The 109,112-nt window shown below is 35.5% G+C and overlaps 13 protein-coding genes and 2 long non-coding RNA genes across 16 annotated transcripts; 5 read left to right on the top strand and 10 right to left on the bottom strand.

The window, feature by feature from the left end:
• Positions 1-2,189: 2,189 nt before the first annotated feature.
• On the top strand, positions 2,190-2,684 carry LOC130500003 (uncharacterized). Its single transcript, XM_056994692.1, has one exon. It carries the CDS (start codon positions 2,190-2,192, stop codon positions 2,682-2,684), a length of 495 nt encoding a protein of 164 aa, XP_056850672.1.
• Positions 2,685-5,921: 3,237 nt separating this feature from the next.
• On the bottom strand, positions 5,922-7,173 carry LOC108826245 (probable xyloglucan endotransglucosylase/hydrolase protein 12). The gene is made up of 3 exons (XM_018599632.2): positions 6,856-7,173; positions 6,557-6,750; positions 5,922-6,458 (listed from the first exon to the last, which is right to left on the bottom strand). Exons 1-3 carry the CDS (start codon positions 7,129-7,131, stop codon positions 6,068-6,070), a joined length of 861 nt encoding a protein of 286 aa, XP_018455134.1. The 5' UTR covers positions 7,132-7,173; the 3' UTR covers positions 5,922-6,067.
• Positions 7,174-10,818: 3,645 nt separating this feature from the next.
• LOC108826062 (probable xyloglucan endotransglucosylase/hydrolase protein 25) lies at positions 10,819-12,783 on the bottom strand. Its single transcript, XM_018599435.2, has 3 exons — positions 12,299-12,783; positions 11,602-11,795; positions 10,819-11,373 (listed from the first exon to the last, which is right to left on the bottom strand). The coding sequence occupies exons 1-3, from the start codon at positions 12,572-12,574 to the stop codon at positions 10,974-10,976; spliced, it is 870 nt and encodes a 289-aa protein (XP_018454937.1). The 5' UTR covers positions 12,575-12,783; the 3' UTR covers positions 10,819-10,973.
• Positions 12,784-12,915: 132 nt separating this feature from the next.
• On the bottom strand, positions 12,916-14,024 carry LOC108828143 (xyloglucan endotransglucosylase/hydrolase protein 22). The gene is made up of 2 exons (XM_018601727.2): positions 13,686-14,024; positions 12,916-13,603 (listed from the first exon to the last, which is right to left on the bottom strand). The coding sequence occupies exons 1-2, from the start codon at positions 13,944-13,946 to the stop codon at positions 13,013-13,015; spliced, it is 852 nt and encodes a 283-aa protein (XP_018457229.2). The 5' UTR covers positions 13,947-14,024; the 3' UTR covers positions 12,916-13,012.
• A 3,317-nt stretch (positions 14,025-17,341) lies between these two features.
• LOC108828144 (xyloglucan endotransglucosylase/hydrolase protein 22) lies at positions 17,342-18,611 on the bottom strand. Its single transcript, XM_018601730.2, has 2 exons — positions 18,273-18,611; positions 17,342-18,161 (listed from the first exon to the last, which is right to left on the bottom strand). Exons 1-2 carry the CDS (start codon positions 18,531-18,533, stop codon positions 17,571-17,573), a joined length of 852 nt encoding a protein of 283 aa, XP_018457232.2. The 5' UTR covers positions 18,534-18,611; the 3' UTR covers positions 17,342-17,570.
• A 1,098-nt stretch (positions 18,612-19,709) lies between these two features.
• On the bottom strand, positions 19,710-23,185 carry LOC108828029 (calmodulin-binding protein 60 B). The gene is made up of 9 exons (XM_018601574.2): positions 22,971-23,185; positions 22,706-22,887; positions 22,510-22,585; positions 22,321-22,379; positions 21,722-22,227; positions 21,469-21,629; positions 21,166-21,369; positions 20,785-21,001; positions 19,710-20,706 (listed from the first exon to the last, which is right to left on the bottom strand). Exons 2-9 carry the CDS (start codon positions 22,828-22,830, stop codon positions 20,096-20,098), a joined length of 1,959 nt encoding a protein of 652 aa, XP_018457076.1. The 5' UTR covers positions 22,831-22,887; positions 22,971-23,185; the 3' UTR covers positions 19,710-20,095.
• Positions 23,186-23,578: 393 nt separating this feature from the next.
• Positions 23,579-27,969, bottom strand: LOC108828750 (bifunctional dethiobiotin synthetase/7,8-diamino-pelargonic acid aminotransferase, mitochondrial). Its single transcript, XM_018602524.2, has 14 exons — positions 27,221-27,969; positions 26,851-27,021; positions 26,498-26,759; positions 26,291-26,371; positions 26,052-26,172; positions 25,827-25,975; positions 25,556-25,650; positions 25,172-25,284; positions 24,930-25,076; positions 24,686-24,819; positions 24,452-24,583; positions 24,217-24,351; positions 23,988-24,100; positions 23,579-23,879 (listed from the first exon to the last, which is right to left on the bottom strand). Exons 1-14 carry the CDS (start codon positions 27,904-27,906, stop codon positions 23,705-23,707), a joined length of 2,514 nt encoding a protein of 837 aa, XP_018458026.1. The 5' UTR covers positions 27,907-27,969; the 3' UTR covers positions 23,579-23,704.
• A 3,668-nt stretch (positions 27,970-31,637) lies between these two features.
• LOC108824049 (CBL-interacting serine/threonine-protein kinase 21) lies at positions 31,638-34,117 on the bottom strand. The gene is made up of 9 exons (XM_018597378.2): positions 33,692-34,117; positions 33,420-33,596; positions 33,252-33,323; positions 33,119-33,172; positions 32,812-33,027; positions 32,621-32,710; positions 32,415-32,525; positions 32,068-32,322; positions 31,638-31,964 (listed from the first exon to the last, which is right to left on the bottom strand). Exons 1-9 carry the CDS (start codon positions 33,920-33,922, stop codon positions 31,920-31,922), a joined length of 1,251 nt encoding a protein of 416 aa, XP_018452880.1. The 5' UTR covers positions 33,923-34,117; the 3' UTR covers positions 31,638-31,919.
• Positions 34,118-38,601: 4,484 nt separating this feature from the next.
• On the bottom strand, positions 38,602-40,897 carry LOC108824620 (uncharacterized). Its single transcript, XM_056994691.1, has 4 exons — positions 40,393-40,897; positions 39,404-39,765; positions 38,852-39,290; positions 38,602-38,762 (listed from the first exon to the last, which is right to left on the bottom strand). The coding sequence occupies exons 1-4, from the start codon at positions 40,895-40,897 to the stop codon at positions 38,602-38,604; spliced, it is 1,467 nt and encodes a 488-aa protein (XP_056850671.1).
• Positions 40,898-55,271: 14,374 nt separating this feature from the next.
• LOC108827526 (uncharacterized) lies at positions 55,272-56,358 on the top strand. Its single transcript, XM_056993418.1, has one exon. The coding sequence runs from the start codon at positions 55,478-55,480 to the stop codon at positions 56,204-56,206; it is 729 nt and encodes a 242-aa protein (XP_056849398.1). The 5' UTR covers positions 55,272-55,477; the 3' UTR covers positions 56,207-56,358.
• Positions 56,359-61,533: 5,175 nt separating this feature from the next.
• Positions 61,534-64,833, top strand: LOC108828416 (xylose isomerase). Of its 2 annotated transcripts, none has more exons than XM_018602105.2 (14): positions 61,534-61,644; positions 61,790-61,873; positions 61,954-62,058; positions 62,159-62,233; positions 62,320-62,449; positions 62,546-62,637; positions 62,730-62,783; positions 63,208-63,493; positions 63,566-63,799; positions 63,891-63,961; positions 64,040-64,080; positions 64,160-64,259; positions 64,361-64,510; positions 64,617-64,833. In XM_018602105.2, the coding sequence occupies exons 2-14, from the start codon at positions 61,814-61,816 to the stop codon at positions 64,650-64,652; spliced, it is 1,434 nt and encodes a 477-aa protein (XP_018457607.1). In that variant the 5' UTR covers positions 61,534-61,644; positions 61,790-61,813; the 3' UTR covers positions 64,653-64,833. The 2 variants fall into 2 exon arrangements, with proteins under 2 accessions (XP_018457607.1, XP_018457608.1); XM_018602106.2 differs by lacking the exon at positions 61,534-61,644 and adding an exon at positions 61,647-61,709.
• An 18,118-nt stretch (positions 64,834-82,951) lies between these two features.
• On the top strand, positions 82,952-84,484 carry LOC108823397 (zinc finger protein CONSTANS-LIKE 5). The gene is made up of 2 exons (XM_018596589.2): positions 82,952-83,797; positions 83,891-84,484. Exons 1-2 carry the CDS (start codon positions 83,078-83,080, stop codon positions 84,209-84,211), a joined length of 1,041 nt encoding a protein of 346 aa, XP_018452091.2. The 5' UTR covers positions 82,952-83,077; the 3' UTR covers positions 84,212-84,484.
• Positions 84,485-87,916: 3,432 nt separating this feature from the next.
• On the bottom strand, positions 87,917-91,104 carry LOC108825961 (probable receptor-like serine/threonine-protein kinase At5g57670). The gene is made up of 10 exons (XM_018599326.2): positions 90,867-91,104; positions 90,656-90,774; positions 90,216-90,334; positions 89,999-90,120; positions 89,609-89,914; positions 89,287-89,541; positions 88,855-89,012; positions 88,562-88,777; positions 88,319-88,468; positions 87,917-88,227 (listed from the first exon to the last, which is right to left on the bottom strand). Exons 1-10 carry the CDS (start codon positions 91,006-91,008, stop codon positions 88,075-88,077), a joined length of 1,740 nt encoding a protein of 579 aa, XP_018454828.2. The 5' UTR covers positions 91,009-91,104; the 3' UTR covers positions 87,917-88,074.
• LOC130499742 (uncharacterized) lies at positions 89,378-90,007 on the top strand. The gene is made up of 2 exons (XR_008938617.1): positions 89,378-89,515; positions 89,755-90,007. It is a non-coding gene; the product is annotated as an uncharacterized LOC130499742 (long non-coding RNA).
• A 13,039-nt stretch (positions 91,105-104,143) lies between the features above and the next one.
• Positions 104,144-105,286, bottom strand: LOC130499872 (uncharacterized). The gene is made up of 4 exons (XR_008938728.1): positions 104,996-105,286; positions 104,783-104,835; positions 104,399-104,499; positions 104,144-104,321 (listed from the first exon to the last, which is right to left on the bottom strand). It is a non-coding gene; the product is annotated as an uncharacterized LOC130499872 (long non-coding RNA).
• Between the last annotated feature and the right edge of the window lie 3,826 nt (positions 105,287-109,112).

Raw genomic sequence — 109,112 nt, 5'->3', positions numbered from 1 at the left:
GTGCCCACACATATATACTTCTTAACTGCGAGGAGATTGAATCATTTGAAAGGTAATTTAAATTATTATTTCTGTTAAATTTTACCATACATATATAACACTTAATGATAATTTTCTTTTAAAACAGCGATTTTGTTGCCCAAGTCGAAGAAGCTATACCAGGAATATCAACTGCTGATCTTAACAAAAGGAAAGACCAACACTTTGTGAAATGGTTAAAAACGCAGGTACGTAGTGTATCTAATTAATTAACATGAAAATTAATTATATGATTGGTTAAGTCTTTATACAAATAAATGTTGATGTTCCAGGTTGATTATGATGATCAATTTTATCCTCAATGGTTTCACGAATTGATACAAGGTCCGGTCGGTAAGGTCACCATTGCATCTATGTATTTCACAAGAGGATACACTTTTCACACTTACGAATATGGAAGTCGACGAGCAACAGTGAACTATGGAGTATGTGTGAAAGGTGAAACAGATTTCTATGGAATCTTAAAAGAGATCATCGAAGTGGAGTTCCCCGGTGTAGTGAAGCTGAAATGCGTGCTCTTCAAATGTGATTGGTTTGACCCCACAGTCAATAGAGGTGTTCGATATAGCAAGTTTGGTGTTGTTGATATAAATGCTTCACGGAGGTACAACAAATTTGAACCCTACATATTGGCTTCTCAAGCAGATCAGGTTTGTTTTGTTCCATACCCGAAGATCAGACAATCTGGAATATCTTGGTTAGCCGCTATAAAAGTTACACCTCGGGGCAGAGTTGTGAATGATGACCCACCGCCATTACAAGAAGATGCAGTAAATGAAGTTGAAGTACCCGAACAAGTAGAAGATGATATCTTACTTATTGATCCGCATAATCCGGGATACGAAGAACTTCCAGACGATGCAACGAATGAAGCAAATGAAGATGAATTTGAAGAAAATGATGAAGCGGATGATGTTTCTGATGACGAGTGTCAAGTTCCATTATGTTAGAACGTTTTTTTTCCATTATGTTAGAACGTTTGAGTTTAGGGTTTAGGGTTTAGGGTTTAGGTTTTAGGGCTTAAGTACGACCACTTTACGACGCTATGATGTTTGAGGGTTTGGGGTTTCGTGTTTAGGGTATAACGAAGCTAATTAGTCGTAAGTACGACTCATGTACGACTACATTACCTTGTAGTCCTAAAGTAGTCGTACATGTACAACTCATGTACGACTAAGCCCAACATTAGTCCCTCATTGGTCGTACAATTACGACCAAAGTACGACTCGCATGTCAAATGTGCCCCTATATATACTCCCTTCTCACCATCTCGAATTATAAACAAAATTTACAAATCTTAAAAAAAAGGAAGTGAAAAGAGATTTGGGATCATAAGTGGAAATAGAATTCGGTTATTTATTCGTTATGTTGATTATATTTTCTCTTGTGATTCCATCTCTTTTCCCTTCCTTGTTTTTTGTAGACTTTAAAAATTTGTTCACATGAAAATTAATCCATATATACAAATTTTAGAAAAAAAAAGAGGATAAAGATATGGAAACATAAGTAGAAACAGACAATTCTTTATGTTTCGTCATTTCTACTTGTGATTCCAGTATCTTTCTTCTCTTTTTTTTTCATAATTTATGTAAAATTGGTAATAGAGGTTTATCATAAATTATGATAAACCTCTTCGAATTTTTTTCTAATAAACGTTGGTCCCAATGTAGTCGTAAGCAGCATTCGTCGTAACAGGGTTGTAAATTTACATCCAATGTACGACCTTTTCGTATTAAGTTGGTCGTAAAAGTACGACTAGTGTACGACTAAAGTATATTTAGTCCTTAATTAGTCGTACAATTACGACTAATGTACTACTATTCGTCCCTCTTTAGTCGTAATTGTACGACCAATGTACGACTACAACCAAATCTCTATATAAACTTCTCACCGCGAAGCCATTTCGTTGCTCATTCCATTCTCACTCCCCTCTCTCTTACAACCTCAGAGCTTCTCCCTCTCTAGGTAATTTTTTTTTTGTTTTAGTTATAGGTGGTTAATTAGATTAGGTTTGGAATTTAGTTAGGTTATTAGATTAAGTTTGGAATTAGTTAGGATGATATTAAAATGTGTTTATAATTTTTTTAATTAATTATTTGAATTGTTTTTAATTTTTAGTTTTTAATTTTTTTTCAGATTGACGATCTTATATGGCTACTACCGGTAGAAAGAGACTTAGGAACCGTGGCGGGAGGACTTCTTATGGGAGTACCTTTCTCGGCCAGACGGATCCATCAGCTTCTACCTCCCGCACCCCCGAAACTGTCCCCGAAAGCCAAATTCCTAGCGTCCCGTATGTGCCGCAGGCGCCATACGATCCACATGCATACTATCCGCAGCCTTACGTCGACCCAACTACATACTTTACTTATGAGGAGGGTCGTGATCATCAGCAGCCTCATGATCAGCAGCCACAACATCCACAACAACCTCCACAGCCGGCACAGCCGGCACAGCCGGCTCCAGAGCAAGTTCCATACGAGCCTCCAGAGGAGGCTCCTGCAGTTCCTGGTCTTCATCCAGATTTGATGGTGCCACCGGATGCACCTTATGCAAGATATTCTGTGGAAGACATTCTCAGGATGCCAGGACGAGAAGGTTTACCCGTCCTCGATCCATATCTACGATCCGGCACGACTTGGTAATTAATTTTAAATTATTTTAAAATTTACATTTAATATTTATAATTATATATATAAATTCTTTAAAATTTTGTAGGTTTAAAGCGGACAATGATGTGGGCCAGAGCGTTGGGGACATCATCAGAGGAAACTTTCGGATTGCCCATCCTAATTGGACTCTTACACCGAACCACGTTCGCATTACTTGGTTCAAGTGCTTCGCGGTTAGTTTTAAATTAATTTTATTTATTTATGTTTAAAATTTTAAATAATTTGGCTAATTAATATTTGTTATTATTTTTTGTAGCAAAAATGGCATTGGTCCACTGGGATCAATGAGACGGTGAAGAAAGAGTTCAACAACAAGGCAATGCACCGTCTCAAAAACATTGTTGGCGACTGGAAGGAGAAGTGGAAGTATATCGGGGATGATGCAAAACAAACGTACCTCAGCAATGACGTTTGGACTGGCTTGAAGGCTTATTGGCTTTTGCCTAAGTCAGTCCAAAGGTCTCTTAAGTGCTCGGCCGCCCGGCTAACCCGTGATGCTCAAGGTAACCTGCCAATACCTCATACTTCCGGACAGACTCCATATGCCAAAAGGGCATTGCAAATTGTAAGTTTTAGATTTTTTCTTAATTTTCATTACATATATATATTATATATATATATATATATATAATATATTGTTTTTGTTTTAAAATATAGGCTGCCAAAGAAGGAGCGCCGCCGACTCTCAGCCGACTCTACAAGGAGACCCACTCCCATGCCGATGGCCAATTCGTACATCCACGAGCAGAGCAGATCTACAACGATGTAGAAGCTCGGATTGAGGAGGTCCAGACTCAGCGGACGCAACAAAACCCGGATGGTCCACCGGTCCAGCTTTCGGCCATCGAACAAGACCGGATTTTCGAGCAGGTAAAATATTCGACCTTTTTAAGTTATATATACATGCATATATATTTATTTTACATATGTACTAATAATATCTATTTATAAATTATATATAGGTTGCTCCGAAGAGAAGGGGACGTATAATTGGGATCGGGAGTGTGAATGATGTTCCCATGGCGAGAGCTGAACACGCTGCTCAAAGGGAACAAGACTCCTCGGTCCGGAGGGAGTTGGAAACTGCGAACCAGAGGTTAGCCGACCACAACGGGATGTTTAAGTCGATGGCAAACATGTTCGATATGCTTCTAGAGACAACTCCAAACGTCGACCCGTCGGTTACAGCATCGTGGAAGAACCTGCGTCCGACCTTCGTCCCCAACCCGACTCCGGAAGAGCAGGACGATTTGACTCGGCGTGCCGAGGAGAGGAGTTCTGAGCTCTTTTATGATCTTAATGCTTAGTTTTCGGTTTTAGTTATTTTGTATTTTGAAAACTTTGAATTTATGAATGTTATATTATTATGTTTTTATGAATTTAAATGAAATTCGTAAAATATTTTATTTTTTAAAAAAAATCTTTTTTTGTAAAATTGAATTATTAAAATTAATTTTAGTATTTAAAATCTAATTATTAAAATTACATATTCGATGTAAGTTAGTCGTTATGTTACGACTAATTTACCTCTATCCGAAAAAGAATTTACGACTACTTGACAACTAATATATAACTTCTACTTTACGACTAAACATTTATGACCCACTTACGACTACGCTTATTACATCTACTTTACGACTAAAGCTTTACGACCCGTGTACGACTACATATATTACATCTGATTTACGACCAATAACTTTAATCGTAATAGTACGACTCCTTTACGACTAATAATTATAGTCGTACTTTTACGACCAATTCCCAACCAATTAGTGATTACGACCAGCTGATTACGACCAATCGTTTTTAGTTGTTCATTGGTCGTAATACCCTTTTTACGACCAAGGTACAACTAAACCCGTAGTCGTTAAAGACCTGTTTTCTTGTAGTGTACCCACTACACAAGGAATCTGACTGTCCTTATATGTGTGACCAGCTGGCCTGTGAGAAGCATGGTAGGCCTGATTTGGAGTATCAACACTGGAGATGGCAACCTCATCCCCCCTGCAACTTGAAAAGGTGGAATGTGACCGAGATGTGGGAGATTCTGAGGGGAAAGAGAATGATGTTTGTTGGAGACTCTTTAAACAGAGGCCAATGGGTTTCTATGGTTTGTCTCTTACTGTCTGTTATCCCACGTGACAAGCAATCCATGTAAATCGTAGCACTCAAGCGCTTCAGAGTATACATTGTGTTCTGACAATATAAATGCAAAGCAAAGATGGGTTTACAAAAAAAAAAGGATGAGTTTACTAATACGATATAGAAGTGTTGGCTGAATGAATATTATTAGATGTCGTAAGACAGTATTTATACTGTGTACATTAGGTATATTCATCAAGACATGCATTTTTCCTAAGAAAAAGGAATAGTTGTGCACTACTTTTCAAGACATTTTACGTTTTAATGTACACAGTATTTATACTGTGTACATTAGGTATATTCATCAAGACATGCAACTTTTTCCTAAGAAAAAGGAATAGTTGTGCACTACTTTTCAAGACATTTTACGTTTTAAGTAAAATACTTTCAAGGAACTTAAGTAGTGGACCATTATTTACCTGTTTTAAGAGATGTACTTGGGTAGGTTTCGTTCCAAAATAGGAGTTTAACTCTAACAGATCTTAGGTTCGTGAATGTGTATCATCAGATGTCATGATGACGAAAGGAACATCTGTCTGACTTCCATCTGCAAGATGTTGTACAAGTACGATTAGAGATGAGAGATGTGAAAAAGGTACTCAGCATGTCCCTGTAGTTGTCTCCCTTGGAAGTGCCACCTCAGAAAAGGGTGGATCAAGTATGTCTAGAGGTATATCTCAGAGCTTCAAGTAAAACTTTGTGTTCCTCAGGTTTCACAAATTTTTAATGCCACTTTACGATATTGATGCAAGCATGTCATATAATACTAGAGCTCAAAAAGAGTGGATTATTTAACAGGAAGTAGAATTTACTCGAGTGAACTAGTTATAAAAGCAGTCAAAATCTTTAATATATATATATATATATATCCAGCCAATAAAATAGTGATGTAGTCAAAGAAGCCTGTAATTTGCTCTGTTTTCATAACAGAATACTCTGTTTATGCTATGTGTTGTGACAGAAAACTCTGTTTCTTTCCTCAATTCTCAGGTTGGTCTCGTTAAATGTTACGATATTAAGAAAACAACAGTTTAAATGTTTAATCATATTAATGAAATTATTACAGATGACCAAAAGTATAATCAACTACCCAATAAGGGAAACAAATAGAAACTCAAAAGAATAACAAAACCAAATCAACAAATCATGAGATCAAATTAGAAAGAAAGAAAGAAACTTCATCAAATGCTTGAAGTCTAGGCTCGGAAACACGATCAGCCGAGGTTGCATTCCGTGGGTAGACCTTGAGGGAACCTCTTGTAATCAGTACAATAGTTATAGATCATGTATTCATCTTGAACCCACTTCATCTGTCCAACCTGATTCGGGTTAAGTGTAGTCCACATCCACGAGTTGCTATTCGCATTGCACGTAACCCAGTTCCACACCGAAGTCCGGCTACAACAGTCCACATCACTGAAACTCCTGTAGAAAGCGCTGAATGGAGCATTATTCCAATCCGTCTTGACTCGACCGCCCTGCGTAGCCCAGTCATCAGCTTCCCATAGACTCGAGTAGATCTTCATTGGCTGGCTCTTCGGGTAAGCCACACCGTGAGCCTCATTGTTCTTGAACACCCGGATCGGGATTCCATCCACAAGAAAGCTTTTAAGATATCAAGAAAATCAAGAACCGTCATGGATCAGTATCAAGCTTCTAAAGAACGATATAAAAGAACATGCCACTGAACCACATTTACTTACATGATGTTGAGAGGGTTCCAAAGAACGGTGTACGTGTGGAAATCAGCGGTGGGATCGAACCAGAGATAGAACTGCATTTCACGGTTACCTTTACCTCCTGTGAACACATTTGTATGGAGAACATAAGGCTGTCCTGTAACATTACCCAAGAACTCGAAATCTATCTCATCCCATGTCTCGCCTTTAGAGGAAAGCTGTGAAAACATTATTTCTTAATATCAAATTCGTAACTATACAACCAATGCAACAACATTTAAACGTGAAAAGGAGATGAATATTTGATTGACTTCTTTACGTACGTAGTAAGCAGTGACTGTTCCTGCTGAGTTTCCGGTGACAAGTTTCATCTTCATATCGATCTTTCCGAATAGATACTCTTTCTTGGATTGAAAACCTGAACCGGAGATCTTGTCGAGGGTGCAAGTCAAGAGCTGTCCAGACTCAAATATGTTGGCACGACCATTTCCCCATGTGATATCAAAGTTGTCATAGAAACTTCCGGTGGATACACCGATCAAGAGTAGAAGAGACGACAACATCAACAAGGGAGACTGTTTGGTCGCAAGAGCTGCCATTTTTAGTGCTCTGTTGTTGTTGTTGTTGTTTTTCCTTAATAGCAAATGTTTTCAGATGGTTTGAATATGCTTGTAAATTGGTGTTTATATAGAGAGAGTGAGATTCCAGAAAACGAGTGAATTAGAGGTTCGTGGAGTTCCATTATGGACGTGGTAGTCTTACACTAACGATTTATAGTTAATTGTTATATAAATGATTAATTATGTCGGCACATACATAAACATATACCACTTACATATAAAGTATCATTTAGGTAATGTATTTTTCTGAAGTTTATCATTCAGCCAAATTTGTTTATAAGCTTGATTCATATAACAAATTTTGAATAAAAAACGTTTTAAAAAGATCGGTTAGCATTTGTAGTTAAGTTGTAAAACAAAATCGAAATATGTGTTTTGGTTTCTGGCAAAATGGGCCAACAGTTTTTTTAGACATGTTAGCCACATACATGTAAGAATTGTCACCATTATTTAATTAAGGCAACTACGTGAACTTTTATTTGAGAAAGGCAACTACGTGAATACTCAGAATATACATTTTCAGGTCGATAAATCTCAGTCAATCACAGTCAAAAAGTTCAAAACTCTCAATAATTTATTATGCAATGGATAACAAGACCGAGTAGTTACCATTTTTATTCTATATTATCTATCAAATAAAATTGATATGATACATTGCATCAAAAAGGCAAAATATGCTCTTAAAAAATAATTTGACCCCGTTAAAAATTTGATTTGATAAATAAGACTATAAAAGAAACAATGATAAAATCCAGACCAAGGTTTGGTTAGATGTTGCAAATATATTAATATTTTACATTTTTAATAATTAAAGTGATATTTTTCCGTATCACAACAGTTGCAGTCATCTTGTTTGGCCAATAAAATATCTCCAAATGGAGACATTTTTTTATTTTTTAGTTAAAGTTCTTCCAAAAAGATAAATCTGAAAATTTTACTTTAGAACTAGTTGAGTAATATGCGATAACCATTACAACAAAGATCAAATCAAAACGGATATATCCCTGGAAACTTATAAAAGAATAAGTTGAAAGCATAATGATAAAAAAAAAAAACAAAGAAGAAACAACTATTAAAAAGAACAATCAATTATGCATGTCTTTAGTTTTTTTTTTAAAAGTATGGTTACTTAAAACCAATGCTATAAAAATCATGGTGTGAGATTGATTATAACCAAAAATAATTTGTATTTAAATATGATTTATGTGGTTAAACCTTTTTGAACTGATTAAAATTGATTAACAATTTAACATCCATCTAAATTTGTCTAAATTTTAGGTCCGGTTCTTTTTTTTTCTGAAACACCATTATAAACAATATACACCATTGTTTAGGGCCAAATATTTTTCTAACTTTTTTCTTCTTTAAATTTCTATATCATTTTATTTGGGCTTTCAAAAAGGATACAATTTTTTTCTCAAATATGCTCTTAAGTAGGCGTGGTCCGGTCTTTAATTTGTTTTTTTTTTTGTCTTTGATTTGTTTAATCAAATAAAATTAATGAAAATCCATAAATCAGTCTAATTTTTTTTATATATCTAAATTTTATAAGGGAGAATTTGTGAGATATATATAAGAGACACTAAACTAAAGAATATATCCATTCTACAGTATAGACTCATTGATGTGACAGGTTCTTCAAAAAATGCCACTATTATCTTTTAGAGAACGCGTGGACGTGAGGAAAGGAAAACAAATAAAAATCGTACTATACAATATTCATTATAGTTTAACAAAACAATGGATATCCACAAGCGAAATTTGACTATACTATATGCAAAATAGTATGGACAAAGCTGCAACAAAATTAAATATTCACTTGCAAGAATATATTATTTATCCAAACCATATATCCTAAACCCTATACCCAAAACTCTAAACCCAAACCTTAAACCCTAAACCCTAAACCCAAACTCTAAACCCTAAACTCAAAGTATATACCCTAAATCCAAACACTAAACCCAAACCATATACCCAAAACTCTAAATCCAAACCCTAAACCATAGACAAACTCTAAACCCTAAACTCAAAGTATATACCCTAAATCCAAACCCTAAACCCAAACCATATACCCAAAACTCTAAATCCAAACTCTAAACCATAGACCCTAAACCCAAACTCTGAACCTTAAACTCAAACTATATACCCTAAACCCAAACTCTGAATCCTAAACTCAAACTATATACCCTAAATCCAAACCCTAAACCAAACCATATACCCAAACCATATACCGTAAACCCAAACCCTAATCCTAAACAGTAAACCCTAAATCCAAACCCTTATCCATTACGTGACTGTACTATACATATTATGGTATGTAATATTCGACACACTCACAAACTTTGTATATATGAAATTCTTTAAAATTTTCTTAGAAAGAAATATGATGAGTGGCAACGGTATTGGAGAACAAAACAGTGTAACTGATCAAGTAGTGACTAAGAAGAATCATGAAGCACAGAAGAAGATACAAATTATAAAAGAAGAAAAAAAGAAATGTATCATACTATACTCTAATTTAAAATAATATGGAATATATAACGCATGATATTGTTCATCTTCTTCCCCAATTCAATCCAACCCTAAACTCTAAACCCAAACCATATAACCTAAACCCAAACCCTAAACCCTAAACCCAAACCATATAACCTAAACCCAAACCCTAAACCCAAACCATATACCCTAAACCCAAACCGTAAACCATAAACCCTAAACCCAAACTCTGACCCCTAAACCCAAACCATATACCCTAAATCCAAACCATATACCCTAAACCCAAACCTTAATCCTAAACTCTAAACCCTAAACTCAAACCCTTATCTATTACGTGACTATGCTATATATATTATGGTATGGAATACTCGACACACCCACAAACTTTGTATATATGAAATTCTTTAAAATTTTCTTAGAGAGAGATGATGAGTGGCGACGGTGTTGGAGAACAAAACAGTGTAACTGATCAAGTAGTGAATAAAGAGAATCAGGAAGTAGAGAAGGAGATACAAATTGCAAAATAAGAGAAAAAGAAATGTATCATACTATACTGTAATTTAAAATAGTACGGAACATACCGCATGATACTGTTCATCTTCTTCCCCAATTCAATCCATCGTTCTTTTCACCTAGATTTTCTATTTTACATGGACGACATTCGTAAGTGAAAAAAATTTCCAGTTTCCAAGTTAAAAAACGATATCCTACTTATGTCGCACAGCCGAACCATTTATACTTGATTTAACTTCTCCGTTCCCAAACTCAGATTTCCACACACCTTCTTACAATCCCTCTTTTTGCCGTACGCAAAATATTGGAAAGTAGAAACAAAATTTTCATTTTCAGAATAAAGAGATGAAACACTCGTTGATGTTTACACGCGCAGGAAAAGATATTTTTGACACTTTATACAACAATATATAACATATCATAGCCCAAGTAGTGCTATGAGTATAAGCTTTTTTGTAAAAAATATATATTAATATTCATTAACCCTTACTCGATAGTCTTCTAGTTACTTCCTATCAATATCTTGAATATTGGTCAAGCATATCTGAAATAAACATCGAACACACTAAGCTAATTGTAATATGTAAATGAAACAGCAAAAACAAAATCGATAACTCGCTCTCAACGATAGGTTGTAGCTTTGTGGTTTTCCTAATGCTGTCATTGTGATATCAAATCGATATGATGAATATTATCATATTACAAAAAAGAAATCACAATTCACACCATTTCCTATTGAATCATACATAGAAATCACAATTCATACCATACACATAACATTACATATATACGAGCTTCTGAGTACCGTTAATTAACTACACAAGTTTTTGACGCTCGTGAATACCACACTCCTTTGGAAATCCGTGAGGAAACCTCTTGGAATCCACACAATAGTTATAAACCATGAACTTCCTCTGCACCACTCTCATTTTATCTTCCGCCGCTCGACCAAACCTATGAGATAACCATCTGCGTGAACCGGCTGGGCAATATGATTTTCCAGCGTACGAGACACATGCGTCCGCTCTAAAGTTTCTATAAGAAGCTGTAAATGGCGCCTTGGACCAGTCGGTCTTAACAAGACCTCCTCTCGTAGCCCACTGGTCGGCATTCCATAGACTCGAGTAGAGCCTCATTGGCTGCATTTTCAGATACGGAATTCTCCTATGTTCTAGGTTCTTAAATTGTCTTATCGGGATTCCATCAACCAAGAAACTGCATCAAAATATATAATAAACTCAAACTTTAAATTCAAACCACAAGTTCGTCGAAAATATAATGGGCCCGCCGATTGTGAAAAAGCTCGTATGCAAAGTGGGTTAAATAGGATAACTCTTAACTTTGTCAGAAAAGAAAAATGGACTGAACCAGTTGGTCAGTACACAGTCCAAATAACTTAATATTCTAAGTCAAAATGATTTGGGAAAATATATTTATACTTACACGATGTGATGATGGTTCCATATAACAGAGTAAGTGTGAAAAGCAGCCGTCGGATCAAACCAGAGATTAAATTGCTGTTCTCTATCACCTTTGCCTTGAGTATACACATTTGTATGCATCACATACGGATCACCAGTTAGATTACCAAGAAACTCTAAATCTATCTCGTCCCACGTATCACCTTTCGACTTAAGCTGCAGCAATAACAAGGAACAGTTAAAAATCCCATGTTAGAAAGCTTTAAAAGACCTAATAAGGTAAATAAAGAACTTCAACAACCATATGACATGGTAACATCGTAAAAATATTTGATTATGATCAGGCCTGGTTTGGACCATATGCAAAGAAATTAGGGTATAGTATCAATATTTTCTTTAATGAATGTTAAAGGCACAAACTTATATTTGAGTTTATGGCATTATGAAAAAAAATTAAATGTCAAATTATGATACTCCCTCCGTTTCATATTATTTGTCGTTCTAAGTCTTTGCATACAGATTAAGAAAACATTTAATTTTACATATTTCCAAAATAAAAATACTATTACCAATACACATCGACCAATATAAAAATAGAATAAAGAATATTTTCAATAAATTTTGCATTGAAAACCGAAAACGACACTTATTTTGAAACAAAAATTTTGCTCTAGAACGACATATAATTTGAAACGGAGGGAGTATTATGTAACACTAACATAGTAGGTAGTGACGGTTCCGGCAGAGTTTCCAGGGACGAGTTTAATCTGAATATCTATTTTTCCGAACAAATACTCTTTCTTGGATTGGAATCCAGATCCGGAGGCTCTATCGAGAGAAAGAGTGAGAAGCTCTCCATTGTTGAGGATTTTCCCACGACCACCACCCCAAGTGATATCGAATTCTCTGTCGAAAGTTCCGGCATAAACCGGAGATAAAAAGGTCGTGGTCAAAGCGAAGAGTAATATAGATAAGATCGAAGTTGAACGGCCCATGCTTCTGTGTCAGTAAGATAGAGAAGTGAAATCATTCATTGGGACCGTGTGTGTTGGGCGGGTTTTATACAAGGGAGGCTAGTCTTGGGTTTTATACAAGGGAGGCTAGTTTTAAAGTTTAGTTCGACGTTTGCGACTCTTGTCATCTTGTGTTGTTTTATATGTGAACAGCTGGTTGTTGTGAAGCAAGCATGTGCTTAGTTTGCCTCGTGCTAGTATGCTACGTGTGCTCATTTCTTCGTTTTTGTAATAATAAGTCGTATCTGATCCGGTTTAGTTTAAGCCTGGTTCAGTTCGGGAATCCGGTTGAGACTTGAGCCAATTACAAGGTTCGGTTAACATTGTAGCAATAAGAATATATTACTTTAACAAATCAATAAAATTCTTGTGATATACAATAAAATTAAAAAATTTATAACAATAACAACTCTTTACTCTCTATGCAGCTAAGCACTCTTTAGGGAGACCTTGAGGGAATCTCTTCGTATCCGTGCAATAGTTGTAAATCATGTAGTTCTTCTGCACCCATCTCATCCTTTCTTGAGCCGTTGAATCAAGCTCCTGGGACAGCCACGAGCCAGTGGTCCCTTGTCCCGAGCCATTAGGACAAGATGACTTGCCGTTTGACCAAACACAAGCTTCTTGGTTGAAGCCACGGTAAGAAGCAGTGAAAGGAGCCTTAGACCAATCGGTTTTGACCAAACCACCTCTCGTGGCCCAATCATCAGCGTTCCAAAGACTGGAATACATTCTCATTGGTTGGTTCTTGGGAAATAGAGTGCCAACAGATTCCATGTTCTTGAATTCTCTAATGGGAGTTCCATCGACGGTGAAAATGATTCGTTGTGGGTTCCATAGAATGGTGTACGTATGGAAATCAGCTGTTGGGTCGAACCAGAGTTTGAACTGCTGTTCTTTGTCTCCTTTGCCTTGTGTGTAGACATTTGTGTGGAGTGTGTAAGGATCTCCACTTAGGTTTCCTAAGAACTCGAAGTCAATCTCGTCCCATGTTGTTCCAGGTGATTTCAACTGTAATAACAAAATAAATTAAAAAACTATTTTAGAAACAAGAGCTTCAAAATGTAACTAAAAACGTTGTTATGTAACTTACGTAGAGTGTTGTGACTGTTCCTGCGGAGTTTCCAGGGACAAGTTTCATCTGCATGTCGATTTTACCGAACAAGTACTCGTTCTTGGATTGGAAACCAGAGCCAGATGATTTGTCTAGAGAAAGAGTGAGAAGCTCTCCATTGTTCGTGATCTGTCCACGTCCATCTCCCCAAGTGATCTCAACGTCTCTTTGGAAGTTAGCTGAAACAGAAGAGATGACGGTAAGAGAAAGACACAGAGGAAGGAAGCAACTGCTTGCCATTTTGAGAGATTTATTGGTTGTTTTATTTGATCTTGTGACTTCTGTTGCGTTTTTGGTTTTGTTGTTTTGAGGGATTATGAAGAATGTATATATAGTAATAGTAAAGGTATAAGAGGAAGGTTCGTATGGTGAAAGAAGAAGCCGCGGTTTGTGAGGCAACAGCTGGAGATTGGGCCATCTTGTAGTAAAAGCTGTATTCAAGTAGCTTTTGAGTTCACGCGGTTTTTAAATAATGTTTTTAATTAAAACACGTTTAATATTATTACTTTTTGCTTTCAAATTAAATTGGATCTTTGCAATCAAAAAGCTGCATTTAGGAGTTGGATACCTTTTTTACCACCGGCTTAGACGATCTCCAACAATAGATATGGTCTTAGAGTTCTAAATCAAATTTTAAACTGAAAAATAATCAAATCAAAAATTTTAGAAAGTGATTTAGAGTTGGTTTCAAAAGTGATTTAGAATTGGTTCCAAAAGTTTCCTTTTTACATAGAAAGTGATTTAGAGTTGGTTCCAAAAGTTCCAATTTTAGAACCATATCTATTTATTTTCCCTTTTTTTGATTTAATTTTGAGTATGTAATTAGATAGAAGCATCACATAAAACCTTCTTAGATAGAAGCAACACATAAAACTTTCTTATTCCTGACTATTATTGTGATATGTGCACAATTAAAATTTAGTTAATCCGAGTAATCTCATCGCCACACAAGAAATGTATAGTGGTTAAGAAAATAGGATTAGGATCCATATTATATTTGTTTTTATTAATAAAATAATTGATGGATTCAAAATTTTCAAGAAAGATGCCACGTGAAGGGACAAGATAGTTGTTGGGTAAATCATGATTATGACCGACTAAAATATTTTGATGTAGTGGAGAACTGGAGATAGCTAAGACACTCTCAAGTTGATGACGGTCGTGGTCCGGAAGTTTCTTTGTCCAAAGTTGCTAGATTCTCAGCGCAGTCCCAACCCAACTCTTACGTAAACTCTAGAAATCTAAATTCGATCAAAACCGTGTGCAGAATACACGAAAAAAACGTGTGATGGGTCGTGGTTCGGAAGTTTCATAGTCATTATTTTCAGATGTATATGATTTAACTCATTTGCTTATTTTGTGTTTTGAAATTTTTACTTATTGTAAAGAAACTGAAATTTACATGTATGGTTTTCAAATGATTAAATTCCTCGTAAACACAAGCTGCACTGTATTTACTATTTAGATCATTTCTTAAGTTTTTAGGTGATAAAAGATTAACAAAATATATTTTGTAAAAATTAATAATGGATGAGAGAAAAGTACTGTTAATTACTTGTATATTTTTAATGGGCCTAAATTAGGAAAGCATGTTTAAAATACTTGTGCCTATTTGAACCAAAACTTGCACTCAAAGGTTAGTCTTGATTCTATAGACTCTAGCTGACTTTCTCTCAAACGTTGTACTTAAGTCTTGATTCTCTTACTGGTATGGTAATGTTTGGGTTTCACAAATTGTTTGCTATCTGCTAGAGGTTTGCTTGAGTTTCATGTTAAAATGGTAGACTCGGTAATAAACGTATTTTATTTCTTTCCCATTTATGGTTGGACAATAGCATAATTTATTACAGATTCAGAACTGAATTGGTCACTGTCTTTGATAGTTTTCCATGTAAAGACAGAAATAAACCCCAACAGTTATAAATGTACGGATAAAGGAAAATATGTGAATCTCATCTCGAAACAAAACCCACACTTTTTTAACAAAAAAAAAAACAAAACCCACACTTAACCTTTTAAAAATAGCAAATAGGAAGAAGTCCGGAGCCAAATTCCATAATTCTTTTCAAATCAAACATTTCAACATGTAATATCAACGTTCTAAAAATTGCTAAGCGGTGATTAGATGTCTCAGAAAGAATTATTGTTTAGACGGATGTATAGGCTGATTTTTTGGACGTCTAGACCAAATCTTTTCTTTTTATACAAAAATCAGTTCCAAAAAAAATTATTTTGTTCATATCTGATTTACTTACTTTGCAGATGCTTAGATGCCACCAACATTAACTTTTTAGAACACTGTGTAATATTTTTGATTCACCATTTATCCATATCAGGGATCTCCAACACAATGGATAAAATCCCAAGAGCTTTCTTCATTTTCCATCTGTTGATCTGTTTTCTCACAAGACATAGCGCACCATAATTAAATATATCTTTTGCTTAAACTTAGTATATGTAATTACATAATTAAAGTGTTTATAGAAATATATTTTATTTGTTTTGCGGCCGATACATAAGATTATTTACAATAGAAATAGTTTCGAACTAATTCCTTACGATTCTTAATTTGTTTTACTATTTATTAGGAATATTTTTTTCTTTTTATTCTTTATCATTTCTTTTATTCTAGAAGAATATAGAACAAATTAGTTTCTCACCAAAATTGATAAGAAATAATCTTTTTCTACATTCCTATAATTTCATTCCTCTACGTTTTTTCCCTACTCATTTCTAATATTTCTATGATAATCACCAGTTAGACTCTGAGATTAATGCTAATTAATTTCTATATTTATATTACATACAACACATTGCATTTTGTTTTATGTTTTTCAAGAGCATGGACATTTATAAGTATTTATGAAAAATGTTTTAATGTTACAGTATTATAACTTCTCTTTAGTATTTTGTGTTTCTGTGACAAATTCAAACGTAGGTGGTTTTAAGGGTAAAGATACTTTATCTAAAATATTTGACATAGGAAACAAAGATGAATCAAATGGAAGAGTAAAGATACAATAAGTTTTTACTTTTATACTAAAAGGTTCTGAACATATAATTCCATATTTTTGGGTAGAAAATGACATTCTGTAACCAATGCGTTGGTGGTCTAGGGGTAGTAAAAAAAGGGTTGACCTATAGAAGATTATGAATCTAAAGTCCAGAACTTCTATGATAATCAGTAAAAAAATCCGAGACCAAGTCTACCGTAACAAAGCTTTGCTTCCTCCGTATTTCAATTGTACACCTTCAAAGAGCTTTAGCATGTTCTAGTGGAGCTAGGGGGTCTTTGGTTTTTGCCTTGAACCTAAAACCTCTAAAATCACAACTAGATAATCTAGAAATTTTATTTATTTTATTGATATATTCATTATTAGAGAAAATAAAATATGTGAGTGGCAAACATTTTCAAGAAAACGGATGTTATATGTGAATTACAACATAAGGCTAATTATGCAAATGAAGAGGTATAATTTAACATGTAAAAAGACAGACATTAAGGCTCTGATTTGGAAAAAAAAATTTGGAGTAAGTAGGTGGAAAGAAAAAAATAAAAGAAATTTTAGTTGGATCCAGTCCACCATTTCTAGAGCAACCTTTTTCACCTCTTTTATAAAGAGGTAAATTTTCAGTTGAGAAAAAAACCATTTAATTAAAAAAATGTTTACTTCAGTTTACTCAATTTATTTTACTCTCGTTTACTCTAATTTGTTTACTAATCAAACTCTAAATTTAAAAGATTCCATGAAGAGAATAGATTATTTTAACAAATTAATAGAATTCATGTGATTTACAAAAAAAGTCTTTATTAAAAAAAAAAGAAAAAGTAGATTTTTGTTCCCCTCTCAACTCCTTTACTCTCTATGCAGCTAAGCACTCTTTAGGAAGACCCTGAGGGAATCTCTTCGCATCCGTACAGTAGTTGTATATCATATAGTTTTTCTGTACCCATCTCATCCTTTCTTGAGCCGTTGAGTCAAGCTCTTGGGACAGCCACGATCCAGTGGTCCCTTGTTCCGAGCCATTAGGACAGGACGACTTGCCGTTTGACCAAACACAAGCTTCTTGGTTGAAGCCACGGTAGGAAGCAGTGAAAGGAGCTTTAGACCAATCGGTTTTGACCAAACCACCTCTCGTGGCCCAATCATCAGCGTTCCAAAGACTGGAATACATTCTCATTGGTTGGTTATTGGGAAACAGAGTGCCAACAGATTCCATGTTCTTGAATTCTCTAATGGGAGTTCCATCGACGGTGAAAATGATTCGTTGTGGGTTCCATAGAATGGTGTAAGTGTGGAAATCAGCTGTTGGATCGAACCAGAGCTTGAACTGCTGTTCTTTGTCTCCTTTGCCTTGTGTGTAGACATTTGTGTGAAGTGTGTAAGGATCTCCACTTAGGTTTCCTAAGAACTCGAAGTCAATCTCGTCCCATGTTGTTCCTTGTGATTTCAACTGCAACAAAAAAATATAACATAAAAATCAATGACATATTTCAGGAACAAGAACTATAAAAGTTGTTATGTATTACGTAGATTGACTTCAAAAATAAAATAAAAAACTTACGTAGAGTGTTGTGACTGTTCCTGCGGAGTTACCAGGGACGAGTTTCATCTGCATGCCGATTTTACCGAACAAGTACTCGTTCTTGGATTGGAAACCAGAGCCAGAAGATTTGTCTAGAGACAAAGTGAGAAGCTCTCCATTGTTCGTGATCTGTCCACGACCATCTCCCCAAGTGATCTCAACGTCTCTTTGGAAGTTAGCTGAAACAGAAGAGATGACGGTAAGAGAAAGAAACAGAGCAAGGAAGTAAGTGTTTGCCATTTTGAGATGTATCTATGTTTTTTGTTGTTTTGGTTTTTTCTTCTATTTGGTTGTTAGAATGTGATGTTTGAGGGTTTATGGATTGATGTATATATAGTAGTGACTAGTAAAGGTTGGAGAGGCGGTTCGAAAGAGGAAGGTTCATATGGTGAAAGACGAAGGCGTGTTTAAGGCAACAGCTGGGGCTGGGCCATCTTTGTAGTAAAATTGTGTTTAATTGGCTTTGCAGTTCACGCGGTTTTTTAAATATAATGTTTCCTTTTATTATCCGATAATAAATTTCCCATTTAAGGTTTTTTGCGTCAGATTATTTAGTTGGATTTGGGAGTTTTGCTATGAAAAGAAAAGTTCAATACTGCTTAAAAGGAAAGAAAAGTTCAATACGTTACCACCGGCTTGGACCGACTTTGATAGGTCAAAGAGCTTTTCTCTAATAGAACCAAGAGATTCTGTTAATGCAAAAGATATAACAATATGTTTGCTTAAAGAAAGTTCATTAGAATGTAGACAAAAATATGAGGTAACTAGGATAAGGTAGATTTATGAGTTCTAGTTTTTAATTAGTGATTCTAAAAAATTCTTTTTTACCAGTTACACAACCATGGTAAATAAATCATGACTATCTATCTTGTTTTTGTTTTGACATCCTATCTTGATTTTGTTACCTGTACTATTTTGGGTAGGAGGAATATATAGTTATATATATACGAAATTAAAAAAAATTATTTGTGTATTTTTTTTTTCACTGCTACGACAAATTTAGAGTAGTTTAAGCAAAGATAAAGATGAATTATATTTTACATATTTTTTTAATTTTTAAATTGAAATTTAAAGTAGGGTGATGAAGAGATGCCACGTTGAAGCCTTGAAAGAAAGGTGGTTGTTGGGCAAAATTATTATTTTGACTGACTCAAATGTCTGATGCAGTGATGGAGTCAGTCAGACACAGCTAAGCGGACACTCGAGTTGATATAGTGGTCGTGGTCTGGAAGTTTCTTGGTCCAAGACTACTAGTTGCTAAATTAGATCAAATCCACCTCCAAAATCCAATTAAATTATCATCAGAGTTGTTGGTGTTACCATAAACTCCATGTAATATAGTTTTTTATTTTATTTTGAAACACTCTCCCTCCAAGATATAAATTCAAAAATACGACCAAATAATAGCCAAGCAAGAATCATAGAAACATGGCACTAATGGTTCGTGGAACACAAGCCTACTGGAAAATCAAATAGAAGAAGAAAAAAAAGACAAAGTCACAAGACATTCATTCTACTTGTTAAGACTGCAAAATCAGTTCTTAAGAATGCTAATGTCTAAATGAGTCAACCAAACATATTAGAAGTCTCCTGCTTCATAAACACAACACATCCACTGAATCTATCTGTACACTCCTTTTTATACAATACCAGGGCCACTTCACCTCCATTCGCGCTGCTGCTGCTGCCTCGTTGCCCTCAAGATTCAGTTTCCATTTGGTAAACACCTGTTTTGAGTCATTAGTGTTGTTACCATCATCATGAGGGTATATGGGGTACAATCATGATGAATAAAGACCAGACTATTCTTCGTCATCATCATCCAGCTCTACAATCTGTGCTCGCCTCTCAGCAGCTTTCCTCCTGATGAAGAAACCCCATCTCATTGCCGCCTTTATCTTAAGCCACCCAACAACAGCTCTGCCTGATCGACCACGGTCTTCGTCATAACCTTGCATAGGCGTGTGCAGAAACGACGGGAAAGTATATCCATCTTCAGGCAAATGTGAAGCAGAGCCATTACCTCCTCCTCCCATGCTGAATAGGCGGAGGAACTGTTGCATGTCCTCGTTCTCGAGCATTTCATGGCTTCTCATACGGATCTCTTCCTCTGAGAAGAAATCTTCTGCTCCTCTCTCGCGGTGGTTTGACCAGTCTTCGAAAGGATTGAGATTCGCCTGGTGAACTTGAGAAGAGTTGAGGTTTTGGTATCCGCTCGTGGATGCCTGTGGAGGACCGAGAGCAAGCATACCGTTCATGTTTTGATTGTTCATGGAGCTTTGACCCTGATGTAGATTTCCCATGAGCTGATCCTGAGTTGTTGCACCGGAAGCAACCTCAAACTGTGCTCTCGGGTTGGAGACTACGAGCTGGGGATGCGGAGGATACCTTGTCGCCATAGTTTGATCATACCCTGCAGTTTGTGGCAGAATTGAACGAACTTGTAAGATACAATAATAGACATTTTCAAATTTTTATGGGAGACACAAACCTCCAACAGAAAAATCAGAAAGCACTGGAGGTTGATTAGCCGGCACTGATGCCATATGCATTGGATGGTTAATGGCAGCAGTTGAGTAATTTGCCTCTTCATTTTGAGTAATACCCAATCTCTGAGGCTGCTTCATGTCTATGAGAGATTTTCCATCATACTCTATCACTAAGTTCCAGTTTTCATATGCTTTCTTCACCAGCCCATCAACATATACCTTCAGACACACACACAAGTGAAAAACATAATCAAAATTTGTTGTTTAAACACAGCTAAATTAACTTTAAATCAATACAGAAGATAGTGTGAATCATAGCTTAACTAGACCATAAGTCGCAGATAAAGAAAAGGTAGTTATAAGTTAAGGAAGATGCAGCAAACCTTTTGGCTTTCAGTAAGTGAGTCAGCAGAGTAATATTGGTCGCCGGAAATGAGACCACTTAGCTCATAGATATTATTGAACACAACGCCGACATTCCTTGAATCCTCGGGATAGTAGATATAAAGCTTACCGCTCAGGACACACGTCTTAGCGTGCTCAACTAGTGCCTCCCACATTTTGTTTGACATTCCACTTCCAAGAATCTAGATAAACAAGGTTAGAGAGATAAGACTAGCCATGCCGTCAATAACTTTAACGAACAGTGCCTTTACGAGTAAAAACTTGACATAAAAAGCACTTACAGTACGTAATCTTGCAGAATCTCTGACCATTGTTCTCAGAAAGTCTTCTACAGTGACTATTCCTGCAGCGTATAGCTTCTTATGGAATGCTCCATCCTTACCAATCTTCTCCAATCTCCACACGTCATCATTAAGAGCAGGTGGATAGTGCTTCTTGTACACTGCAACATAAACAAAATGCACAGCAAACTAAAATAAGTAAACACAATATGGTACACTGAGAACAAACAGAAGTAGAAACTTAAGTTCATACATTCGCCCCTGTGATCTTTAACAATGAAAGCTTCTGTCTTCGCCTCACGTATGCGCATACCATCACAACACCCAGAAGCAACCCTTAAACCAAGCCTGAACTTCCTACTCCGAATCCAACTCGAGTTATCAGTGAAAACCAGCTCGCCCAAAGTTCCAACCCCTTCCTTGAGAGTAACATACAACTCTCCAGTCAGTAACGGTCTCTTCCCTTGACGCTCTTTCACAACATGGCTTTCAAATTCCTCCTGTGTCCAGCCTTCATCATCTTCATTGTTGAAATCACCCTCAAGGACAACAATCTCAAGCTTGGCAGAAGCCTCTGGACCATATACGACAGCACGCCCAGTGTTGGCATCAATCAAGACGACATGGATAGCAGCACCCTGCTCTCCTTCTACTCTCCCTCCAGTGAATAAGGGGAGAGATAACCTAGACCTGAACTGCAGCCGTAAGTTCCGGCCATCTGGACCTTCAATTCGCTTTGGAGAAGACCCAGACCCAGAACTGCAAAGTAATAATAAATAAACCTCAGTAAAAGTGTGATTCTTGACGTTGAAGAGCATGTCACTAGCCATTAAGATGTAATTTCAGTTTTACCTTCCAGTAAGCCTAGCAGGTCCTAGTTTCGCCAAAGCACGTTCCACTTCCTCGCTGACCTGCTCAGAAACAATCCATCATTAAAGCTTTACCAAAGGATAGCTACTTTAATATGCAAACCCATAGCAGACATACATAATAGTTAAGAAGGAAAGAATAGTGTAGACAAGAAAGGTAAAAGGATCTTACAACTCGGCGGAGAATAGGTTCCAAAGAGGAGCAAAGCTTCTGTAGACTGTCTACTTTCAGAGCCTCAACAATCACACTGTCACACACAACAGTTATAAAAAAAAAAAAACACAAAGTTAGAAACTTTCAGTGGTGGGGATAAAATAAATAATTAGGGTAAGTAAAGAAAAGAAGAGAGAAAGAAAGTAAGACGTACCTAGCAAGAGCAGGACGTTTTCGTTCAGGCTGATCACCACCATCATCACCATTACCTTCCAAACTCCTCTTCGCCCCTCTATTATTATTATTATTCATCTTGTTGTTGTTATTCCCTCTCTCCATTCTATTCTACTTTTGCATCATTTCTCCAAATCAAAAACCCTAACTTCCTTCCTAGATCTGCAAAAAATCACATAAAGGAACCATTTTTACATATCGAAACTCTATTAAATCAAAGAGAGACAAGTGAAAGAGGGAAGAACCTGTTGACCGAGAGAGTATCTCTCCGATTTTATAATCGCCGGCGTCGAATTGGGACGACGACGACGACGACTTAAGTAGTGAACGACGGAAAGTGTTTTAAGTCTCCTCTCGTTTTGGTCTTCTCTCTCTCTCTCTCTCTCTCTCTCTCTCGATCGATGAGGATGATTTGGGATTTTTTTTTTTTTTTGGGATTCTTTTTGGGGTTAATCTGTCTAAGTCAACTATGGCGACTCAATTGTTTGAGCTTTGGCACTCGCCTCTAGTGGGATTTAATCCTCTGCGCTCAGGTCTACTAGACCCCGCTTTTGTTGTCGTTTTCAGTTAAAACAAAAACGTTGTAATAGTGTTTCGTCCTTCACCACTTGTCCCAATTTGATCGCTGCCGCAGATACCTTTTTACGAACTTTGAGGTTACACACTTTCCCCAAAGCCGCTTTTTTCTTTTATGTCGATCCAAAGTATCACGAGATAATTTTTGTTTATATACTCTGTACTGAGCCTTTTCAATTATAAAAATATTTAATTTCCATAAACCATAGAGATCTCGTGAAGAAAACAAACCATAGATGATAGATCTAAGACATAATTACTACCTACCACTAAAATATTTCACACTCCCAAGTCCAAAAGTACTTTAATTTGAAACAAATACATAGAAGTTGCTGACAAATAATAAACAGGTGATTAATAATACAACAAATAGCATGGGGAGTTTTTTTTTTTTTTTTTGGTTTCATGCTCTACTGAATTCTCCGAGCCTTTTGTGAAGCTTAGTGAGCAACCGCCTGCAAATCTCCGGCGATGTGCAAGGGCCACACATGAGGTATACAACGTTTCCCAGAGGGCGCATGTATAAACCGTCTTCCCGGAGCATCTCTAGAAGAGACTTTGCGTATAACGAAGCATACCTGAGACATGCCCAAAGTATGATGATGTGTTTCAATACAACGATGATAACAATAATAATAAAAAGTTTCAAGAGAAGAGAACAAGGATATGTCATTTTGAGAGCTTACCCGGAATTGGAAGCATCTACTTTAAGTTCTAGAGCGAAAAGGGTTCCTAATACAACCACCCTTTGAACCGCAGCGTGACATGATATTTGTTGCACCAGTTCTTCGTCCCACAGCTGCAAGACAAAACCCATTTAAAGATGTTCATGTGCCATACTTGTGTCCTTCACTTGCGCGTACTGTAAAGTGAATTTAAGAAATAGGAAGAGAGTGTTTATTTTTGTCTTAGTACCTCTCTTAAGATTCCTCCTTGTGAAACGATGTTATGGTTGGTCTCTGGATCTTTAAACCATTCGATGGCTTTGGCGGCTGTTGCGCAACCCATAGCATGAGCTGAGTATGAGTGGCCATGAAGCAGGGCTTTTAGCTACAACAAATTAAGAAAATTAGATGGGTTCAAGTAAAATCAGAAATGCGTGAAGATGGTTTTGATAAAAGCGAGCTTTCTTCTACTTTCGTTTTATTACCTTTGAATCTCCAGAAAATGAATCGAACACAGCATCTGTGGCAAGAGTGACAGCCAAAGGAATCATTCCACCAGTCATCAATTTGGCGAAGCAAGCTATGTCTGGTTTGCAACCGAGAAGGTCAGCGGTAGTCTAGGTAAAATCATGGTAACTTTGTCAATAGTAAATGGAATATGGTAACACAAAATGTATATATAAAAGGACGACGTAAAACCAAGTAACAGTATATACTACCTCTACTCCAAGACGCCAGAAACCTGTGAACACTTCATCGAAAATGACTGGAATTTTTCTATTGCGGCACTCGTTGACCAGAACTCGTTGGAAAAGAGGATCAACCATGTGCATTCCTCCAGCACCATGAATCACTGCAGATAAAATTGTCATATTCATTAAAGACCAAGGATGCTAAACCTTACTAAATATTTGGAAGGTAAACTATTCGAAGTCATACTGGTGAATATATATACTGACATACCTGGTTCTATTATCAGTGCTCCAACATGGGCGGATTGTGAAATTCCAGAATATTCTTGTAACTGCTCTGATACATAGGCGGAATAGACTGTTGCAAGAGCTGATGTGTCTCTACTCTTGTCAAAAATCTCATCACGAGTGGTGAATCCTGTAAGAGAGGAGTTTGGGAATACTAAGTCAAATAGCTAAAGGAAATGTAATAGGAACTGTTGGATGACATAAAGAAGAAAGAGTGTCTTTTACTTCCAGATTCTTCTGAGGCAGTTTGAGAAAAACTTTCAGGGAGGGAGAGATTCCAGGCTCCATTGGAGAGAGAGACAGTAGGAGGGTCCAGAAACAGGCCTCTTCCAGTATACCTACAGTTCAAAAAATGATAAGCAGGGAAAGCTGAGAATAAGTGAATAACATTATAAATACTTGCAGAAGACAATTCTGGTCGGTGCGTAAGATATGGAAAAAAAGAAGCTGAGTTTACAGATGTAATCTGATTCATCCATAAGGGATGACACCTCTATATAAACAACACTATGGGCTGGTTGCTATGCAAAAGATGCTTATGAATATTGTAAATTCTACAGAAATGGTCAAGTAAGAATCATGACAACCATAAAGAAAAAAACTCATTACCACGGCTGCTGGAGAAAGCCTGTATAAGGTGATGGTGCTTGTGCTTCCATCGCCCCTAAAGTATCACCATGGTAAGACCCCCGAAGAGCTAGGACCTATATTAAAACACATCAAAATTTAACTTTAGAACCGACAACACACAAATAACAAAACCACATAAATGACGATAAACATGCATATGGAAGAAGTTGAACTGCCACGAAAGGGGCAACAATTGTTCAATAACAGGTACAATAAAGTGTCCAAGTATCGTTGAGCACTATGACTGTACCTTAACAACAATATGCTTCTTCTCTTCCGCAGCGTCGGAAAAACCCAATAGGGTCTCATGATCAACACAGAACTTACGAAATGCCATCTTCAGGGCAATTTCGATTGCTGTGGATCCATTATCCGAGAAGTATACTCGAGAAGCCCACCCTGCATGCAAAAACTAATTAGACCTCCCCAAGTGTTTTTGAAAATACAAACAATGTGACAGAAGAAGTTTAAAAACCTTTTCCCACTCCATCTAATAAGAGCTCAGCACATTTCAAGGCAGGCTCATATACATTCTCAGGGAACATAACATGCCCGAACCTAGCAGCAGTGTACCCCATCTCTCTAGCAAGCTCAGCCTGAAAAAGCCTAAACAAAGGTTCAAAATAAACTTCAGAAGATTCATCACAAAGAAAGATAAGCATTAAGATTCATGAACTGATATTTATAACAAAACTAAGAGTAGGCACAGATGACCTGGAAAGCAGGATCTGGCCCCTGTGTCCACCAGCTTGCACAAGCGTCGAATTGCTGGGTAATAGAATTATTATCGGAAGCCTGAAAATGATGAAAGTCACAAGTCCCATTACTTGCAGCAAATTCAGATATCTGAAACCATAAAGCTACCAGCTTGCTTATGACTATGCTAACTACATAACTAAAGAATCTTCTCATCATACAAACCTTGTATACTGAAAAGTTTTCACCACATCTGGAGTCTATAACCGTCACAGTTTCTTCCGCCACAAGCTTATGCTGAGTAAACGGCCACCAGAAAACCTCCCCTGCTTGCTTCGCCATGCCGTTTAACCTCTCCACTCTCTCCAAATAAACAGACACCATTACCTCTTTCAAAGCCTTAAACACACCATCCGACTCAACAAACCATTCAATAAGATCATCCGAAGGATCCTTGGGAACAGGTGGAAGCACAAGCACAGGCACCCTACCCACCCCAAAAAAAAAAGTGTACAAAACAATAATAAAAAACCGTGAAAAAAGCAAACTAAACCAATAAAAAGGCACAGAAAAGTTACTTGTTTCTTAGATAAGACGTTAACGGAACTTCATTAACAAGACCATGATCCTCAAAAACGACAGCAGCAACATCGTATCCTCTAAGTTTTAGACTCTCATACGCTGCAATAGTCCCAGAGATACCTCCAAGCCTACCGTCTCCAACTAGAATCCCAGGTAATCTAAAAGGCCTAAACTTCAAAAAAAAAAAAACAAGTTATTAACCAAATTTATCTCCTTCTATGAGTTTGAATGGTATCATGGGGGATAACTAACAGTAAAAAAAACAAGTTATTAACCAAATTGCGGTGCGGTTCTAATAGTAAAAAAAAAAAAACATATAGTTCAAATAGTAAGATATATATATATATATATATAAGATTTGTTAACCTGTAGAGATCGCACTGGAGAGTCCCTGATGGTCCCGGACTTGCAACACCACCGGCAGTCTCCACTAAACATAGAACATTTGTTTGACTCCTCCCACACTCCATCTCTTGCTCCAACATCTTTAGCAAGACGGAGTCTTTAACCGTTGCGTGTTCCCTCTCCGCTGCTAAATGCGGGGAGATAGCAGCCTCCCAAGCGTACAGCGTCTTGCAGATGAGCTCCGGCGCGGCGCAGGCGGTGACAGTCTTCTTCTCCTCCGAGAAGTTCAAATCGCAGATCCCGCTCTCGCTGACTCGGTGGGGGTTGCGTCTGAGAGATTGCGCAACGGAGAGGGAAGAGCGGAGGACGGAGTTGGAGAGGGAGAGAGGAGTGCGGCGGAGGAGGGAGAGGGAGTGGAGCTTGGAGAAGAGGAAGCGAGAGTCGGAGTCGGTGGGGAAGCCGGTTTGGATGGGTTTCAAGTAGAGGAGATTTGGGGAATGTGAGGGAGGAGGTTGGAGGAGGAAGGAGGCGGCGATGCCGGTGGAGACTAGGGTTTTGCCGAGGGAAGTGTTGGCTGACCAGATTAAGTAGGTTGGGTGGTTGAGAGGGAGATTGAAATGCGGAGGAGCGGAGGTGGAGTTGAACCTGATGTGGTGGCGTAAGTGGTGGAGACGGTTGCGGAGGAGTGTGGCTGTTACCGGAAACATTATCGGTTGGGAAACGGAGAGAGTGTGAGGTGAAGTGACTGACTGATCAAGACTAGGTTGGTGGACACATACTTATATCGGTTCGGTTCGATTCGATTTTGTTGGTTTGGTTCCTTTCTGAAACCCGGAAAAGCCCACTAGCCATTTTTTAACAAGCCCATTAGCCATCATTATACATGACTATTCCAAACTTTTACTTGATACAAACTTTTGAATGCACATACACACTTTTATGAAAATTTTCATTTAAGATGAAGATTTGTACAAATTATCTTTTTCCTTATCTACAGTTTGCGAATGCACGTAAACACTTTATAAAGATTTCAATTTAGGATGGCATAGGGAATTTCCATTTGATGTTACTTTCGTTATAACCATAAACAAGAGTCAAAGTTAATCACTAGAGAAAGTAGGTTTGATATTTATACTAAGATTTTTCTTTTTACGGACAATTATATATGCAATGATTTATTTTCCAGAATAAAATTAAAAGATAATCTGAAATTTCGTAATAATGATGAGAAAAAGGAATACACAGAAAAAATGTTATTTTTAAGGATTCACAAGGCAATCAATTGTGGACAAGAGCTCAATGAATCAATTTATCAGGTGTGGCACTGTTGAAAGAACAAGGCCGAAAAACTACAAACAATTTGAGAGCTTATGACGTTTGGAAAGCTGAAAAGAATTAGAGTAATACAAAGGCAGAAGACACAATGCTTTAAGACTTATATATTCAAGTACATGCAGAAACAAGATAGACAACTTGTACATGGACATAACAGCTATTACTAAAGAGCTTACGATTTTCTACAAGTGGATGAGCTGAAAATTTGCAAGCAGAAATTATGAGGAGCTGAGTAGTGCTCCAATGTTGTTACAATTAGAGATTCAGGAAATGTGTCTATTATGCTTTGGTCACCATAAAACTGTGTTTCTAAGATTTTCAGTAGCTCGGCATCACTATTGTACTGAACCTCTTCGTTTTAAGTTTTATGAATCTTTCAGTTGCCAAAAAAAAAAAAAAAAGATTTTCAGTTTGAAGACAAATTACCTTTGAAAGGACGGGGTATTGATATGTTCCTTGGAGTGAAGAGTGTTTTCACTCACCTTAGACAATGCTTGTGCTAATGATAACATGCAGAAGATCCTTACTCATCGTCTGCAGAGTGGGAACGGCTTGTTGTGCGATGGGAAGTTTCTCCACGTAAGGTGTTGTGCACACATTTTGAACTTGATTGTCAATAAGGGATTAGAGGTAGGTTCTAGTCTTTTAAAAAACATTAGGGAGAGTGTTAAGTATGTGAAAGCCTCTGATTCAAGGAAGGACTCCTTTGCTGCGTGTGTTGAGAGTGCTGGTATTGAAAATAACACTGCTGGTTTGTCTTTGGATGTGGATACGCGTTAGAACTCTACCTACGAGATGTTGGTGAGAGCTCTCAAGTTTCGAAGAGCATTTGTTAATCTACAACTATATGACAGGAATTATAAGTGTTTACCTTCTCAAGAAGAATGGGATCGCAGTGAGAAGATCCGAGCCTTCTTGAAGCCATTCAGTATACTTACGACGTAGTTTTCCGGAGTCAAATACCCCACAACAAGCGTCTACTTCATGCTAGTATGGAAGATCGAGTTGTTGTTGAAGAGGTATGCAAGGTGCAAGGATAATGAGATGAGTTCAATGGCTGGCGAAATGCAAAATAAGTTTGCAAAATACTGGGATGAGTACATCCTTGTTTTAGCTATGATAACAGTTCTAGATCCAAGGAATAAGCTTTAAATGCTTAAGGAAGCTTATAATAAGCTGGATCCTAGAACTGCTGAGAAGAAAGTTGAAATTGTGAAGAAGAACTTGGAGTTGCTTTATAAAGAGTATAGTTCCAAGTCTTCAGAAAATTCTTCCAGATTTCAAAGAAGAACACCACACGAGCTTCTTAAAGAATCGCCACTTGAAGATGACTTGGATGATATAAGTATTTTACATAAATTTCTTGTTTATTTGAACCTCTTAATAATTGGCTAATTGCTTTTTTATCTCTGGTTTTGTTTGAATATAGGACATGCTTAAGCTTGAAAGGAATGTCCAATTTGGTTCAAACAACGAAAGAAAAAATCTGGACATATATTTGGCTGATCCTAAAGTTGATTATTCGGCTTTCTCAGATCTTGAAGTGATAGACTACTATAAAGAGAAGGAGCACAGATATGGTGACTTAACTCTGCTTGCTTGTGATGTTCTCAGCATCTCCACTACCACTGTGACTTCTGAATCTGCGTTCAGTGTGGGAGGTCGTGTTCTGAACCTCTTTAGAAACCGTCTACTCCTCAAAACTGTTCAAGCATTGATCTGTACCAGAAATTGGCTATGTAGGTTTGTTGAGTTCGAAGGTAAAGAGTCAGTTATAGACTTATAGTTTTGCTTGTTAACTCATTATCTGAATGAATTCTTTGCTTGATGTAGGAGACATCGAGGAGTACTTTGATTATGATGATGAGGATGCTAGTAAAAAAGCAAGTACCTCAGGCTCAGGAGGAACTGAAGATTCAAGCATGTGATTATATGGTAAATACTTGTTTCAAGTTGATATATTGATGTATTTTGATGTCTGGTTTAAGTGTCTCGTGTTAGAGTTGTTTGATTGCTTGTATGATGCTTGTTTGACTGCTTTTACATGACTGCCATCTCTCTTGTTTTTGCATAGTGGAGCTGGGAGCTTAAAAGAGGGACACGAGCTTTAGTAAAGTTTGAAGTTGGAACGAGAGTTGGAGAGACAATGGGGGAGTGAAACTTTAGTTTTTAATCTTTGATATTTGATATGAATAAAAATATGTAAAACTTGGTTTTTAAAATTTCGGACTTAGAATTTGAGGACAATAATCTTTTTACATTTATATAATCATGTTTTGAGTTTTAAAAACATGTAAACTTTGATTAAATTTGACATACAAAAAAATTTGCCTTGCATTAAAATTTTACCTTAGTACCAACCCTAACCCATGATTAAAAAGAGAGTTAAAATAGGGCTGGATTAATATAGGGCTGCTTTTATGTTACACGAGAGGGTTAAGCCCTAACCCGCAAATTAACATCTCTACTTGGAGTACACTAAAAAGATGGTCAACACATATGTTGACTTAAGATGATGTGGCAAGGAAGACAAAGACTCTCACGCTCTTAGAGGCTTTCCGGTTCAAGTCATCATACTTAAATACTCTGCTCGTCAAGATCGCCATGAGATAGTGATTGAATCTTCAGAGACGGATCGCCATAAGATCATAATCTGAGATTCACTTTATCAGCTTGTCCTTTATCCTTTTTATCTTGTAAAGGTTGGTTTGGGTTTCAATAAGATCGAGTTTCCTTAGTTAGTCGAGATTGATTGTGTTGATACGAGAGTTCCAAAGTACAAACTTATCAAAATACTAGTGCCTGAAACAGAGATTTAGGTTTTGAAGGACTCAACGAGCAAGTGAAAATCAGAGTGTTGCTATCTAAGAATCTTGTGCTCTCAGTTTTCAGGCCCGTCTGATAGTGTTCATGCGCAAAGGAAAGAAAGCAAAAGACCAAACAAGTGATGCGCGTGGTCTCACAACACTGGAAGCACGTGAGGAGAACTTGTCTGCAGTGTTTGGTAAGCAGCCAAAACAGTGGAAAACAGAGGACACCTCGTGTGTGTACGAGAAAGAAACTGTAATGATTACAGTACGTTTGACAAAGTGTGAGTGGGAGATTCAGAACTATAAATTGCATTCGAGATCAATAAATACAAAGCTGTACTACTGGGATGCTTTCTATATTTATGTTTTATTCGAGTTTGTTTTTTTGATTTTTTCTTATAAGAAAATCCACATTTTACGCCATGAAAGAGAACCCTTTGGGATCAGCACAAGATATGAATTATACACTTTGGATCCAACCTCTTCACTGTCTTCATGTCACTGCAAAATATACTTTATTTGCTTCCAATATTCATCATTTGTGTCACACCACTTTTCTTGACAATCTATGTCTCTTAGCTTACTTCCGCGGTAAGTAAGCTGGATAAACTCTGGCAAAACTGTAAATTGGAAAAATAAGCCATCTCATATCATTAGATGACTCTATAACGTTAAAAAAAATTATATTAATTGAATGTATCTAGTAACTTCTATTCAGTTTACCTCCATGTATAGTCTTAACTCGCCTGCGGCTTTTGATATTTCTATTACACAATTGGTTGGAGTCACCTCGATCACCTCTGCTGATAATAAGTCATAAGAAGATCTTGATCTTATCTCTTTTGGTTGAATCTTTACCTTGAAATGCTTTATTCTTTCAACTGATAAACTAACATCAGTTGCTGCAGCTTCAATCTTCTTGATTGTTTCTTGTGCTGTGTTCTTTGACCCAATTCTTGTTTTATATCTCTTATCATCCTAAAGAGATAACAATAAGGAAAATTTTCAAGGGTTAGTATCTCTCTTGTTAGATGAGTTTAAAGATTTGACCATAAAAGAAAGTCTATTACCTGTTCTTCAAAGAGACCTGACAAATCTAGATCGCTAGCCATTGCTATTATCTGAAAAGCGTTTATGAAATTTGAAGATGCGGTAGCTGCATTTATCTCCGCTACATGCTCCTGCAAGAAACAATTCAAATAATTAAGTTATACATAGCTTTGAGAGCAGAATATACAACTCAACGCTATTAAGACATCTAGTGACATCAACTTGCCTTGATTGAGTCTGAAACTTGATGATAAGCTGGTGTAAAACCTAACTTGAACCAAGAATCTTGAATGATTATCTCAGCTAGTGTGATACGCTGCATCCAAATGATTACAATTGTTACTCATTTTAGGATTGACGCTAGCCGAATATATTTAGCATATCATATCTTGTTAAGGATATATTTAGAATATATACCGTTTGAGGATTGGGGTCAAGAATGTTAAAGATTAGCTTCTTCTGCTCTCCAGTGAATCCAGGTGGGAACGTGTAATCTGCTCTGAGTATCTTCTTATACAAAACCGGAAGAGTTTGATCATCGAACGGTGGATAACCAGAAAGCAATTCAAATAGAATCACTCCACAAGACCACACATCCACTGCTGCTCCTGAGTACCCTTTGTTCATTATAAGCTGTTTTCATTAAAAAAAAAATCAGTTTTTCCAGATTTAGAGATTTCGAAACATTATGTCAATTGACTATTGTTATCATAATTATTTTTACCTCAGGTGCTATATAGCATGGAGATCCACAAGCTGTAGATAGCATATCACCTGACTGAATTAAATAAACCAAAAACTTATTTAGGAACTGATAATAACTGAACATTTATATGATAAGAATTAGAAAGTGTTACTTTAGGAACTGCACTTAGTCCAAAATCAGAAACTTTGAGATTACCCTTTGAATCTATTAGCAAGTTTTGAGGCTGCAAAAATCAAAATCAAAGTCTCCACAAAATTAATAATAAAAACAGAGAGTTTGCAAAAAAAAAAAACATAAAAGGTTACATTTCTTCTCTTACCTTAAGATCTCGGTGGTAAACTCCTCTGTTATGACAGTAATCAACAGCATCAATCAACTGTTGGAAAAGCTTTCTTGCATCTGATTCTTTCATCTTATGTCTTTCAAGTTTGTCTGAAAGCTGACCGCCTGCAACGTATTCCATGACTATACATATCTTCGTCTTAGTCCCAATCACCTGGAGTTTGAGTTTCACACAAAAGTGAGAATCAACGAACAAGAATCAACGAACAAGAAAGCTGTTAAAGTTTGAGTTTAAGAGAGAGACAGAACCTCGTGTATCTGTACGATGTTGGGATGGTTAAGAAGCTTCATAGTCCTAATCTCTCTCTTGACTTGAGACTCAAGACCCTTTTGGATAACCAGAGACTTGTCTATGATTTTGACAGCTACGTAGGTACCATTGGTCGTGTCGTAACCAAGTTTCACTTTTGCGAAGTTCCCTTCTCCGATCGTCCTTCCTATCTCGTACTTGCCGATCTTCTTCGTCCCAAACAAACCCATCTCGGAGATAGAGAGATACAGAGAAAAAGGAAGAAGAAGATGTTTATGAGCTCCGAAGGGTCTTGTTTATGTCTGAAAGGGAACTTAACCAAACAAATGAGGGCTAATAATAAGAAGAGTATGATTCTCTTGTGTGATCGAGAGTTTTGACTTTTAGTTGATGTTGACAGTTTTTGAAAGTAGGATATATTATTGGTGTGTTGTTTTTTTGACCGATTAGCTCGTGAGTGACTCGTAGCTCGTGACTCTCGTGGTGAGAATGGGTTATCATGCTCGTATCTTCTCTTCTCAACAAATCCATAATAAACAATGCTTTTTGTGTGGATATATCTTTACAGAGTTCACAAGCTGGTAGCTAGGTGGATTAAGATGTCATTTCCTTTTTAGTATTTTCTTTTTCCCCCTTTGAATTTAGAAAATTAGAAAGATATTATGTTTCTCAATTGGTGGGACGATATCCTATTTTCGATAATATCCTTTGATTTTCTATCTTCTTCACTAAATTCTCATAACTAGCCAAAAAATGTATTTTCAAGTGGTTTTAATCTCTCAGACCATTTCCAATAGTTTTTTTTTAATCTAAAATAAAGTAATTAATTCTATAGAGTTAGTTATTACTCCAACGGTATTATATTTCAGAGAGAAAGTTAGAATGGTAAACAAAAAATAAACAAGTTATCCTATATATAAAGTAAACCTATTTTTAATCTATTATAATAAAGTAGAACCATTTTTCTAAATAAACAAGTTATATCACAAAAAGAGGCCTTAAATAAGGAGAAAAATAATTAAAATGTTTCATTTAATAGGTAAAATACACTTATACCATAGATATATAAACACAATAAATAAATAGAAAAATAAATAAAATAAATAAAATATTTTTCTATAGTTTAGAAATATATTTTTTCAAATTCAAACTTTTTATAATTTTTTGGAATTTTTTTTTCAATTTTTTCAAATTTTGTTTTAGAAATTTAGAAAATGCTTTTTGAAATTATTTTAAATATTCACTTTTAATTTTATAAATTTTAAACCCCAGTCTCAAAATTCACATTTAACTTTAAACCCTAAAGTCTAGATTAGTTAACCCTAAACTCTAGATTATTTTTTTTTTATAAATATAGTTTTCTAAGAATTAAAATGACCAAAATATTTTATTAAAGAGTTAAATCTTTTTTTTTTAGTCGACGACAAAAAAAAAAGATTTAACTCTTTAATAAAATATTTTGGTCATTTTAATTCTTAGAAACTATATTTATAAAAAAACTTTTTAAATCTATCTTAGGTTATTTCTCAATAGGATATCACTAAAACATTATACTTTAAACTATATTTTAAAGTATCAAACTAGATTAGGACCCGCCCTAAAGGGCGGAAATTGATTTGTCAAATTTCAATTAATAATATATGGTATATATAATATGTGTATATAATATTATATATATTGTGTAACATTTATATATACACATATTAGACATATATATAATATTTTATTAAATATATATAGAATTTAATAGTGTTATAATTTGTGTTGTACTTGTTATTAGTTTGTATTTAATCTTTTTTATTTTTAGTATAATAATTTGCCTTGTCACACCTTTTACCTTTTAACTTATACACATAGTTATGCCCTTTTTCAAAAAAAAAACTTATACACATAGTCTCGTAAAATGTAATATATAAAAAACATATTTAAAAAATCTACTGACCATATGCCACCATTATTTGGTTGTTTGAACAAAAAAAAGTCATGTTCTTGCATAACTGTGTATGTTGTGATATGATGTAGGCAAATAGTAAATATATGAAAGTAAATTTAGTGATACGAATATGAGCCTATGTTGGTATATGCCACAATTATTTGGTTTTTGGAAGATCAATGAGCATAAGCATACACGGTCTTTGTATGCTTACGTTGTAAATGAGTCGGATATTTTTTCTCTTATGTCTGGAATGATATGAAACTCGTTGATTTAAGAGTGGTTCAGTTTTATATGATCTAATTATATTAAGAGATTAACCAAAAATATTATAAAAGTGTTACTGGTTAGGTTTAACTAATCTATGTTGGTTAAGATTTGATTTAATTTAAGTTGGTAGATTGCATTGTATAAGAGGCATGATATATTCTAGCAACAATTATGAAAGAGTCCAAAATTTAAATGAGAACTTCAAATAGTAGATAATCCCTAAATTAATAGATTAGATGTATCGGAGTTGGAAATGTTCTTAGTATTTTAAAACAAAAATACATCCTATTCACGCCAGTTTTACAAAAGTTTTTGTCGTTTTTTCATTCTATGAGGATAATTTGTCCACAAGTGAATTACATTGTTTTGATTGATTCTGGAAAAGAAAACATTTTAAAACTGAAAAGTACATATTTTCAAGATATTTGTTTCCAAAATATCTTAGAGATCTGAACATCAGGATATTTTCTTAGATTGGTCTAAAATGTTAATTTGTTTTCATATGTTTATGCAAATGTATTAGATTAGCCTTTATTAGGCCCAAAATTATTATAATGTTGAACTTATGAGATCGACATGTTTATACTTTAAATGTCGCTGGTTTAGATTCTGGCCGGAGGCAAGACGAATGTGTTTCCGTGTTCATGTTTATCATCCCATACGGAAAGCACCGACGAAGTCTGTTGTTACGTATAATCATTTTGTTAGTTGACTGAAAGCTTACGTTGTGGTCTTAGCTCGTGACTCGCGAGCTACGTTTAAATCATCTTTTGCATGTTCATTATTTATACAAAGTCTGATTTTCATCGTCCGTGCTGTCAGTATGTGATGATAATGCTCTAAAGAGTTGGATTCTCGCTTGCTTGGTCCTCGCCTGTCTCGCTGTTTAGCTATATCCTCAGACAGCTTCTCTTCTCGGTTTTCTTTTCAAGGTTGTTTTTGCTGTTAGTTCGTGTGTTTAGTTTCGTTTTTGTTTTCTGCTACTAGTCATGTCTTTGTAATTGCTGTCACAAACTGAAAATTGGTATAATATTTAACATTTTACCAAAAAAAAAAGTTGGATTCTCTTGTGGAATCAAATGTTTGACCTTTAGATGATAATGGCTGTTTCCAAGTATTCAAAGATATTATTGGTTGTCTTTGACAGATTGGCTCCGCAAGTTAGTGACTGGTAGCTCGTGATGATGAAAATGCATCACCATGTTTTAAGAGAATTATCTGTGTTTTTTTTTAAAAAAAGTCTGATTAATTATACTATTATTTTTTTTGTGCACATTAATTATACTATTATAATGCCGAAAAATATTACATAGACGATTCTATAACCGACGATTTTACCATCATATTAGAATACACGTCTGACTGCGTTATTCCGAGCTGCTCTATGAGATCCTGTTGGGTTTGTGACTTAGTTTGATATCTCAGAGATCTATAGTCGATGATACGCCATGCACCATACTAAACATCATACTAAAGACTTCTTATAACTTTTTTCTTTTTTTCTTTCTATAATTTGTGTTTTCTGAGATTTGAACCCCAGACCTTGTGATTTAAAAGCATTAATGAACTTTTAGTCAAACCACTAGATTAAGGAAGCTTCTACTTTTTTGTATTAATTTAGATGATGATTTTAATTTGCAGTACAATATTAATTTATTTTTATGTGGTTAACTTGTGGTTAAATAAACTGTAAATAATGTTTTCTTTATTTATGTGTACAAAAATTTTCTTGTCAACGTGTAGAACTCTTAATAAACATCATATGTTAACATATAAAGAGAATAACAGACAACGCTCTTGTGTGGGTGGATCTTCAGTGTTCACACAAGCTGGTAGCTAGGTGAACTGAATTGTCAATTTGTCATTAGACTCATTACACCTTTTAGTCTTTTTAATTCCCCCCTTCAATTTTGGAACATTAAAAGATATCTGATCTTCATTGATTTCCTCATTACAGCTTTTAGTCTTTTATTTCACCCCTTTAATATTGGAACATTAAAAGATATCTTTTTTTTTCACTAAAGAGGATTTCATTAAACCAAAGAAAACCATAGAGTACACCAAAAAATCATACAAAGTCCCAGACTACGGGAATGCATATGCACACCATCTAGGTAACCCACTAGCTACATAAGATTGGTAAAAACTATCTTCTAAAGCACTAGTTGCTATGAAGCGAGCAGCCCTATTAGCTTGAAATGGTTCTTTCAAAACTCGCCAGTCCAAAAAATCACGAAGCAGTATCCTGATGTTCATCACTTTATTTTTGAAGGAAGGCCAAGCTTTAGGCCGATTCACTGCATTGACGGAACTACTTCCTTCAAAAGCAAAGTGCACATTCAGTCTTCGAAGACTTCGCATACTCTCAACAGCCCATGCAACACTTAAATACTGGGCTTCTACTTTGGTTCCAACATCTCCAAACGAGCGTCGACTATTAAGTAACACAACTCCCCTGGAATCACTAAGAATCCATGCCATTCCTGCTATCTTCTTTTTTTTGACCACTGCATCCCAATATTACATTTAAGTACATTTGGAGGGGGCCTTTTCCAAACCATAGAATCCCGAAGCGCTGTATCTCTATGATCAGTTGAGCTTCTGTCTCCAAAAGTCTGAGCATAATACCACAAATCAGCTTCCTCTTTCGCTTTACTGCATATGTGATCTCCATCAAACAAATATCCTTCAAACAAAAGTCTATTTCTATTTTTCCACAAATACCAGAGGGTCCACGGAAAGCTTTTTGTTACTTCTTGCCATTCCTTTCTCCCTTCCCATGTTTGCATCACATAACTCAGGTTGGTGAAAATCGAGTAATGATTGAAACCCCCTAGTCTCGCTGGAAAACCAGATATAGCCCAAACCTTTCTCGCCAAAGTACAAGTAAACAGAACGTGGTTGATAGATTCGCCCTCCACTCCACACGTCTGGCAAACTTGATCACATTTCATACCTCGAGCCTGTAAACCATCGAGAACCGGCAATGCTCCAGATAAAGCTTTCCAGAGAAAAACTTTGAGCTTGGAAGGAGCCTTAATATGCCACACTTGGTTCTTTAAAGGGTTGATAGATGGGTAGACATAGTGTTCTCGAAGCAGCTCTTGATTGTTCTCAGCAAAAGCAAGTTCATAACTTGTTTTCACTGAATACACGCTGCTTTGCGTATGTTTCCATACCCATGAATCAGGCTTTAAAATCACTGGCTGATTGCTTTGAAGAATTTTAATATCCCCTGGAACAAATATCTCTTTCAATCGCGTAAGACACCATCTCCCTGTGTGAGTATCGATTAGATCAGATACTCGCAAGTTAGCATCAAAATGTGCGCAAGATTCCTTCATCATCTTCAAACCATGGCTCCGTCCATACGTTAATACTGACACCATCTCCAACTAGTCGTTTCAGACCTTTTTTCAACAGTTCTCTACCAGAAAGAATGCTCCGCCAAGCATATGATGGTATGACTCCAAGCTTTACCTCTGTGAACTGATTGTTCTAAAAGTACTTGCCTTTGAGTACAGCCGTCATGACTCATGAGGCAATCTTCAGAATACAACAATCTCCATGCTTGCTTCGCCAATAATGCCTGGCTAAAACTCTCTAGGTCCTTGAAGCCAAGACCTCCAAACTTCTTTGGCAGACACATTTTCTCCCAACTTAGCCAGTGTATCTTACGCTTGTGCTCTACTGAACTCCACCAGAAACTTGCGAGGGCACTGGTAAGACTAGATAGAGTCGTCTTTGGTAGCTTAAACACTGACATAGCAGAGACAGGGAGCGCTGTCCCTACTGCCTTGATCAAAACCTCTTTGCCCCCTTGAGAAAGAGTCTTAGCATGCCATCCAGAAAGTCTCTTACCTAGCCTCGCTTGTAGATAGGAAAAGAGCTGCACTTTAGATCCTTTAAGGCTTCTCGGAGGCCCAAATATTTTGAAGCGCCACCCTCTGTGTCTATACCAAGACACTGCTGTGAGGGGTAAAACTCACACCTAAATTTCAGATCGGGTTTAATGTTTAGGAAAGGTTAGGGAAAGATTATCGCGGGCTGAATCCCGTAAGAACTTGTAGAATGAATTGCGATTTGTATTGATATAATAGAAATATGATGATTACAAAAGGTGATCTTTGATGAATACAAAGATAATAAGAGTATTACAATGAGAATGTTTTGATGAATATTGAGTAAAATATCAGTTGAGTCGGATCTCCTTCTTAGTCCTAGACCTTCTCTTTAAATAGCCTTGGACTTCTTTAGGTTGTCTTCAACTGATCTCCGAGATCTTCTCCGCTTGAGGTGGAATCCGCAACAGCTTCCCTTTGACCGGGTCCTGCGCTTCTTCTTGTTATGACGTGAGCTTCCTCTTCGCCGTGACCTCTTTGGTAAAAGTCCTTAGCTTTCAGCCTTCGGCTCCGCATTAGACCTCAGTTTAGGTCTCCGATACGTATTGGGTTTTGACTCGGCCCAATACTTGCTTTGGTTTTATTATCAGCTAACGGGCCATATTTGGGCCCAACAACTGCTTCACTCTGCTCTTGTTCTCTTCCGACACTTGCTTTCCAAATATGATAGATGACTTACTAGGATTAATCACCTGCCCTGTCACCTGACCGTACATCTCTAAAATTCGAAGTAAAGCTGCACTCTGTTGTTCCTCAGCTTTACAAGAAAACAGACAGTCGTCTGCAAAAAGAAGATGATGCATAGCTGATCTCCGGAAGCCAAATTGAATCCCAGTTATTCTCCTCTCCTGCGCTGCTTTGGTAAGCAAATGAGTTAACCCCTCTGTACATAGTACAAAAAGTAGGGGAGACAGGGGATCTCTTTGACGAAGACCCCTTTGAGGCATGATCATCCCATGAGCTTGGTCATTAATCAGCACTGAATATGTTACCGTAGACACACACCGCATAATCAGTCGGGTCCAGTTGATATCAAAACCCAAAGCCAGCAGTAACGCACGCAGATAACCCCACTCCACGCGGTCATATGCCTTGGACATATCCGTTTTGACCACCATATGTTCTGAAGCACAAAGATCTGTCCCTCCCAGCGAATGGAAACATTAAAAGATATATAATCTTAAATAGTGTCATTCTATTTTCATTGAATTACCTTCAATAATTTCCTTCTATTTTCATTGATTTATCATATTTGGCCAAAATGTTAAATTGTTATGAACCGACTGGTTCAGGTGGATGTTTATCCAAAAGATACTTACTAGGTTTTGGCCCATTAGTGGTCCATCTTGTAGTTTCCTATATAAGGAGTTCATATTCTACATTAATAAGACACACACATTCACAACACGTTATCAGCACGAGCTAAGCTCAAAACCCTAGCAAAAATCGTAGGTCACCCAAACCTTAAAATCTAGCCGCATCTTAAAACAGTCATATCTCTCTAACCGTAACGACCTAGACGGCGAGCCACCTATCAATATGAAGATCTCGACGAGACGAAGCCAGAGCCGCTAACCTCACGAGGATACGATCTCAGACGCGCCGGCACGCTCTGTTTTAGTACGCGCCGTCAATTGCTCAAGAACCCTAATTTTGACACAACTTCAAATCGATCGTTCTTTCAAACCATAACGATCCAAACGACCTGCGACATACCAACTTGAAGATCTTGAAGAGAAGAATCCATAGCCGGAAACCTCGCGTCGATCAGATCTCAGACGCCCCGCCGAGCTCTGTTTTAGTGCGCGCCGTCAATTGCACAAGAACCCTAATTTTGACTCAACTTCAAATCGATCGTTCTCCCAAACCGTAACGATCCAGAAGACGTGCGACATATCAATTTGAAGCTATTGAAGAGGAGAATCCAACGCCGCAGACCTAACCGCAATCCGTGATCAGACGCGTTCTCTACGACAGCTACAAGGGGCGCCGTCAAAATCAGAAACTAAACCTAAGGCTGCAAACTTCTCTTTCTAGTTTTTTTATAGCTGATTGTTTTTCATATTACTAACTTCTCTTTGATCAATTCTTTTAAGGGAAACAAAGTCAGACCTATTGAGATTAAAGAGAAGCCAAGGAGAAAAATCGATCGAGTTTAAGGTAAGTTAACAAAATCCAAACTTCTTTTGATTACTTGATAGAACTTGGTTAATATTTTGAAAACTTGAAACCGATTTTATAAAATGAAATTTGAGGTTTGCGATTTGAACTAAGTTGAACTATTGTTCTTGCTTGATTTAAATCAAATCGTTAGGTTGCTAGATTTTATAAAATGAACCGATTAATATTCAAACCATAAAACTTATGAAATTAAATCTTTGTATAAAACCTTAACCAAATCGGATTATGAAATCCTTTAAACCATATCCGATTATTAAACCCTAATCTAAACCGGTTTATGAACTTATAAAAACCAAATCTGAATTGTGAAAACATTAAACCAAATCAGTTTATAAATCCCTAAACCAATCGATATTATAAACCCTATTTTGGTAGATAGAAAGTTTCCATTTTCAGAAAGTTTCCATTTCTAGAAAGTTTCCATTTTTAGAAAGTTTCCATTTTTAGAATGTTTCCTTTTATAGAATTTTCTGGAAAACTTCTCTAAAATTAGATTTTAAAATCAGTTCCTCGGAACATATTACTAAGGTCTAAGTTATGAAACACTAAATATTTCAGATGTCGAATTCCTCCATCATAATCTCAGGAGAAAACTACTTGCAATATGTGTAATGGGCACAAGATATTAAAACCACACTTGAGTCTAATAAACTCAGTGAATGCATCACAGATGATAGCATCGCAAGAGAACTCCTGAACAATCGCCATCATATTTGTGAAAAAAACTCAAAAGTCTATATCTGACCGATGATCCCTCAAAGCTTTGGACAGATCTAGAGAATAGAAATTGTATCCAAGAGGTTATACATACCAAAGCCTTATGAATAGATCAACCTCAAATTCCAAGACTATAAGTCTGTGGGAGAATATAACTTTGCACTACTCAAAATAGTTTTCGAAATGAAACTATGTGGTGAGGTAGTGACTGATGAAGATATGTTGGAAAAGACATTCTCCACCTTTCACCCTACCAACTTATTGTTACTACAACAATATAGAGAGATGGGCTTCACCACCTATGCATCTCTAATAGCAAGATTGTTGCAAGCTGAGCAAAATCATGAGTTGGTAATGAGCAGTAGTGAAAGAAAGACTACGTGATCAATTCCATTGCCACTAGCTATTGCACTACCAGCCGACAAGGCTGATTTAGAAACCAACCATGTCAAGAGAGGATATGGACGTGGGGGATGGTCTAAACTGTGCAATAATTGTGGAATGAAAAACAATTCGGGACAGAGATGCAGAACTCCCAAGTATCTAGCTGTTCTTTATCAGAAAAAGCTTTAAAAGAAAAGCCAAGATGGTTCGGAAAGATGAAGGAAAATTGTCAAAGATATTCTCATGGATCAAGGAGAGTGTGGTCGGATGGATCACAAGAAAGATTAATCCAGTGAAGCATAAGAGAATAGATCACCATGATGACTCGACATCAAGCTCTTAGTGTTCTTACTTAGTTATTTCATACATTTCTGTTATTCCTTTAACATTATTCACTTCCTAATTTTACTATCTTTGAATTAATGAAAGTTTTATTTTCTAAAAATAAAATGTCCACTCTTGTTCTTAAAAATAGAGATGATCTTACAAGATCAAACCATACAATCTTAAGATTACACACGACCATAACTTGTACCTATTTCCTAAAGAAGTACATGTTTGGACACACTAAGGTCGTGTGCACTGCATTCACATTTGAGGTTATGTACACAAAGAGAGGACATGTACAATAATCATTCTTATAAGTGAAAGACTTAAGAATTGATGAATGGATAGTTTCATAATGAATCCATGGGCAAAAGAAACAAAGTGTTTCCTTAAATAGAAACCGTCCAAAGAAGATTGTATAATGGTAAAAGCTAAGTTAACTCACGCTAAAAGTATCCAAATATGATATGTCCATAGGGGTAAGTGTTAATCACTCCGTGTAACATGGACATACACAATATTGAAACATCAAAGAGTTCACAAGAACAAAGATAGTCTTATCCCATTCGGATTAAAACTAAGGATAAAGGAAAACATGTTACTTCAAAACGTCCAAGTGAATATAGATTAAAGTGCTCACGTCCCAAAGGGTTTGATAAACATTATATGATCATGGAGAATGTAGAAAACATTTCATGACTCAATGTGGACACGAATATTCACAATGAAAGGACAAGAACAGAAAGAAAAATCGCCTAAAAGGCTACATATCTTTACATGATTCACATTCTAAAAGTATTTTAAGAATGAATGATATGTCCATGGGGGAAGGATAAGAATAAAAACCCACATTTTATTCTACATGGACATAACACACATAAGTGAATATTGATACCCATCCCATTGATTGAAACGGGTCAAAGGCCAGACACACCTCATCTTAGCACATAAAGAAGTGCCACTTATAAATTCTATCGCTCCACCACAGAAATATAAGATGAGAGGATGAGAATAGATGTTGGATATGACTTGATATAAGTTCCCCACGTTCATAAGAACCTTGAGCCAACCACGGATGATTAAAGGCCAGGTACAAGGATAGTCACCTCAGTGAATCCGAACATCCAACATCAAGGGGAAAAAAGAATAAGCTGGATAAAATGAGATTACATGGAATCATACATCCTGATATTGGCAAGATCCTCAGACTAGAGAATGAGACTTAGAAAGTCCAGAAGAGTATACAAAAGCTAGCTTAAACAATTGCCAGATTCCAATGACCCGAATAGAATGACTAAGTCATCTATACCAGCTATGAATGCACCAAATTTGTTTGATGTTCAAGAAGGACACAATCAGGTTGCTACTAAGTCTATGACATGTTTTGAAAACATGATAGACCAATGAATTCCAAAGATAAGATCCCTCGTATAAATATAGAAAGGTGCAAATGAAACCGTGGATGAGGGACTCCTAGACATAGTCGATCCAAAGATGGACAAACCTAAAAGCCGTGGCCACGGATGAGGAAACCATAAGATATGGTTGTACCTAAGGTACCTAATGATGCTTGGGACGCCAAGCTTCAGGGTATTGAAGGCTACAATGAAACCTCAAAGAGTTAAGTCATGTCTAGGACTCAAAGGAACAAACGAGCTCGAGATTAATTATATACTATGCATGCAATGTAGCACATGAGATTATTAATGAGGATCATGAACCCACGTCCATAGATGAATGCATTCAACAAGAGATTAAGATCAAATGGATAAGAAGACGTGGAGTTAAGTTCATAAAGAAAGAGAGGTTTTGGTCCTATAGTTCGGACACCTCTAGACAGAAAATCAGTTGGACAGGAATGATTCTTTGTGAGTAAAAGAAATCAAACATGGTGAGATAGCCAAGTATAAGGCACGACCATATGCACAAGGATCTCACAAAGACCAGGAATCAATTATAAATGAGACATACTCCTTGTGGTGGATGCAACAAATGAATAGATTCCTAGTAAGTCTGGCCATAAGAAAAGATATTAGATTTTCGGTTTAAAGGATGTAGAAACCGACTATGAATAAGTCCACTGGATAATGAATAGAAATGAAAGTCTTAGAGGATATTGAGTTGCCAAATGCAACAAGTTCTCGAGAACTAAAGTGTATAAGTGTATGATAATGATCTAAAAATATCCTAGGAACCTCTGTAGACACTTCCAAAAAGACTATCTAAAGAAAGCATTGAAATGAATATTTTGGGAAAGATTAATTTTTGGGACAAACAAAGATTGTTTGGGACTACAAAGTAAGTATCTTAAATATACTTAAAGATGAAATCCTTGTGCATGAATAAGGCATAGATTAACGATAGGCATGAACCATTATGCAAAGCCTATAAGGTTCATTGACCCTAAATGCTTACTATAAAGCCTATGACTCGCCCCACTGTATGGTAACTTAGTCCCATAGTCCTTATATCTGGACATAGACCCATTTGGTCATAAGGACGTCAAGGAAGTTGTTCATTAGTCCGGATACAAGCCAATGTAAGACCCATGGTCGAATGGTTTTCACTCGGTCCAAGTACTGACCCACTTTGTCCTAAGGACGAACATGGTCATAAGACCATCTAAGATTGATCATGATGCTAGGAGTTTTGAGGCTCCTAAGACAAATGTTGTAATATTAGTGAAATGTCGAACCAATTCCAATGGATTCAAAGCACCAAGAATGCAAGTACTTCCTTAATCTAAGTGCAATCGATGATTTGATGATTTATAGAACCTAGAATGCAATAACTAAACAATAAAAACAGTAAATCAATGAACTTTCTTTTATGAGAAAGGAGAACTCATGGGTATAGGAATTTAGACCTTGCGTGATCAAGCTTCGAACTAAGGATGGCAACAATCAATCAAACTAATCAACCTTAAGCTTAGACACAATCCTAAACAAACTCTATGTCTAGACGAATGCTTATTTGCTAACACATTTCAGACATCAAATGTCTTTGGCTGAATAATAAAAAAACAATCATTAATAACAAGTCTATTGGCTATCTTAACACCCTTAACAACAAATGTCTTTGGTAAAGTGTGTTAAGAGCTTAGGAGAGTTGACTCAGACATATCATCGAACACCTTGTGGGTGGGAGATGTCTAAAGATCAACTTTTGAGAGGCCAACTCAATAGATGCATTAAGAACACTCTCCTAGGCTAGGAATAAGGTTTGATTTATACTAAAACATCCTAGAACTAACTTAATCACCCTAAATCTTCCTAACCCATGAATTCAATGGTGGATTACTCACTAAGGTTCATGATCATTCTTAAACTCATATTGAGTTTCAGATTGATCATAAACAGAGATGAAATAACATAAATCAACAAGAAATAAAATAAGAACAAGAGAATCAATGATCCAAAAGATGAAATCTCCAATAGTTTTTGATGTTTACCAAGTAACAAAAGATAGATTAGCCTCTGGTGGCTTCCACAATACTTAAACTTAGGTTTTAGAACAGAAAAACGTGCATACAAATGACTAAAATGCCCTTGAGAAATGTTAATCTTCGAGCTGGAGCGGGTGTGGAGCGACCAGGCGGGGTCGCTCCGGGTGGTCGCTGCGGTGAAGACGAGTGGGCAGTCGGGGTCGCTGGCTCGAGGTCGCTCCAAGGGATGAGACGCAGCGAGCAGGTGGAGTCGCTCCGCACGGTCGCTGCAAAGAAAACGAGCGAGCTGGCCTCCTCGCTGGCTCGGGACCGCTCCAGTTGATGGTTCACAGCGACCAGGATGGGCCGCTGGGATGGGTCGCTCCGTAGAAGACGAGCGAGCGGCACGGGCCGCTGGGGTGAAGCCGCTCCAGGCTGGTGAGGTCGCAGCGGGTGGTTGGAGCCGCTGGGGTGAAGCCGCTCCAGGTGATGAGGTCGCAGCGACCGACGGGACCCGCTGCACTGAGGTCGATGTGGCTTTGGTCGGCTCTAATTCACTCCTTTTGCCTCTTTTTAGCCCCCAATGCATCCCAAATGCTCCATGTGGTACTCCAACACCTGATAAAGACTTATGTATGCAAAATGCAACCTAAACATGCCTAAATCCTATTCTAGATGATCAAAATGCATGCGAATATGAAGATAAAACAATGGAAATATGCAGGACATCAGATCACGGATCCTTTGATCCTAGATTGGACAAAGACATATGTCCTTGGTCTAGAAAAGATTCAAGGCACATCCGGATGTAAATATTCACAAGTGAAATCATAGTTAAGTCTAAACTTAATACTATACATCTAAATGACTTCAGAGTACAATATGATCATATATGTTGTTAATGATCAGACCATGAGGCATTGGAAATAAATCCATACACGTCCCTTGCCAAAGGTGCTATTGGCGCCTTGCCTTAACGTGTTTGCCATACACATCCGAACATAAGCATTGAACTAAGCTTAAGTTATTTCCAAATATAAAGGCAATGAGACAGGATTGAAATATCCTTTTACTAATGTTTGAGATTGTTTTATACTAACCAAACCCAAAGATGTGTTTGTTTGGTTTTATTTTTGATTATGATACAGGTTATAAAAATTGGATCCATACATGGATAGATCTCAGACGAGTTATATGCACACGTTGGCCAGAGGATGAAGAAGCCCAAGTCCTTGAATGCAGAATGGAGATTCAGCATCGGAAATTTTATTTACCATGTCTACAACAACACCACGTCCTTGAGACCTTCCTATCAGTCCAGGACGTGCACATTAGAAGACCAGCTCAGAGACTTGGCGCCCATAAAGTTACCACCAGTCTACTCATGCGCCAACCTCAAGAGCATATATGGAGGTACAAATCAGGGGAACTGATACATGTTGTACTCTTTTTGTTCCACTGGATTTTTCTTGGTAAGGTTTTAATGAGGCAACACCAAGTAATTGATAAAGTGTATCACGAGCCCAAAAAGGATTTGGTATCTGGCGAACTCAAGATGGATTCAACATCCAGGGGAAGTGTTATGAACCGACTGGTTCAGGTGGATGTTTATCCAAAAGATACTTACTAGGTTTTGGCCCATTAGTGGCCCATCTTGTAGTTTCCTATATAAGGAATTCATATTCTACATTAATAAGACACACACATTCACAACAAAATAGTGTTTTAATCTTATAGGTTTAAGAATATATATAAGTCACGCCAGTTTGTTCTGAGAAACATTTTTGTCAGCTTATTCATTTTTGTGAGGATATTTGTTCACAAGTTGATTTCATTGGCTTTACCTGTTTTCAGAAAAGGAAAAGAAACATTTTACATCAAAAAGTATAGATTTCCAAGATATTTCTTTTTAGAAATGAACTTCATTATTTCTAATGCCTAAAATGTTACTATTTGTTTCTATTTTTTATTTGTTTTTTTGTGAAAATTGACTTTCAAATTTAAAAGCAAAAGAAAATAAAATGTTTATAAGCCTAACTATGGGCTTAGTCATTAGCAATACCCATTAATAAAAATGTTATAGCAGATAAATTTCCTAAAGTAAAAACCCAAAAATTAAGTCCAAAAATGTTATAGCAGGTAATTTGGCAGAGAGTGGATAATGAAATGATGGAGGTCTCGATGGTGAAATTGTGGAGAGAGAGTAGCAGAGAGCGATCATGGATTTCGAATCCATGATTGCACCATCGAGGAGGAGAGCTTTGGATTGGATGATCTGAAACTTTGGATCATATTTCTTATCTGGCGATCGATTATAGTGAAAAGAGAATCGATGGATCTGAAAGTTTATGTGTGTACGAGAGTTGTGTTGGGATGCACACAAACACTTATTTGTTTCCATTTTATACAAAAAATTATACATTAGGCTTTAGAATGCCCAAACTATTTGTCTCCCCATTTCCACTTTATGCGATGGTATTGGAGGCTTGGAGCTAGATCGATATGTCGCTGGTTACTAAATTCCAGCCCGATATAATACGGATATTCGAACAGATCAAAGATCCATATTACATTGATAAGGAAAAAGACAATAGAAAGTGGAGATGTGCCACAAACCCTCCAGGACCGGTCTCGACCATAATCAAATAAAATAGAAAAGTATTGTTCTATGATCCCCATTTTTCTTTGAAAAACATAGATATTAAATTCTAAGTTGGTTAAAAGAAATTTAACAAAACCTTTACTAAATCGTCTTCAGCCCCTTTCCCCCCATCAAAATCTCAGGAATGATCTTATCAACCTCTGGAAATTTTGTTTACTGGAAAGCAAAGAACATCTCACTGAAAGATTAAAATATAAGTTTTCCCCTTTTCTCTTGAATGAATCAAAGTGAATGTCATTGAATGATGTCAAAGTTCCTTACCCGACAAGAAAAACATGTCGGTAACTAAATTTACTTTTTCCTTTTTTCTTACCGTGGATGATTGGTTGGATTGTAAGCATAACTTTTACTTTTACTGTAAATTTAGTTTGTAGGATTTTTTTTTATGTAGATGTAACTAGGTATGTTCAACCGGAACTCAGTCTAATTTTGGTTCGGTTTGTTTTGGTATTTTATTTTATAAAAATTAGCTACCACATCTAGTTTGGTCTGATTTGGTTTATGTACTATCAATTTTCGGTTTATTCGGTTTTATACCAGAAAACTTATAACTATATTTATCTTTGATAATAAATTAGTTTCTATGATTAGAAATCAGATGTTTTAAAACATAGGTATATATTCTTTACTCTAAAATTTAAATATAATATTTTGTTTTATTTAAATATTAAAATAAAAATAAGAAAATATTTAATATCATAATATTATTATATAAATACATTTTAGCACCAATACATAACCAAAACAAATCATTTTATTTAATTTGATGAGAACGAGAAAAATAAAACAACCTTTTAAACTTAAAACAAAATAATAAATTATGAAAATAATTTTTTAATTATGAATATAATATTAATAAAATAAATTATGCATATACTTTTAATTTTATTATGAAATTTTATATATAAGTATACTAATATATTTTAATTAATCAGTTTCTTCAATTTATTCAGTTGGATTGGTTTATATACCGTACCATATCCATATACTGTGGTTTCTTAAAAATAAAATTCATTCGGTTTATTCGGTATTAACAAATCCAAAACCATTTTCTGTATTTCGGTTTGGTTCGGTTTTAACTAGTTCGGTTTTACTAGATTTAACATCCCCAGGTATAACTAATGTAGCTATAAAAATTATATAAAAATAAAAAAGGAAAGAGATGCATATATCAATATTTCTTTTTCTTTAGAAAAAAGATTCATACAACCTTTTTTCATTTGTTACGATTCAACCAGTCACCATTGTTATCGTTATTAAAATTTTCATATCATATTCATCAAGAAATATAAAAATATGTAAATTTATCCAAAGAGTATATGCGATTAGGCTCCATTAGGAGGTTTTGGAGTGAACAAGCAAAACTGAGTAGCAATATCTAAACATTTGTTGGATCATCACCATTGTTATCGTCATTAAAATTTTCATATCATACTAGATCTTGACCCGCCCAACCGGGCGGGTATTTATTTTATGTTTTTATTTTTTTATTTATAAATGATGTGGGCGGGTATTTATTTTATGTTTTTTAGTTTTTTATTTATAAATGATATATTTGTAATATTTAAACATAAATTCAGATTGAAAATTAACGGTTGTAGTTATAATAAAAATTAAAAGTTTAAAAAATATTTTGATATAAATTTTAAATTCCTAATTAAAATAATATAGAAATGGGTCATAATTTTTTCCAATTCCAAAATCTTAGCATTCTTAATAACAAATAAAATAATTTATAAATACATAAAAGATATAAACATATTTGAAAATTAAAATAAATTTGTTAAAAAATATCTTACGCCATTGTTATTTATTTCTATAGTTTAAACCCGTGGCCGTATAAATATTTGCTTTCACTTCAATTTTTTTCTTTGTTCTAATGATATTACATATATATATAACATTTTAAAACAAAATTGTTAGCATAACATTTTAAAACAAAAATTTTATTTATTACTTTAAATAATTATATTATGTGAATTTAATCGTCTATTATATCAGAGTGTATCATATAAAATCTAATATTTATAACTAATTGGAATTATATTATAAAAGTGTTATACTAACAATTTATAAATAAAATATTTCATATTTTATTTATATGATATATAAATTGATTTTGATGTGCGATTTTTATTTAATTATTTTTATTAATAAAAAATATTAAATGTAACAAAAAATCTATAAGGAAATTTATTTTTGGTTAAGATTCATTCTATTAAACAAATCTATTATTTAAATTAGGAAAAGACATTAAATACTTAAATCTATCATTTAAATAAGGAAAAGACAAAATTCTCTACTATCTTTGTTACCAAACAAAAATTTTTTTTTAAAGATTCCTATCCCTATTACCAAAAAGAAGCTTAAAGTACTTCTACTTTAATAAGATAGATTCATCAAGAAATATAAAATTATGTAAATTTATCCAAAGAGTATATGCGATTAGGCTCCATTAGGGTTGTTTTGGAGTGAACAAGCAAAACTGAGTAGCAATATCTAAACATTTGTTGGATCAATTATTATATAAAAAAAATTTGATAACAATTATTATAATTTTAATGGGCTGAGTAATATTTTGATGTGTGAATATAAATTTCTTTATAAATCCAATGGACTAAGTAAAAATTAAATTCATGTGAATGATTATGAAAATTTATTAGACTCATTTTGTCAATGGGCTAAGTAAATTGAAGTTTCAGATATTTATTTTTTTATAAAAAAATTAGAAAAACTTAGTGGCTAAGTTAGTCAACTTGACTTGATGATCAAGTTAAGCCAACTTAGTTTCCAAATTTATTTACCTTTGTGACCAAGTCAAAACTTCACTATAAATACACCATTATTCTATAATCTCACACATTCATCTTTTCAGCTTCACACAAAAGGAAGCTTTCTCTCATTAGAAAAATATTCTTAAGATCTTCTTTTTAAAGTAAGTGTCTCAAAAATATACCGTACTAGTATATTCTGTTACGGATATTGCGAAACAGTTTCATCACAGTTAGACGTGAATTCGTTTATTTCCTCTGTGATTTCCTAAAAGTTTTCAGTCTTTATAATATAGTTTTATATGCTTTTGTTTCGTGATTTTTAATCAGATGGGAAGCGCAGCATCTCTGAACTTCGCTAGAAGCGAGGAAGAGAATACATCCCTAAGTCAGAGAGAGTCATCGCTTATTGCACGAGACAGAGAGGATCCTAAAACCCTAGTTGAAGATTATGTGAGCATAGCTAAAAGCGAAGAAGAGGATTCGTCGACAAAGCAAGGAGAGTCACCGGTTATTTCCAGAGACGTGGACGAAGAATCTAAAACCCTAACCCAAGATTCGAACGAAACAACTGACAAGAAGATGAAGATAATGAAGAGTGCGGTTTTTGCACTTACATAAAGGGAGGTGAGTGCAAGGAATCATGGATAGAATTAGAGAAGTGCATGGCTGAAGCCAAGAAGAACGACGGTGAAAGTGACGTCACGAAGTGCAAGGAGGCGAGAAAGATGTTCACGACTTGTATGTATGACAACCCTGTTTACTATGAGCCCGCTATTGCTGCGGAAACTTACATGGTCGCCAAATATATATGATGGAAACTTGGTGGAGTGATCGGATTGCGGTAATTCTCTACTGTCATATATAATTACTTAATTTTAAATATGTTTCTTATATATTAATTTTTATTATTCACAGGAATATGGAGGAACCAAAGGAAAACTAGCTCATGTCTTGCAAAAGAAGCCTTTGCCATTTAAAGATTTGTTGGATCAAATTTTTGGTGAACATGATGTTGATCAAGATGAACGTTATTCACCACATATGCTTGGCCTACAACTCCAACAAGTTCAACCTACTTTAGGTGTTGCTGGCATAACAATGGTGGACCAATTGCAAGAAACTCAAACTGCTGAACCAGTAGTGGATCTTACTAGTGATCAAGGATGCAACCGATCAATCCGAAGCATGTCGTCACGTCGTCTATCAAGAAGAAAAACTAGTTTTGAAACACAGGTGGAGAGTGGATTTAAGTGTGTCGTAGATAGTCGGCAAGAATTTTTGGAAGAACTACGATCAAGAAAAAATCAAAAGATAACATATGGGCTCTAACCGGTGATCATTAAATTAGGAATAGGAATGAGTAGGAAAGGAATGAATAGGAATAAAATCAATGGAATTAAAAAGAATATTTATTACTTTTGTTCCATATCAATTTTGATAAGGAATACTTTTGTTCTATGGTTCTTTAAAATTTAAGGAACGACAAGGAATCAGACGGAACAAAAATTCCCTATAAATGGTGTAATTTTTAAGGAATGAGTGGGAATAGATCATTCCCTTTAGTTCCCTATGTCACCAGTTAGAGCCATGGTGATGCAACAACATCAGTTCTAGAAAAATTACCAATAGAACAGTTTGGGGTATTTTGGTGGGCAGTAAATAAATTGTTAAAGAATGATCCTGATATACGTGAAGCCTTTTGTGAAATTGGAGAATGAAAAAATTAAGATCAAATATATGGAGAGAGTTTACATGGGATTCCATGCAATCAGGTTGATTTGTTGACGACAAGTCAAAGCCATTTTCAGAGTGTTGGAATGGGTGGAAGCAATGCAACATGAACTAATATTGGAGATGGTTTCATGAGTTTTCTTGGAGTGCACTCCACTGGATTGGAAGAGCCACGTAGAGAACCAACAAGTTTTGTCAATTTACTTGATGGAAGCAATGATGATGACCTCGTTTTGATAATAAATTAGTTTATATAATTAGGAATCAGTTTATATGATTATTCCTTATTCTAAATTTTTAAAAATAATATTTTATGTTTTATTTAAATATTAAAATAAAAATAATAAAATAGTAATATCATAATATTATTATATAAATACATTTTATCACCAATATATACCAATAAAAATAAAAAAATCATGTTTTATTTAATTTGATGAGAATAAGAAAAATAAAACAACTTTTTAAACTTAAAACAAAATAACAAATTATTAACATAAGTTTTTAATTATGAAAATCATATTAATAAAATAAATTATGAATATACTTCAAATTTTATTATGAAATTTATATATAAATATATTAATATATTTTAATTAATCGGTTTTTCGGTTTATTCAGTTGGATCGGTTTATATACTGAATCATATTCATATATTGTAATTTCTTAAAATAAGATCCATTCAATTTATTCAGTATTACCAAATCCAAACTATTTTTTCTATTTTGGTTCGGCTTGGTTTTAGTTTAATCCGATAGATCCCTAGATGTAACTAATGTAGCTGTAAGAATTAAATAAAAAAATAAAAAAAAAGAAATAGATTCATACATCAATATTTTTTTCTAAGTATAAAAAAAATCATACAATGTTTTTTCATTTGTTACTATTCAACCAATCACCACCGCTATCTTTATTAAAATTTTCATATCATATTCATCAAGAAATATAAAAATATGTAAATTTATCCAGAGAGTATATGCGAATAGGCTCCATTTGGGTTTTTTTGGAGTGAAAATTTGTTGGATCTGTTATTATAATTTCAGTGAACTGATTAAAAAATTAAATTTATGTGAATGGTTATGAAAATTTATTGGACTCATTTTTCAAGTCCAATGGGCTAAGTAAATTGATGTTTTAGATTTTTTTTTTTTAAATTAGAAAAACTTAGTAGCTAAGTTAGCCAACTTGATGTCCAAGCCAATTTTAATTTCCAAATTTATCTATCTTGGTGGCCAAGCCCAAACTTCACTATAAATACACCATTATCTTTCCCTAATCTCAACACATTCATCTTTCTCCCTTCACACAAAAACCAACAAGCTTTCTCTCACCATTAAATTCCTAAAAGTTTATTTCCTTTCTGATTTCCTAAAAGTTTTGAGTCTTTATATTATAGTTTTATATGTTTTTGGTTTGGTGATTTTTAATCAGATTTTCCAGGTCTACACATTAACCAAAGACCTCGGTCTCTCCGTCATCAATGGGAAGCGCAACATCTCTGAACCTTGCTAGAAGCGAGAAAGAGAATCCATCCCTAAGTCAGAGAGAGTCATCGCTTATTGCACGAGACAGAGAGGATTCTAAAACCCTAGTTGAAGCCAAAAGCAAAGAAGAGGATTCGTCGACAAAGCAAGGAGAGTCACGAGACGTGGACGAAGAATCTAAAACCCTAACTCAAGATTCGAACGAAACAACAGAGAAAGAAGATGAAGATAATGAAGAGTGCGGTTTTTGCACTTACATAAAGGGAGGTGAGTGCAAGGAATCATGGATAGAACTAGAGAAGTGCTTGGCTGAAGCCAAGAATAACGACGGTGAAAGTAACGTCACGAAGTGCAAGGAGGCGAGAAAGATGTTCAAGACTTGTATGTATGACAACCCTGTTTACTATGAGCCCGCTATTGCTGCGGAAACTTATATGGTCGCCAAGATGTTAAGTGATCGTCAAGCCAAAAACGAGGCCTTTCTTGTTGACAAGGCTCAAGTCGTTGCCAAGATGTTAAGCGAGCTGCGAGCTGAGAAGGAGGCCATTCTTTCTGGTGATTCTGCATCCATTGTTAATGCGTTAAACAAGTCGCAAAAAGAGGAGGAACGCATTGACATTCTGCCTGCTGAGGCTGAAGCTATTGCGAAGATGTTTAGCGAGATGGAAGCGAAAAAGAAAAAGGATAAGGAGGACAAGGAAGCAAAAGGTTCCGAGGAAAACTAGTGACTAAATTTGATAGACTGAGAGTGATCATATATACTGCGTGTGAATGTGTCCATTGATGAATATTCTGATCCTTTCTTGTTTCTCTTTAGTTTTGTTTAGCCCACCACAACATCTCTATTCAGATTTATAATAATAAAGACGAATTTATAGCTTCACATGTTACAAACTGCACACATAAGCTGCAGGTTTACATATAACCCAGCAAGGTAGGTAAGAAAAGTAGTATTCAGAAGCTTCTTTCCTTTACTTGAGTAACAAAATTTATGATTTATGAATAATAAATTCGTTGGTCAGGTTCATAGAATCAAGAAAACGCAAATAGAATGTCTGGATCAAGATATTATCACACCATGTTGCATATATAACTCACCGGTCTACCGTAATGTAGCAGCCATTACCAAACGGAATGAACATGTAACCTGAGTAAATTTTGGTTAAAAATCATACATATAGTGGCTTATAAAACAGATTACATAATTGATAATTTTCCGGTTAGGGGCCCTTATTCTTGTCCAAGATAAAAAAAAATCAGATCTTTGACCAAAATATATCAGATGAGGCTTCAAGGGGCTCATATTTCAGCGGCCCACTAACTCTAAAATGTATTGTTGTAACTTGTAATTTGGAACCCAATAAACTCAATTAAATGTGCTCGGTTGTGTCACTGACTCACGGAGACCGTGGGAAATTTTTAATTTTCACGAGTGACACAAATATCTTAGAAATACATTTTTTCTACTTTGAATGAGTACCGAAAAGAGAAAACTGTTACAAATTATCCTAAAATCTCGTGAGAATTTGATCAAAGAAAATATATCAACAGTTGATTAATTTAATTCGGATATCTAGCTCTGTATGATGTTATTTACTTACATTTTTGTCGTATCTTTTTTTTATCAGGATTAGAAGAGTTTGCTGAGTCAGAACATGACTAATACCAGATAAAGAGACTGAAAGAATAAGTCAACGATATTATTCTGTTTTGTCATTTAGAGTTATACTCTCCTGTAACATAGGAGTATAGAAACAACTTTGTAACAGTCTCGTACATATAAACGAGCTCACTTCCATTGAATGAGATCAAGCAAATATTCACAATTTCATGGTATCAGAGCAGTGTCTATACTGATCCATTCGTTTTTCTTTTCTCTTTTCATTCTTTCCCGATTTGTCTCGTCTTCAATTCGCTTCTCATGGCAGCGATTGAGAGGGCTTAGTTAAGCTTTGGATCTACGGAACCCTGGCTCCCCCGTTGTTCAAATCAATTTCGAAACAATAAGGAAGCTCGAGCTATTCAGCTCGACAATGATCTACGCACTAAGGAGATCGGCGACCTCTCGATCCAGGAATACTCTCAAGGACTGCGATCCTTAGCTGATCTACTTGAGAACGTAGAAGCTCTTGTTAGCGACAAGACTCTTGTCATGTATATGCTCAACGGACTCAATGAGAAATTTGATCACATAATCAATGTGATCAAGCATCAAAAGCTCTTTCCAACTTTTGAGGAAGCAAAGAACATGTTGGAGATGGAGGAGACACGCCTAAAGAAGCCACACAAGACTCACATCAATCATAGTGACCACTCTTCTTCCTCTACAGCGCTTGTTGCAACACAACAAGATAACAAGCGGATGGATGATCAACAACCTAAACACACGACGAGGAACAGTAACAGAGGAAGACGAGGTCAACGTGGACGCGGCCGTTACAACAACAACTATCATCCTCGCCCACAATATGCTAATTGGGGACCTCCCCCACCATGGTGGACTGCTCAATACAGCAACTGGCAACCTCAGCCGCAGCAACAATGGCCCAACATCTCTCCGGCAGGCTACAACAATAGAGCAAACTATGTTCGCCCACCTAATACCAATCAACAAGAAGCTCACTTTGCGCAAGGAAACTTCTATCAACCTACGAAGGAGTTTGCAGAAGCTTTCAACACTGTGACACTCAACGAACCTTCTCCAAATTGGTATATGGACTCAGGCGCCTCTTCACATCTAGCCTCAACGTCAGGTATACTTCATTCTGTTGTTAATTTGAACACCGGAAATTCAGTCTTGGTCGGTAACGGTAATTCCATTCCTATCACCTCCTCTGGCAAATCTCTTATTTCCTCAAATTCTCGGCCTCTTTCCTTAAATAATGTGCTTGTTACTCCTCAAATTGTTAAAAATCTCATCTCTATTCGCCGGTTCACTATTGATAACTGGTGCTCTGTGGAGTTTGACCCATTTGGTTTCTCTGTGAAGGATCTCAAGTCACAGAAGATTCTGCTCCGCAGTGAGAGCTCTGGTGATCTATTTCCTGTGCCTTCCTTGCTCAACAAGTCTCAAGTTCCTTCCGTTTTCATTACTGAGACACCTTCCTTATGGCACAGAAAATTAGGTCATGCCAATGATGTTGCTGTTCGTTCTCTTATTTCTTCATGCTCTCTCAAATGTAATAAGCAAGGCTTACCTTTTTGTAACGCCTGCCAACTTGGCAAACATCTTAAGCTTCCATTTTTCAAATCAATAAACAGAACTTCCAAACCTTTTGCTTTGATTCATTCTGACATTTGGACCTCTCCTGTCCACAGTATAAGCGGCCTGAAATACTATGTCATATTCTTGGATGACTATTCTCACTATCTATGGGTATACCCCATGAGAAATAAAAGTGAAGTTTACTCGAAATTCTTACACTTCTCTGCCTTTGTCACAACTCAATTCAAAACCTCTATTAAAAGCTTTCAATGTGACAATGGAGGAGAGTATAACAACTCTCTGTTTCATGATCATTTCGGTAAACATGGCATAACTTTCAGATTTTCTTGCCCTCATACATCCCAACAGAATGGGAAGTCAGAGAGGATGCTGAGAACAATCAACAATGTTGTCAGGTCGCTTCTCTTTCAAGCTCAGCTATCACCCACCTACTGGGTTGAGGCTCTTCACACTACAGTTCACATAATCAATATATTGCCTTCTTCGTCCATTGAAAACAACACTCCTCATTTTCTTCTTCATGGACAAAAGCCAACATATTCTCACTTGCGTGTGTTCGGCTCTCTCTGTTTTCCAAACATAAATAACTCCCACCTTTCAAAACTTTCACCGAGATCCACTCCCTGCTTATTTCTTGGCTATCCCATTCATCATAGAGGATACCGTTGTCTTGACTTAAAAACAAATCGCATCATTGTCTCTCGTCACGTCATCTTCGACGAGAATACCTTTCCAAAAGCTCAAAAAGTCTCTGCTCCAAACACTTATAATTTTCTTGATATCACTGACAATGATGCCCCAATTTTCAAGTCCATCCTTCAAAATCAAGTACTCGAAAACACTACTCCTTCCACTTCTCAACCGAGTACAGTTCCTGCTTCTTCTACTGAACCAACAATCCCGACTACTCAAGTCTCTCAACAACCTCCAAGAATGAGGACACGAGGCCAGTTGGGTATTGTAAAACCAAAGAAAATCTTTACTCTCTTGGCAAGTTCAGTTTCTCGCTTACCCACATCCACTCAAAAAGCTTTGCAAGATCCAAACTGGAACCCGGCCATGGTTGATGAGTATGATGCTCAAATTAAAAATGGAACTTGGAGTCTAGTACCTAGACCATTTGGTGCAAATGTTATTAACTCTATGTGGTTACACAAACATAAGCATGATGCAGATGGAGTGTGTACACGACACAAATCAAGACTAGTAGCCAATGGGAAGAGTCAAGCAGCTGGAATTGATTATGACGAAACCTTCTCCCCTGTAGTGAAACCGGCTTCAATCAGAACAGTCTTGAATGTTGCTTTGAGCAGAGGATGGGATTTGAAACAACTAGATGTTAAAAATACGTTTCTCCATGGAACAATCTCTGAAACGATCTACATGCATCAGCCTCCTGGCTTCATTGATAAACAAAATCCTCATCATGTCTGTAAACTAAACAAATCCCTGTATGGCCTCAAGCAAGCCCCTAGGGCATGGAATGCTCGCTTTAGCCAGTTTCTCGTACGGTTGGGTTTTGTGGTCAGCAAATCAGACGCTTCTTTGTTTGTGTTTCAGAAAGGCTGTGATCTTGTCTACCTTTTACTATATGTTGATGACATAATTCTCACAGGCTCAAGTCGCAATCTGATACAGAAAGTCATCGCTAAACTAAAAGAAGAGTTTCCAATGACTGATATGGGCAAGTTGCGATATTTTCTTGGCATAAAGGTCGACTATAACGCCTCTGGAATACTCTTGTCACAACAACACTATGCAACTGAGATCATCGAAAGCGCTGGTATGTCTGGATGCAAGCCGGTCTCCACTCCAGTTGATGTGAATGCCAAGCTTTCGGCTGATACAGGTGACAGAGTTGATGATCCTACTCTTTACAGAAAATTAGCGGGAGCTCTACAATATTTAACATTCACCAGGCCAGACATTACTTATGCAGTGCAACAAGTTTGTTTATTTATGCATGATCCAAGAGTTCCACACCTTAATGCTCTAAAACGGATCATCAGATACATCCAAGGGACACTATCTTTCGGCCAGCAACTTTACAAGTCTAATATCGATACAATTACTGCATACTCAGATGCGGATTGGGCTGGATGCCCAGACACAAGGCGTTCTACTTCTGGATATTGTGTCTACTTGGGAGACAACCTCATCTCTTGGTCTTCAAAAAGACAACAGACAGTATCTCGCTCCAGCGCCGAAGCAGAGTATCGCGGTGTAGCCAATGCAGTATCTGAGACTTGCTGGATAAGAAACTTGTTGTTGGAGCTCCGCTTGCCAATCACCAAAGCCACACTTGTCTTCTGTGATAATGTCAGTGCAGTATATCTTGCTTCTAATCCTGTTAAGCACCAACGAACCAAACACGTAGAGCTAGACATCCACTTCGTACGAGACAAGGTCGCTCTTGGACAGGTTCGTGTGCTTCATGTTCCAGCAGCTTACCAATATGCAGACATCTTCACAAAGGGGCTCCCAACTTCTTTGTTCAATCAGTTCCGACACAGTTTGACCATCAGAAGCTCCGACGCTCAACCTGAGGGAGGGTGAAAGAATAAGTCAACGATATTATTCTGTTTTGTCATTTAGTGTTATACTCTCCTGTAATATAGGAGTATAGAAACAACTTTGTAACAGTCTCGTACATATAAACGAGCTCACTTCCATTGAATGAGATCAAGCAAATATTCACAATTTCAGAGACAAATCGTACGATTGCTATAACTCACCGACCGATAATATCACAACCGTCGATTTCATTTGCGTTAAGGGCAAAACTGGAAAACAGATAAAAACAATCTGGCTGCTTACGTCATGATGACTAGACATAATTATCCAAAGAGTATCCAAAGCTGTCTTTTTTATTACTAGCTCTCTCGATCACATAAACTCTGTTTCTATTTTAAAAAAGATCCTGAGCAGATATTGCAGGTGCGTTTTGATTCTTTATCACTCTATCGATCGTTGATTCTCGAAACTTGGGTTTTGGGTTTGAGGTTTCGATCTTGGAGTTACTGTTTGATCTGATTCAAAGTTGTGTGTTTTGTCGATCTGACTGACTTGTGTTTTTTTCAAGGGTTTGTTCGTTTGGTCGAAAACTATGAAGAAAGTTTGTTTCTTTGTGATCCTTGTCTGCTTAAACGCAGCGTCGTTTCTAGTGGTAAGAGTCTTTGTTATTTCTTTTCATCACTGATAACATCATTTGATCTCTCTAATTGAATTGATTTGATTCGTGTGAAGGCTGCTGATCCACAAACGTGTCCTGCGGATTTGGGAGGGAAGTGCAGTGATTCTGATGATTGGCAAGGAGAGTTCTTCCCTGAGATCCCTCAGATTAAGTATGAGGTAATAATAATAATCATTACTTGTACTATATTTTATCGTCCATGTTATTTATCTGCAACTGTTGCATGTGTTTGATTAATTGATTTGATTGTTTGTTCAGGGACCTTCTAGCAAGAACCCACTTGCTTACAGGTGGTATAACGCTGAAGAGGAGATTCTTGGCAAAAAAATGAAGGTGAGTAACTTCTACTTGTTTGTTTTATGGATTTGATGAATAATAAATGTTTAACTGATGTTTGATTATTTTATAAAAAAAAATAGGATTGGTTTAGATTCAGTGTTGCGTTTTGGCATACGTTCCGTGGGACTGGAGGTGACCCATTTGGTGCTGCTACAAAGTATTGGCCCTGGGAAGATGGTACTAACTCTGTCTCTATGGCCAAGAGAAGAAGTAAGTTAACATTTTCTTTATATATATTTTTGCTTGTTTCTCTTCAGTGAGTGAGTTCCTAAATGTTGTTTTTTTTTTTTCATTTTGAAAATACAGTGAGAGCCAACTTTGAGTTTTTGAAGAAACTTGGAGTTGATTGGTGGTGTTTCCATGACAGAGACATTGCCCCTGATGGCAACACACTTGAGGTAATCCAAAGCTTCTGTTTTTTTAAAAAAAAAATTTCTATTACATTGTAACTCTCAGCCCTTGTAACCTGATTTTGCTCAATGTTCTGCAGGAATCTAACAAAAATTTGGATGAAGTTATTGAACTCGCCAAAGAACTCCAAAAGGTGATTCAAGTTACTCCCTCTGTTTCAAATAGATGTTGTTTTAGGATTAAAACACATGGATTAAGAAAATATTTAATTACTCACATTTTCTAAACAAAAAAACATCATTAACTATTCACCTAACTACAATTTAACCAACAATGAAATAGGTTGCATAATACCATTGGTCATATAACATAAATTGTTAAAAAATTTACATTGAAATTTGAAAACTTCATCTAATTTGGAACAATTTTTTTATTCTAAATATTAAAAAACAGATGGAGTACTAATTTCCCATTTCTTATCAAGCATTGGAGTTTGTATGATACATTCTGTGTAGTTAATACATCCTTCAACATAAGCTATTTCATCTTTGAAACTCTTGCCATGTTGAAGTGCTAAGAGAAGAGTTTTTTTTTTTAATCTTCCTCTTCTAATACAGGGAAGCAAGATCAGACCATTATGGGGAACAGCTCAGCTTTTCTTGCATCCTCGTTACATGCATGGAGGAGCAACCAGCTCTGAGGTTGGAGTCTATGCTTACGCCGCTGCTCAGGTGAAGAAGGCCATGGAGGTGACACATTACCTGGGAGGTGAAAACTATGTTTTCTGGGGCGGTCGTGAAGGTTACCAGACGCTCTTGAACACTGATATGGAAAGAGAGCTTGATCATATGGCCAGGTTCTTTGAAGCTGCTGTTACTTACAAGAAGAAGATTGGATTCAACGGTAACTTCTTCTTCTTCTTCTCTGTCATCACTCGTGTGTGAATCACTTACAGTTAAGTGTTAACTTGATCAGGAACGCTTTTAATCGAGCCGAAGCCTCAAGAACCAACCAAGCACCAGTATGACTGGGATGCTGCAACAGCTGCCAACTTCCTGAGGAAATACGGACTTATCAACGAGTTTAAACTCAACATTGAGTGTAACCACGCAACGCTTTCTGGTCACACCTGCCATCACGAGCTTGAAACTGCAAGAATTAACGGTTTGCTTGGTAACATTGATGCAAACACTGGCGATGCTCAAACTGGTAAAGCTTTTAATCTCTCTGTTCTCTCTTTGACCACTACTAGTGTCCATATTATGATTGATATAACATTTTTATTTCATTGTCTTAACAGGATGGGATACAGATCAGTTTCTTACAGATGTTGGAGAAGCAACCATGGTTATGATGAGTGTCATCAAAAACGTATGTCAAAACATAAACTCATTCTCAAGAAGCCATTGTAGTAATCAGATATTGATGTCTTATCTCGTTATGCAACAGGGTGGGATTGCTCCAGGAGGCTTCAACTTCGACGCCAAACTGTAAGAGCGTTTTCTTGTTTTGATGTTTCATACAAAAGTTTAACTCAGAAAGAAGCTTATAATGTTTTTGATCAAACAGGCGAAGAGAGAGTACAGATGTTGAAGACTTGTTCATTGCTCATATTAGTGGAATGGACACAGTCGCTCGTGGGCTGAGAAATGCAGCCAAGATCTTGGAGGTTAGTTCCTTCCCATCTCTCCTTAAAAAAGAATCAAAGTGTGTTTAGGTTCTATTGATTAACTTGGTCTGGTGTGTGTAATGATGATGGTTGGTAAAAAGGATGGACGTCTAAGTGAATTGGTAGGAAAGAGATACTCAAGCTGGAACTCTGAACTTGGGAAGCAAATAGAAGAAGGCAAAGCTGATTTTGAGTATCTTGAGAAGAAGGCTAAAGAGTTTGGAGAACCAAAGGTTCCTTCTGCTAAACAGGTACAAGTTTCTTACTACAAATTATGAATATGTTTCTGTTTCTGTTTCTGTTTCGTTTAAAGGCATACTCAATAGTGTGATTATTCTTTGAAACATAACTCTGCAGGAACTCGCTGAGATGATCTTCCAGTCGGCGATGTAATTGTGGTTGAAGTAGAAACTTTCTCTCTTGTCTTGGAGAAGTTTGAAAAATAAAGGACTAAAACGATGATTAGAGATGTTGGTTTTAATTAGTTTCAGCTTATGTTATGCTTTCACACTCCTACCGTCCTACGTCTTGCCTCAAATAGTCAAATTGAATAAGAAAAACTATTTGGGCCTTACTTGTATTCAATGTAGGTTTCAGTGCCAAAGCCCAAAGCCTTGTCAGTTCCATCTTTATCTATATCCTTGTGTTGTGTGATCATTTACTTAGGGGGGCTTATTGAACTGGTGTTTCATAAAATTTTGGGGGTTTTAAAGATTTTGATGGTGATTTTGCTGGGGGATTTGATAGAATTTAAAACAAATAGTATTAGGATTTTCAGCTTTGTTTATTCTACTCAGACGACATTCAACAATTTCTTTACAATAGAAAAGAAAGACTGTAGTATCTTCCATTTCCATGGTCTTCAAGCTTATTCCCTGCTGAAATAATTTTTATTATTAAATAATTTTAAAATTTAGTTTTTTTCTAAATTCTTTTTTATTATCTAAATATATATTTTTTTAATCATTATATATTTAAACATATGAAACACTATTAGAAGGAAAATTACTATCAAATAACTTTTTGCAATAATTTTTTTTGGGGATTTTAAAAATGGAAAATACTATTAATAATATTAATAATTACTTTCTAACAAAATTATTTTTTGTTATTATTTTATTATATATATTTTTAGTTATGAGATATATTAACATATATCACAACCTTAAATATATTTGTAATGTGTCGTGATCATGTTAATTAACTATTTTAGAAAATTAAGTTTTATATAATAAAATATTTCTATTTATTTAAATCTTAATAGATCTCGCCTAGTTATACCAAATACTTAAACGTATACCAGAAGAATACCAAAATTTTAAGTATTAAATATAGAAAAATACTTAGGTTCACCCCTAGAGTGAACCTTTAGGTTCATCCAACCAATAGGATTTCGTTATTTCATATTCAGTATCTTTTAAAAAAGGAAACAAAATATTGTCAAATTTTATTATGTTTTTAAAATAAAAAATAAATAGAAAATAATAATAGTAGCAAAAAAAAATTTATATTTAAAATACCGTCTACAAAACACTAAACCCTAAATCATAAACCCTAAACCCATGGTAAACCCTTGGATAAATCCTAAATCTTTTGATTTTTTTTTAAAATATACTTTTAACACAATCGGCAAAACACTAAACCCTAAACCCTAAATACTAAACCCTAAACCCTTGGGTAAACCATAAACCCTTGGATAAATCCTAAGGATTTAGAATTTATCCAAGTATTTTGGATTTACCAAGGGTTTAGGGTTTACCCAAGAGTTTAAGATTTGGGATTTAGGGTTTAGTATTGGTTGACGGTATTAAAAATATAATTTTTTAAACGTGTTTTTGTTTGTAATTATTATTATTTTTTATTTATTTTAAAAATATAATAAAACTTGACAATATTTTGTTTCTTTTTTAAAAGATACTGAATATGAAATAACGAAATCCTATTAGTTGGGTGAACCTAAAGGTTCACTCTAGGGGTGAACCCAAGAATTTCTCTTAAATATATTAGTGAGGTTCATTTGTATGCGAATAACCACAAGGTAAACCGATTATATTATTGGATATTTAATGTTGAGCTACTGTAAAGAGTATGTAATAGTGAAAATGCACAGGAAATGTCATGATCTTTAGACATCAAATGCATATCAAGTAACCCTATAATTTAAAAATCACAATAATAAAGATTAACTATTATAGTGTAGACCAAAGTTATCTGCGACAATGTGTAAATCTAATTACTATCAATATATATATATATAATATAACGAGATCACGATTTTCTGTGCATTTCATTAATAGATTATCTAATTAATTATGATAAAATCACAATTTTGTAAGCAACTCTTAAATATATTTCCTCCGTTTTCATTATAAATGTTATATTGACATTTTTACGGATATTAAAAAAATTGAATAATAGGTTAATATATTTTTATTTAATATATGATTAGTTAAATAAAAATGATTTAAATAAAATTCTATTGGTTATTTAAAAAGGTAAAAAGTAGATTTTTACAAAATTATACTATTGAAATTGTAGAATAATACTTATTAAAAAAAATAAAAAAAAATTCAAGTGATATTTATTATGAAATAAAGAGAATATTAACTATTAATAAATATTACATTGAGTAGTTTACAATTATATAGTTGTAAATATTTACAAAACAAAATAAGACATTCAAAAAAGGTTCTTGTATTTTGATAGTATAGATAAAATATGTAGAAGTTTTCTATCATTTTTACTGGATCTTGTAGGAGTTTACAGAAACTTATATCGTAATGGATTTGTCGAGATCTCTGCCAGGTTATCACTTTGATGACTAACTGATAATAATAGTCTAATACGGCGAACTCGGGTTCAAACCCCACCGGCCACATGGATATGAGTTATTGCTTTCGACTCATCTGAATGTCCAGGAAAGAGTCTATCCGTGGACTGTATCTCCACCCGAAAGTTAGGCTTGTGTCATCATTGACCCGGGTTTAACCTTTTTAGTTTTCAAAAAAAAAAATGCAAGTTTGCTAGTTTAAAATTATTCCCGCACGTCCATTTCTTTTGGACATTGCTCCTTATCTATATAAATATTTTATTGTAGTGATAATACCAAGTCGATGATGACGGACGACAGAACAATAAAAAGAAGAAGAAAGAATACACAACTGAAGTTGAAAATGAATATCGTAATGGATTTGTCGAGATCTCTGCCAGGTTATCACTTTGATGACTAACTGATAATAATAGTCTAATACACGACCTTCCAACTCTCACACGTGCTACCCAAAATCAGAAGATGCATACACGTATCGGATTCTTTGCTAGACTGGCAAAGACAGGTCACATACTTTCCTTTGATGGAAAGTTTTGCCTTTTTAAATGATTGAACTTTCAAATGGTTGCTTAGTTGAATCTTACTCGGATTATTTCCAATAAAACTCTATAATTTCTTCTATATATTTCTCTAAAATAAAATAGCTTATTTATAGAGTTAGATTCATTTTATCGGGAGAGAATGATAGACTCTCTCTCCTTTCTTTCTTAAGACTTCTTGAGAGAGAATGAGTGATTCGTGGTGGTTCCCTCCTCTTCTTCCTCTTTTCTAGTTTCTGATATTGATTCCGGTACACGGTGGTCTCTTCGACGCGTGTAGCTGGATCTGACTCCGGTGTTTCGCGGCTTCCTAGACGCAATCATCCGGCTTTGGTGTATTCCGGCAGTGAAGAACTGCTGGTTGTGTTTCTTATGGTCCATCGACGATTGATCTTTTTTCCGGACGGAAAGTCGGAGTTGTTTGAAGAATCGATCGTGATTGAAGTTGGTTGCTATGAAGCAGAGAGATGGGTTTGGATGAGATATCGATCTACTCGATGGATGCTCTCCAAAAATCAGGGTATGGGTCGTGGCTGATGAAATCCAATACGTTCAACACAGTCGTTGGAGGTGAGTTTTTTCAGTGGTTGTGGTTCAGTCCTCGGTGGATACCGGTGGATGAAATGCTTTGTTTGGTTCGGTGGCGCAGTTCGAAATCGGAGATGAGGAAGGAGGCTCGTATTTCCAAGATGGCTCTGGTGGAATACAGTGGGTACGTTGAATCGTCGGTAAGCTCACCGGCATCGCTTCTCGAAGCGGTGAAAGCGGTGGTTGTTTTTTTCTTTTGGTGAAACGTGGTCTTTCTGGGACGAAGACGGAGATGTGTTGGCACGTGCCTCTCTCCTATCTTTGTTAGTATAACACGTGTCTTACCACCTTACTGTTTTTGCTTCTTGGTTTCGAGTGGTGGTTTGGGCCAATGTTTAGGCCTGGTTTTTAAGTTTTGGGCTTCATGCGGTTTAACCCTTTATTGGGTTTGTATGCTTCAAATCTTTATATATAATATATCAGTTGGCAAAAAAAAAGATTCATTTTATCGGTGTTGCTCTATTATAGAATAAAAATTTTACTTCAAAAATGTGACATTCCTCTATAAACTACTCTATAATAGAGTTATTTTATTATTAAATTACTTTATTTTTAAAAATATATATTAAAATTATAGAGTTCCATTGAAAATGTTCTTATGGTAGAAATTTTCTTTAGAAGTCCTGAAAACTAAAGCTGAAGATTTTGTAGTAATTTAGATCTTAGGTTTTGTCGAACTAGTGGATAAATTTCTTTAACAATATGTTCTATTATTTCTATTTATTGACATTGTGTGCTTAATTTTTGTATACTATTAAGTTGGCTAGATATCGATCCCTTTTCTTTTTTCTTGGAATTTCATTTTTAGTAATCTTGTTTTGCGAAATGACATACAATTATTCAATATTCAGTTGATTAATCGTAATCTAAAAAGTTTTTATAATGAATAGCCTATCTCCGATAAGTGTTAAAAAAGTCTATCTCTCATATATGTAATTAACTAATAACATGTCATGATAAAAGTGTTGAGATTGTGAAATTCATGTTCAACTCTTTATTATCGTATGAGTACGATATTGTTCATTCTAGGTTTCAGAAGCTTGTCCGCATGTATTTACTTAAGCTCTATCCCAAAAAGTCTCGTACTAATTACAGTTAGACTTCTCTTTAATATTATACATTTCTTGTCTAATTCTCCAATGTGAAACTTAGTTTGATATTTCACATTCTCTCCCTTAAACTAAGGATCACATTCATTCATCTCGTGTTCCACCAGTAGCTTCCAGAAACTTCTGACTTGATTTCTGCCACACACCTCTCATTCTTAATTCATATGATATACCATTCATCTCTCGAAAGGTATTCAGACTTTTTTGCAGATTTCTCGTCAATCTGCCTCTGATATCAATTGTTGGGATTATGAAAGCTTATGTCCAACTCTTTATTATCCTATTAGTACGATATTTTTCACTTTGGACTTCAGAGACTGGTCTACATGAATTTACTTTTGGATTTTGTCCCAAAATGTCTCGTAATAATTATAGTTGAATTTTTTTTATATATTAGATACTCGTTCTTTAATTTTTCAATGTGAGATTTAGTTTGATATTTGACGCGAAGATCACCTACTATTTCTTCATATTTTAGATAGTTTATGGTTTAAAACTTCAAATCAATCGACCAATCCAAAGATAGTAACAAACGAGACCTTTAAAAAAACAGTAACAAAACAAATACTTACAACTATATATATTTGCTAGAATCAGATTAGTTAGACTCCACCTAATTTTTTGATGCAGATAAATATTTGGAATATTTCCAAATATATTATTATTTATTTAATTAAGGGTTTTGATAATTATCTTAATATTTTAGGGTTTTATGGCTTTTTTATATATAGTCTTTTAGACTCTATGGTTGTATTCAGTTTTTGATGATTTAATAAAAGGAGTTTTCCAGAAGAGGTTTTGATAACCACTGAGAAGAGTATTCTCAAACCCTAAAGAGGTTTTTATAAACCATTGTGAAGAGTATTCACAAACCCTAAGAGCTTTTAATTAAGCACTGTGAAGAGTATTCACAAACCTTAGATTCGTGTATTCTTGTAATAAACGGATCTAGTTCTATCCCTAGAAGCTTCCGCTACATCAGTTGGTATCAGAGCCGCGTCTCTTTGGTTTCTCAATCGAAGAACGATTCTGGATGTCATGGTGAGTATTAGCATCTATCCTATCCGGGACGAAAGTCCTTTTGTTGAGAGAGAAGAGAACCATGAGATCTATCGAGAGATCTATGGTAATCCGATCTATGACGTGTATGAAGATGATGTTCAAGTTATTGATTTTGTCTTCAAAGACGGATCCTTTGAAAATCGGAGCCGTGCAAAATTAGGGCGAAATAATATTTATGAAGATTTTGTGAAGAATCTTGATAATCTGATGCGTGCAAAATTTGTGCAAAAACGGATTTATGAAGATTCAAGTTACAAACAGATCCGTGCAAAACTCGTGCAAAACATGATATTGAAGATTCGAGGAAGAGTTTTTATTGAAAAACGTTTTGGATTCGAAGACTACGATCAAGATTCGAGGACGAATCTTCTCCAACCTGGAGAGAATGATGCAGATAATTATTTGGAATATTTCCAAATATATTATTATTTATTTAATTAAGGATTGTGATAATTTTCTTAAATATTTTAGGGTTTTATGACTTTCTTATATATAGTCTTTTAGACTCTATGGTTGTATTCAGTTTATGATGATTTAATAAAAGGAGTTTTCCAGAAGAGGTTTTGATAAACCACTGAGAAGAGTATTCTCAAACCCTAAAGAGGTTTTTATAAACCACTGTGAAGAGTATTCACAAACCCTAAGAGCTTTTAATTAAGCACTGTGAAGAGTATTCACAAACCCTAGATTCGTGTATTCTTGGAATAAACGGATCTAGTTCTATCCCTAGAAGCTTCCGCTACATCAGTTGGTATCAGAGCCGCGTCTCTTTGGTTTCTCAATCGAAGAACGATTCTGGATGTCATGGTGAGTATTAGCATCTATCCTATCCGGGGCGAAAGTCCTTTTGTTGAGAGAGAAGAGAACCATGAGATCTATCGAGAGATCTATGATAATCCGATCTATGACGTGTATGAAGATGATGTTCAAGTTATTGATTTTGTCTTCAAAGACGGATCCTTTGAAAATCGGAGCCGTGCAAAATTAGGGCGAAATAATATTTATGAAGATTTTGTGAAGAATCTTGATAATCTGATGCGTGCAAAATTTGTGCAAAAAAGGATTTATGAAGATTCAAGTTACAAACAGATCCGTGCAAAACTCGTGCAAAACATGATATTGAAGATTCGAGGAAGAGTTTTTATTGGAAAACGTTTTGGATTCAAAGACTACGATCAAGATTCGAGGACGAATCTTCTCCAACCCGGAGAGAATGATGCAGATAAATATTTGGAATATTTCCAAATATATTATTATTTATTTAATTAAGGGTTTTGATAATTATCTTAATATTTTAGGGTTTTATGGCTTTCTTATATATAGTCTTTTAGACTCTATGGTTGTATTCAGTTTTTGATGATTTAATAAAAGGAGTTTTCCAGAAGAGGTTTTGATAAACCACTGAGAAGAGTATTCTCAAACCCTAAAGAGGTTTTTATAAACCACTGTGAAGAGTATTCACAAACCCTAAGAGCTTTTAATCAAGCACTATGAAGAGTATTCATAAACCTTAGATTCGTGTATTCTTGTAATAAACGGATCTAGTTCTATCCCTAGAAGCTTCCGCTACATCATTTTTTATAGTACTCACTTCCACATTTGACAATAACTGAGCGCTGCGTGTGGACCGGAAGGAAAATTGATTTCCATCGGACCACGCTACAGTCAACAGTCAAAACGAACAATCATTCATAGGGGTAGCAAAAATGCATTTAATTATTGAAGTACTTTTTATAAAAGAAAACAGCATAAAATGGGAGAGAGTTTAGAGAGAGGAAATCGTGTGTGAGGAAAGCCCCGACGTCCGGCGGCGCGTCTTGGCGCGTGCCGGCGCCGGTGGCTCTCTTCTTTGTCAGTTCATGCTTGGTTGTGTACTGTGTGCTTCGATCTGTCGCCCCCTCCGATATACTAGAGGATCTGGGCTAGGGTTTTGCTCCGGGAAGAGCTCTGCGTGAGGAGAGCTTCGAACGGCGGCAGTTCATCTCTTTCTGGATTCGCGGTGAGGAGGTAGAACGGCGGTTCGCTGAGACAGTCAGTTTTTGGGTTCAGTTGTTGCTCCGGGAAGTGGAGGCTCAGATAGCTCCACCGTCGCCGTTCAAGTTTCCGGAGAGGTGGAGGCTTCTACAGCTTCATCACCGCCGGCTTTGTCTTCGAAACGAGAAGGCTCTCCTCGCCTTGCGTCTTCGGCTTTTGGTCCCTTAGTTCTGTTTTAGGGTTTAGTTTATTATGTTCTCGCGGTGTTGATTGAGACTCGGTAGAGGAGGTTTCGTAGCAGGAAGAGAGAAGCTCCCTGGTGGAAGGTAGTGATGTTTCTCTCCGAAGGTCTTTGCTCTGGTGTGTGTGCTCGAACGGTGACGGTGAGATCTCGCAATAGCGATGGAAGCTCCCCGATAAAGTAAACACCAGTTTCAAAAGCAGTTGCGGTGAAGAAGCGGTGAAGGTCATGAACTCCGGTTTGGTCCGGTGTGTCGAGTGAGGTTGACGGTTTCAGGGGCGAATCCGGTGAACCGCCTTGGGGTTGCCGGCGTTCGAGAAGATGAAGGGATTGAGTGACGCGTGTCCCGTGTGTCGGGGATCTAAACACGTGGGCCTGAAGAGTGTCGGTGGAGTCGACATCTCGGGTGGTCATAAGGCTTCTCGTTTGGGCCTGGCCCATTCTCTCTGTATTTTCTCTGATCCCTGTTGTTGGGCTGTAGGCTTTTGGTGTAGAAGTCTGATGTGGGTTTGTTGTATTTCAGTAGTTTATTGGGCTTGGCCCTATTAATAAAATTTAACTTGACGGGAAAAAAAAAAAAAAAAAACAGCATAAAATGACCTGCTATGTACGTTGTTCGTCGATTTGCAATTCAAGTTCTCACATGGCATGCTCACCCATGCTATGATCAAGAATTTATGTATATTGTCAACGATCGCTTAATTCGAGTTACAACTTACGATACTTAAGATTATATACTATATTGCATAAACATTTCGCATATCAAGTTCAAAAAAAAAAAAAAAACATTTCGCATATCATTTTTCCTTTGTGCTTACATATTCTTTTTATCAGTTTTATACATTTTCGTTCATCAAATCATCATCAGAGCCGGATATGAATTTCGGGGACTATATAAACATTTCTTTAATAAGTCTGACCAATTTTTTTTCCTCGTAACTTGAGGATCAAACCTAATATAAAACTTTCAAAATTTGTAGGGTTTAGTGTCAATGTTTCATGCGACCGTGTCCGGTTCCGGTTACGATGATGATCATCAAGATATATAAGAAGAGATTTAAGAGTTGTTACGTCTATAAACGGCTAATTAAAAAAACTTGTTTCAGTGAACCTTAATTTGAGTTTAGAGAACAACTCTTATATAAGGATTTGTTGTCTAAACTCAAATTAAGGTTCACTGAAACAAGTTTTCAACCGTTTAATATACAGAAAAATAACGTGAAATATAAATATCGAATACGTGTATTTTAGCCGACGCAAGGCATGACGCTTTCTGCATGAATTGAGACACACCGTGACGTGAATCAACGGGTTTAGGGACTATAAATTAACTTGTTCGATGTTGATAGTTCTGATGCCAAGACGCGGTTCTGCTTTCTAAACCGGATGGATCGGAAGTGATGATTTTTTTAATTAAACCAAGATACAATACACATGTCGCTAACAATATATCTAACATATTTTACTTACTGCCTATATTGATTCTGACAATTCCACATCATATAATTTCATTATCAAATGATTGAATCGTGCGATTAGCTAAATAATCCATTACCACTACATTGATAATGACACCATTAACGGCCAACCGATGTTTTTCTTACATCAACGGTTATGCTGTTTATAAAACCGTTTCGGGATTATATGTATTAATACTGTGATGATATATGCAATATATACATCTTCCAATTGTGGTTGAATCCTTTCCAAAATATTGAAGATGTATATTCTATATCAGTTCGTCAAGTACTAAATAAGTTACATAGTACATAAGTGTATCATGAAAATAAAATTGGTTGGAGTTCGTGTTTTCTGATGTCCGCGAATTTGTTAAGTTTTAAAAATAATTAATATATTATTTAAAAAATTATATTAAGTGTAAATGATAATACTTGAAAAAAAATATAAAGAAGTTATTCATAAGAAAAAAAAAGTTGTTTTTGGAAGAACTGGTGGAACAAGTTTTGCTCATGTCTACAAAGAGGACAATCTATGTGAAGAAAATTTGTCTCTATAAAAATAAAAATAAATATAGATCTTTGTTTGGTGCTTGTGTGATCAAATTTTTGATGTTATTGTTTTGCCTTAGATGATGACATAGTTATCAACGTAGAATGTTGGAAAATTGAAGTTTAGATCCAGTGGAAAGTTTACCTCTAATTATGTGATCCTCATAAATGAAAATCTAAGACTATATAGAAAATTTTAGTTTAAGATTAGGATATCCTAAAAAGTTCTTATTATAAAAAGAAGATTGATATAACCTTGTTTAGTGAATTCGAAAAGAAAATTTTTGTGTCTTCTTTATTTTCTGTACTTTATTACTCACCTCACTACACTTACAAATATTAGTGGTCCAAATTATAATCAACGATAACTAAATTCTAAATATATAATTATCTAAATTATAGTATTTGATTAGACTGAGGGTTCGAATAAGTAACATACGGGATAACTGAGAGATACGTACGGTGCAGTTCAAATAGTAACAAAAATGTATAGATATATAGATATACGTAGAGATTTTTGATATTGTTGACAGAAGTGTGGTACAGAGAGGTTCGTTATGATTCGAAGCCGGAGTAGCAGTGCATGGTTCTTAAATTGATGGCAATAATCAACTATTATAAATCTAAATTGATATGTCGTAGAAAAAACAAAATTGACCAACCATACACACACATACATATTTATATATATTAGAGAGCACGTATAAACTATTTGAATAGTAAAAGCATGCACATAATATAGTTTCTCTCTCTTAACAAATCCAAATCTTTAAGAGTGAAAGAGATAACGGTTTTTTTTTGTTTTTATGTGTATATTGCGATCTTTTTTAGATGATTCTCTCTTTCGCATAAGCAATTTTGGAATGTGTTTCAACTTTTTAATAGAGCTTTTCTTCATGCTTATCTTTTGTCTTTGGTTATGAGTTGATACAATAAAGTCTGATCTTGTTTTGATTGGAATCCTTGTTTGTTTTTTTATCCTTTTGCATGGGCTTATCGTTTCTTATTGTTTGAAGAAAAAAATTGGAATTTTTGGGGTTTTGGATTTTCACTTTTATGCTTAGTCTTCGCTTATATAAAAATTAATCTTCACTTTTCGATTAAATTTTGGTTTATAATAGTGTAAGTTTTCCTAAAAGCCAAAGATTAAAATGTTTGTTTGTCTGGTGGTGCGTAAAAGCAGGAAAAGCAAAGTCAAGGTCTGAGAAGGCGTCTCAATACATTCTTTGTTTGCTAGATCTGTCGGCGAATTGTGGCTTAATATACCGGTAATTAGTGCAAGATTTCGAAGTGATTCCAATGACAATTTGCAAAAAGAATCAGTTTTGATATCGACGATTCACATCTCGTACAAGCAAGGAGAGTATTGGAGGAGACTGTGATGCTTCAGCGGTTGGTTTCCGAGATTGCCATTTTTTTATGAAAGACACACGGCTTACGAAGCTTTGCAGTGGTGGCCGAATTCACTAATATTTCAAGATGGACGCGTGGAAATGATACATTTACTAAGAGTTTGAATGTGACACAGAAAAAAATAGAATAAAGGCAGAAAAAATTGTTCTGGAGTCCAATCTGCAATTATTACACATTCACTATTTCAGATGAAGAATAAGAAAACTAATAAAATAATGGTTGAACTGCAATTTCTTTTAGATGATTCTCTCTTTCGCATAAGCAATTTTGGAATGTGTTTCGAATTTTTAAGACCATCTCGAATGTATTTCTCTATTTCTATCTCTAAAATATAGATGTGTTTCTCTCCAATGTATTTCTCTATTTTTACCTCTAAAAATAAATATTCTCAAAAAATTATATTTTTATTTTACAACAAATATCTTTTATTTTTAAAAGTTGCAAATCAACCCTATTCAATTTTACTTTTATAAGATTTTCATACATTTTTAACTTTGTTTAAACGAAAGTTTCACTAAAAAGATTGTTAGGTAAATCAAAAGTGTCATTTTATGTTTATAAAAATTGTATTTTCTTATAAAAATAATTGTTTTTGATATAATTATAAAAGTTTAAAAATTAAAGGACTGTTTTGTCTCTATAGTAGAGGAATGCTATTTTTTCATCTATTTATAGAGATGAAAATAGCATTCTTCTATTATAGAGGTGGATATAGCAATGAGTTGAAGCACTTTTTACTCTATTATAGCATTTGGAGGTGAATATAGCAATAGGTTGGAGATGCTCTAATAGAGCTTTTCTTCATGTTTATCTTTTGTTTTTGTTATGAGTTGATACAATAAAGTCTGATCTTGTTTTGATTGGAATTCTTGTTTGTTTTTTTAACCTTTTGCATGGGCTTATAGTTTCTTATTAATTGTTGAACTGTACACAGACCAAATATTGTACTGCATTGAAGAGGAAAAAAGAGGCTGTTCAAATACAAAGGTCCAATAAGATGATATTTTTTTCTTTTTTACCACACACAATTTTATTTTTATGCATAAACCAAAAATCATCTCAAATACTAAAACTTTAGATTTTTGTTCATTTTCATATATAATAATTTAAAGACAATTTTTATAAAAAAAATTTAAATGATATTATATACATATTAAATTCTATATTATTTTATAAACACTTATATATATATTTACTTGACATATGCATAAATTTGACACAATTTTTGTAACATGTTTTTAGACACATTATGTTTCTATGCTATAAAATATAGAACAACACTAAATTATCTTGTATAAGATTTAAATAAAAATAAAAATATATATATGTGATATTTGATTTTATTTTATTTACAAAAAAAGTTTTTTCATCATTTACATAAATCGGTTAAATATTTTCATGCATTTTGTTACCAAATTGGAAATCAAATGGCACCCAAATATTTAAAATATAATACAAATATAAAATATTAGAACTATATCTTTGGTTATTAAACGGTTCCTAATCTTGATATCCAACCCAAAATAATCATATTAAAATGATGAATTTTTTATCATGATATTTCTTACTTATATATAATAAGTTATATCTTATATAGATATTTAATTGATATTAAAAATTCAATATTTTTAAAAATAAATTTTAATTTTTATTAAAATTTAACTTCTATTTCAATAAAATAATTTATTAAATTAGTTTAATTTACATTTGTTCTATTTAATTTTCATAATCTGCATTTTTGTTTGATCTGCATTTTTTTATCTGCCTTACTCATTCGGATCCTAGAGCTCATAAACCAACTCGTGGTGTTCAAGTTTCTAGACTACTTCTAATTGAGATATTATTAAAATTATTTGGACCTTCCTTTGTAATCGCTGATATCATATACTCCCTCCGTTCCAAAATAGATGATGTTTTAGAGAATTTTGGATGTTTTAAAATAGATGATGTTTTGATATTTTATATTAGTTTTAATTTTATTGAAAACTGTATAACCAATGATATTTTATACTTATTTTTAAAGATTGGTTGAATTAGTTTTGATTTATATTTTTAATGTTACTTTTTAGGAAATAGTGTATTTCTTAATTCTTGTCCACACATCCAAAACATCAACTATTTTGAAACAGAGGAGTATATATCAATGTCGTCTAGGATAAAATAAATGAAATTTGAGTTGACAAAAAAAGAATAACCACTTAGTGAAAGATTATCTAAGAACACTTCCAACACAATAATTCAGGGAGTATCTCGCTATTTTAAAAAAAAAATATATATATATATATATATATATAAACACATAAAAGAAAAGAGAAATGAATCTGTAGAGAACTTCAACACACTTTTAAAACTCATTAACGTCACTTGTTAATTTTTAATTGGTGTCACTTTAAAAGAAAAATAAATAATTATCACTTAAACATATTAAATAAAAATATATTTGAGTGAGGATACTCAATTTGAGTATGAGACTGTTAAAAGCATTAGCAATTGTAGATTTCCATGAGAGAGTATCTAGTACAAATGTTTTAATTTTGTTATTTAAAGTATCTGAACTAGGCTAATCTGAACCTTTTTTTCAAGCTTCTCTGCACCTATACTTTCTTTTCTCTCTTTTCTTTTTTTTTCTAACTTTTGTAATTGATATGATCCTGAGAACTTCAGTCAGAAACTATCAATAAGGTTGCGCCAATGTTAGCTCTAAGTTTCTCAACAATAAGATTTTAATAAATTAGTTGTATTTTGTTTATTTTTGTAAATTAAACCATTGTTAAAGATACATATGTGTTATTTGGGTTTCAGAAAAGAATTAGTGGAGTTTCTTCTTTGGTAAACCATTTCGCATCTCCCTTTTCTTTTTATATTTTCTCTGTTTTTAATGAAAATTTCTGTAAGATACTTTCATTGAAAACTTTCATTGAAAATGGCCTAAGTTTTAAATAAAATATGGAGATGGGGTCAAATTTAGTAATGTACAGTGCATTTAGCGCCAAAACAGCAAAACTTTTTGCTTTTATCTTCTGTCGGAAGATGCCACAAAAGATAGATATCATTTAAGCCGCATCCATCGTGTGAGAAGCCTCTAATAACACATTTGAGCTTCGCAGACGATGTGTTGGTTTTTTTCGATGGATCAGAGGATTCACTCAGAGGCATCTTGGAGATTTTGGAGGAGTTCAAACAAATTTCAGGTCTCAGTATCAATAGGGATAAAACTGAGCTTATGATTGATGGGGGAAGCTATTCTTTATGTCAGGAACTGGCTGATTCTTTAGGTATCAAGCAGGGAGCTCTTCCGGTTAGATACCTTGGAGTGCCTCTCTCTTCCAAGAAGATGAGGATCTCAGACTTTAAACCTCTTCTTGACAAAGTGGAGGCTCGTTTCAACTCGTGGACAGTGAAGCATCTTTCGTTCGCGGGGAGATTCCAACTCATCCAAGTGGTTATTTACTCCACAATTACTTTCTGGACTTCGATTTTTATCCTTCCAAGCGAGTGTATTGTGATTCTTGAGCGAATGTGTAATGCCTTCCTTTGGAGTGGTGCTCCACAGTCTGCAAGAGGTGCTAAGATCAGCTGGGATATTATTTGCACTCCTAAGAAAGAAGGAGGTTTGGGACTGAAGAAGCTATCTGAGTGGAATAAGGTCTTGGCGTTAAAGCTTATTTGGCTTCTGTTTGCAGCAGGCGGGTCACTATGGGTCTCGTGGATTAAGAGACATAAGATTGGCTCTGAAATTTTTTGGGATTTGGAACCCCATCGTGGCGACAGTTGGATTTGGAAACAGTTATGCAAGCTTAGAGTGTTAGCTCGTCCCTTTGTCTTCTGTGAAGTGGGTACTGGTACAGTTGCCAGTTTTTGGTACGATAATTGGACAAACTTGGGGCCTCTAATTCATTTAACTGATGGAAGAGGACCAGCAGTTACAGGTCTACATAAGGATACGACGGTGGCAGAAGCGTTAGTGAATGGAGAGTGGTGGTTAAGCGCTTCTCGTAGCAGGAATGCCATTATTACTCTGACTAAGCAATGCCTGCCACCATCTCAGCCGATTGTAGCCTCATCAAGTACTGATCAATACCTGTGGAGAACGGGACCCGAAGCCCTGTCAAATGTTTTCTCTACCGCTAAGACGTGGTCGTCACTCCACCCTCCCTCTACTCCGGTCCTGTGGCACTCCCAAGTCTGGTTCACAGGTAGAATCCCTAAACATGCCTTCATCTCTTGGTTGGTGGCTTGGAACAGATTAGCAACTAGAGATAGAATGAGAGGCTGGGGCATTGAGATTTCCCCAAATTGTCTACTCTGCTCTGGCGGCGAGGAATCCAGACAGCATCTGTTCTTCGACTGCGTTTATAGCTCTGAAATTTGGAGTCATTTCTGCTCCCATCTTCAACTCTCCCCCCGGTCGTGTTTGAATATTGTCTATTGTGGCTAAAGACGGCTTCCACAGACCCCAACATCCTTATGATACTGAAACTCATCTTCCAAGCGACTGTTTATGTGATATGGAAGGAAAGAAACTCTCGAATCCACTCTGCATTAATCAGACCTGCTCAAGCAATCATTCAGGAGGTAAAACTTGTTGTTCATTCGAGACTTGATCCTCTTTCCCGAAACATGCGACTCACGAGTAGCTCCTCTTCTTCTTATTTGAGTTCTTGGTTTAGCTTTTTTGTTTAAGGGCATTGTTAAGTCCCTGGTTTTTTTTAGCGTACGGTAGTTTTAGATGTGTAATTGTTTTTTTTTAGTTTTTATTAATAAAATCGGAAATCTAAAGTAAAAAAAAAAAGATATCATTGTAAATGTAAGCAACCCATTTAAAAGATACGTGGAAAGATATGTCATCGACATGTCAGATAAAAATCTCAAGTATTATTTGTTTTGGTTTGGATATGTATAGTCCTAGCAAGCAACCGATTTAAAAGAACACATTGTATAGAACATCGATATGTGTAGTGACTGTAGTCTGTAGTAATTAGTAAGCAACCACTTTAAAATAACACAATGTAATTGTAAAGTATAGTACATCATTTAAGAGTTAAGAATTAAGACTATGGACTTCTCCGACCTGTTTTAACTGAATCTGTATATTTCATACTAATTGTTATAGTTTCTTTCCAAAATAATTTAGGCAGTGATTGTCATAGGTTAGACGATTTTTTCAGAATGTATATATGAGTCGATGACGGTAGTTGTTCTTGCAAAATCAGGTATCTCTTATGAGAATTGAATATCGAACAAGCTTTTGTTCTTTTTAAAAAAAGTATATATTCCTAAAACTGTAAACCATAATCTTGAGCGAAGATATATTTTACGAGTATTTAAACTCAAAGTTTCTGAAATTAGAAAGAAAAAATGAATTTTGCTTCCATGGTCGGCATGATAAAGAAAGCTAAAACATACCGACCATCCTGTCCTTTTTTCAGCTCTCAAATTTCCAAGAATATCCCATCCCTTGAATCTATGCAAAAAGACTATACAACTACGGAATTATCACTATAGATAAGTATACAGTCGGAAACAACAATAAGAAAAAGAAGAAGTAGAAGCAGAAGCAGATAAGAGTATATATATATATAAATATCTTTTAAATATTTATCATTTACTATATTTCATTTATGAGTTTAATTTGAAATAAATATGAGCTGGTGAACGTTTGTGAGTGGAGAAGATAACGAAATGCTACGATTATATAGATCTTTAAATTAATCATTTCCTACATATACTGGATTATATTCTTTGTGAACTGAAAAACTTTCTATAAATTATTTGAACAGTTGTTTGTCACAATTTTTTATTAATATAATACATGTAATGTGCAATATATATATATATATATATATATATATATAACAGTTTTACACTTTTACACGATTAGTTTCTACAATGTGGAGGTAGAAACCTGAACGGTCGATGAAAATAAAAGAGTTAACTGTTCAGGTTTCTGCTTCCACATCATTTTCTATAGTGTATAGACACTAATTATGTTGTTCCTGTGATAGATATTGATACTATTCTGCAGTAAAAAGATAATGTCGGCTTTTCCTCCATTGTCATCAAAAGGATCTATACGTTAATGAATCAAACTTTCCCCTTTCCCCAGCATCAGATGGTGGTGCCTTTGAATCTCAATAAAATATTAAAAATATAGAAGGTCTCCTATCCGAACTTGAAATTATTCCAACTCTGCAACTTTAGCCGGAAAACACTACTGCCTGACCATACTTCACCCCATTTTTTCTACATTAGTAGATTCCCAATTGCATCACTTTATTCTGGAGTTTTTTCCATCAACTGTTATCAACACTGAAATACGTGAAACTTTAGTTGTTGATCCATTAACTACATCATTTATCATTTTTAGTTTTGAAAATCCTTTTCAATTCAGAAGGTTAGGAGATGTGGATGAAATTGTGACAAATGCTTTTTCTTCGATTAACTTGACAAAAGGTGAAAAAAAAAAAACCTTCTATTAAGTACCAAAAAGTGGAATGAAAGACGGTACAAAGGAGGACAAAACATGATCGTCGCGGTCGTGGTTCTTATTGATTTTCATTGTATTGTTGGCTATTTTAATCTCAGATTTTTGTTGTTCAAGACTCATTTATGAAACTTGTTTTCATGTAAATTTTATCCAACTATAATATTTTTTTGTCTTATCTTGTAATATTTTTGTGTGTTTTAAATTGAAAGTCCTTTTTCAAAAAAAAAATATTTAGAATAATTTACTTTTTCTTAGTTGCTTTATTCAGCCAAATTCGTTTATTCATGTTAGCTGCCAGCCTAATTTTCGTTTATACGATTTCTCATGCGTAAATTAAGCTGTTAATTAAAATTAAAATGTATTTCATGTGGATGTGATGCTCCCACGTGTGTCACGTAATACTTCGTTAAGACATACTGTGTCTTCTCTGTCTGACTGGACATGACAGATCATCCAAGCAAATCAAATACCCAATTCTCAGAGCTTGAGTTCCAAAAACTTCAAAGAGATATATTTTTTTTTCTCGTGAAAGAAAGAAAAAAACAAAACCTTAGAGAGCGAAGTTAATGGGATTCGGCTTAGAGAACATCAAATCAATCTCCGGCGGGTGGGGCGCGGCGGCGCGTTCCTGTGACGCTTGTCAATCAGTATCCGCCGCCGTGTTCTGCCGAGTTGACTCAGCTTTCTTATGCATCACTTGCGACGCAAGGATCCACTCCTACACGCGCCACGAGCGCGTGTTTCTCTGCGAAGTCTGCGAACAAGCTCCCGCCGCCGTCACCTGCAAAGCCGACGCCGCCGCTCTCTGCGTCACCTGCGACTCCGACATCCACTCCGCTAACCCACTCGCTAGCCGCCACGAACGCGTCCCCGTCGAGTCGTTCTTCGATTCAGCCGTCGCGAAAATCTCAGCTTCCACGTTCGGGATCGTCGGGGACTCTGCCGCCGTGGATTTAACCGCCGTTCCGGTGATGGGTGGCTCCGAAGACCTCGGTCTGTGCCCGTGGCTGCTCCCTAATGACTTCAACGAACCTGCTAAAACCGAGATGAAACCTTCTGAGTTCGTGTTTTCCGATTTCGATCGGCTCATCGACTTCGAGTATCCAAACACTTTCAATAATCATCACCCGCCGCAGCATAACAGCTCCGGAGCAGACAGCCTTGTCCCCGTTCAGACAAAAACAGAGCCTCTTCCGTTGACTAAAAACGATCACTGCTTCGACATAGACTTCTGCAGATCAAAGCTCTCTGCTTTCACCTACCCAACTCAATCAATCAGCCACAGTGTAAGTTAACTAAGAAAAAAAAGAAAGAGTTAACTCCTCTGAAAACTTGCTTAAAGACAGAAACTTTGGTCTGAATTTTGTAAATATTTTTAGGTTTCGACTTCGTCTCTCGAGTACGGCGTGGTACCCGACGGGAACACCTCGTCGGAAATCTCGATTCCGGTTAACCGGAACACCACAGGCGATCAAGCGAGCTCCATGAACAGGGAGGCAAGGGTTTTGAGGTACAGAGAGAAGCGAAAGAACAGGAAGTTCGAGAAGACGATCCGTTACGCTTCGAGGAAAGCTTACGCGGAGTCACGGCCCAGGATCAAAGGCCGGTTCGCGAAACGAACGGAGACAGAAAACGACGACGTTTTCTTAAGTCATGTTTACACTTCAGCCGCACAGTACGGCGTCGTACCAACGTTCTGATTCTAATCTACGGTGGAAGTCTAAACGAATCATCATCCATCACTTGGAAACTTCCTTTCTTCCACCGTCGATTTACCGTTTGGTGTATTGTATTTTATCATAGTGAGTCTTACTCTAGACAAACAATTTATCCTTTTTTACTGCTTCGTCCGTTTACTTTTTATTTTACCGTCTCTCTCACTGCCACTGTAAGACTGTAACTTTTCTTTTCTGTTTTTGTAATGCTTATTTTTATTTAGTAAAGTTTTATAAAATAATATAATTTGGTGATTACATTTCTCTATTGGCTGATGTTGTCTTGTCGCTATATTTGTTAACGGAGATTAGGTGGAGTTTGGCTTTCTAATTGTTTACATGTACCTCAAATCCTTAGTAAGTAGTATTTTATTTTATAATTATTATTTTCTTTTTATAATATAAGTAAATTAAATATTATGATAACTGGAATTAGAGGTCGATAAGAACTGTACATAATACAATTTTCTTTTTACATAATACGATCTTGGCTAGCTTAATTATTAAAGTTGCCTTTCATGCAATCTTTACGTATATGTAAAACGCAGACGATCCAATCTATATACCGTCCAAAGATATTTGTTTTCCCCCGCTGAATTAACTACTCCAATAATTTGAGATTCGTATATACTAGTACTGTAGATTGCATATTCCAATATCTCTGGAACTTTCGCAGAGTGATAAGAGTCATAGGCGAAAATGTTCGATTTTTCGGGAATGGGTGGAAAAGTAGTGAAGAATGCAGTTAATTGTTTTGTCCGAAACTTCATAAACTTTGCCTTTTAAGTTTCTGTAGAGCCAATCTTTATCTCTATGCAATAACGTGATCATTGTCAGATAAAGTTAAAGTCAGTTGGCACTATGATGTTTTGTCGTAAGTGATCGGTGATTTTCTGATTAGATATTTGATTCTATTAATATGCGAAGTAATCGATATTTTCAATTAGTATAATGCTTTTTTACACGTCTCATATGATGTTGCATCATTAATTTGAGTTTTCATAGTTTAAAGGTTATATCGTAGCTTCCTTGCAATTAGTTTAAGACTTTTGAATACATATGATAATGAATTTGCTAATTACATATACACTTGCATTCTTGCAACTTGTAAGCAGATACTTCTATAAAATCCACTCCATTTTCTCGATAATGAAAATATCCATGATTAATAATCTGGATTGAACGGGCCTTGTGGTCAAGTGGCAGTGGACGGGTCTGGGACGCCAACACGTTTCAGGTTCGATCCTCCTGCTATGCGAAACTAAGTCACATTGTTCAGTTCACCTAACGCGGATATGGGTCCATGCTTTAGGACCCATTTGAATGCCCAGGAGAAGGAGTCCATCCGCGGGCTTGCGACTCCCCCGGGGGTTAGGTCTGGTTCCAATAGTGACCCGGGTTTAACCCTTTTTTCTCAAAAAAAAAAATAATCTGGATTGCTATAGTTGAATGATACATGTGCCGTCCAAGTGGGGTTAGAGACCTTGATGCAGTGGGCATTTTAGGCGTGATATTTTTATAGGAAGGTAGCTTAAGATATGCAAGTAATGGCTAGGAAATCCTTTGGCTTTGGAGCCACATATATAAAATCATAATAACGTTAATTATAGTGCATTAGAGCAAAGTTATGACAATACATATAACTAAAGCAAACAGAAAACAAATAATTAAAAGTTTGATGTTGAGTGTCACGAATAAATTGGGTAAGTACGGTGGTTTTCCCACAACTAATCTTGGATTAAGCTTGTTAGGTGACTTCTACCAAAAACTCATTGTCTATTACTAAAAATATGCTTAAATATTAATTAAAGTTTGTTAGTTCCAATTCAGTTTTAATCTGGTTTTGTTAACACATGTGTGAAGTTATGATAGCTCTTATAACTCCTGCGTAAATGTATATTTCATTGTAGTTGTCTTAGATCGTTCATCTTTGCTAAACCCTGTGGACTTGTACTATACCTGAGATAAGTGAAACGAAGTTATTAACAGCGCATGAATAGATATACTAGTTAGGGTTGACAAAGATTATTAATATTTGTAAACAATCAATTTTGAATTATAGCATGGGTTCAAAAAGATTCTTAATAGTATCTGTAACAATCAAGATCAATTATGAATTGTAGGACCATGGCATTATAAATGAAATTCTTATTCAGCTGAAGTCTCTCTAAAAAAGTGTCGTTACACCGTTACTTCTGAAAATGCCATCTGAATATCTCAGTATATCTAACGAGATTCAAATGAATTTATATCTCAATCATATTGAAAGTTCATAGATTTGCATCGATTATTTACACTAGAACATTGGTGACACTATACTCTCTATAACGAAATGCTTATATATAATTCATTCATCATATATGGAAAATATTAAAAATAAGTAATAATAACTTTATAATCATGACTCATGAGTTTTGGAAACCTTTTCTTTTGTCAAACCAAGCCATCTTTAAATCATGTTAACTCCCACCAGTATTATAAAAAAAGTACTACTGTCACACGTTTAAAGGAAAAAGCTTGTTAACAGTTGAACCAGTAAATGGGGATGAAAAAAGATAAATGTATTTGTTGGCTCCTTGAAAGTGGGACCTGCGTGGCCCAAAGTGGGTTCGACATGGCCTGGGTTGAAGAGGGGACAAGTCGAGGGTCCGACCACACCCTAACCACGTGCATCGCCGGCCCAAGAGCTTGTCTCGTGGTCCACTTCTGCACCGTAACCCATATCCTAACAGTTCCCATCTTCCACTTGATGAACATATTGTAAAATGCAAAAAAAAAAGAAAGAACTAATAAAATGAGCTAACATACCCTAGCGAAATTGTTTTCACATGTCTAGCTTATTTATGTTAAGAATTTACTTGAAAGTAGAACTCAGGACAAGAAAAAGCCAAACTATCTTTTGGCTTCAATGCCAAAATATGTATATTTAATCTCAACTGATGTATCAAAACTATCCCATTATTATATACATGTTATGATGTTATTACAAATTCCACCAAGGAAACTGTCACCATTTACATCCATACTATTGCTTTCTTTTCTTATTGAATTTAATGTTACAAATTCCACCCAAAAAAACTGTCTCTATTTAGATCCATACTATTGCTTTCTTTTCTTATAGGATTAAAGTGCCACTGCTTTTATTTTCTTTTATCAAATAACTTGTTTTCGATAACGACAAATTCACGTATCTTAATATATACACACATATGACATAGCAAATGTAATACGATATTTTCTTTATCTAAAGAGATTTTTTTTCTTAAGAAAGGTGTTGGGATTCGTTTTGGCTAACTGTAATTGAATTTATAGTACTATTTAATCCTTATTAGTCTGGAGCCATAACTGTTGGGAGAAGAATATGTTGCTTTAGTTCTTTGTTAAAAAGTGAAAGTACAATATTTTTTTTAGTTTTGTGTGTAATTATGTTACTAGTATTCCTTCAAAAAGGAAAATAAACTAAAATTATTTTTTATTTATTTGACATTTGATGTCTTTTTTGACATTATGGTTATTCTTTTTTTTTTTTGTCAATTGGTCACTTTTGGACCTTTTAATCCTCAAACTGAGGTAAATAGGGGTCGAACTCCAGACGTCAGGGCCCGAAGGCAGAGCTCAGCAGCCACTTGGCTACGAACAACCCGACGACATTATGGTTATTCTATTATTCAAATTTAAGGAGGTAAATGATTAGTAATTTATTTCTATTATTAGTCGTGGAAGTACATGATGGATGAACCCCTCAATTTTCATAAAGATACAAAGAATTAACAGATAAAAATCTATCAAGAAAGATAGTGGATATCTTTTACAAAAAAAAAAGATAGTGGATATTAGATTAAAAAATATTAAATGGAAGAATCCAAAGGAACATCATATCCGAGTAACGTAGAGTAGTCATCCCATTCTTCATTATCTTCATCGTCGTTAGTCATATCCTTAGGCATTCTCCAGCTCTTTGCAACCTCAGCCTCATTCCCATTTGTGAGCAATTCCAATACCTTAATAAAAAATCACAAAACCTTATACATTGCAATCCAGTTTTTGGACGGTTTGGCTCCTAGTATACATTACAATATGCATGTAACCAACCTGAGTCATGTTAGGTCGTAAGATCGGTGATTGTTGGACACAATGTGAAGCTGTAAGTACAAGCCTGTTCATTTGTTGATCGTCATACTTATCTTCCAGTTTCGGATCAACCAACTCTCGTGTGTTACCTGTCTCCAGCGCCGGCTTGGCCTGTTAGTGATCAACGAGTCAACGATGAAATTTATAAGTCAAACAGAGGGTCTCGTTTCATCAACAAGTAACTAGGTATGAGAAGAATCATACCCATAAGAGAATGTGTTTATGAGAAGGATTCACCGGTCTTCGTCCACTTATGATTTCAAGAAGGAGTATACCAAATGCGTAGATATCAGTTTTCTCGTCTACGGTTCCTTGCATTAAGGACTCTGGTGCTAGATAACCGAACGTTCCTTCAACCGGTATAACCGCATGGTGAGTCCATTTGTTAGGCAGCCATTTCGCCAATCCAAAATCTGTTATCTGCTCAACCATAACCACAGCCAATCTTCACACAGAGATAAACGAAATCGAATTGCTTGTGTGACAAGAAAGCTTACCTGCGGTTCAAAATCAGGTCCAAGTAAAACGTTGGAAGATTTGATATCACGGTGAATGATCCGATGGTTGCAGCGTTTGTGAAGATAATGAAGCCCTCTAGCAACTCCAACTGCAATCTTGTACCGTATAGGCCAATCCAACGACCCGGTTTCCTTCTCTGTTTAGGATTAATTATTCACAAAAACAAACCAAACTTTAAACTATATACTCTTTATAATAGGATGATACTATCAAGACTGGTTAATGGCACATCCAAATGAAATATGCGCTTTTATCCTCAAATTTTAAAGAAATAATATATGTAGAATTGGTGACCCCCCTTAATTAAATAAAAAAATTATTAAAAATTACTAAAATTTTATATTCTCCAAAATTTCTGGCGGTCTTGGATATTATATCTACAAAATGAAAGTTATCTGAAGTTAGGTTACCGTGTAAGGCAGAGTACAAGTTTCCGTTCTCAGAGAACCTGAAGACAAGATAGAGACCTCTCTCAACACAACAACCTAAGAGAAGAGCAGTGTTGGGATGAGAGACATGGCTTGTGATGCCGAGTTCCGTAAGAAACTCTTTCTCCTTGTTCATGTCGCCACTCTCTTTTGTTAATCTCTTCACCGCGATTCTCCTTCCATCCCATAGATCTCCTCTGTACACTTCAGAGTAACCTCCTATACCTACTATGTTCTCTACAGTTCAACCAAAAACATAGATTAGGTTTATGCACTTGATCCAGTGTTTTATAGTTTGGCTCACCTTGATCAAAATCATTTGTGGCTTTAGATATCTCGTTGTAAGTAAAGCACTGAATTAGAGGTTTAGGTTTAGGGTTATTCTTAGTCTCGTTTCTTCTCCATTTCCTCAAAGGAGAGTTCATGATAAGTGAAGATATGAATCTATAGGGAGACATTGGTCTATGTTTGGGTTTGTCTGAAGGCAAAGCGAATCTAGAAGAAACCACTGAACTGCTGAAACTTGAAGCATCATCGCCTGAGGAGCTTGTAAGATCTCTTGATAGAATGCTTAGTACGCTGCGCGGTGAATACTTCTCACTCTTTATGTCTGAGAATAACATAGTTGTTAGTCTTTGCATCCTCTGAATAAATTTTAGTACCAAACATAAACGAGATATTATTGCGGGCTAACCTCGAGAAATATCAGAGTCAGAGTAGCAATCTTTATGCTGTTTTCTTTGGTTTCCAACAAAAATAATAGAGCAGCTTGACGGAGCAAAGTCCGAGACGTACCTTGTGATCTCATTCCATATCCTAAATCAAGAAACATGGAAACCAGTTATTAATTACTGCAAGGATTATGAATTGGATCCATAAGTTTCTAAACCGGAAAATGTCCGGTTTACTACCTGTATGCGTGACTGGTTGGTCGGGAAAGAACAAGATAGTGAGCAGAAATTGACTTGATTTCATTGATTAGTCCTCTTCCGATGTTTGAGCTAAACCCTACCTTGGCTTCCAAGTTCACCTATTGAGTTGGAAAATAATTTTGAATATACCAGTTTGTATAATGTAGCATTATTAATATTGTTCAAAACCTATTTTTAATATTATAAATATTCCAAAATGATTTGAAGTTTCAGTTCTCCGAATTTAGAAAACTTATAACCTGATTCTGTTTTTTTTTTTTTTGCAAGGTTTCATGTTGAATGAGTTCGAATTATCATCAGAGAAAACTCTGGATTAATAACACTTTTTATAATGGTAATAAGGCTATCCAAAAACCGGTTTGGTTCGGTTTAAAATCCTATTATGCCGAATAAGAAAAAGAAATAAAATTTGGTCGTACTTGGTTCTGGCAGCAAGTGTAAGCGAACTCTCCAAGCATGGAGATAACATGAGCTTTGGCACGGCGAATCTGAGTTCTCTTCTTCTTTTTCATCGGAACTTTTTTTGGCTCTTCACCAACTGCAACAACGAAATTTTAGTTTCACCCTGATTAGAATAATCTTTTTAATTATCTGAGAAGAAAACAGAGGAAATTATGTTTTTATACTAACCAAGAAGATGAAGAGCAACAATTGTATCACTTGGTTTAGCGAGAACATTGATTGCCCAAGATAGAGCGTTTTGGCTCTCGTCGCGGTCCAACGAGATTGCCACAAGGATCTTGTTACTACCCTCTTCTGAAGAAGTTATCATTTGTATTTGTTACGTTGTCTCACTCTAGCAAAGGTCGGAATATTTAAGAACACAATGATTCTATACACTTGAAGGAGAACAAAATGTTTTTCTTTCTTGGGGAGATAATAAGAAAAAGAGAGACGTTTCGAGATTAATAAAGAGTGTGGAAAATGGATCATCATTGCATGAGATAATCATTAGCTGTGTATATGAATCTTGACGAAGAAGCATACAGCGCAATAAGCCCAATGATATTATAATCAGGTTCTCTTTATTTCTTTGGCATAAAAGATGCGAAAAAGGGAAGTTTAATTAGGGTAGAGATTTAAAAATAATTTATTTTTGTGTCATTATCTTATATTCTCATTTACATTCTTAATTTGGAGTTTGTCCGAAAAAATCGGAGTTTTTAATTTGATGTGATGCTTGTCTAATTTTTAGATAGTCTAAAAAGAGAGATTTATCAGAGTTTTTCTTAAGAAGCCAAAATATTGAGAGACAAATAAATTGCTTTGAACACAGCATAAAATAATCTGAAATATCATAAACGGTTTTCAAACTTGGAAATTTTATTTTTATAGGTCAGAACAATCAACAATCAATTTAATGCTAGTCTAAAGCTAAACAAACACATCCTTTAGTAACATGTATACATTCCATTTTATTTTTTTTAATTATAATTTTAGATTTATGCACACATAATAAAAAATATTTAATTTTGCATATTTCCAAAATAAAAAACATCATTATTAATACACATAATCATATTTTAACAAATAGAAAAATAGACTAGAGAATATTGTCAATAAATTTTGTATTTAAATTCTGAAACAACATTTATTTTGAAACGAAAAATTTTATTTTATAATGACAATTAAACTGAAATGGAGAAAGCAAACAAAAATATAGATTATTAGAGACAATGATGGACTCTGAAGTGAATGTGGTTAGATGATTTGTGGTGTAAGCAAAGGCGAAGTGACAAAAGGATGTTTCTTGTTGTTGGTTCTCAGTGGTCTCGTCTCATGCTATCGATTCTGTCTTCCTGACAAAGCCATTTTTGCTCCTTGGCCGTTACTTTCCTATTATATATCAGTTGAGCTTGTGTATAAATCATATAAATGATGATTAGATGGTAGTTTGGAATCAATGATTAAAAAACAGGTAACGAATATATGAAATGAAAAATTGTTTTCAAAGAGTTGGTAGAGGAAAGTGTGAGCCATAGATGGCAGTCCAAAAGAGGGAAGATATATATTTAACTTTTTACAATGAATGTGACTTTGAGAAGACATTAAGTACACACTATATAATAATATGTAATAATACAAAAATGAATTAAATGGTAATAATAGAATTGAACCAAAAGGTAGTATCAACAAACAAGACGTTGAATCATATAATTACATGTGAAATTATGGACACGAGATTACTTGGCTTTGTTTGTCTTATACTACACAACACTAACCTCCGTACACATCACACACACGTGTATTTGATCTCTCAAACTCAGGGTCTTATAATTAGGCCAACATTAAAAGTCTTATGGTTAGGCGAACATTAAAATACAATTTTAAGCATTTACTAGAGATATTTTGGTGTTAAATCATTTTTGGATTTTCCTTCGGCCTGACCGTTCTATGGCATTGGAATATTTTAATTTTTTTTCACAGAATAAACCATTTATAATGATAAATATATCATCTTTTCTATTAGTTATTGTTTACTATATTAATTAGTGTTTTTAAAACTGGACAGATTAGTAAACAGAAATATTTTGGATAATAGATTATTATGGTTCGACCAGATTTAATCGGGTTTAATTGGATTAAACTGAATTTAATAATTAGATAATATCATATCAAGTAAAATGTTTCAATAGAAATAATGTTTAGAAATTTTTTAAAATAACAACTAAAATATAACAAAAATAATAAAATAGTTTAGTAGTTCAAATCTAAAATCAATACGAACAGCCAATTTAAACTTTATTAGCAGATCTTAATCACTCTAAATCTTCATCACTTTTTAAAAAAATTATATACACATTAGTTAAAAATTATATTTTGAAATAAGAGAAGCGTTTATTCTTTTATACATTATACAAATTTCACAAACGTAAATATTTCAATTATTTAAATCTTCAACACAAGTGATCAGAAAATAAAATTTAAACAGAGTGAGAAAGTAGACAAAAACATTATCTTGATGTAAAAATTAAATTTTGTGAATCTTGTGATTTGTGAGTTGCAGAAAAGTCAAAAAGAACTAAAGCGATATTTTATTAATATTTCATAATCCTATTTTTATTTTAAAAGAAGAGAAGTAAATTGTTCTATTAATAAAATTTTGGTTTATATATGAACTGAAGTTTGGCCGGTTCATTGGATCGTCGGTTTCCGGAATTTTTGACGGTTCGATATAGGTTTCTAACCATTTTAGTTTTGGTTGGGTTTTCGCATAAACCCAATCCAAATTGTTTTCCGGTTCATGATTCAACCCATTCTGACCGCTGATCTGGTTTGGGTTTAAAAAATACTGCTATTAATTGTATCATTTCATCATTTTGATAAATTCTGATTGACACTCCTTTATAATAGTTAAACATTTTTTTTGAAACATAATCTATTTTTCTTCTGTCTTGCTAATATTATTTATACAGCATAACTGAGGTATTGACTATTTTGTATTTCATGCTTTACACAGTTGGAATGTTTTCCAAGATAATAAAAAAGTATTGTAAGATATTATTTTTAGATCACTCATTGAGTCATGGTTGACTGGTTGTCCACAAGTTGAAATGTTTATTACGAAAAGAGGAACTATGTTAAAGTTTTCTCGATATGATTTCAAACATATCTAACTTTTGTGAGTTCATTAAACAATAAGAATATCCGCTAACTCTTCCACAAACCTTAGAAACTAGTTCTAAGTTTCGTTTTGAAATACTCGATTATTGAAAATTTAGTTTAGTTAATGGTGGTGCACCAAAAGAAAGGTTTAGTCAATGGTTGGATCAATGTTGACCCAAACTATTGTTAGGCAACAAAGTGAAATACAACTACATTGGGGCCCAATTGAAAACCAATTTGAGCCAACTTCTTTCATGGCCTTTTTTTGGGGGGGGGGGGGCGGGGGGCGCGGGGGGAAGCCTTTATCAAGAGAAAGAGTTCTCTCACTCCATGGAGTTACAGAGAGTTACAGAGAAAGTCAAGTTTTCGAAGTTGATCTGCTACAACATTTTTCAAAAAAAAAAAGAATAAAAGGGAACAAGATAGAATGGAAAAAGCTACTCAACAGTCGAATGTGGAGGATTCCTTGCAATTCAACTGTTGATCCTGTAAAGATTATAGGTTAGGTTACTTAAGATTCAAGTTAGCTTAGATCTAGGTTCAAACTGAAAGTAAATGACACAACCAATTTAACGAGTTCCCGGCCCTCGGCGCGGTACGTCTCGTGGGAGAACTCCTGCTCCCAAAATCCACTAGATCAAAGAGACACTAGCAACACCAAATTAGTGTGCTAGGTAATTGTTTACAAAGAACCAAATACTCCTAGCTAGAGGAAACCAACAATAGCCTTAGATACAATATGCTTAAGCCTAAGTGATTGATCTTGTATTGTTGCCTCTTGCTGTTCACCAGATGATTTGATTCTTCTTGCCGTAAACCTTTGTTGCCTTGTACTTACGTTAATCTCATCACAACACTAACTTCAGCTTATATATGTTGTGTGTGTGACTAGGTTAAGACTGCTGGAGTGGGCCTGCATATGACTTGGCCCATAACATTAAGAGGAAGAGGCTTAAGTCCATAAACTCTTCACAAATCTCCACCAGTTTTAGACTTGAGCCCATAAGCCCAATACCTTTTCACTCAGCAACTCTCCTCGTGTCTCTTTGTCGAAAGAGATAGATCAATCTCGATCTTTCACTCTCTCTCTCTAGTATCTCTCTCTTCCTCGTCTTCCCATCGGCGAAATCGTGCCTACGAGTCTGACTGAAGCTCCATCTTGCTTCTCTATGAAAGAGATGTATTTAGCTCCACCACCGTGGTGTTGCTCCGTCGCATCGTCTCCATCTCCCAGGTACATCTACTCCCTCTCGTGATTTAAAGGAATAGGATCATCTGCAAGAGATCAGGGACGATCTATCTTGAGCATGTGCTAACCGTTTACTTGTTTTCCTTTGCATGTCATCTCTTCGGCTCTCATCTCTGTGATCTACTCCGATTGAGATACCGACATGACTCGTGCTCGTTCTTGAGCTTCCTCATCAAGCTCCACCTTTTTCGTAAACCCGGTGAGACTCAATATCGCTTACTACTTCGTGTGCTTGCTTCATCGATTTGTTTCCTCCTGATTTTATTTCTGGTTTTATCAGGGGATCGATTCAGCTTTGTGACGAGTTGATTGTTGCTTCAAGTCTGAAGCTTTCTTATTTATCCGACTTCCACTAGCTCCGATAGCTGTAGTACACACTCCTCAACTGCTTTAAGGTAATTCATCAAGAAATCTCCTTGTGCTTTGTGATATACTCGAGTTAATCACTGAGCACTTATCTCTTGTGACTCTTTGTAGGCGTTAATGTCTCTTAGGTGTGTTGATGATCTGTCCGAGACTTCGAACACTCCTGTGACTCATTTAATACTATGAGTCGTCTAGTTTCTCAGACCCATGACTGTCTGATGCCCCTTTAACCTCCACCTGAATCGAGCACTCCTCTCGATTCTCACTTCTCTCCAGGTAATCCCATATCTTTCTTTCTCTGTCATGGTAACACATGTCCTCTTTGATTCTCTTTCATAACCACTAACTCACTTGTTGCTTGTGTTATGCGAGGTGGAATCATGACGTTGGGATCACCTGGAGCCATTTCTGCCCTCTCAGTGGATGTTCAAAAGCTCGCAGCAAAGCTGGAACTTCTGACCAGGTACTGTCTTCGTTAGGAAATCTGCAGGGTTAACATTTGTATGAATCTTGCATAGCACAATGTCGCCTGCTTCCACTAGATCCCGAATGAAGTTAAACTTTGTAGCTATGTGTTTGGTCTTTTCGTGATTGACTGGGTTTCTTGCTAGGGCTAGAGCACTCTGAGAATCACAGTGTAGTTTAATACCTTGTTGTTTGAACCCCAACTCTGAGCATATTTCTTTTAGCCACATTGCTTCTTTAGCTGCTTCATTCATAGCCATATATTCGGCTTCTGTTGTAGATAGGGCCACTACTGATTGTAGACAGGATTTCCACGAAATAGTGTTGCCTCCAAACTTGAAAGCATAACCTGTAACTGAGCGGCTTCTATCTCTGTCTGTAGCATAATCTGAGTCTGAGAAACCTTCCACACACATCTTAGAATGCTTCGTGAAGGTTAGGTTAGACTCCATAGCTCCTTTTAAGTACCGTAGAATCCACTGAACTGCTTTCCAGTGTTCCCTTCCTGGTTTGCTCATGTAGCGACATACATATCCCACTGCGAAACCTAGATCAGGTCTAGAGCCAACCATAGCATACATTAGGCTCCCCACGGCACTGGCATACGGAATCCTTTCCATATGTACTGCCTCTTCCTTTAATTCATCGTCCATTAGGCTTCTGAGCTTAAAGTGTGATGCAGTAGGAGTTATAACAGCCTTTGCATCCATCATTCCAAACGTCTTTAGGACCTTTTGAATGTACTTCCCTTGAGACAGAATCAGTGTTCCTTTCTCTCTATCTCTTATGATGTCCATGCCCAAGATCCTTGAAGCCTTTCCCATATCCTTCATCTCGAATTCAGCACTCAATTTCTCCTTGAGGTCTTTGATCACTCTCTTGTTTCCTGAGGCAATTAACATATCATCGACGTATAGGAGTAAGTAGATGGCCTTATCTGTTTGAATATCTCTCATGTAAACACATAGATCCTTGCTGCTGCGTTCAAACAGTTGGTCCTTCATGAAGCTATTAAACCGGTGGTTCCATCTCCTTGGAGATTGTTTAAGGCCATACAGAGACTTTCTCAATAGGCATACCTTGTTCTCTGTTCCTGGTCTTATAAACCCTTCTGGCTGTTCCATTAGAATCCTTTCCTCCAAACTACCATGTAGGAATGCTGTCTTTACGTCCATCTGTTCTAGCTCTAGGTCTAGATTTACGACAATGCTGAGCATGAGTCTAATGGATACATGTTTAACTACTGGAGAGAATATTTCGTTGTAGTCAATCCCTTCTTGCTGAGAATATCCTTTAGCAACTAACCTTCCTTTGTAGCGCTCATCCTCAACTCCTGGAATCCCTGGCTTTAGCTTGAATAGCCATCTGCATCCAACTAGTTTAGCCTTAGCAGGCCTATCAATGAGATCCCATGTTCTGTTTTTCCTGTGGGAGTCCATCTCCTCTTCAGCAGCATTCTTCCATAACTTTCGTTGAGGGCTCCTCATAGCCTCGCCATACGACTTAGGCTCCTCAATCTCGAGATCTTGAACAACATTGAGCGCGTAAGCTACAAAGTTGCCATCTTCGTATCGAGATGGTGCTCTCACGTTTTGTCTCCTCTCTCTATCTCGTGCCAGGACATATGAGTCTAGAGTTCCAGTGTCACCACTCTCACTCTCCCCTTCTTGTTGCGTTTCAGTATCATTAGAGCTATTTGAGCTTTCCGATGATGAATCTTCTCCACCTTGATCAGGAGCATCTTTGGACTCAGATGTGTCAGGGGAGTAAGACGAAGATGGTCCCCTGATCAATTCATCACTAAATGATACTTTTCTCTTCAAGCGCTTATCGACCTGTTTTTCCTTCCCTTTAGCTGCATCTGTGCTTTCCTTCTTTTTCTCAACAGTGTGCTTGTATAGTTCATCTTCATTAAACACAACATTTCTGCTTGTCCTGCACCTTCCTTCATCTTCTATCCATACTCGGTATCCTTTAGTGTCCATAGGATATCCTACAAACACTCCTTTTATGGCTCTGGGTCCTGTTTTCTCCTCTGTCACATGGACATAAGCTGAGCATCCAAACGTCCTGAGATGCCCCAACTCTGGTTTTGAACCCGACCATACTTCCTCAGGCATTTTGAACTCCAATGTTGAGTTAGGTGATCTATTGATTAGGTAGATGGCAGTCGATGCAGCTTCTGCCCAAAAGCTTTGATCTAGACCAGATTCAGCTAGCATGCATCTTACCTTATCCATAATAGTTCTATTCATCCTTTCTGAAACCCCATTCTGCTGCGGAGTATATGTACAGGTCCTGTGGCGTTTAATACCAGCCTGTTTGCAGTAGCTATCAAACTGTTTATTACAGAACTCTAAGCCATTGTCTGTCCTTAAACATTTGATTTTCTTTTCTGTCTTTGTCTCCACCTCTGCTTTCCACTCTCTGAACTTAGAAAATATTTCATCTTTAGTCTTCAAGAAATATATCCATACTTTCTTTGAATAGTCATCAATGAATGTGACGAAATACTTAGCCCCAGCCAGGCTATCTGGTGTGGATGGAGATCCCCAGAGATCAGAATGAATGTAATCTAGAATTCCTTTAGTCACATGTTTAGCCTTAGGAAAGCTCTGCTTGTGTGACTTCCCAATAATGCAATGTTCACAGAAATCCAACTCCTTTACCTCCTTGTCGACAATGAAACCCCTCTTGACAAGTTCAGACATATTCTTGAGACTCATATGACCGAGGCGTGAGTGCCAAATATTAGTCATATTCCTCTCAACCCTCGTTAGATTAGCCTCTCCTCTGGACACTGTTCCCTGTAGATAGTATAGTCCCTGGTTGTATTTTCCTGAGATAACCGGCTTGTCACCTTTGTAGAAGTTAACCATAAGGTCTTTGCCTTCATATCTACATCCTGATGTTTCCAACATTCCATAAGAGATTAAATTTCTACTCATGTCAGGCATATATCTCACGCCTGTTAAGATCACAGTAGAACCATCTTCATTTAGAATTTTAATCTTTCCAATTCCTTGAATGTTGCAGTGTGTGTTATTTGCCATTAACACTTTTCCTCCTTTGAATTCTTCCAGGTCAAACAGAAAGCTTTTATCAGGTGTAATATGGAAGGAGCAACCAGAGTCCATTACCCATTCATCCTTGGCATATTGTGCGCTTACGGTAAGTATCAGTGGCTCCTTAGACTCTGCTACTACATTAGCTGAATCCTGTGCTTTAAATGGCTTCTTGTCAGGGCACTCTCGCTTCCAGTGGCCCTCCTTACCGCAAATGAAACACCCCTTTGAGTTTTTGTTGTTTCTGGGGCGTGACTTCGAGCGCCCATATCTGCTGTTGGATCTTCCATGTGAGGTTTTTCCATTTCCTTTACCCCGGCGATGATCTGATCTTCCTCTCTCGACCATCAGTCCCTCTCCACCAGACCTGGTAAATTTTCCACTCTCAATCAACTCTCTTTCTTTGGACCTAGCGGCCCCAGTAACCTCAGCTAGGCTCAGTGTATCTCTTCCATACTTTAGAGTCTCCTTGAGTTGATCATACTTGTTAGGTAGTGAACTTAGCAGTAAAATTGCCTGGACTTCTTCTGATACTTCGACTTGTAGATTACTCAGGTCTGCAACTAGCTTTAGGAACTCATCTACGTTTTCATCAATAGATTTTGAATCATTCATCTTGAAAGTGTAGAACCTGAGTTGTAGGTAAATCCTGTTCGGTAGAGAGGTTTCTGTGTAAAGCTTGTTTAATGTGCTCCACATTTCAGCAGCAGTCTCACAGTGTTGGATTTTCCTTAGGACTTTATTCCCAACGTTGAGCACAATCAAATCCTTAGCTTTCTCTGATTTTTCGAATTTGGCTGGATCCATTGCAGGTGCAGATTTAACAATACCAGCCAGTCCCTTTCCGGTGTCTTTCATGGCAGACTCAGGCTCATCCTTTGAATCAGAATCATCCTTCAAGAGCTTCTCGTCGGTGAGAATCACTTTCAAACCGAGCACTCCGAAGTGAGCAAGCATCCTAACTTTCCATAAGGCGAAGTCCCCATCACCTTCGAACCTGTCGATCTCGACACGGTCCTTCGACTTCACCATAGAGTCAGGTACTCAGTATTACCTTCTCTCTCTCTCCTAAGTAACCTTACTGTGTAGAACCGGAAGCTCTGATACCACTTGTAAAGATTATAGGTTAGGTTACTTAAGATTCAAGTTAGCTTAGATCTAGGTTCAAACTGAAAGTAAATGACACAACCAATTTAACGAGTTCCCGGCCCTCGGCGCGGTACGTCTCGTGGGAGAACTCCTGCTCCCAAAATCCACTAGATCAAAGAGACACTAGCAACACCAAATTAGTGTGCTAGGTAATTGTTTACAAAGAACCAAATACTCCTAGCTAGAGGAAACCAACAATAGCCTTAGATACAATATGCTTAAGCCTAAGTGATTGATCTTGTATTGTTGCCTCTTGCTGTTCACCAGATGATTTGATTCTTCTTGCCGTAAACCTTTGTTGCCTTGTACTTACGTTAATCTCATCACAACACTAACTTCAGCTTATATATGTTGTGTGTGTGACTAGGTTAAGACTGCTGGAGTGGGCCTGCATATGACTTGGCCCATAACATTAAGAGGAAGAGGCTTAAGTCCATAAACTCTTCACAGATCCATACTTGACCATGGTGATAAAGTTTCTGCAATATAAAAAAGATCTAGATCATTTAGTAAAAAAATACTGACTCCAAGAGAGCAGCTTTAATCGCAAGAGTTTCAACTTTCAACTGTCACAGCCGAAGCCACAAATAATTTCAAAGCAACTTTTTTCACGACCTAATAACCAAATAAGTGTGATCAAAGCCCATCATATGCAAAGCCGAATGAAACATTGACTTTAGTCCTCCAAACTTTTTTTTTTTAGATTTCAGTTTTGTAATAAAAAAATTAGTTGAAATCTTAAACAAATCGCCTATAACCTCTTAAATCTCATAACCACCCCTGAGTGTGATGTATTACAAGATGATTCAGAAACACTACAACTTCTAACATACACCTTCAACATGTGTAGATATCAATTTTTAAGCCAAATATTATGATGATACTTGAAATACCTAGAACGTGGATACTCAAGGAAATTAGGTTCGGTAATTTCTTATTCAACAAATACTTTCATTAAAATAACAAATTTAATAGTCTTACTAGATTTTGACCCGCGCTTTTGAAGCGCGGAATATTTTAACATGAAAAATTTCACTAATAATTTAACAAATATTTTGGTAATTTTTAAAGAGTATGTATTTAAAATATTTTTGCATTTAAATCAGTATTTTTAAATTCAACCCGATTGTGATTATACCGGTTAATCCGGAGATCTGACAATTCAATTTATGTTTTTAAAATATTCATATTAAAAATCACTAAAACCCGAGACTAACCGATTGAACTGATGGATGACCGATATGTAATCTAATTGGATTTAAATTGTAATAGTTTCATAATTTGTAATCTTAGAATCGAAATTTTAAAGTTCACTATTTTGCAATTTATGAAATTATGACGTTTCTACAAAATTTTAAAGAGAAAATGATAGATATAAATAATTAAGATTAATTATTGTATTATTTGGAAACATTGATAGTAGTATAAAGAAATAAGTATATTGTTTGGAAACGTTGATAGTAGTATAAAGAAATAAGTATATTGTTTGGAAACATGGATAGTAGTATAAAGAAAAGAACATTAGTGATTTAGTGTATGTTTAACTATAAAGTATAAATGTGTATTTAATTTAAAAACTTACAAAATAAATGTTAGGTCCAACGTAATGTTTCTATTTTAATAAGATAGATTCAATCAGATTTACATGACTAAACATTTTTTATATCACCACTGACCAATTTCTAACTATCCAAAATCTATATCCACAACATCGGTTGTTTCTTTTACAAGTCTTAAACCTTTAAGAACCCTAACTTCGTTATCTCACTCTAAGTCGGCTGCTCCTTCTCTTTCTGTTAACGGCTGCCCTAATCTTCTATATATCTCTTCTCATTTATACACAAGGATCTCCACAGTCTTGGATATACTTTTTTAATCTTCGCAGACACATCATATGTGAAACGATCACAGATTCACAATCTTCTTGCTCTTGCGTATCCAAACAGTTTCTTAGTAAGCTGAATATTCTTGAGCTTACAATACTTTGTGATGTTGAACCTTAAAGTTAAAATTTGATAAATTCAACTATGAAAATAAATGGATAATTCATTATTATAGCTTGTAACCCATTTTAATATCATGATTTGATTTAGTCAAAAAAAAAAATCATGATTTGAAAATGCGAACGAATGTATATTTAAAGAAGGCATAGTTTCAAAGTAAAAGAAAGTAGAAACCTAGCTAGGGAACTAGGGCTACAAGATAAGATGACATAGGAAAAAAGAAACCTAGGGATGGTAGCTCTTTCTCAAAACCTCTAAATATCCTTTATAATTTACATATAGAAAACTAGGGTCGGCCCGCCCTACGGGCGGGATAACAAATTCAAAAATTACATAAAATATCATTAGTTATAATGGATATTTTAAAATTTAACATACTTTAAACTATGTGGATCTTGGTCTTAATATTTCATAAAATATCTCCAAGTGTTTGCCCATATTTTATAAGACCTCCACTAATTTATATAGTTTTGATAATTTATAGATTCTCCCTAGCCAACTGGTTCGGGGTTGTTAGATTATATTTTATAGTTAGTGTAGTGTTTTGTTTATCTATATAATATATTATGTTTGTATATATAGAGAAACATAGATTCTGTATAAGCCTTGATAAGTTTGTATATCAATACTTCAGTTTTGATGGAGATTTCTATAGAGGAATTTCCTATATATCATTTGAAAAGTAATTTTGCCATATATCATTTACAATCATTTTTCGCAAAAAATAATATGACATAGTTATTAAAATTGATGACATGAATTATACTTTAATATGATATTGACAATAATTATATTTAATATTAATTTATAATTTTGGAAACTTTTAAAATACGGTAATAACTCATATATTATATATAGTGTCGATTTATATTTTTCAATTTTTTTTAGAATATGGTAATAACTCATAAATCATCATTACATATATATATATATATATATATTCAAATATTTCATTAAAATTTCGAAATATCATTTAATTATATATTTTAAATTATTCAATTTTATCTCTAATTTTTTTTGAAAATTTATACAACTTTTTTAGAAAATTATAAAAATTTATTCTAAAATCATTAGTTTCTTATATATTTACATATTTTACAAATATTGTTTAATGTTGATTTTTGATAATTATACAATTTTTTGCCAATTTATTTAATATATTTAATTAAAATAAATAGATAAAAAAATCTATCTAAGATTATAATTTTAAATATATACATGCATATTCTTATGTATAATTTATAATAAACAAAGTTATTTTATATTAACTTTTATGTTTAATTAAATCAAATTTATATTAAATATTGATAAGAAAAAGAAAAATTATAATATTAATAAAAAAAATTAAACATAATTTATATTTTTCTTTAACCAAATAAATGAATTAACTAAAATAAATGAATTAACTAATGGTGAAGTGTGAGGTAAGGCTGATGGACACATCTTCCTGCTGGAGCTTTATAAGTTCTCTTCTTATAATTTTGCCAGAGGGATTTTTGGGGTTTGAAGACAAAAATGTGACCTTACGCATCCTCTTCTATACCTAAGTGATCCAAACAAAACTCAGAATAATATAAGGAACCACGACTGGATTAGTTACAAACATGGTCTGCATGGTTGAAAAAACCTGCTATGCGACTAAGCTCATGATTCCACTTTCGGATAAGTTGTTTCCAGCTGTTCTGACGATATATTCCATTGGATATTGCCCAGCTTTATTGTCAGGGATACTTCAAAAACAATAAAACAGAAAAGTAAGAGCTACATCCCTCCCCCAGAAAGGTCATTAAAGAGAATAACTTAGTGATGGGGTCATGTTTAAAAGCAAGTCCTCACGGTATTACACTATTACTGCTGCATTAGCAATCACAGGATGAGCTAGCAACACTGCTTCTAACCTAACCAAATTTATAAGTTCTAAAACATTAGGAAGATCAAACACATGTTCATTATATATTTTTTGTTTGTTACCTGATAAGCATTGCAGTAGATAAAAGAAAAGAAAAAAGCATTACAGTAGATAAAAGAAAGAAAAAAGCATTGCAGTAGATTAGCTCCTTTAATCTATCGAGTATCAACAACAAAGACAAAACCTTCACTGTCAATGTAACACAAAACTCCAGTCTCAACCATCCTTTTGAATCAATAGTAAAAGCAGTAGCTTCTTCGTTCTTGAAATAACCTTTAAAAACAACTCAACACAGTGTTATATCAAACACCAAACACAAAAGAATCACTTTTTCAAGAAGAAACAAACACCTTTCATCACGGTAGGACTCTGGAACCAGAGCTCGCCATGCCAGTCTGATCAACCCCCTAGACAACACCCGTATCCGGATCCACAATCTTAGCCTCCACATCTGGAGAAAACAAACCAGAGGATTCGTACCTCTCAGACTCTTCTTCAGTTAAAATAAAAGCAATTATAGCCGTCGGCTCAGTCAAGCCATAGCCTTGTAGAACTTTAAAATTATTGTATGTATCAACAAACATTTTTAATTGATTTCACTCATAGAACATTACTGTATGTCTCATCAAAATGGGTTGAATCACTGAACCGTATCAACAAAGGAGAGTCTGAAAGTCTAAATTCTGATTACACCTAGTGACATCAAAGCCGCTCAAAGAGAACATAGAACCCACCCCTTCAAGTGTCGCTGGTAGGTGGGAAGACGGTTCACGGGCATGAGCGTCGCCTGAAAACGTTTTAAAACAGAAGAACACAATTTAAAACTGGATTCAAAACCATATCACAAAGAGGAAATAAATAATATCGAATCATAATTCTGTTAAACATGAATCTAAAGGTTATGTGTTCAAATCTATGATGAACATGAAATTGAAAAATGAAATCACCTTAGAATCCAGAAGAAGCATATATATTCCCATGATTTCTGGTTTCCCAAAACCAGAAAAGCAGCACCTCCACGGTGGATGAGCAACGTCCATATTTGAGATCGCCAGAAGAATAACAACACTACTATCAGGATCTCAAGAAAACAAAGGATATATATATATATTAATAGGTCGTCAGGATGATTTCAAGAGAACAGAGTTCTGACCTATTTATACAGAGATTTCCCCACCGCCTTGCAAGAGCGAAACATGCAATAAATGGAGATCGTGGATGATGGGAATCAATGAAGACTTTAAGAAGATGAATGCGTAATCGGTGAAAATCAGGATTTGCGGAAGAAAGAGGAATCGAAACCCTAAAATTGGAGTTTCATTGCGATGGCGGAGAAGAACAGTGGTTCAATCACTGAAGCAGAAAACGACGCGTTTAAAGTTTTCTAACTTATTGGATTTCTCAAAGCTTCATCCTAAAAGCCCGTGTAACACATTAGTGCCCATACAAAATGTGATGAGGAATAAATGGAACGGTGCGTTTAGCACCAGACAGACAGATGTCGAGACGACAGACGTTGAATTTCTGACGTGGACGCTTACGTGTCACCTGGAGAGAAAAAACCATCTTTTATAGTAATAGATTTCGTATACGTTGCCTTGATAAGCTATCTATAGTAAACTGGCATTATGAAGAAGACATAAGTATAGCAACACGATTTTTAGGACGAATATTGTGTGATGGAGTTTATAGAGAAAGGGGGGTCTATATATAGTAGACAAAAACCCTTAGGGTTAAAGGCAATCGTTAGAATCAATTGTGCATATCTTTTAGTCTTAACAAATATTGAGAGAATAAACCTAGTAACTAAATTAATAAGAAAAAGAAACTTTGGTTTGAAAACCAAATCTCCATTGAAGAATAAAAGATTTGTAACATATAGGATATAAATTTGTTTGTCTATCAAACCAAGAAAATTACACATAACGTTATAGAATTTTAATGATTGCCTTTCTTGAAATTTTCGCGTATCAAAAATATCAGTCTTCACAATTTATGATTTTACCTAACTTAATGCGCCTCAATTAAATGTGGTTATGAAGACACGAAAATGAGTTATAAATGTTTTTGAGTTATTCTTGGTTCACCCCTAAAGTGAACATAAAAGTTCACCCAACCAATAGAAATCACTCATTTCACAATTGATATCTTTTAAATAAGGAAATAAAATATTGTCAAGTTATTTTATGTTTTAAAATAAATAAAATAAAAACAAATATAAATAATAGTAGTTACAAAAAGTAATTTAAAAAATATATTTTAACATTTTCAAAGAATAAAATAAACCCTAAACTCTAAATCATAAACCCTAAACCCTTGGATATACCCTAAACCCTTAGATATACCCTAAACCCTTGGGTATATGCTAAACCCTTGGATAATCTTAAACTCTAAATCCTAAACTCTAGTATATGCAAAAAGAAATATATATATATATTTTAACGCCGTCATCGAAATATTAAACTCTATATCCTAAACTCTAAATCCTAAACCTTTGGGTAAATCCTAAACTTTTTTTTAGGATTAAGGATTTGGTATTTTTAAGATTTAATGTTTATGTTTTAATCCTAGTGTTCTTGTCTTAGAACAGATCGAACTAAAGAGAGAGAGAGAGAGCCGTATGGCTTAGAGATGAATGAATTGTTATTATTCCATGAGTAATGAGTTCCTTATATAGGATTACATAACTTGAAGACAAAGTCTAATAACTTGGAGTAGGGAACAAGTAACTTGGAGTAGGGAACAAGTAAATCTAGAACATTCCATAATCGACATCACACAATATTCATAACACTTCCCCTTGATGTCCATTATGCGTGTAAGATGCTATCTCGTTAAAAACTGAGATTGTAATGCCATAACCGTCTAGAGTTTGTAATGCGTTTGGAATACTGCCTCGTTAAAACCTTTCCATGGTAAACCCAAAAACCCAATGTGGTAAAAACGGAAAGCCATGGATAGGAAAAAGAGTACAGCCGCATTACTTCCCCTGAAGTGAACATCACTGAAGGCTTCTCAGTGATCGCATACCAATCTGCTGCATAAGCTTCCTGAGCGTGCATGTTGGTAATGCCTAAGTGAAGAGGTCGGCTGAGTTCTCGCTGGATCTGACTTAGAGGACCTTGACCTCTCCTTCTTTCTGAAGATCGTGGGTGAAGAAGAACTTGGGGAGAACATGCTTAGTCTTGTCACCCTTGATGTAACCATCTTTGAGCTGAGCTATGCAGGCCGCATTGTCTTCGTAAAGAACGGTCGGCTCGTCTTTACCATCCGTGATCCCACATGCTGTCCGAATATGGTGTCATGAGTCTCAACCAGACACACTCTCTGCTTGCTTCATGGATCGCCAATATATCCGAGTGATTGGATGATGTGGCTGATATAGTCTGCTTGACTGATCTCCATGAAATGGTCGTGCCTCCATATGTGAAAACATAGCCGGTTTGGGACTTAGCACTGTGTGGATCGGACTGGTAACATGCATCAACAAAATGCTTTCATGATATTCATGGTCCATTCGGATCATATGGTTTATCTCTCTTAGATAAATTCGACCATGAATGTCTTTGTATGTCCATGATCTGTCCGGATCATGACATCATCCATAATCCATCCGGATTATGTTCTTGTCCACTATATATCTTATTCTTATCTTTTGACCAAAACTCTTTATGAACTTTTAGTATATGTCCACGGTCTGTTCATGAAGTGGCTATTGTGTTATAGTTTGAAGTTTAATCAAAACTAAGCCACTTTTTGGTCAATAGGACGTTCCTCTCACTTGGATGGTTTAGGTCGGATTTAAGACCTAGAGGAACTGGTCGGAACAAGCTGGACGGGATGGATTGGTCGGGACCAATGATGATTAAGGTCGAACTAGGTCGGACATGATCCTAGTCGGTATGGTTCCCTTTGGTCGTGAATCTGATGGATTCTCAGACCATTTGATCAATCTATTCTTGGTACGTTGGATCATAGATCCCAACATTCACATACGGCTAATGATCTCTACGATAGTTCATCGTAGTCTCTTCATAGCCTTTCCAAGAATCAATCATCTTAATCATCCTTTCTTTAAGTATAAACACAAGGAATATATTGACTACTATATGGACTGATCAGAAACGTTCTTATAGAACTTTCTACTAAGCATCACTTAGTCTTATCATATCGTGTGTACATACACGCATGCAGCTGCATTTCAGTCCATGAACAACGCAGGAACGATGTTGTTCTATGAGAACTTCTTTCTTATTTCTCAAGGTATCTTATGTTACCTTTATATCCAGTGATATATCCAATGTCTACTACATCTTCCTTAGATGTCCAAATCTTTATTAATTTCGATATTGGGTAGTAGCATTCACCACCTAGGAATTTATTTCCTTGTTCCTTAGTCCCTGTGAGTATCCTTGTGTGATCAAGCCATTCCTTTTGAATGCTTTATGTAGCAACATGTACAACCACTTGTCTGTACTTTCATGTTCTACAGCTCACGATTTTCTTTTTCTCACAAGACTCATCTGTTCACTGGTTAGATGGCGTCTATCTTATGTATTTGGCCAATACGCCCATCATATTCATTCTTTACTATAACTCCACGTCCCATTCATTTCTCTATGATGAGTACTCTTACGTGGGTTAGTGATCCTCACATATCTCTTATGCTCAAGTGCTTTCTCTTTATCACTTATGAGTGTGTGTATGTGTCGACACCTTATATAATGTTCCATCGCGTTCTATCGCGTTCTAGACATGATACAATCGATTGAGATTTTATTATTATCAGGATCATTGAATACTTTGTAGTTTGCAAGGCTACATTGTATGATACTTGTACCTTAGGACCGGCCGGTCTTATCTCATTGTCTAGTATGGTTTCTCTTTCATGAACCCGGATCTATCATTATGAGCACCTTAACTTTTCTATCCGTGGTTCATTATATATGGAACATTCTGGTCTATCTTCTATAGACTTTTACAGCAACTTGATTATGTCTCTACTAGGACATTTATATAGTGGTGCTAAGCTGGTATGACTTAGTCATTCTTTCGGGTCTATCT

Source organism: Raphanus sativus, chromosome 9 (assembly GCF_000801105.2).
Source record: "Raphanus sativus cultivar WK10039 chromosome 9, ASM80110v3, whole genome shotgun sequence".
NCBI lineage: Eukaryota > Viridiplantae > Streptophyta > Magnoliopsida > Brassicales > Brassicaceae > Raphanus > Raphanus sativus.
Note: the sequence above shows the minus strand (reverse complement) of the source record. Positions and strands in the feature narration are given on the sequence as shown.

Coding starts and splice junctions, on each gene's coding strand:
- LOC108828144 (XM_018601730.2), bottom strand. CDS start 18,533: ATGGCAAACACTTACTTCCTTGCTCTGTTTCTTTCTCTTACCGTCATC. Junction 18,162..18,272: donor GAACAGTCACAACACTCTAC/GTAAGTTTTTTA, acceptor TTTTTGTTGCAG/TTGAAATCACAAGGAACAAC.
- LOC108828029 (XM_018601574.2), bottom strand. CDS start 22,830: ATGGAGAGAGGGAATAACAACAACAAGATGAATAATAATAATAATAGA. Junction 21,630..21,721: donor TAAAGATCACAGGGGCGAAT/GTATGAACTTAA, acceptor TTTATGTTGCAG/TGTACAAGAAGCACTATCCA. Junction 21,002..21,165: donor CACTTACTGAAAGCCAAAAG/GTTTGCTGCATC, acceptor GTGTGTCTGAAG/GTATATGTTGATGGGCTGGT.
- LOC108824620 (XM_056994691.1), bottom strand. CDS start 40,897: ATGTCCAAGGCATATGACCGCGTGGAGTGGGGTTATCTGCGTGCGTTA. Junction 39,766..40,392: donor GTTGGGCCCAAATATGGCCC/GTTAGCTGATAA, acceptor CCTATCTACAAG/CGAGGCTAGGTAAGAGACTT. Junction 39,291..39,403: donor ACGGCTGTACTCAAAGGCAA/GTACTTTTAGAA, acceptor TGAAACGACTAG/TTGGAGATGGTGTCAGTATT.
- LOC108828750 (XM_018602524.2), bottom strand. CDS start 27,906: ATGTTTCCGGTAACAGCCACACTCCTCCGCAACCGTCTCCACCACTTA. Junction 26,173..26,290: donor GGCCAGATCCTGCTTTCCAG/GTCATCTGTGCC, acceptor AGGCTTTTTCAG/GCTGAGCTTGCTAGAGAGAT. Junction 25,976..26,051: donor ATTAGATGGAGTGGGAAAAG/GTTTTTAAACTT, acceptor TTTTGCATGCAG/GGTGGGCTTCTCGAGTATAC.
- LOC108826062 (XM_018599435.2), bottom strand. CDS start 12,574: ATGGGCCGTTCAACTTCGATCTTATCTATATTACTCTTCGCTTTGACC. Junction 11,796..12,298: donor GAACCGTCACTACCTACTAT/GTTAGTGTTACA, acceptor TTATTGCTGCAG/CTTAAGTCGAAAGGTGATAC. Junction 11,374..11,601: donor TGGAACCATCATCACATCGT/GTAAGTATAAAT, acceptor ATTTTGATGCAG/TTTCTTGGTTGATGGAATCC.
- LOC108823397 (XM_018596589.2), top strand. CDS start 83,078: ATGGGATTCGGCTTAGAGAACATCAAATCAATCTCCGGCGGGTGGGGC. Junction 83,798..83,890: donor CTCAATCAATCAGCCACAGT/GTAAGTTAACTA, acceptor AAATATTTTTAG/GTTTCGACTTCGTCTCTCGA.
- LOC108824049 (XM_018597378.2), bottom strand. CDS start 33,922: ATGGGTTTGTTTGGGACGAAGAAGATCGGCAAGTACGAGATAGGAAGG. Junction 32,323..32,414: donor CAGGTCTCTTTGAAGAACAG/GTAATAGACTTT, acceptor TTATCTCTTTAG/GATGATAAGAGATATAAAAC. Junction 31,965..32,067: donor AGTTAAGACTATACATGGAG/GTAAACTGAATA, acceptor TCCAATTTACAG/TTTTGCCAGAGTTTATCCAG.
- LOC108828143 (XM_018601727.2), bottom strand. CDS start 13,946: ATGGCAAGCAGTTGCTTCCTTCCTCTGTGTCTTTCTCTTACCGTCATC. Junction 13,604..13,685: donor GAACAGTCACAACACTCTAC/GTAAGTTACATA, acceptor TTGTTATTACAG/TTGAAATCACCTGGAACAAC.
- LOC108826245 (XM_018599632.2), bottom strand. CDS start 7,131: ATGGCAGCTCTTGCGACCAAACAGTCTCCCTTGTTGATGTTGTCGTCT. Junction 6,751..6,855: donor GAACAGTCACTGCTTACTAC/GTACGTAAAGAA, acceptor ATGTTTTCACAG/CTTTCCTCTAAAGGCGAGAC. Junction 6,459..6,556: donor TGGAACCCTCTCAACATCAT/GTAAGTAAATGT, acceptor ATATCTTAAAAG/CTTTCTTGTGGATGGAATCC.
- LOC108828416 (XM_018602105.2), top strand. CDS start 61,814: ATGAAGAAAGTTTGTTTCTTTGTGATCCTTGTCTGCTTAAACGCAGCG. Junction 63,800..63,890: donor CACTGGCGATGCTCAAACTG/GTAAAGCTTTTA, acceptor TTGTCTTAACAG/GATGGGATACAGATCAGTTT. Junction 64,081..64,159: donor TTCAACTTCGACGCCAAACT/GTAAGAGCGTTT, acceptor TTGATCAAACAG/GCGAAGAGAGAGTACAGATG.
- LOC108827526 (XM_056993418.1), top strand. CDS start 55,478: ATGGGAAGCGCAACATCTCTGAACCTTGCTAGAAGCGAGAAAGAGAAT.
- LOC130500003 (XM_056994692.1), top strand. CDS start 2,190: ATGGCTACTACCGGTAGAAAGAGACTTAGGAACCGTGGCGGGAGGACT.
- LOC108825961 (XM_018599326.2), bottom strand. CDS start 91,008: ATGATAACTTCTTCAGAAGAGGGTAGTAACAAGATCCTTGTGGCAATC. Junction 90,775..90,866: donor TGTTGCTCTTCATCTTCTTG/GTTAGTATAAAA, acceptor TCGTTGTTGCAG/TTGGTGAAGAGCCAAAAAAA. Junction 89,915..89,998: donor TGACTCTGATATTTCTCGAG/GTTAGCCCGCAA, acceptor TGTTATTCTCAG/ACATAAAGAGTGAGAAGTAT.